This window comes from Lutra lutra, chromosome 1, assembly GCF_902655055.1.
Source record: "Lutra lutra chromosome 1, mLutLut1.2, whole genome shotgun sequence".
Taxonomy (NCBI): Eukaryota; Metazoa; Chordata; class Mammalia; order Carnivora; family Mustelidae; genus Lutra; species Lutra lutra.
The window spans coordinates 141,391,338-141,535,516 of NC_062278.1; the positions used below are offsets into that span (position 1 = coordinate 141,391,338).

At 37.2% G+C, this 144,179-nt stretch overlaps 2 long non-coding RNA genes across 2 annotated transcripts; both read left to right on the forward strand.

The window, feature by feature from the left end:
* Positions 1-9,764: 9,764 nt before the first annotated feature.
* Positions 9,765-34,482, forward strand: LOC125104972 (uncharacterized). Its single transcript, XR_007128774.1, has 3 exons — positions 9,765-9,775; positions 15,617-15,619; positions 34,347-34,482. It is a non-coding gene; the product is annotated as an uncharacterized LOC125104972 (long non-coding RNA).
* Positions 34,483-37,490: 3,008 nt separating this feature from the next.
* On the forward strand, positions 37,491-66,966 carry LOC125104970 (uncharacterized). The gene is made up of 3 exons (XR_007128773.1): positions 37,491-37,741; positions 57,233-57,242; positions 66,941-66,966. It is a non-coding gene; the product is annotated as an uncharacterized LOC125104970 (long non-coding RNA).
* Positions 66,967-144,179: the final 77,213 nt, after the last annotated feature.

Here is a 144,179-nt window from a genome sequence, read left to right on the forward strand (position 1 = left end):
TTTGCAATAACACATCTTGGACACATACCCAACTAGTGCATGCTCTACACGCAAATACGAAGGAATACCCCTGAGGAACCACAGTGATTCAATGTGGTAGCTTGTTTCCAAAATAATCTCACAATGGATCATGCCTAATAGTGTTCATGTACTTAATTAGTCCCTTTCCACATTGAATATGAGCCAGTCCTGTGAAACTAAATGAATGTAGCACATGTGACACTGACTTCTCAAGCTGTGATTTAGAAGACTTGCCACTCTTATTACATAGCAGCTCAAGACTCTAAGAGTGTCCCAAATTAATGGAACACTCTTTCTTAGAGTCTTGAGCTGCTATGTAAGTAGTCTATTTTTCTGGAGAGACCATATGGAGAAGACCAAGAAATACAAAGGGAATGAGACCAAGTTGATACCAATATACCAGTCTTGCAGCTGTCCCTCTCAAGCCACCAGACAATCATGACCCCTAACAAATAAGGCTTTCTTGGACTATGCAAGACTGCTAGCTTCAGTTTTAAATGACTGGACATCAGTAGGTGATGCCATAACCAGCCAACCCCTTCCCAAAGTCTTGCACCAAATCATGAATATAAAATGATTTTAATTTTTTTTCAGTGTTCCAAAATTCATTGTTTATGTACCGCACCCAGTACTCCATGCAATACGTGCCCTCCATAATACCCACCACCAGGCTCTTTTTGTTTTAAACCTCTAGGTTTGGTATAGTTACACATTGATAAATAATCAGAACTTTCATTTACATAATTTACCAAAGTGACATAACTGGTTATAACAATAATATTTACTAAATGTTATTATATGGATGCTATGTCCCATGCATCATTATTTAATTTCTTCCACACATTAAGATGAGTACTATGAAAAATCAAACATTGTTATTGCTGTTTGGTAAGTGAGAAAGTTCAGATATGATGGTATTAATTAAATTGCCCAAAGTCACAGGGTATCTGGGTGGCTCAGTCAGTTAACCACTGGACTTTTGATTTAGATTCAGATCATGATCTCAGGGTTATGAGATCGAGCCCCACCTTGGGCTCCATGCTCAGTGTGGAGTCTGCATGGGATCTTTCCCTCTTCCTCTCCCTCTGCTCTTACCCACCTCATTCTCTTGTTCTTTTGTGCTCTCTCTCTCTCAAATAAATAAAATTTTTAACTGTTTTTAAATGACCAAAGTCTGATTTCAAATGGATGTTAAAGTAGTAGAACCAAGGTCTTACCTAGGAAATATCACAGGTCCTGATTTCTAATCACGCTAATTGAAAAGTTGGGTAAAAACCCAGGGCTCTGGTTTCCTGGAGCAGTGCTTATTTCACTTAGCCTGTCCACTGCAAGCAGGTAATCAGTTTATAAGCCTTTTGATACACTTTACAATGTTAGTACTTTGCAAAGAAAAAGGCAGGACATTAAATTACATGTATTAAAGAGGTTTGGATCAGCTGAAAATCTGGCTGGCAATCTTTGAGGTGTTGCAAGAGTAGCAGAAAGTCAAAAGAATTTACACAAAATAAAACACTGTTGCCAGCTGACCAAATAACAGTGTTTACTACAAAGACAACCACTACCTGCCAATTAAAAAAAAAATGGATTATTTGTTCCATTTCTTTGAAAAAAATGGATGGTACTTTGATAGGAATTGCATTAAATGTGTAGATTGCTTTAGGTAGCATAGACATTTTCACAATATTTATTCTTCCAATCCAGGAGCATGGAACATTTTTCCACATGCAGAAAAATGAAACTGGATCATTTCCTTACACCACACACGAAAATAGACTCAAAATGGATGAAGGACCTCAATGTGAGAAAGGAATCCATCAAAATCCTTGAGGAGAACACAGGCAGCAACCTCTTCGACCTCAGCCGCAGCAACATCTTCTTAGGAACATTGCCAAAGGCAAGAGAAGCAAGGGCAAAAATGAACTATTGGGATTTTATCAAGATCAAAAGCTTTTGCACAGCAAAGGAAACAGTGAACAAAACCAAAAGACAACTGACAGAATGGGAGAAGATATTTGCAAACGACATATCAGATAAAGGGCTAGTGTCCAAAATCTATAAAGAACTTAGCAAACTCAACACCCAAAGAACAAATAATCCAATCAAGAAATGGGCAGAAGACATGAACAGACATTTCTGCAAAGAAGACATCCAGATGGCCAACAGACACATGAAAAAGTGCTCCATACCACTCGGCATCGGGGAAATACAAATCAAAACCACAATGAGATATCACCTCACACCAGTCAGAATGGCTAAAATGAACAAGTCAGGAAATGACAGATGCTGGCGAGGATGCGGAGAAAGGGGAACCCTCCTACACTGTTGGTGGGAATGCAAGCTGGTGCAACCACTCTGGAAAACAGCATGGAGGTTCCTCAAAATGTGGAAAATAGAACTACCCTATGACCCTGCAATTGCACTGCTGGGTATTTACCCTAAAGATACAAAGGTAGTGATCCCAAGGGGCACATGCACCCGAATGTTTATAGCAGCAATGTCTACAATAGCCAAACTATGGAAAGAACCTAGATGTCCATCAACAGACGAATGGATAAAGAAGATGTGGTATATATACACAATGGAATACTATGCAGCCATCAAAAGAAATGAAATCCTGCCATTTGCGATGACGTGGATGGAACTAGAGGGTATCATGCTTAGCGAAATAAGTCAATCGGAGAAAGACAACTATCATATGATCTCCCTGATATGAGGGAGAGGAGATGCAACATGGGGGGTTAAGGGGGTAGGAGAAGAGTAAATGAAACAAGATGGGATTGGGAGGGAGACAAACCATAAGTGACTCTTAATCTCACAAAACAAACTGAGGGTTGATGGGGGGAGGGGGGTTGGGAGAAGGGGGGTGGGGTTATGGACATTGGGGAGGATATGTGCTATGGTGAGTGCTGTGAAGTGTGTAAACCTGGCGATTCACAGACCTGTACCCCTGGGGATAAAAATATATGTTTATAAAAAATAAAATTTAAAAAAAAATCCGAATTAAGTACAAAACCGACTACTTTTCCTTTCTAGTTGTCTACTTCTCAGATTTGTCATCAGGGCCTGATGAAGCTGGATATAAAATCTCATTACCAAGTTGACTAAGGTTTTCATAAAGGTATTCCCCATATAATCACATTTATGGCCCAAAAGTAGGCAAAAGTCATTCTAGTCATTTATAAACAATGTGAATCTAAGAAGAGTACAAGGAATCTAAAATTTCCAAGTAATATGGAAATGATAGGTTTTCTTCTATTGCCTGTGGCTGATATCAGGAGGTCATTAGCAAGTGGCTTTGAATGGTAAGCCCTTGAACCAGAGGTTGCTACAGAACAGCCTCAAACCAGTAGAATAGGCCACTGTTTGAAAGTCAGGATAGAATACATCAATCAAAAGTACAGTTAAGAATGTCTTTAGTTCTGTCAAATCAAACTGAGGGACACTCTACAAAATAAATTCTATACTCCTCAAAAAACATCAGGGTCATAAAAGCCGAAGACTTTTCAATCAGAAGTGCCCAAAAAGTTAAAGACTGAGGAATTCTCCCAGATTAAGCTAAAGAGACAGGACAACAGGATATCCTGAAATGGATCCTGGACAGAAAAAGCAAATTACTATTCCCTTTTCATTTAACGTTAGTGGGACAATTGGTAAAATTTGAATTTTCTGGTATTGTAGATGATATTGCATTAATTGTAATTTCCTGATTTTATGATTTTGATTGTACTGTGATTATTTCTAGGAGATACACACTGAAGTATTTAAGGGTAAGACGACATCTTGTCTGCTACTTTCTCTCAAATGGCTCAGGAAAAACAGACCTTTATTTAATCCATCTGGAACTTATTTTTGTATATAAGATTAGAATCTAGTATCATTTCTTACATATGCATAGGGCATAGAGTCAGCTCAGTTTAAGGATTTATCCTTTCCCACTAAATTACCTTTGTCATACATTATATTCTTCCATATAACTAAGATTTCTAGTCTCTTTTGTTCTATTCATTTACTTTCCATTCCTATGCCAATATCATAATGAAGAGACTTTATGATGTACTTTAAAATCTTAGAAGTCAAGGTTCATCTCACTTTTCTGTGTATCTTTTCACATATATAAAATATGTGTATAAAGGTGTATATATGTAAACATATGTATACCCATATAAATATATACACATATGTATATCCATATACATGAAGTATATGTGTATATACATATGTACATTTATGTATACATATTTGTTTATATACTTATGTATGTGCATTTGTGTGTTCATGTATGTGTGTGTATACTCTGCATAAATATGTGTATATATGTATTACATACAAACTAAATATATGTGTATGACTATACTTGGGCATTTCCACAAAATACCTTTGTCATAATTCTAATTGCAAATGCATTGACTTTATGAATTCATTTGAGTGAATTATAATTTATATTATTCTATTTTTATGATCCAAGAAAATATTTTGCTACTTAGCTCTTGACTTATATCTTCACATTAATTTTTATGATTTTCTTCATGGAAATCCTTCATATTTTCTCTTAAATTTGTTCCTAATATGGTAGGATTTGTCATCATAAAAAGAATATCCCAAGACCATTTCTAGATGCTAATTGCTAGGAAAAAAATGGACTTATTGCCACCTTACCAATTTCATTTATTTGTTTTAGTTATTTTATACTCTTTAGTTTTCTAAAAATGCAATAAAATCTTAGCAAAAGATATAGTGTTATATCAATCAAATCTTGGCATATCATCTTTTTCAGTGTTTTTTATCAAATAATTTCTAGTCTTGCTTCCTTTTCTTGAAACTCTAATATTGAGTTAAAAAAATAAGGCTCACTAAGCTTGACCTCAATTATTTTAATGTTCTGTTTAATTGTTCTAACATTTAGGGTAATATTTGCTATTGATTTTTGGTAAATAGAATTTCATTACATTTGGTTTCCTTCTAATACTCTTGCAATTAATTTCAATAGAATGGCTGCTGGATATCAAATATTTGTTTAGCAGTTTTTATATAATTACGTATTTAATGGGATTATGATGGCAACTTTCCTAAAATTGGAAACCACTATTTCCTATATTAACACTATTTAGCAATGATACTTGAAACTCATATCTATCATTAGATTCTAGGCACAGATATTTTATTCAGGAGATTTATCTTTATGTATGTGAGTATAAGTTTTCTTTAGACTAGTTTCCTTCTCAGGTTTCGCTACTAATTAAGATGCTATCTTCATAAATAAAATGGGATAATTTCTGTCATACTAGGGGATTAACTTAAAATTAAAACAAGATATTTTTAAAGATTAGATGCAACTTATCTTTGAAATCTATCAAGATCAGTGGGTTTTTTCAATGCTTCATCTCACATCTTCTCTCACCTTTCATTAACTATTTAGTTCCTTAATTTTTCTTGGGATCATTTGGTAACTTACAATTTTCTAGGAAGGGACATTATTGTCTACTTTATCAAAATTGCTCCTGAAAACTTTGTTGTCGGCTCTTAAGATTATTGCATTCTCTCATGCCTTGTTCTTGCTGTTTCATGTTTTTCTATTTTTGCTTTCTCAATTTTTCCTATAAACTTATGATTGGTTTAACTATTTTGTCACTTCAAAAATTAGCAATGCTAAATACGCTAAATACTTATTTTTCCCTGTATTGAGATTCCCCCCGGTAGTTTCATTTTTACCTTTATTACCTTTTCCTTCTGATTTTTCTTATCGTTTAAAATTTGTAGTAAGTTAACTTTTCTTTCTTTTCATTTTCTTCTTTAAAATAAAAGCATTCAAGGCCACACTCTTTTGCTCAGAATACAACTTTGGTTGTGTCATGTGTTTCCAATATCATTGCTTTCTATACACTATGCAGTTTTGATTACCAGTTTCATTCATTTATTGTGCAGAAAAGCATTTTTCGTTGCTACACATTTAATATTTAGGGATTACCTTCACATCATTTATTCCTAATTTTTAATAATTGTTTTGCTTTCTAATATTTGCTGTGTTATGATCAGAAAAGTTAGCCTATAAAATATATACTTCATAGAAAAATTTCTTTGGGCCAAGTACATGATCAATTTTCGCAAATATTTTATGACTATGTAAAACATAATACATTCTTTTGAAAAATACAATTAATAAAGGGAGATCTGTTATATTTTTCTATGTATTATCTTCTTTGTGTGTAAGATGGGCACAATTCAGAAAGAGATATGTTGAAGTAATCCACTATATTTATATTTTTATCAACTTTTTCTCATATCAAGTTTTGCTTTATCTGTATTAAAAGCTATTCATTTGTTCAAATGCCACTTCCTGGCTGGTATAACTCTTTTACAAGCTTTGACTTTAATTATTGCCCCTCATGATTTTTTAGTGCCTTTATTCTTAAGTTCTACTTTGCCTAATATACTTTTTGCCTTTTATGCTTTCCTTTTTTCCCCCCTATTTTCATCATATTGCCATTTTTAAGTCATTTGTGTTCTTCTTATAAATAGCAGTTAACTGTATTTTAAGTCAGTTTGACTTACCCAGACAATTCACCTTTCATATTTGGTGAAGTCACTGACAAAGTGAAAATAAAGAGGAATAAAATTCTGTTTATTAATTTTCTGTTGTTTTTGCTATTTGCTCTTTTCCTATGTTCCTTTGAAAATTTAATAGATTTCTCCAATTCCTTAATTACCTTATTTTTTATTACCAGAAACCCATTCTTTACATTTATTTTAAATAAAAATAATAACCATTTCCCCCTAATAACATGCTCTATCATTTTCTACTTTTCTGCAAAGCTATCCATTTAACATAGATGCATTTCTCTCCCTGACTACCCCCATCAAAATAAGGAAAACTCTGAATGATTTAGCTTTACTTATCTTTTCCTCCTACTTCAAATTCTAGTATTTACTCAGAATTAATAATAAGTTTCCATTCTAGCATGTCACCTTTATATAGTATCTTTATCATACAATGCTAAATACGCTAAATATCATGTATTATCATCTATCATCCAGTTAAATAAATGTACAAACAAGCACAATATTCTCAGATTCATTGTTCACAATTTTCACTTCATTTCCTATTTCCTTGGCTTATGTACTCATTTCTCCTTCACTTCTTCACTTAGAATCTCATTTAGATCATTTGGTTTTTCTAAGGGATATAGTCTTGAATTTTTTTCAAAATCTTAATTGAACTGTTGGCCTTCCAGGTGAATTATAATTTGAGGGGTAAGACATTCTCAGGTTGAAATTTTATACCTTCTGTACCTAGGACCATACCACTGTTTTCTAGATTTCAGTATTGTAGATTAGTAATAAGGAAAATAATTTAGAATGTTACCCCATGTGTAATTTGGTCTTTCCAATAGGAAATTCATCGGAATTCTTTATCCTTCAAGGTCAGGAATTTTCCAGGTTTATTGGTGTATGTTTTCCTCATTCCCTTGACCTCAATACACCCTTTCACTGAGTGAGTCAGGCCTTTCAGAGAAATCTTCATAAATTATATGTGCATTTAGAGGTCCAGGTTCTGTCATCCATGTCTCTGATCTTTTTCATCCAAATTTCTCTCTTTATATTTTTGTTCTGTGCTTTAGATATTTATCCCAATTGATACTTTAGATAAAAAATTCAGTCTCAACTCTGACCTTCCTCTCCTTCAATTAAACCAAGAACTTAGACACAAAGTGTTTTTAACTCCACAAATTTATACTGCCTTGAATGCTTAAGTTTTTCAGGTTGGCATTTGTCTCCAGTATCTTTATCATTGGATATGTATTTGTTTTTATCTGAATGACCTTCATCTTTCTAACTTCTGGGCATCTTTAATTTTATTTTTCCATGGAGTCTAAGCTTTGATTCATGGAGTTCTGTAAGTCCTGTAAACAATAGACAGCTAAGTGTTCTCAGAGACTCATGGAGTAGAAGGGCATCAAAAGGAACCCTTTCCCTGGTACCTGGCCTGCATTCATTCTCTTAGCTTCAGGGGCACAGAGGACTCCATCTACCCAGTCAGTTCTTTTCTGGCCTCCTGAGCACCAAAGACCAGCCACATGCACACTGCTAATGCTAAGCTCCTATCAGGGATGTACATGGGAGGTCCATGTTTCTCCCAAGACTTCACACATATGATCCTCACTACAGTTCCCTCTGATGCTGGTCTTTAGGATCTCATCCACTCATGAAGGCAAAGAAACTCCCTATTCCTCTGACCTACCACAATTCCCACAGGATTAAAGTGTCACTTGTAATTCCTGTGGTCACTGAGCTCACCTCAGAAAGACAGATTGGAAATAGGATTATAAAAAAAAAAGAACAGTCATCTTCCAAGAACACCCCCCCACACTATTTTCCCATTTTATCTTGTTTTATCCTTACAAAAACACTATAAGGTAGGTTTAAACCCAGAAATTACAGGCACAATGCTACTTCTCCTTAAAGAAAAGAAAAGAAAAATAGCCAAAAGATGAAAAGTTTGGCTCTTCTTAGGTGTGCATACTTACATTCCAACATAAATATACTCAAGTTCCAAGGTGTACAACCAGGCATTTTATCCTTGCATTTTTTGAGAACACAATCCCCAAAGGGAGAAAAAACTGAGGTATGGGTAAGTGATTAATAGAACAGCTCACAGAATTTGGGACTGTGGGTTCATTACCATCATGATATGCTCTCCTGGCAGGACTGCACTAGTTGGTCACAGGTAATTTTCCTTGGCACTGTGTACCCAGCAAAGCTGGCAGTACACATACAGACACATCGCCACTGTGGGTGGGGGAGAGTAAAGACAGGTACTGATAAAGATTCTTTCCTCTGGATGTTAAAGGAGGATGTAGATCCTTTCCCAAATTCCACACACCAACTAATGAACCTTCAATCAACACAATGTACATAAAAACATGTTTGGTTTTCTCTTCATTTATTTTTCAGTCAGGTTCTACATGTTAAAATCTGAACATAAAAGTAACTCAGGTATGCATTCTATAAAGTAATTAGCAGAAACTGCTTCCTCTACACAACAAAACCTCAGCCACTTTTGCTATGCTCTAATGTTTGAACAAATATGGGAACTATACTAGACATCCCTTTCTTTTTGAGATATACCCTTCACTGGTGACTTGAATGGTATAATAACTCATGGCGAACTTGCAAGTTTCTTTTACGGTCCTCTTTTCCTGAACTCCAGCTCAGAGTTATCACCCTGGAGAATTGACATTGCATGCCCAAGATTATAACTTGCATGCTGGCAACAGCTTAAAAGAGAATGCCTCTTAGCTATTTATATTCTAAAATGTCCTCCCCTTTCTTCTCATAGGAAACCTCCTTTACCACAGTCCTGCAGAAAACACAACATCTTTCAGGTTTATGAGCAGAATACTACAAGTTGCTGCCTTCACCAAATAGCCCTCTCTCACTTATATAACTTACTGTCTCATCGGAAAAGAAACCTGAAGATGAATTGCAACCTCAGACAGTCTTACAACAGACCCAGAGTGCATAAGCATTCACTCTTTTTTCAGGGAGTTCTCTAATGCAACCAATCATCCATCATCTTCTTGGACTTTTTTCCTCTTCTGTTCCTTTTTAAGTAATGGATACAGTCACAGACTTGGCTCAAGAGGATCCAAATTTTCCTGTTTCAATTTCAATTCCCTCAACTATAGTTTCTTACAATTGTTGTCTAGCTGCTGATTGATCAAGCATACGGAGAGCTCAATGCAGTGTCTGACATACAGTAGGTGTTCAATCAATGGTGAATTTATATAGTAGAAGGCTGTGATCCCAGTGTCTCCCTGGAATAAAACATGTATGTATAGATCTTTGAAGGGAGGGTGAATCTTAATGAAAATGAGGCTGGAGGGTTTATGAAAATTTGCAGTTCTATAGTGCTGTACATTTTCCCCAACATTCTTTGTAATACCACTCAGGATCACTTCAATAAAGAGAGTACATGCCTTTGGGATATATAAAAAATAACTTGTCTATTTTCTGTATAGACAATTTATTTCTGCCTAAATTAATTGGTATATAATTATATGACATCAAGAGTTATCAAGACACATCTTCCTTCTGAGCCAGTCATGACATGAAATATTCTCTCCTAAGCTAGGCCTGGTGTCACAACTCATCTCCTACAACTCAAACAGAAATCCTCTTATAGACATTCTTCCACAACCAACAAGAACTCTCTTCCCTCACCCCTGTTAAAGACCAAGAAGCAGTGGAAAATGCTGATGACAGTAAGAATATTCCTCTAGCCCTTTAGAGTTCTTTCTCTACCATGAATTTGAGGTCTGGCACATAGAACTCACAAGTAACAATTCAGTGGGTGAATGGATGGATAGATGGATGAATTGAGGGATAAATCGATGACCTAGAAGTGTTTAATATCATTTGAGATAGCAAAGGTATATTTCAGGATTGCCCTGTATTTTCACTGGGATCTTAAGGACCCACCCAAACTTTCTTTTTCAATTTTTTATTTAACTTCAATTTAGTTAACACACAGTGTATTATTAGTTTCGGGGGTAGAATTTAGTGATTCATCAGTTGCATACAACAGCCACTGCTCTTTCCATCAAGTACCCTCCTCAGTGTCCATCACCCAGTTACCCCATCCCCAATCCACCTTCCTTCCAGCAACCTTCAGTTTATTTCCTAGAGTTAAGAGTCTCTTGTTGGTTGTCTCCCTCTCTGTTTTCACCTTATTTTTCCTTCCCTTCTCCTATGTTTATCTGTTTTGTTTCTTAAATTCTACATATGAAGAACCCACCTAATCTTATCTTCAGTGAAAACAAACTCAATTATATAATATCATATACTCTGAACACTATAGCAACAAACAGTCCAGGGAAGAGAAGTATGATACTAATAAGGATATCACTACTACTACTACTACTACTACTACTACTACCACTACCACCACCACCACCACCACGACTACTACAATGTGCAACTAAAACTTACTGCAAACTTAATATGTAAGTCACTTTCTTAACTCCTTTACTTAGGAAAACACTTATTTAATGCTTTCTTATTCCCTTTTCTTATGGTTGGGGAAGTAGAAGTCCCAAAACATTAAAGAACTTGCCCAAGGTACCCAGCAAGAAAGTATGGAATTTCAACCTAAATGAGTCTGACAATGGAGCCCATGCTCATATTCACGTTCAGTCACTTAGTACTTGTCACAATTTATCAGTCCACAACTTCTTGATGCTCTGACACCCTTCACTAAATATAAGTACTAGGACTTGTGTTTGCCAGTAATAACCAACTTAAATTTTTCTTCTGTTTCTTCTGTAATTAGCTCTAGGCTGAAACCCAGCTTCTGGGCCTGGATATGGCCCTGTGTAAAATAGCAAAAATTGCTACATAATCTCCAAACTCCCTTCTGCCTGCCACACACTATGATTCCAGGTCATCAACGTGATAAGTCTACATTGATGAATCATGATGTTAAACACAATTTTGACCATTAACAAGGAAAAATAGGAAAAAGAAAAAGCTTTCTTTCTTAGGATACAGAACGTTATATATGATGTATTATACATATATTTCCTAGCTTTTAACTATCCTTGCCATGCTTTATTTATGAGCCAGAAAGCTATAATCTAAAAATGTAAGAATATAACAGTCATAGTGTATTCATCTATGGTATTCAAACTACTAAAACCAGATGCCATTTTGTTGTCCTACTGGGATACACTATGATCAAAGAGGGAAGACTTCCAGGCAGAATTACCGAAAGTCTCAGTGAGAGACTGAAAATCACAATCAGATCAAATTTAATAATAACTAAAAATCTTTAGAGACTATGCTTATTCATTGAAAGAAGCTCTATTATTTATTTTTCACGAAGAACTATTGACAAAATTTAAAGAAAAAGGATGAGAGAAGTGATAAACTGCAGGAGGAAGGAAGGGGAAAAGGAAAAAAGAAAGGGGGGATGAGGAGGATAAATCAAGTAGAAAGGGAAAAAGGTAGGGGGAAAAAGAGGAGAGGAAGGCAAGAAAAGAAGGGAGGGTATGGAGGGGAGAGGTGGAGGGAAGGGAGTGGAGAGAAGAGGAGGAGAAACTTTGGGTCGTGAATATAAAATTCCCATTTACAGCGTCCTCCAGCTTCAGGTGTTCTTGCAGGCAGATTAGTCCTAGATCTAAGATAAAACTGTCTGCTGCTGTCCCACACTTTTACACATGTCAACATACCAACTGAGAGAGCTATACTATTTTTTAAAGATGTATTATTTGAGAGAGAGAATGAGCATATGGTGGGGGAAGGGGTGAAGGGATAGACTCTTCAAACAGACCCCCTGCTGAGTGCAGAGCCCCACATGGGGCTTGATCCCACACCCTGTGAGATGGTGACTTGAGCCTAAACCAAGAGTCAGATGCTTGACTGACTGAGCCACCCAGGGCCCTGAGAAAACTATACTATTTAACTCTTGGAAAAAAGGGGAAAAAAATCTATACTAAAAATATACCTGCATAAAACATACATTTAATCTATATTTAACAAGAAAAGGACTTCTAGAACTGTATTTCAAGCTGTCCTCACTATGAAATTATCCATCATCTGTGGGGTAATGGAAAAAGGCAGAAATGTCAAAATTCCCCATTTCAGGTCTTTTCTTCAGATGTCAGCTTTGTAACCTAGGGCTTCCCCATGACTAAATTAAGACATGTGTCAGTAGCACCCAAAACAAATGTGAAATATCTGTTTTTGAGATGTCTCTTCCCATTTCAAAAAAACAACGTGAAAGTCCTTTCTCTTGTGTGTCTCACTGCTCCAATAAGACATGGGAAGAATCCCTTGTGGAAAAAAACAAACAAAACAAAACAGAAACAGTGTCATTATTTATTTAGGAATAAGCACATTCATTTTCTTTTATGGGACTGATGTCAGCAGGGTTTAGTTCAAAATGGGTAAGAAGTAAGTTCTGAGAGCAAGAGGCAGAAAGCACAGCAAGAGGTCAATTTGGGACCTTAAATATTTAAAGGTATATGGATTAAAAACACTACAAGGTGGGGTGCCTGGGTGGTTCAGTGGGTTAAGCCGCTGCCTTCAGCTCAGGTCATGATCTTAGGGTCCCGGGATCGAGTCCCACGTCGGGCTCTCTGCTCAGCGGGGAGCCTGTTTCCCTCTCTCTGCCTGCCTCTCTGCCTACTTGTGATCTCTCTCTCTGTCAAATAAATAAATAAAATCTTTAAAAAAAAAAAAAACACACTACAAGGTGTTTTCAACACTGAATACATGTCTCCAGAAAGCAAGTATATCCAAGCACACTCATCCTGTTTTTCTTTTCCAGATGAGCCATTTTTATCTGATCAGCTAAGTATGTTCATGTTCAGCAGCCATGATTTGGGAATTTGCAATACAGATCAAAGCCAGAGGCAGGATAAATCAAACCCAGATCTTCTCTTAGAGAATTCACATACAAAGAAAGGAGAACGCTTAGAAAACCACATACTTAGAATAGCAAGTATTTATGTCAGGCAAATAGGGTACTGTTATTCTCCCCATTGTAAAGATAAGAAAATGGATACTAAGTAATTGTTCTTGAATTTGTACATCTAGTAAAAGCCCAGCATATCAACTTTAACCTTTAACCCCATTTTAACTGCTCTGCTATAATGCATTAATATAAATTATTTACATGCTCAGAAAGCATTACATGAATTTAGATGTAAGAGAATTTTGGAGCTGGGAGGATCAGGAAAGATTCCATGGAGGAATAGCAGTTAGCCAGGTAAGGTTTGATTCTTTGATGAAAGGGATCTAGGAGATCATTCCAGGGAAAGTAATTCTACCTATCTATTTTATCTGCTGGTAAAGAATTTCCTATCATTTCCTCCCAAGAGATATATCAGAACCATCTATATATTTCATGTGCTCTTAGAAATTGGGGGTTCATGGCTTCCCATCTTCTATTCTCCCCTGCCAACATCCCTACACGGGAATTGCATCTCATTGTGAGTCACTGCTGTGGTAGCAATTTTCAGGTTCCAAGAAGAGGAACACCTTGCTGTCACAGTGATATGCACATTGGACCACAGCAAGGAGGTAAGTAAGGCTGAGGATGCCACAGTAGGGAGGCAGGCCAAAGACAGTGACAGGAGACCTCTCACGTACCAAGTGGCCAGTAGCAGTGCCAAACACATAGTAAGATCTTTAATCGTCCCATCATCCATCAGCAGGTGTTTTCCTCATGACAGCAGGGAAATGCAGATTCCTATACAGTAAGTAACCATGAGGCTCACACAGAGTGTGAAAGGATTTGAATCAAGATCAGTGTGACACCAACAACCAAGGCTAGTACTTCACCCACATCAGGCCTCCATCAGGTCTTAGAAGGGAAAAAGCAAATGCATGCTGGCTGTTGTCAAGAGTGTGTCCATCTTGCTAGAGGGTATCATGCTAAGCAAAATAAGTCAATCAGAGAAAGATAATTATCATATGATCTCTCTGATATGAGGAATTTGAGTGGTAGGGCAGAGGTCGTGGGAGGTAGGGAGGGAAAAAAACAAAACAAGATGAGACCAGAGAAGGAGATAAACCATAAGAGAATCTTAATCTCAGGAAACAAACTGAGGGTTGCTGGGGGGTGGAGGGGTAGGGATAGGGTGGTTGGGTGAGGGACACTGGGGAGGGCATGTGCTATGGTGAGTGCTGCGAAATATGTAAGTCTGATGATTCACAGACCTGTACCCTGAAGCAAATACTACATCCTATGGTTAAAAAAAAAAAAAAAAAAGTGTGTCCATCTTACTTGATGAATGACTTGGCATAACTCTTTTATCAAATTTCCTACCCATTCCATCTTTAGATAAGATATAGAATAATGAAAATTAAAATTAGGTTCAAAAAATAAAATAAACAATAATGACCTAGAGGAGATAAGAAGAAATGCAGATGTATTCAGTGTAAGAAATGTTCAGTAGAAAGGGCTGAGAGCTAACCTAAGAAAACCTTGTACCTTTCTGGACTTCATCCTTTAAGAACAGTCCAGTTGGAAAAGCACTGTGAGTGCAATGGAATAAGAAGTTGACTACAGGTTTTGGACCTTAGACAAGTACTGCAAGCTCTAGAGAAGGAAAATTCCAAAGAAGGTATAAAATCCCTCAGCAGCCCTTGTGCAGAACAAGTTTCTGTTTTCAAAGAAACCTGGAATCCTGGAATGAGTGAGGCTGCTTTTATTTAAAGTGTTAGTTTTAGTCAACAAAACAAAGAGGCAACCCACAGAATGGGAGAAGATATTCACAAATGACAGTACAGACAAAAGGTTGATATCCAGGATCTACAAAGAACTTAAGTTCAACACGCACAAAACAGATAATCACGTCAAAAAATGGGCAGAAGACATAACAGACACTTCTCCAATGAAGATATACAAATGGCTATCAGACACATGAAAAAATGTTCATCATCACTAGCCATCAGGGAAATTCAAATTAAAACCACATTGAGATACCACCTTACATCAGTTAGAATGGCCAAAATTAGCAAGACAGGAAACAATGTGTGTTGGAGAGGTTGTGGAGAAAGGGGAACTCCCTTACACTGTTGGTGGGAATGCAAGTTGGTGCAGCCACTTTGGAAAACAATGTGGAGATTCCTCAAGAAATTAAAAACAGAGCTTCCCTATGACCCTGCAATTGCACTACTGGGTATTTACCCCAAAGATACAGATGTAGTGAAAAGAAGGGCCATCTGTACCCCAATGTTCAAGCAGCAATGGCCACGGTCGCCAAACTGTGGAAAGAACCAAGATGCCCGGGGCACCTGGGTAGCTCAGTGGGTTAAAGCCTCTGCCTTCAGCTTGGGTCATGATCCCAGCGTCCTGGGATCGAGCCCCGCATGGGGCTTTCTGCTCGGCAGGGAGACTGCTTCCTCCTTTCTCTCTGTCTGCCGCTCTGCCTGCTTGTGATCTCTCTGTCAAATAAATAAATAAAATCTTTAAAAAAAACACAACAAAACAACAAAAAACAAAAACCAAGATGCCCTTCAACAGATGAATGGATAAGGAAGATGTGGTCCATATACACTATGGAGTATTATGCCTCCATCAGAAAGGATGAATACCCAACTTTTGTATCAACATGGACAGGACTGGAAGAGATTATGCTGAGTGAAGTAAGTCAAGCAGAGAGAGTCAATTATCATATGGTTTCACTTATTTGTGGAGCATAAGAAATAACATGGAGGACATAAGGAGATGGAGAGGAGAAGGGAGTTGAGGGAAATTGGAAGGGGAGATGAACTATGAGAGACTATGGACTCTGAAAAACAATCTGAGGGTTTTGAAGGGGCGGGGGTGGGAGGTCGGGGGAGCCAGGTGGTGGGTATTATAGAGGGCACGTATTGCATGGAGCACTGGGTGTGGTGCATAAACAATGAATTCTGTTACACTGAAAAGAAATTTAAAAAAAAAAGTCTATAAAAAAAAAAAGAAAAAAGAAAAAAAATCCGGAAAGAAAAAAATAAAATAAAGTGTTAGTTTTCTATGAGTTCACAGTCCAGTGACTCATAGTGGGTCAGGGAGTGACAAAGAGCTGGTTAAGAAGACCTGGACACTCAGCAGGATGAGTTGGAACCCACCTGCACCTCTCTCCATCTCCAACCCCCAAAGCCTTTCAGAAATGGATAGATGTGGCTTTATTTCTGCCTCCCAAAATCTCATGCCAACTCTAGCCTAACACCATCGCCAGGTTAGGTTTGTGAGAAAGCCAAACAGACAGCAGAAAAGAGGTCAGCAAAGTATGGTCTATCAGCTAAATCCAGCCCACCTCCTGTTTTGGTATGTAATGTTTACTGGACCACAGTCATGCTCCTTCATTTGCATGTCCTTGGGTTCTTGTGATCTATGGTGATAGAGCTGAATATCTGAAATGAAACCATAAGCCCAAAAAAGCCAAAAATATTTACTCTCTGGCCCATGAAAAATAACTCTGTTGACAAGCAAAAAACATCCCAGAAGAAGAACCCTCACGTCACTCAATCATTTATTCAGTGGAATACTTTCCTGCTAAATAATGAACTGAGAACTCCTCATGAGCTGGGATGGTGTGTCTTCTTCCCACTGAGAAACCAGTTCTAAGTCCAGAGCTTGCATCATGGGACACTCAAATAAGGGTTCCTTGGGAACAAGTCAGTTGAGCCTTCCATTTGCGACTTGGGGTCTTACCTAAGGCATTAGAAACCTGAATAGGATTCCCCTTGGGGTAGGAATGCTGTAAGTCAAGACAGGTAACAATATGGGGAGAGCTCTGCCCAGTAGGCAGGGCCCAGGAATGGGACTCTAACCCTTTACCGGGGGCAACAGGTGCTGGCCAAATAGAACTCCAATCATATAGCGATCCTGATGCAACAATTCCCAGGGCAGAAATCCCAGATGACAGGAGAAAGGCAGATATAACATGAGAACTGGGCCAGATCAGGGCCCAGTAGGCAGCAGTGGCACAGCCTTTACAATCACTTAGGGCAGAACCACAGCTTCATGGCTACAACTTGTGTGAACTTTGGTAATTGCTTCACCTCTCTAGGCCTATTTCCTCTCTAAAAAACTGAAATACTACTTCTCTTCTAGGGCTGTTTTGAAAATAACATGAGATAATGCTTCCTATGTAATCAAAATAGGTTAAAACATTAGGCTCTCAATAAATGGTCATTCACTAACTTGTCTATTTACTCAAAATAGTTCTTGAGCATGCACTTTGTACCCAGGCACGGGACTGAGTGCTGGGAATACAAATTATACTCAGCCCTTTTTCTCAAAGGTTTCTTTCTAATGAGAAGAAACCAAAAATAAATACAGAAACAAGTGAACATTTGGTATTTTGGAAAATTTTAAGTGCCCCAGAGGAAAAAGAAACCAGGTTATAGATCTAGGGAGTACATCTGTGCCAGTGTGACTATGAGCATGGAAGGGGTTGCTCTTTTATCTAAGGTAGGTGGAAAAGGTCTCACTGATAAGAGGTACTTGACCAGAGACCCCAAGTCAACATGCAAATACTTAGAGATGATGTGCTCTCAGCAGAGGGACCAGCACATGCAAATAACATGAGGTCAACTTGTTTGTTAAGTTCAAGAAACAGCTCTGTATTTTTAAATGTTGGTGGTAGACCTTAGCTTTGAGATCTTTCTCTACTTGACTAGTTAGAATTGTGCCTCAATTTGGGAGAGAGGATGAGGGGATATTGGTCAAATGATTATAAGCTTGGAAGATGGCAATACGCAATATATTGAAAACAATTTTTTTACCTGGAATTTCTAAAACGCAAATTGCTTATTGACCTGAAATATCAGCCCTAGCTATTTTATCACTCCTTTTTTTTTAAAGATAATTTATTGAGTGCATACAATATATCAAGAAATTTCCAGTGGGAAAGTCAGGAGAAGGTTGTTTTAAGCTCCTTGAAGGCAAGCCATAGACCCATGAATATCTCCAAGTGAGGAAATGAACATTTTCCATTAAAATAAAAATATCCCTTTTCATATCATCCCTAAAGACTGGGGCATATAAATTAGTTACAATTGTATTTATTCTGCAGTTATCTCCAGAACATTGCCACTCGACTATTATACTAATGTTTCCAGATTCTTCTGAGATACGCAAAATATACATCCTGCCAGTGAGATAGGCGTTTATGTCCTCCTTTATTTTAATGATCCATTAAATTATACCACTTCCAAGCAAAAGTACACTACAAAAAATATCTTGCAATGGTCTTTTTTTTTTTAAGATTTTATTTATTTATATGACGCACACAGAGTGAGAGCACAAGCAGGGGCAGCAGCAGGCAAAGAGAGAGGGAAAAGCAGGCTCCCTGCCAAGCAGGGAGCCCAATGCAGGACTCATCCAGGACCCTGGGATCATGACCTGAGCCACAGGCAGATACTCAACCGACTGAGTCACCCAGGTGCCCCTCTAGCAATGCTCTTAAGCCCTATCCCATCCTTGGGGAGCTCTAGAAGAAAAGATTCTAGAATCTTTTGATATACCAGCACCACACGGTCAAAGGTTTTCAGTAGTTCTGACCTGCCCTTGCAAAGCACAATGGAATACAAATGGTCTTTGGTCCCTTTGGAAACTCCAAAAGAAAGCAAGCAATACCTTCGAAACAGTACAACATAATTTTTAAATTATTTGTCATTGCCAACTCTAACTCTCTCGTGCTATATTTGATGTATTCCATGAACACAGAGCATTTAAAATAAACTTAAACTCGGCTCTGTTTTATGTGTTTTAAAATAATAACTTAATCCTTATAGCAACCTGTGGTATAAGAATTCTTATACATTCATTTCACAGATGAGGACATTGAAGCCAAGGAAGCTCAAGCTTATAGCTCAAGCTTATAGCAAGGAAGCATCTGAACAGGAACTTGAACTAGAGTAGCCTGGCTCTTGATTAAGATCCTCCTCTAATATCAATCACGTGGTTACTATTCTTTGTATTTATTATTCTGACTCCAGTTGTTAAAGTTTGAGAAGGTAGTATCCAGAGAGGAAAACTCCAAGGGGAAGAGGAGGATAGGATGTTAAATAAGCATTATATTTTTAGTTGTAAAAAATCATTTATTCATGGCTGGAATTTCCAATTATAGAAAAAAAAAACCCACAAGTCATTATTCTAAATAATTGCTATCAACATTTGGCTATGTAATCCTTCTTTTTCCTATGTACCTGTAAACAAATAGGAGTTTTAGAGAGGTGGGATCACACTATCTTTGACCATTTATAACGTATCTGGGACACTGACACCATCACTGAACATTCTTTTAAACATTTCCAGAGACTGAACAGCTTCAATTCGTAAGACTATACCATGGTTTATTGGACAGTTAAATATTTACATTGTATCTATCTTTTAGTTTTTGCAATTATCAATACCATCACAATAAATGGTTGATCCCATCTCTGCTTATTTCTTCAAAATATTTTTTCTAAGAATGAAATTCCTGGGTTAAAAAATATACACATTTTTGGGGCGCCTGGGTGGCTCAGTGGTTAAAGCCTCTGCCTTTGGCTCAGGTCGTGATCTCTGCTAGGCAGGGAGCCTGCCTCCTCCTCCTCTCTCTCTCTCTGCCTGCCTCTCTGCCTATTCATGATCTGTCTGTCAAATAAATTAAAAAAAAATACACATTTTTAAGGCCTCTTAATAAACCACCTTCCAGAAAGACTGTAACAATTTAGAGAAGATAATTATTTTCTCCTGCCACAAGCTTCTTTAGCTGGGGTCACAGCCAATCTAAGAAACATCCCAAGACAGATAGCTCTAGGAAGTATACCTCTACAGAAACCTCTTTTCAACATCCCCTCTCTGGAGTGAGTCAAACTATTGATCATTCTATGGTAGCAAACTGCAAAAACAAAACATAGCAGGAGGTAGAGCAGAAACACACGTAAGGCTCAGTTCTTCATATTTAGGACCTATGGTTCAGAAAAAGAATTGATTCTGATGAGTCATCTCCACTTTATGAAAATATTTGCATTCGTTAATTTAGGGTTCTCAACTAAAATTTTTACAGGATCCAAGCAAATAAAGCAGACCAGCAATGTTAGGGGCATGCTAGGGGTAAAGAAAAAAGAAGACAGAAAACACACCTTTAAGACTAACTTTTTGCCTTTGTCAAGACTTAACTCTTCTAGGGGCACCTGGGTGGCTCAGTGGGTTAAAGCCTCTGCCTTAGGCTCAGGTCATGATCCCAGGGTCCTGGGATTGAGCCCAGGAGCCTGCTTCCCTTCCTCTCTCTCTGCCTGCCTCTCTGCCTACTTGTGATCTCTGTCTAGCAAATAAATAAATAAAATCTTAAAAAAAAAAAAAGACTTAACCCTTCTAAAAGGGTAGAGCCTGTTAGTAACAGCTGGCTATTGTCATTTACACATCCGGCTCCAGAATGACACTTTTTTTTTTAGATTTTATTTATTTATTTGACAGAGAGAAATCACAAGTAGGCAGAGAGGCAGGCAGAGAGAGAGGAGGAAGCAGGCTCCCTGCTGAGCAGAAAGCCTGATGTGGGGCTCGAACCCAGGACCTGGGATCATGACCTGAGCCGAAGGCAGCGGCTTAACCCACTGAGCCACCCAGGCGCCCCCAGAATGACAAATTCTTAAAGGAAAGTTGAGAATCTGGGTTTTTTGTGTGCCATCTTCCAATTTAAAATATTTAAAATTGATTCCATTTTGAAAAATACTGCACTAGGTAGACAGCATATTGTTTCCAATTTAATTTTTTAGGGTTTATTCTATTTTGCCATACATCCTTAGTTTTATACCAGAATCTTCAACATGGTCAAGGAAATGCTATAGAGAAGCAGATTTGTAACCAGCACTCTGGCTAGAGAGCAACTGATACAGGTACTTAAGAGGCATGACCACCTGTTTTCCTCCCAGGTGTTGATTATTAAGATGAAATGGGCTATAAAGAGAGTGGCAAACTAGACTGAGTGGGAAGAGAAATTGACTTACAAGAAATCAGTCACCACCTACAGGTTTATGAATGACCGACACTTTGAACCTATCTAGTTAGAGCTGAAACTTCTTCTGAAGAAGACCCGTATTATCTATGACATGCTGCTGCTGGCTTATCCATGACAGTCATTGGAAACAGCCTCACCATGATCTATTTTAATAGGTCTCTTGACCTATTTTTATAATCCAGCACTGAAAAGTTAAACTGCTAACTTACAGAACCTGGGCATGTTATTTTCCAATAAAATACATTTAAGGATCTTTCCATCCTGGTTTCCTTTTTACAGTTTCCATTGTGCAGAGGTACCGATTGATCTGCAGCAACTTGAGAGAGAGAAAAAGTCTTTAATGCATTGTTGCCCAGAGGTGATCCTTAGCTTCTGTCAGAAGCTTGGAAATCACTTAGATTCACAGTGCATGCATATTCTCTGATCTTAGATTCTCCCCACTTTTGAGGGAATAGTATGATGTCGGTTATAAAAACAAAGAACACTCAACAGAGCTCCTAATATTAGTGCCCAGGAAAAAGTGAGCACAACCACGTCAATTGTTTGCCATAGGAACTTTTTCCTTAGAACCCTTCCATATAACCGTTCACTCCACTTGCACCTCCACTACAAGAATACCCTTCAGGGGTGCCCGGATCAGTGGGTTAAAGCCTCTGCCTTGGGTCATGGTCCTAGGGTCCTGGGATCGAGCCCCACAAAGGGCTCTCTGCTCAGTGGGGAGCCTGCTTCCTCCTCTCTCTCTCTCTCTCTGCCTGCCTCTCTGCCTACTTGTGATCTGTCTGTCAAATAAACAAATCAAAAAAAAAAAAAAAAAAAAAAGAATACCCTTCAGACACTGAACTTCCAAAAAATAAAGGGTACTAGGGTTTTAACTGTCCTAGTTACCATACCACCTCACTCATTTATCCAGCCTTGCCTAAAGGCTCACAATCTTGTTGAGGCAAGAGTAAATCTGACCTAATGTAACACAAAATTAGCTGATCAAAATGGAAAACTATTGAAATCAGATTTTCTGCTGTTAGTTCCTTTACACAAAATTATTTGACTTCTTGAAAAGGCTAGGGTTGAAACATCCAAGCTGTCCTTGAGGTTTAAACCATACTTTGCTTTTCAGAGGCTCAAATGGTTGATTACATGTCCCAGTTCAGTAGGAAAGGTCAGTAGGAAAATCATAAGAAATGGTAATAGATGAAGAGGATACCCTCGGCAAAACCATAGAACATCAAAATCATCTTGAAATTGTAAAACATCCACACAGCCCTCAAGTCAATTTCCAAACCAAAGGGTACATGTAAGGTTTGACCCATTGCAGGCAGCAATAAAACCTCTAATGATTAAGCCACCATCTCCTTGTATCCAAAAAGAGCAGGTGAAACAACACTACTAAGATACACCCTGTTCCCTCTTCCACTAACAGTAACACTGATGACAAACCACCACCAACAAAATAGGCAGCTGTCAGAGTAAAGAAGAAACCAAGGGCTGCTTTTAGGTCATTCAAGATTCTGACCAACCATGTGGCCATTATAGTCCCATGAGATACACCAGGGCCCACAGAAATGGAAGCTGCTGAGTGGATATGCAGACTCCCATTTTATAAATGATCCATTTCACTGGCTTCCATCTGGTTCTTCAAACCTCCCCTTTCACATTCATTTCCTCTCTAAGAAATGAGATTTCCCATATCTACCACCTTAGCTCAAGCAACCCTTACCCTCTTACTCAGACTAGTGCAATCAACTACCTGGGTTCCTTGCTTCAGTCTTCCCTCCACAGACAAGTCAGAAAACAGGCATTTCTTTTTTTTTTTTTTTTTTTTAATATTTATTTGACAGAGAGACACAGCGAGAGAGGGAACACAAGCAGGGGGAGTGAGAGAGGGAGAAGCAGGCTTCCCACCAAGCCGGGAGCCCGATGCAGGGCCTGATCCCAGAACCCTTAACGACTGAGCCACCCAGGTGCCCCCAGGCATTTCTTTTAATTGAGGTGAAATTCACCCAACCTAGTGTTAACCACTTTAAAGTATACTATTTAATGAGATCTAGTATATTCACATGTTGTACAACCATCAATTCCAACAAAACATTTTTCTTAACCCAAAAGAAGACTCTGCACTCACTGATGGTCATTCTGCATTCCCCCTCCCGCAAATACCAGACCACCACTAACCTTTCAGTCTCTACCCAATCTACTATCTTGTTTATTTCAAATTCATCATAAAATAGGTTACCTTCTTTTACCTGGTTTCTTTCACTTAGAAGCTTAAGGTTCATGCACCTCATTTGTAGTAGAGCTTCATATGGCTAAATAATATTCCATTATGTATAGATTCATTTTGTTTATCCATTCTTCAGTTGATGGACATTTGAGTTGTTTCTGCTGTTGTCAATTATGGATAATTCTGCTCCAAACATGTGTGCAAGAGTTTGATTTTGTGTTTTCAATTTTGGGTAAGGGTCAGGTTTACAAGTAGGAGTGGAATTGCTAGGTCTGAGGATTTAAACTTTGAGAAACTACCAAACTCTTCTCTGTGGCCGCTGCATCATTTTACCTTCCCACCAACAACCTACCAAGAAGTCTAAAACTCTTTCTATGATCTAAAAAGAAGTGTAAAATTTTACCATGTCCTTACCAATATGTTCTACTATTCATTTTGTTTTAATTTTAGTCAGAAAGATCTTTTTATAACTGTAGCTCAGGTGATAGAATCCCCTCCACAAACTCCCCATCATTTAGAGTAACATTTAGAATCTTTACCACGTATCTAAGGCCCCAACTGACTGGGGATAAGTTTCCCTCTCTCACCTAATCTCCCAGCACTTACATTATTTCATATGTCATGTCAGCTACATTATCTTTCTGACAATCCGTAAAAGTGCCAACCTTGCTCCCACCTTAACGTTTTGTACTTGGTGTTGATCTGGAATGCACCTCTCTAAAATCTTTCTATTCAATTTCCTTATCCAAGCTTCAGCTCACACAGGATCTCTCCTAAAATTTTGCTCTAAACAAATATCTACAGTAGTATAAACCCACATGCCTGAGCATGGGGTTCCCTAGGAAAAAATATTTAAGAGTCAAATACAAAACTTTGTCAAGCTGGGGGTGGGAAAGATTGAAATTCTAAAGAAGTAAGAGTATGAGCATAAAAGAAAAATGATATCATGAGCAAAAAATAGCCTATGTCAGGGAACTGTATTATTCCACCTGGTCACAGTTTCTCAAACAAAACAAAACCAAAAAATACAAAACAAAACAAAAACAGCCGGTTCCTTGTTCTCATATTCTCCAGAAGGGCTATGTGAAGTTACAGGGTCTCCAAACTGTCATTGGAAGGCACAAAAAGAGTGTGCAGTTTATCTTCTAGCTCCTTTCAATCTTCTGTCTGTGATTATTTGAAGTCTACCTCCTAAGGTTGTGGAGTTTTTTTTTTCTTTAATTGTGGTGGAATATACGTAAAATTTACTATCTTAGCCATTTTTAAATATATGGTTTCATATTAAGTACGTTCACATTACTGTGTAACCAATCTCCAGAACACTTACCTTCTTGCAAAACTGAAACTCTAAACCCTTATATAAGCAACAAATCCTCATTCCTCCCTCCCCCATCTCCTGGCGACCACCACGCTACTTTCTGTCTGTGAATTTGACAATAGCAGGTACCGCAGATAAATGTATATACAATACTTATCTTTTTGTGACTAGCTGATTTAACTTAGCATAATGTCCTCAAGGTTCAACCATGTTTTAGCATGTGATAGGCTTTCCTTTCTTGTTAAAGTGTAGTAATATTCCATTGTATGTATATAGCACATTTTGTTTATCCATTCATCTGTCAATGAACTTTTTTTGCATTGCTTCTGCCTTTTGGCTATTGTGAATAATGCTTCTATGCACATGGGTGTACAACTTCCTCTTCAAGACTCTCATTTCAGTTCTTCTGGATATGCACACAAAGTTGAACAGTTGACTCATAATTTTATTTTTATTTAACAAACTGTCAGCTTCTGTTCCACAATGACTATACCATTTCATATTCTCACCAATCATCCACAAGGTTACCAGTTTTCTCAACATCCTTGTCAACACTTATCTTCTGTTATTTTTTTCAAAATAACCATTCTAATGGTAAGGCTCTTCAACGTTTTAACTTATTTCCAGATTGTATAAAGTGGCTCTTCTAGGAAGCCACTGAGCAAGCCATAAACTTCCATTCCAACATCCATTCCAGGTAGGGAATGGATAGGGGCCTCTCCTTTCTGGTTGGCACCACGGATGGGTCCTCCTTACACTGTGGTGGCTGGGATAGCTTTATGACTGCAGAAATGATATAACAAATTGCTAGGGCCAATCCATCCAAAGCCAACACCCAGGGTGAATATATAGGTACAAAAGGCCAGATAAATCCAAGACAGTGAATAAATTGGGTTTAATATATCTGTCTAAACCTGATTTATTTCTTTCAACATATTTGCTATTATCTAAAACTACACATTTGAACATATTTCCTTTGGTTCACCTCCTCTAAAATATGGAGGTTTCATGGGGGCAGGGAATTTATCTTGTAAGTGTTGGGTCAGCGGCTCGGGGAATGCAGGAGGAACAATAGAAATGACCGTGGGGGCCGCCATCTTCCAGCCCCCTCCACCACCTTCCTCAACCCTTGACTCTCCCGCCAAAAGGATGTATGCCCAGGTCACATCTCCATAGGTAATCCAAAACCTATGCAGGAAACAGAAGTATCAGGACCCCCCACCCCAAACCCTCCAACCACCAAATAACCTACCATATATGGATGTGAGCCCATGCCCTGCCTTGGCCGGATAAAAGACCCCCACCGACTCCTGCCCAGCGCGACTTCCCCGACTCAGCTTTCCAGAGTCGCAGAACCTCACCGGAGGGTGCCCACCTCCGCCAGGCTCGACTTTCCTGGCTCCCCTTCTCCTGAGCCCTGAAACTTCACTGAAGAGTGCCTTTAATAAATCTTGCCTTGCGCGTACCTTGCATGGTGTTGTGTTTACCTCCCCTGCAAAACTTTACAGTAAAACTTCCAATTACCATATAAAGAACCATAAGAAACCATCCCTTACCTGACAATAAGAACAAATCTGAAAAGCCACAAAATCAGTTTTGAAGTACTGTGGATGCAAAGAATCAAAAAAGGAACTCAATTTAAGGAAATAAAGATCCCTTAGGAAAAGAGAAGACAGTCACATTTGCTTTTATCCCTGGAGGAGCAGTAGGAGAAGGACTTCACCATAGGACTAAGAAGAAACCAATGGGGCTTTTAGTGGCTATCCATGGACAAACATCACAGATGAGCATGCTCAAAGTCTTGCAACAGAGCAAATCTCTTCAGCTCCTTGCCTTGTCTCTTCCCCAAGTACACAGGTGTGGTATGCCAAAGTCTAGAGCAGAATTTCCAAGATCTTCCTGAGGTGTAGAACATTGCCTCCAAGTGCAAAGCAAAAGAAAGCCTACTGAAGGCTGAGCATGGTAGAAGAGCTAAAACAAATCTCTGAGCACAATAGGATTTTACACGAGTCAGGCAACAGGAGCAAAAGGCTGGGGCTGAGGCAGGAAAGCTAAGAGACATTTACCCAAAGCACTGTGCATCCCTCTGAAGGCATGGGGCAGAGCATCAGGGCAAAGGCAATATGGTCCAAGATACCAAAGTTGGAGGAAGGACTGAAGAGCAAAAGGATTGAACCACTTCCCAAGAAAACTACCAGTCTGGTTATAAAGCATAAGGGAATTTTTAGGTTTCCATAGGTGCTCAGATCCTACAACCTGTTGAAGAGATCATTCTGATTCTAGCCTCAGAACTGAGAGTAATGCTGAGTGAAATCAAACCAAAACTTCAAAGTTCAAACTCAAATCATCTATATATTAGATTAACTCAGCATGTCAGATACCTGACAAAGAAGAGGTATGCCCTTTCATGGTCGTAATATTTATTTTATTCTCCACTGTACTTTACACAAGACAGACAGAATACAAAAAAATTATGAGACAGGTAAAGAAGATGGTTTCCTGTCTTGGATGTGGACAACACTATCAATAAAAGTAGACCCAAAATTAGTCCAAGATAAGTTTGTTGAAGGATATAGTGGAAAAGATGATCAATGTGAATGAATACATGTAGAATTTCAACAGAATTATAAAAAGCAGGAAATGGAAATGGAAATGAGGAAATATGTCACCACAAATAATTCCATGGGCTTATTCACAGGCTAGACACAATAAAAACAGTAATCTGTGAACTTGGTACTTCTATATTTGCTCTTCCTTATGTCCAGAATATTCCTCTCCACTGTATCATCTGACTCATTGACTCTCTTCAGTTTGTCTCAAATGTCATTTCAACATTGAGGCATAGTCCCCAAACTCTTTATTTTTCTCTGTAACATTTGTTATCTGAGTTTATATATACAGATATGAAAACAAGCACATATGCGTGTACCTTCTGATACAGAATTACTTTAAATTTATTTGGTTCTCCCTGTCAGAACATAAGCTTTTGAGATGAGGGACTTTGTGTTGTGCCTTGCTTTGTCCTTAAAACCTAAATTCTCTATTGAGAGTATAGTGGCTGCCCAAAGGTTATACCTCAACAGCTTGCAGTGGTCAAACTTTGAAAATCATTAAGAACCATTTTACATAAAGACAGAATTGAGAAATTCTGTGTTACAAAAGGATAATTCTGACAGCAGAGTAAAAAGGAATGGGCAGGAATGAAACACAGGTGAAGAACCAATTAAGAGGTTAATATCTGCATAGCAAAGGAAACCACCGGCAAAATGAAATATGCAACTTATGGGAAACAGTATTTGTAAATCATATATCTGATAAGAGGTTAATATCTCAAATATATAAAGAACTCATACAACTCACAGCAAAAAAAAAAAAAAAAAAAAAAAAACGCAAACAATCTAATTTAAAAATTGGCAAAGGCCTTGAATGCACATTTTTCCTAAAATGATAGCATATGGTCAATAGGCACATGAAAATATATTCAACATGACTAATCAGGGAAATGCAAATCAAAACCACAAGGAGGTATCACTTCACTGTCAGAATGGCTATTTTCCAAAAGTCAAAAAATAAGTGTTGGTAAGGATGTTCAGATAAAGGAACCTGCATGCATTGTTGGTGGGAATGTAAACTGATGCAGTCACTACAGAAAACATTAGGAAGACACCTCAAAAAATTAAAAATAGAACAACCATCTGATCCAGCAATGCTACTTCTGAGCATTTATCTGAAGGGCCAAACAAACAAAAACAGTAATTCAAGAAGGTATCTGCACCCCCATGTTCACTGAAGCCTTATTTACAATTGTGAGGATATGTTAATAACCTAAATGTCCATCAGTGGATGAATGGATAAAGAAGATGTAGTATATACACACAATAGAGTATTATTCAGCCAGAAAAAACACTGCTTTTGGTCAACCTGATGGATCTTAAAGTCATTATACTAAGTAAAATAACTGAGACAGAGAAAGAGAATTATCATATGAACTGACTTATATGTGGAATTCAGGAACAAAACATAAAAAGACCAAATCCACAGATTCAGAGAACAGATTGGTGGTTGCCACCGATAAGGGGCTGAGGGATGGGCGAATGGGTAAAGATGGTCAAAGGATACAAACTTCCAGTTATAAAATATGATGTACAGCATGGTGACTACAGTTAATAAAACTGTCACATATTTGAAAGTGGTTAAAAGAGAAATCTTAAAAGTTCTCATAACAAATTGGTAACTATGTGTGGTGATGGATGTTACTTAGACTTACTATAGTAATGATTTCACAATGTATACAAATACCAAATCAGTATGTTGTATACCAATCTAATGTCACATGTTAATTAAAATATTTAAAAATGAACTTTGACCTTCCATCAGATATATGCAAGAGTTAACAAGAAATAGATTGCAAACCTAAGTGTATAAAGTAAAACTAAAACATCTGGAAAAAAGAAAACAGCAGCCAAACAGGAGAAAGTTTTCATGACATGAAGTAAAGCAAGTATTTCTTAGAACATGCAAAACAAGAAGCATAAAAGAAAGTGAAGCCTAATTTATCAATTTATCATTAAAACTTTGCTCTTCACAGATACTATAAGAGAACAGAAGATTAGTCATAGGGGCACCTGGGTGGCTCAGTGGGTTAAGCCTCTGCCTTTTGCTCAGGTCATGATCTCAGAGTCCTGGAATAGAGCCCTCAGGGAGCCTGCTTCCCCCTCTCTCTGCCTGCCTCTCTGCCTACTTCTGATCTCTCTCTCTCTCTCTCTGTGTGTCAAATAAATAAATAAAATCTTTTAAAAAGAAAAAGAAAGGCAAGTTATAGTAAGCATATAAATTTATAAAATAAAAAAAGAAAAGGTTATTTCTATAACCAAGACACAATTTGATGGGAGTCTAAACCTATACTGAAGCACAAAATAAAATAAAGTACAGGTTTGAAAGATATATTGGATCAAGAACCTTCAGGTCTTTGTGATAGACCTGGTGAGGTAATTGGGTAAAGTCAAACAAGCATTCTAAGACAACTTTGAGATTCATAGTTTTGGCACTAAGAGAATTACAATGACATCACAAAGATAAATGAAGTCAGATGAAAGGTCTAAAAGGTAGTTGAAAATATGCAAAACATGAAAATGAACTCAAGGCTAAAAACGTCAATTTAGGAATCCTCCCATTCTAGATAGTGTTTGAATCTGTGAGAAGGGGGTAGAATCCTCAGCATTTATCATCTGTGCCTCTCCTTGGGCTCTTAGCATGTCTCATGTGCATTAGTTTTCCACAAACAAGGCTCTTGAGATAAAACTTTCATTTCCTAAGAGTAGAAATTGGGTCTTAAGTTTGTGTATTCTTCCCTATCCAAAAGATTTCCTTGACAATAGCAGGATTCAACAAATGTGGTAATTCAGTTGTTGAGTTATTTAGATCTTACAGCCTAAAGTAATTCTATGCTCAAGATTCTGAATAATACTTTTACATAGCTAGAAATGAAATTTATCTTACAATTGATAAGGGCAGTCAGTGTGGATTTAAGGGTTTTTTTTCTAATAATAATTATGTTTTTCTAATGCATCTTGTTTATGCTCATTTCAAAGCGCACACACACACACACACACAGGACTGGAATTTGAGAGATTAGCATTTGAACTCAACACTCTCTCCTAAACTACTTATATGGTTTAAAACAAATAACCTAGATATCAATATATTTTTTCTCATGTAAAATAACCCAAAACATCCTTTATTTCCTATTTAAACAGAAAATAAAATGAGCCTTGAAATATTTAAAAGCTAAGTAATACTTCAAATTGTAATATTGCAATTCACACATAACTTACTGTCTTAAGTTATCTGCTCAGCCATTTTTCTTGAAATCAGATTCTTAATGATTTTGCCTTTCCAAAAAAATGCTATAGGAAATAGTATGTGGAAAATCCAAGATCAAAATCCTAGTTTTTTTAAAGAACAGTTTCCTTAGGTTGGAACTGCATGTGTTTGAATAACCATTTTAGCCCCCAGTGACTTGCTCCAATATTTAATATAAAATTATGTAAACTATGTGCAAAATTAGTCTTTCTTCAAATCATGGGTTTCCTAAGTGCTAGAACAGAAGCAACTGTAAGATGTATTACTAATATTAAGTAAACATTTTTTGAAAGAAAAAAAATTTTAAATGTACATATTAATTTTAAAAATGTAAGAAACTTAGAATCAAAGATATAATGAAAAGCCTTTATGAATATAACCAGTAGGTTGAACAAACATGTCCCATGGGTGTGAGCTCACAGGAGCTACTCTACCATCTCTTTAAAACTTCTGATGGTGGGCGCCTGGGTGGCTCAGTGGGTTAAGCCGCTGCCTTCGGCTCAGGTCATGATCTCAGAGTCCTGGGATCGTGTCCCGCATTGTGCTCTCTGCTCAGCAAGGAGCCTGCTTCCCTCTCTCTCTCTCTCTGCCTGCCTCTCCGTCTACTTGTGATCTCTCTCTGTCAAATAAATAAGTAAAATCTTTAAAAAAATAATAATAAAAAAAATAAAACTTCTGATGGTGTAATTCACCACTGCTTGCTCCTAGAGAAGGTATGAGCACAGGTCAATTTGAGTCCCAAGCATTATCATACTTCTGTAGCCAAAAACGTCCAACCACTTGTCTTTATCTACCTGCAGGATGTAATGTCTTCCTGAGCTAGCCCTTCTAGAGATGGATTTCCTGCAGAAAAATATCCCCGTCACTGTTACTGAAACCCTGAGGATACAAGCAGTAGAAAAGGAAAGAGAAATAGTATAGTTCTTACTCAATTGGCCACATTTTAAACTAGCTTCACATTCTGAGCCTGGCAGATGTTCAAAGTTAATTCCTTTGCTCTTAAATGATGTGCCTTCTTCAGAGATTTCCCAAATAAGAATATTTTGTTTTTCTTTCCCAAGATCCAAAAGATCAATTTTCCCCACTGTTCCCACTTAGCCCATTGATTTTCAGCCATGCACCACACACACTCTGTTTAGGGAGACCACAGAACTTCTAAGACACCTTTTCGGCTGGATTTCAAACCCCTCCAGGCTGATTCTCCCATGCGGCCATCCTCTGAACCACAGGTAAAATTCATTCACCCTTTGCCCAGAGAAACTCTAGAAGCACACATCAATCCAAACCCAGGTACAGCAACTCCACTGGCAAAGCAGCTAGTTATCATCCCTGGTTCTCTATGCCTGTACGTCAGGAATATCCTAATGATGAAGTTCTAGAACCTAGGTGAGGTTCGGTGGGCTGAGGTCCAGAGCTGATGACCAAGAAAAAATTCTTGAGACCTCTTTGGTGCAAAATGGTGGTTTATTAATGCACGGGGACAGGACCCGTGGGCAGGAAGAGCTGCTGCCCCAGGTTGTGAGGGATGACAGGTTATGTACCCTGCAGTTGGGGGAAGGTGAGGGGAAGGGAGGCTTCAGTGGGACATTCATATGCTAAAGAGGACCTACAAGGTGCCAGGAGTCCACTGTTGTCTTTTAGTAAGCCATTAACATCAAGATAGTTGGGAGATTCCTGTCTTGCAGGATTGTGATCTCTGCAAGTTAACTATTTGTTTCTTATGGCGGTCAGGGATGCCTGAGGAATGTCACACACATTACCGAGGGAACAGGTGGAGAGGGGGTGCGAGGAGCCAGCTTTTGCTTTGTCTTCAGCCAGCCTCCTACTCCCTCATCATTCCCCCCTGAACAATTTTGACCCTTAAATCTTTAAGGTAGTTGAAGGTGGAAGGTCTCATCTTCTGTAACTTCTTCCTGCTGAATAGGGGCGTAGAGCTGTCCCTACCTACTCGGGTCAACATTGATCAGTTGAGGAATGTACAGGGGAGTTATGAAAGGTGGAGGCAGCGGATTCCAGCGCTGACAGTGAAGAAGTCTTTGCGTATGGTAAGGATCATCTGTCGCTGTGAAGTCATTGCAGCAATGGAGTCTCGGCGCCAAGTAGAGAAACATTGAATGAAGCAACATACTAAGACTAATAAGGCTATAAGAATGAGAAGCCCAAGAAAGAGATTTTTAATTGTTGGCCATAGTCCTCCTCCAAACCAGGAAGCTAACCAATCACTGAGAGACAGAGAAGGACCTTGTAGAGCCTTAATCTGGGTATTCATATCTTTTATTCATCCTGTGACATTTTTGTGATAGACTGGGATGATGTACACACAAAATTCTGTTTTGATAATTGTGCATGTGCCACCCTGTGCTGTTGTCAGGACATCTAAGGTCATTCCATCTCGTAGGACTGCCTTGCGTATCTATGAGACTTTGGTATTAAGTAGGGAGAGGCTATTTGGTGAATCATTGAGTGCCTTTGTAGTATATTTATTAAGGGCTTCTACATGCCACATGACATCCTCTAGTCCCACAGATGAAACAAAAATGGATGCTAAGTGATCATACCATTTAAAAGCAGATTGTGTCCATCTTTGCTTTAAATTGGGGAGATTAGCTGGAGTGGTGATGGTTTTAGTAATGTGCCCATGAATCCAGGCAAATCCTAAAGTACAGTGACCTGTCCACCCTAGAGGAAGCCAGGGCCACAGGTTAGTTCCACATATCCAGTGGGTTCTGTTCGGAGCTGACCATCTAATGCCAGGTTGCCTTACCCAATCAGTAGCAAACCAGTCAGTAGCCTGGAGTACTATTATTTGGGAACACATTTCTAATGATAGCCATCCTAGATCTTGTGTGTTATTTGCCCAAGTATCATACGTTTGATTTCTTTGTTCATGGCATAAAACTGCCTTTTGACTGAGCCGTCCAATCGTGGGTATGAGCCACAAATATGTATCCCAGATTTGATATACACCATCCTTAGTATAGCGATAAGGAGGGTTTTGTAACTTAGGCCTATATTTGATTGGGGAGCTATGGCTTGACAGCAATCCCCTTTCCATCCAAATAGCTCCATGGGCATGTAAGTACCAGGAAAGCGTATTTGGAGTCAGTGTTAATGTTTATTTTTAGGCTTTGGCAATTGCAAAGTGCTAGTGAGCACTATGGCATACCTAGCTTTTCTTATTATTATTATTATTTTTTTTAATGAAAACTACTGCCATCAGTAAACCAACTGTCATTTGTATTGTTAACAGGGGCATCTTAAATCTGGCCAAATAGAGTAAGCAAGATCAATAACCTCTGAATAGTTTTTGCTCTATAGAGAAAGAAGCACAATGGCCAGGTTCAGGCATATGGGTAACTAGGTTTAAAGTTTGACAAGTTTTAAGTATTATTTCTAGCATACCTGTAAGTATAGCCCAGTATTTAATAAGTTGACCTCCGGCTTCCAAGACAAATCTGGACCTGATGTGAAGTCATTACAGTCAGGGACTGTCCCATAGTGAGCTTTAAGGCTCTTTTTATGAGGAGGGCTGTTCTATGCTTAGCTAAAGCATCTGTTTGCAATTGTACCTCACAGAGGTAACTTCTAGGATAAATATGACTAAGGGATGAAACCATTAAGTAGCCCTTTGAGTGGTCCAGCCTTAACAATATCCTGAATACAGAGGATCACTAGCAAGTGGGGGAAAACTTGTCAAGAGAGAAGGGGAGTCCCCCATGCATCATCAAATACAATCATAAAGAAAGTGGGGTCATCCATTATCTCCACAAGTCCATAGTTAATCCTATGGAGTGCAGTATACTGGCTTTTAGGCAATTTCATTATTCCAGCCACACACAAGGTGATAGTTAAGTTATACAATTGTAGGGGAATCAATCCCATTTTTCAGTTGTTTAATCATGTGCCATGGGATTCTGCTAATATCCCCACAAAATAAAAAAGCAAGAAGATCGTCTAAATGAGCTATTGTGTAACTTTTCTGAAGTTTACCTCAAATCGTTTAGCTTAGGTAAACAAACATTTAAAGACAATCAAATCTAGAATTTAACATCCATAAAGGTGTGTTATTAAAGCATAATTTTTCTCTCTAAAATAACCCTCATTTCCAGAGATAGTCAAATCAGGACTAATTCATTTGAAAAACAAGTCCAGTTTTAACAAACTTGGACTAATTATTTACATAAGCTCAGCAAGAACAGTGAGTGTGATCATATAGATCTTTTAGAATCTGCTTTGCTGGAACTTTTTATAAGGAATCTCTAGGTTGAACTTTTAGTAGCCACTCCGGGCCAGAAGCCAAGCCACATACTTGCCATCAGACATGCCTGCAATACCTGTCAATTTGGGCGAATTCTTCCTCCTGAGACTCTGCACCTACCAAGGAGTGACATTCTTTACTCACCTGGTGAGGCTGCCGGGAACTCTGTAAGCAAGGTCCCAACAACCTTACTGTAAGTAAGGCCAACAGTCCCAAGGGGTTTTATGGCTCCAGGTTTCATAAAGTCAACCTTAGTTCCTTTAAACTGTCTGGTCATATCTGAGTCTTTTCAAATAGGACATTCCAGTCAAAGCTTTGGTAAAATAACCAGTTTCCAATGCTGTCCTGTTACAAGGAGAACAGATTCTTACTGAACTTATGCAAATGACTGATTGCCATGGAAGAAAGAAGACTTACTGAGACCTTTTGGTTTCAGAGGGTTCAGATAGGGAGAAAAGTTGAATGCTCTGATTTGTTTACAAATCAATACTTTTACATCTCTGTAAGTTACAGATAACTTAAGAAAAAGTATCCCTAGTCTGGAAGAGCAAACTTTAGAGAACCAGCAATGTTTAAAATAAGACAAAACTATAGTGTTTTAGTTCATTTAGTCCCATGTTACTAAATCTGGTGAATGTACCTTTAGTTAGTTTTGGAAATTCTTACCCATTTCAGTTTTAGGATTTTCAAGTATATCAAATATCTGTATTTGTCCTGAAAGTCCTTTATATGAATCTCCTTGAAGATAAAACTTATTTTACAAGAGAATTAAAACCTTTATAAATATAAAAACTCAGAATAGATATAGTAAAGTGCTTGAGAGTTTACAGTTTCGCTGGCAAGGAAATCAGGTTATTCTGTGACACATAACATTTCCATAATTACAATATCAAGTGATGATCTCTCAAAACATTAAAACTTTAGGAAGTGCAAAGAATCTCCAGAATAGTTATAGTATTTTTCCAAATGTGACCCAAGGTTTATCATTGGTTCATCAGTACTTCATGAGTAACTTTGCTTACCAAGGAAAAGCCTGAGTTAAAGAGATTTACAACTTACATCTTGTCAACATTTGCTAAACCTTAGAAAGTTTTGAGGCACATGCCTAAATATAATTAGGGACGTTAAACACCTGATAAAACAAAACATAGAAACTGGGTTTTCTGGGCAGGCAAAGAGAAAACCATTTACATTTTTGTCACAGCAGATCAATTAATCTAAGAAAACTTTGTCCTTTTGAACAGAGAGAATTTCAGTCTTATACCAATGTACCTTTAAAACCCATTCTTTCAATCTTAGTCTGTCTTAACCATAGCTAAAATTCCTTAAGATTTCCTTCACAAACCTTCTACAACTTTCCTTTGCATTCAGGTTTTGTCCCAAGTCATTTCCTTCCAAACAACCATCTCATTTAGGACAAAATTACCTTCTCTTACTCTCAAGAAAATGTATTCCCATTCCTTAAATCTTTCTTACATATCATCTACTTTTCCACAGAGTTGTTTCCCTTATTTCCATCAGTCTTACAGTTAGCAGAATTTTGTATTTTTAGAAACACCTTAATCTCTAGTGAAGACTAAGTATTAACCAATTGTGAACTGTTATAACAGAATTCTTCAGATGGCAAATTTATTAATCAGTTAAGCGCAAAACATGTTTACCAACAGATTTAAATACTCTTAGTTTCTTTGCAGTAAGAAGTCAAAAGCACAAACCTATATCCAGTAATTAATGACTTAGCATTTTATCCTATCTGGAAAAAACCTAAAATTTAATTCCATTTGTTATCCAAGCAAAACTTTAAACTTTCAGGTTACCAAAGACTTTGAAAGCTACTTCAGCAATTACCCATTAAAACTTTGAGACAGACAATTAACCATCATTTTAGTCATCTCTTTGCTAACAAATTTTAACAAATAACACAAGCTTTTTTGACCTTCAATAAATTTCGAAGTTTCACATTTACTGCTGATAACTTAAAAGACACGTCTATCTTAATTAAACCAACAAACTTAACTTAGTTCCAATACTGATTTACGTTCCACCTGGGCCCACTCCACTTTGAATGTTTACCTGAGACATGCGTGGGAAGATCTGGAGTGGGGGGTGTTATGTCCAGGGGCTGCTCTTCTTGCTCCTTGACAGTGAAGAGAGAAGGAGGAGCTGTGGTGCAGGAAGCACCAAGGATGGTCTAGAGGCTAGTCATGCAGGCCGCATGCACTTTGGTGCAGAAACAGGAGAAGGGGAGACAGAGGAAACAACGTGCTGCCAGGAGGCAGAGGAAGGATTCCTGGTTCTAGAGCTCATCAGCCCCAACAGAGGAGCAGATGCCATGCTTTCCCACCGGCAAGGGGGGAGGGGTTGAGCAGTCCAAGTCGGGCCAGAGAAGACAGGGAAACTTCCCCGAAACAAAGAGAGTTTAGGCAACTGCTTGGGAATATTCCTTATGGTCTCTGTCTCGAGTCAGACTAACCCCAGTTGGCTCCAGTTATAGCCATTAACATGGGAAATGAGTGAGGGAGAAGCCCCCACATCTATTAGGAGAAACAGAGAGAAATAAAGTCAGAGTCCCCTTTGCTAGGGATGGCCCAGCAACCTGGCCTTATCTGAAGTCCTACAAATGTAATTATCATCCAGTATGTCAAAATTAAGTTTACTAGCTGACTCATTTCGGCAAACACATTCTGCAAGGCCCCTTAGTTTGGGGTCCTGGTGCAGAGCAATGAAGGCCTAGGTATGAGCAACGAAGGTATCCTAGGTCCATTTGCCCTGTTTCCTGCAGAGAAGATCTAACTGATAGATCCCACTGAGGCCATGCAGTGTTACAGGAACTCAGTCCTTTCCTAAGTTTTGCAATCCAAATTATTTCCAGTGGGTTAAAAGGCACCCCAAGGTAGAGTCCTTGGGAACTGAAGAAGCCTACTGAGACCGTGCTCCCAGAAACGTAAAGAAGGTCCATTACCAAACCCCCCCCCTGACTCCTGGGTGGCGTCCCACGCAGGATATGTCAGAGGTTCCCATGTGTCAAAAGCGACCAGAGGTGTCCCTTAAGATATCGCTATTGATCACCATCCTGCCTTCCCTGGGAAGGCATTCCTTCCATAAAAGGCCCTGGAGGGGTGCCGGCATCCCTCCACTTCCCCATCACATCCTAGGCTGCTGATGGGTGCCTGGTAAATGGACCAAAAGACTGTGCCATGCCATGCCATCGTATGTCCTGAAGACTGTATACTGTTTTGCCATTTTAACCCATGGAAATACTAGAAAAGTTTTTGCAGGGGGAAATTACCCAATTTCGTAGCTTTAAGTAGTCTGTAGAAGACGCTGATGAGAAACAGTAAAGACGGAAATCCATCATGGTCTATGCGACATTCCAACACATGAGGTCCTTACAGCCAACTTCCCTAAGAAACAGTCCCCGGTTAATTCAATCGGGTACTGGTTTCGGCCGGCTCCCAGTGGAGGTCCCGCAGCCAGAAGTGGCTAGACCAGGGATGTGGAGGGGATAACATTAGATCAATCAGGAGGAAACCTCACACGGGAGTCTTAAGATTGGCAGCCATCCTAGTGACTTAGGTGGCTGTCCCGTGCCCAAGAGAGACAACTTTTATAAGAACAGGAATAAAGAGAGGCCATCAAGTTTCTGGGTCTTATTGCCATTCCGGCCAGGGTACTAACTTACAGCCAAAAGGCAGACGCTCTCCTCCCCATAGAGCATTCACGGGCTAGAGGATTACAGCCTGAGCAACTGACATGCAAGTGTTCCAATAAGACCATACTCCTTGAAAAGCCCCTGAAATGAGTGTAAAGGAAAAGGAGAGAAAGTACTCACCAATTTTGCACCGAAGCTCAGAGTCCAAATGTGACTCACAGCCCCACGTTGGGCACCATATGATGAAGTTCTAGAACCTAGGTGAGGTTTGGTGGGCTGAGGTCCAGAGCGGATGACCAAGAAAAAATTCTTGAGACATCTTTGATGCAAAATGGTGGTTTATTAATGCACGGGGACAGGACCCGTGGGCAGGAAGAGCTGCTGCCCCAGGTTGTGAGGGATGGCAGGTTATGTACCCTGCGGTTGGGGGAAGGTGAGGGGAAGGGAGGCTTCAGTGGGACATTCATATGCTAAAGAGGGCCTACCAGGTGCCAGGAGACCTCTGTTGTCTTTTAGCAAGCCATTAACATCAAGATAGTTGGGAGATTCCTGTCTTGCAGGATTGTGATCTCTGCAAGTTAACTATTTGTTTCTTATGGCGGTCAGGGGTGCCTGAGGAATGTCATACACAATACCGAGGGGAGCAGGTGGAGAGGGGGTGCAAGGAGCCAGCTTTTGCTTTGTCTTCAGCCAGCCTCCTGCTCCCTCATCACTAACAGTCTCCATAGTCCTGATGAAGTATCTTCCACTACCATGCTCCCAACCCCATGCTAAGGTCAAGGCCAAGAATCACTGCACACCTTATACCTAAGAAATCCTTTTCACCAAATCCTAATAAGATCTCTAACAATCCAATTCTTCTATCACCCCTTTGGGTGAACTTACCTTACAGCTAGGAAACTACTTCATTTCTTTCCTTTGAAAATTTGCATCTTGATTTTCTAATTCATATTAGAAATTTTATCTGTTATACCTTCATTTCTTTGCTGAAACTTCCAGCTGCAGAAAACTGAATCTAAAGTTATATATTACCCTAGTATTGTTCTTAAATATTTCATTAAAGCAATTTGTTTTCTTATGTCTTTGGTTAATATGCAACAGAAAATGTTTCCTTGACATTCTGTTGCTGCAAGGGGGAAGAATTCCTGAAGAAAGGAGATATATACAACTTATAAATCAATATAACTTATAATTTCAACCTAAGAGAAGAGCTTGGAAGATTGTACATCTTGGTCTCTGAGGTATTGCTCATTTAGAATGTTAACACTAAAGCACATAACCTTTTCATTCAGACTTTAAGCCAAACACAAGTTTACTTCCTTCCAACGTTTAGATACTAAGGCTCTATGCAGTGGGTAAAAATTACCATCTTCCAATAAATTGTACTTAGTTTTTGTTTTGTATTTTTAAAGATTTTATTTGTTTATTTGACGGGCAGAGATCACAAGTAGGCAGAGAGGCAGGCAGAAAGCAGGGGAGGCAGGCTCCCCGCTGAGCAGAGAGCTCAATGGGGGGCTCAATCCCAGGACCCTGGGATCATGACCTGAGCTGAAGGCAGAGACTTTAACTGGGTGGCTCAGAGACTGAGCCACCCAGGGGCCCCTGTACTTAGTTTTATAAAAGGCTCAATGGAGTCACTGACAACTGTTTTAGGAATACATAGAACAGTTGATCACCAAACCTTCTATGTATACTTAATATAAAAATTAAAGAGCTGTAAGAATGAACAGAACCAACATTTGCCTCAGTACTTGACCCTACAAATGTGTAAGAATGAACAAATGTTTAGCTTATGTAGAATTTACACACTTTCAGGTTCATCAGATGGATTAGATGATGGTGCAGTGACAAATAATCCTAAAATCTGACTTATAACTCAAGATTATTTGCTTATTTGCTCATTGGGATCCAAGAGGGAGACCCTGATCACAGTAATAACTCAGGAATAATTCAGATTTATGGAAGCAAGCTCCACTTCAAATATCATCAAGTGCTGTGCTAAAGGGAAAGCACTCTGGAGGAATTCACATCAGTAACCATCCAGAAGTGATCCATCATTTCCTCTCATGATTTATTGTGCAGATAAAGTCACATGATGCCATCCATCACAAAGAAGCCTGGAAATACAAACCTACTGTGTGTTTAATAATATTCACTAAAGAGCATTAAAGATGACCATTGTTTTATAGATAGGCTGGATCTACATGCAATCAAGATGGCCCCTGGCTATCCATGCTTACACCCTACCAATTTAGCATATCAGAAAAAGATACTATTTCCTGGTGAGTCTGCCCCAAAACAGAGGCCTCATAAGATAACCCATGATTTGTCAAGTGTCTCACCAGATCTCAGTCAGGTGGCCATCCCCTCATATGATATTTTTAATCACATGCTCTATTTTCATCTTTCCATTACAAAGCACAGTAATTCAGTCTGAGATAATGACAGAAATCTAGCCAGAACAGTCAAAAAATATATGTAGGACTTTCCTGATGCTATCTAAGAAGGTTTGTTCTTTCTCTGTAATCACCAGCTATAAAGATAATACCAATCTTGAACTGATGGCACTTATTTTTGACTTATACTGAAAAATCCTGTATGAGATGAAGAGTTTACAAAATAAAAAAAACACAATCTTGATGACTATTAAGTCTTTACATCCAATTGCATCTAAAGTGAGTTCCACTTATGATTGTCTCATTTAAATGGCCCATTTACATTTCTCATGCTTTGCCTTAAACACAAAAACAGAAAGCTCCCTTTATGCTGTTCACTAAAATATTTCTTTGATCTACATAAATCCCAATCAAAATACACTCCTTGGAAACTACTTTGAGACTGATTGATCGTTCCTGTAGAGTTTACAGACTTTTAAGATAGTAAAATATTCCAAGTTATTAGGAATAGGTTTTTGTAGGTCACTTTTCCTCAATTATTCCTGGTAATAGGATCCTTTCTAATGGCAGCAATGACTTGACCTTGCTCAAAAATTCTAATTCTTGTGTAACCTAGGCTTATAAACTTGTGAAATATTTTCTTCTAGAAAAATCAACCCCAATAGAACTTAATGTATTCCCAAACACCAACATTTTCTTAGACTTCATGTCTTCAAATGAGCCTATGTTATACATAACATTCAAAACACTTCACATTTTACAAAGCATTTTACAATACTACGACCTAACTTTTTGAGGCCTAAGTCAATAAGGAAGTATTTTATTTTATCCCCAGTTTATGCTTGAGGACACCAGTGAGTTCTACTTTACCATACAACATACAACATAAAACTGAAACCAAATGGCCCCATGATGGGTACAGAGATTATTTACACAGAGAAACCAAGTGAAGGAGTCTTTAGTTACAATTTTTTTTTCTTTCACTCCCTTTCTTTTTAAATGACAGATTATTTTATCTTTAGCATATTAACATCAAAGATTATTTAATCATAAATATTGGATGGTTGTTGATTTTTTCCCCACTTATTTCCAAGTCTTTGTCTAAAATCTCAAATTTCTCCTTTATTATAGATAATTGAGGATTTTATTGTTAATCATATTTCTTTGCATAATGTTTAAGAATATACACTCTGAAGCAAGATAATCTGAGTTTAAATTCAGGATCCACCTCATGCAAATTACTATTTAACTTTTCTGTGCCTCTGCCTTCTCTTCTAGGAAATGGGCATAGCAGCTTACTCACAGATGTTTGGAAAATAATGGTTTTAAATGTATTAGTAGATTATTGGTTGGAAAATAATCTATTAAAATATTTAGTACCATATGTAACATATAGAAGATCAATTTAAGTATTACTTATTACAGTTCTCATTATTATACTTTCAGGAAGTTTTCATATTACCCATGCCTAATTTCCATATTACCCCCCAAAAAGACTTACACCACAGTCTTATATTTCCTTAGAACCCATGCCAGTAAAATCATGGGAGTCATGACTTAGACATTTTTAGAGATTTTTAAAGGTTTGTGGATTCTAAATAATATAATAAAAAATATCAGGAAATCAGATATGCAATTAGCCATAGGATATATTAGCTCTTTAATTTCCTCCATTCATTCCCTCTTCCCATTTATCCTCTCTATCTCCCTCTACAGAGCCAAAAGCTTTACTAATAATAATGCATCTTCATTAAATCAGGATACCTTTAAGAGACTATACCTATTACCTTATATAGCCAGTTAAAAAAGAAAACCAGTATGTGTGTACACACACACACACACTCTCTCTGTTGACTTTATTATGTTACTTGTATATACAGAAAAATATTAGTATAAAGGTAATCACAACTATTGCTCTTATTCAACAGTAAAACCTAGTTAAAACTCAAGAAGTTACTAAATGGATAAAAATAATTAACAACAGTAATTTAACATAACTGATGATTTTTTTGCTGAAACAAATCCAGGAGTCACAACCCAACTATGCTACCAATAGCTATGGCAAGTGCAAAATTTTGAGTTCTACATTCTTCACTACTTTGTGCTTTGCTGTAATTCAATTTTCACAACTCTCTTATCGAATGGAAGGACTGGAAAAGCCTTGTTGGAACAACCTGCACGAAACACATTTGGATTCTACTTGGTATTTACTGTTTAGACTGATTTTGCCTTTTACTTGTTAGAACCTGAAAACTGAAGCAGGGCTGCTTGTTGTTCAACAGCCAAAATTTCAAACATTGAAATTATTAGGAAATATCCTATTCTAAGGCAGACATTCTCAGATTCTTAAAGGAAAAAAAAATTCTTACATTTAACTTTATTGTATTTGAAATAAAAGTACTATCTCCACAGAGAATTGTGAAAACATGTTATGCTAACTTCCTGACCTCAATATGAGAAACCCTGGATTTCCATATTGATCATGCATTCCTTTCTGTAGGTCATTCCAGAACACTGCTTTTGTCTTCTCACCTAGCTAGGCAACTCAAGAGAAAATATTTTTACTGGGAAAAGTAGGTGGCTTTGAAGCAGGCTGACCAACTTGTCCCAGTTTGTCCAGGCCTCTCCCACCTTCTAACACCAAATGTCCCATGTCCTGGGAACGTCTTCAGTCCAGAGCAAATCAGGATAGTCAATCACTCTAATGCAGATCATGGAGCATTTGATGTGTTTAAGTAGGCCTGTGTCTGTTCCCACTGTGGGAGACAGATAGGGATTAAGTGGGCCTGAATATCTCTAACTATTTCGTCCTTTCTTAGGGATGTCTCCAGACTTCCTATCGCCTGGAACCAAGAAGAATTCAGCCCTCCCCTGGCAAGGCAGCAAAGTTTGGAAATAATCTTGGATTACTCCATATACTACCAATAGTTCTTCCAACCACTCTTTGAGGAGGTCTTCTGATCTACCTGCAACCCTTGGAACTCCAGGTTTTCTTAATTTAGGCTGAATCTCTAGCTTTCCTCCTTTCAGCCCAAGGGACAGAGATTATCTGTTACCTTATAGCTCAGTGGGGGTTGCTTTCAGGCTTCACACATTATAAAAAGAGAAACTACAAATCTTTTATGAATATAGATGCAAAAATCCTTAACAAAATATCATAAATCAAATCTAGCAACATGTCAAGATAATTATTATACATAATGACCACCCATAGGACTTATCCTAGGAATGCAAAATTGGTTCAACATCCAAAAGTCAACTCATGTAATACACCATGTTAATAGAAAATTCTAAGGAATCTGCTAAAACAAACAAACACGTTTAGAATAAGGGAGTTCAAGCAAGTTTTCAGGATGTAAGTTCAACATATTACAATCCACTGTTTTTCTATATAGGAACAATAAGCAAACAAAGCAATTTTTAAAAATTTCATTTAAATAGTCTCGATACAAAAGAATAAACAACAGAAACACAAAGTTCATCCTCTGAAAACTATAAAACTCTTTTGAAAGAAATTAGAAAAGACCTCAACAAAGGGGAAGACATCAGAAGACTTACTATTGTTGGTCGGTTGGTCTACAAATTCAACACAATCCTTATTGATATTCCAGCTGATTTGACTACATATATTGCTAAACTAATTCCAAAATTTATATAGAAGTGTGTGGGACACAGCACAGTGTAAACACCACACTTAGGGGGGAAAAAAGTTTTCAACCCATTTTACCCCCACTGCATTTTCCTGCTTAAAATACTTCAATTCAGAGCAACAAACATAATTTTATAGGTTTAACTCGTTCAGCAAAACAACAAAACCCTACCCAAACACCTCATAATAAAACTACTAAAAATAAAAACTACCAGAAAATGGAGAAAATAAGACATTACATAAAAAGGAACAATTCAGATAACTGAAGATTTCTCAACAAAACCCATAAACAGAAACCAGACAACAGTTGTGTTCCTTTGTGTTCCTTTTCTACTGCTGCTGTAACAAATTACCACAAATTCAGTAGATTTAAAGAACATAAATGTCTTACCTTTAGAGCTTTGTAATTAGAAGTCTAAAGTTGGTCTCACAAGACTAAAATCAAAGCAGCTGTAAAGCTGCTTTCCTTTCTGGAGGCTCAAGGACAGAACGTTTCCTTACCACTTCCAGCTTCTAGAGACTGCATATGTTCTTCATTTTCACGACACTTCCCCACCATTCTCAAACCCAGCAACACTGAAGGTCTCTGACAACAGCTGAACAGGTTCTCTGCTTTTAAAGGATTAAGTGGAGCTCCGCCCCCCCCTCACTAATCCCGGATTTTCTTAACCTTAACTTAATTACAACTATGTTGCCAAGTTCTAAGTAAGGTAAACTAGCCCCAGGTTCCAGGCATTAGAACATGAACATCCTTGCAGGTCTGTTTTTCTGTCTCCCACAAGTTGGAACACCAGTATATATATATATTTTAAGATTTTAATTATTTATTTTTAGAGAGAGAGAAAGGGGGGGAGGGGCTGACGGAGAGGGAGTGAGAGAATCTCAAAGCAGACCCTTCACTGAGAGAGGAGCCTGTCTCACAACCCTGAGATCATGACCCAAGCCAAAATAAAAAGCCTGATGCTTAACCTGACTGAGCCACCCAGGTGTAAATGTAACAACAGTTTTAAGGCTCTGGGAGGAAAGAACTATTAACCCAGAATTTATATCCACCAAAAAATAGCATTCAGAAATTTTTAAAAAAGAAATAAAAGCAATACAGACTGAAAAGAAACAAATAAAATTGGCTCTATTTACAGATGGCATGCTTGTGTTCACAGAAAAATCCCAAGAAAGCTGCAAAAAAAAGTTTATAACTGAATTTTCACAGTATAAAAAAATCAATTTACAAAAATCAGTCATGTGTCTATATGCTGTCAATGGGCAATTTGAAAAAGAAATATTTTAAAGAACAATTTACAACAGCTATGAAAAATAAGATACATAGTTGCAAGTTTAAACATGTGTGAGATCTATATGCTAAAAACTATAAAACACTGATAAAAAATCAAAAACCTACATTAAAGGAGAATGTTTGATATTCATATGTTGGAAGATTCAATATTGTTAAGATGCCAATTATCCCCAAATTCTTCTATAGACTTAATGATTTCTAGTCAAAACCTCAGCAGGACTTTTTGTAAGTACTGAAAAGCTGATTTTATAATTAACATATAAAAGCAAACAAGAGTTCAAAGCAAAAACAACTTCGAAAATGAAGAAAAAAAGGATTATACAACTTGATTCCATGGTTTACTATAAGGCTACAGACCTCAAAAACAGTACTGTATTGGTGAAAGGATAGATGCTCAGATAAATAAATGGGACTAACTAGAGAACCCAGAAATAAACCCACACCAATATAGTCAATTAATTATTCTCAACTGTGGAAAGTCAATTCAGCAAAGAAAGAATGATCTTTTCAACAAACAATTCTGGAATAATTGGACATCTACATGTCTTTATGAATCCTAATGAATCCTAAATCTAAATGCAAAACATAAAACTATAAAGCTTTAGGAAAGAAACAAAAACACAAAGAACAAAAAATTTCTTCAAGACATTGGGTTGGCAAAGTATTCTTAAATATAAACTAAAAGCATAATACATAAAGAGAAAATTTATAATTAAAATTCTTCAGAATTAAAAATTTTGATCTGTGACAAACACTGGTAAAAGAACGAAAAGGTAAGCTATGGTCTAGGAGAGACTAGCTGCAAACCTGAGCAAAGCCTCTTTTTTCATCTCTGCTGTATTCCCAGGAACTAGCACAGTATCTGGCTATAGTAGAAACTCAATTAAAAAAAATGTGTTAAATGAATGAATAAGTGAAATATTTAGCCAGTATTTATTATCTTATAGGCTCATAAGCCTATGTTCACACATGGTAGAGGGTTTCATACATGGGGTCAAAAACAAGTTAAAATGTTCTTTTCAAGTGAAATATAGATGTCTAATCTCAAAAACTGGCATGGTGTAACAACAGCCATTCTCCAACTTCTTGGTCTCAGAGTCTCCTTACACCCTTAAAAATTAAAGAACCAGATAGATGAATGGATAAAGATGTTGTATATTTATTCAATGGAATATTATTTAGCCATCAAAAAGACTGAAATCTTGCCATTTGCATTGACATAGTTGGAGCTAGAGGGTATAATGCTAAGCAAAATAAATCATTCAGAGAAAGACAAATACCATATGATTTCACTCACATGTGGAATTTAAGGAAAAAAAAAAAAGAGTAAAGGAGGGGAAAGGAGAGATGTAAAAAAAAGGAGAGAGGTTCTGTAGAGAACCCCTGATGGTTACCAGAGGGGAGTGGGGTGAAGGAATGATGGGTGACATAAGTGAAGGCATTAAGGAGTGCTCTTATCTTGGTGAAAAAAACAAAATTAAAAGAAAAGACAAAAGTAAACGGTTATGAAAAAAATTACTGAAGAACTCAGAGAACTTTTATGTAGGTTATACCTATAATTATTTAGTGTAATTAGAAATTATAGCTGATTTTATTAAATAGTTGTTTATTTTTTAATGGTAAAACCATGTGTTTACATAAATAACATTTTACTTAAAAATTTTACTTAAAATTATTTTTACTTAAAATTGTTTTACTTAAAAATACTTAAAATACTTAAAAAGAATTTTTAAAAAAAATTTTTAAATTTTAAGTATTTAAAAAAATACTTAAAAATAATTTTTTAAAAAAAATTTTAAAAAATTTTAAGTATTTTAAAAAATACTTAAAAATAATTTTTATTTAAAAATATATAGTCATTGTTTTAAATTTTTGCAAATCCCTTTAACGTCTGACTTAATAGAAAACAACTAGATTCTCTATCTGCTTCTGTACTCAACCTCTCGTATCAACTCTATTGCACATACATGAATGAATGAGAGTGGAAAAGACAACATGTTAGAAATCCTGTGAAAATAGTTTTAACTCACAGAACCCTTGAAAGAATCTCTGCAACACATTTTGAAAAATCACTGGGACAAACAAATCCCAAAGAAATGCTTTATCTAGGAAAAATATATATAAGCAAAATATCATTGTGTCTATTAATGGAGCACTTATTTATATCCCAATGGTAATTTGACATGAAAATACCACTTGAAGCTAAACTTAAAGAGAAGTCAAGACCAGGCTCAAATGGAGGCTACATCTTTCCAACTTAAATTCTATTTCCCTAATCCTCTGGAGAACTCCTTGCTTTATTAAAATCCTGCATTAACTTTGTTCCTTATCTTTTTCCTTGGAATGCAAAAGCGAGGTGTCAACTTCTCTTTAAAAGTGACTGAAACTCCAGCAATTTCCAACTGTGAAGGGAAAAAAAAAGTTATAGGAATAGTACACAGGCCAGTCTACAAGATTAGCATCACCTTGAAAGCTGTTAAAGCTACATTGGTCCCAGGACAGATCAATTAAGTCAAAAGGGGTGCTGTAACCTAAAGGCACCCCTTCTGATGTCATTGGGTTTTGTTTAAAGCTTCCCAGGACCTTCTAAGTAGCAGCCAGCACTGAGAATCACTGCCTTAGTGACTCAAAGGCCCCAACCTCTGAGTATATTTCATTCCTTCCTAATGACTTCTGATAAAGAGCCCCAGAAAGGATAAAAGTTTGAACAACAGCAGCTCTCTCTACATAATTCCTTCAGGAATTATGGCAAAATACGTTTGTAACTTAAGACTTTTCATCTTGATAACTTGGATTTGCTTATATTGTTTAAAATTGGTGGCCTCTCTTTCCTATATCCTGGGATTTCAGGCAGAGCCAATTCCACAGGCATGCAAACTGCAGGTGCACACCCCTCAGAGGGGCCCTGTATTTGGTTTCTGGCTCTGCTATTGCCCTCTTGCAAGGATTAAGAATTGTTAACAGGTATCTCTGCATTTTTTCATTGTTCACTGAACCCCATAAATCATGTAGCTGATCCTGATTTCAGGCTAAATCTGGAACTATAAAAATTTGAAGAATGAATTGACACTAATGTGACAAGAGAGCTATACAGCGGTCCTGCTACACAAGAAGAGACTCCAGCTGTCAAATAAATAAGTCCTGGAGGTGTAATGTGTCGCATGGTGACTATAGTTAACAGTACTTTTGGTGTATTTGGAAGTTGCTAAGAAAGTAGATCTTGCAAGTCCCATCACAAGAAATGAAAATTACAACTAAATGTGTCAATGGATGTTAACTAGACTTACTGGGGTGATTATTTCACAGCATATACAAAAACTGAATCATTATGAAGTATAACTGAAACTAATATCACATGTCAATTATATCTCAATTTTTTTTAAGTCTATAATAAAAAGGAAAGAAAAGGCAACCTACCAAATGGGAAAATATATTTGGAAGGAAAAAAAAGAGATTTACAATGATTCCCTATATTCTTAATCCCTAACTCTTCCTCTCCTTCTTCTAAAAGCCCCAAACCACAGTTCATAACCTCTTCTCCACCTCAAACTCTTATTCATGGCCTAGTTCTTTTTTTACTAATTGGGGTTACAAAGGGGATTATTTCAGCGCAGTTCCTAACTAAAAGCAGATGACCAGGCAAGTTAGGAAAATTTGAGAAGGGTTTGCAAACGTGTATATAGGCTCTACAAAAACCAGAAGGTGCTAAAGAACTAATCCAGAATAAAGGCAATGACCCACAGGCTTAGGAGGGATCACAGAAAGGAGGCTATTTTTTTTTTTTAATTTGACAGAGAGTTCACAAGTAGGTAGAGAGGCAGGCGGCGGGGCGGGGGGGAGCAGACTCCCCCCTCAGCAGAAAGCCTGATGCGGGGCTTGATCCCAGAACCCTGAGGTCATGACCTGAGCCAAAGGCAGAGGCTTAACCCACTGAGCCACCCAGGCGCCCCGAAGGAGGCTATTTTGAGTGAAATATTGAACTTTAGTCAAAGAAGCCAGTCACAGGCAACTTGAGCCAGAAAAGTAAATGCTTAGATCTCATTCTTCTCTCTCCTGTGGATCTACAGCCATGGCACCCTATGGGCCACACCCAACCACAAGGTGGAAGACAAAAAAGACCATGCACTTAAGCCGTATAACTTGGTTGCCTGGCTCAGAAAATGGTTACAAAGTGGGTCTTGAGATGTGAGTGAAATTACATATCAAAGTCAACTTCTTTTCCCTATTAGCATCCTTCTTTGCCCTTTGTCCAGGTGAAATGTGTCCCCAACACATAGAATATCTGAAGTCCTACCAGACTTCCTATAAAATAGGGTGATATCAACTCAAGTCACACTCCCATCCCAAACCTTACATACTAGCCAAAATGGGGTTCTTCATAGAAAGTAAAAGGAAAAAGTGAAAAAACAAACAACTAGATAATATCAATTACAGCTGTTTCCGTTGTTCTTCCTGTACCTGGTTCCTAAGACCTACGTTTGTAATTAGACTTCCTTCTACTCCACAAACTTCATTCCTATGGGAAGTGAGTCAGCAGTCTTGTCTTTATTAGGTTATCATATTTTTCTATTAGCCAGAACTACTGGGAAAGGAAGTATCAAAAGTTCCTCCAGCAAATTCCCTGGATCCCCGATACTGTCTTCTTTGCCTCCACCATGGGATGGAAGAACAATCCAATTTCTCGCTGATAATTGGGATCTATTTCCCCTGCCAAAACGATGACACTATTCTCTACCTATTGGTTCAGGGGCAAAAAAAAAGGGGGGGGGGCTCATATTACATACAAAGAGAGGAGCAGTTCTAGCTTCCAATTCATGGGAACTAAAGCTGTGTTACCTGGTGAGAGCATTCCTCGCTTAAACACTAGGTCCTCCAAACTCATTGCACCCAGGGGCCCAGCAAAGAGCAAATGAAAATGTATATAGTGGATGACTGGGTGTAATAGTAAAGGATGTTACTTCTACCACCACCCGTTGGTCTTGACCCATTCATTTTGAACATCAGGTAGAAATCATGACAAATATGCATGTGTGCATATATAATTGAGTATTTAAGCATGTGTCTGTATATGTGTATTTCAATTCTCTTTCTTCTTATCTATCTGAGTGAGGAATCTTAATAAAAGGATCTGGTAAGAACTTTGACAATTATTTTATTTTTTGATGTGTGTTTGTGTCTGTGTGTTTTAGAAAACTGAAGTACCCAAACTCATCAAACCTATTTAAGATTAATGAATTCACTTAAAGATGTTTAAGGTTGTAATCAGCTCACAAATTTTTAAGTCCAAAACACTGCACAACCAACAATGGGCTTTATAAAATCAATTTTATAAAGAAAGAAAAAATGAGTAAATTGAGCAAGGAAAATGAAAATACAACAGAGAATGCATGGACTCCGTTAAATGATTATAAGTTTATTGGAATTTTAAATAGAGGAACTTCATCAAGTCACTAACATAATAAAACTGCTAAAATACCAGCTCTTGACATGTGTGTCTAGTAGAAGCCCACAACTTCCCTAATACTCCTTTCTTTTGATGTTAAGTATTTGGTTATTTATAAGAGTTAACAATGATTAAAATAGACTTATGCCTCTTTCTCCACTTTCTTACTGAAGTTTGCTAAATTTGTTTTCCTATGGCCTTTAGCCTTACTTTGCATGTCAGCCTAGTTTCAGTATATTTTAATGAGAATATCCGATTTTTATTTTTTTTGTTTTTTTTTTAAAGATTTTATTTATTTATTTGACAGAGAGAGAGATCACAAGTAGACAGAGAGGCAGGCAGAGAGAGGGGAAGGGAAGCAGGCTCCCTGCTGAGCAGAGAGCCCGATGCGGGACTCGATCCCAGGACCCTGAGATCATGACCTGAGCCGAAGGCAGCGGCTTAACCCACTGAACCACCCAGGTGCCCGAATATCCGATTTTTAAAAAGAACATTAAGGACTCTGTTAAATGTTATGTTCCAAGAATAGTATCTTTTAAGGGAGACAAATGAACAGAAAGAAGTTTGGCTTTATATTGTAATTTTATTTCTATTTGCCCAATGAAATGTCAGAAATAGGGGTACAAGTATCCAAGGTGGTTCACTCACTCATATATTTATTTAACCAGTATTTTACAACTACTGTGCAATATTCACTGTGATAGACACTATTACTGCTCTGTAGGGAGCAATGAAGATGAGGGGGTTAATAAATAAAATACAGAAAACACTCTTAACCCTCAAGGGACATATGATCCAATATGAAGGATTCAATACATACATGATGAATGATTAATTAATTACAAGTATGGTATAGTACTAATTTCAGAGGAAGAGTGCACTATCAGAGTTCAAAGCAGGAGGAAGTTCACTCTGTGGGCTTAAGGAAGCCCACCCTTGGTGGGGAAGAGTTTCCCTCTAAGAAAAAATAGCCCCTGGCAGCTGAAAAATGGGCCATGAGCAAAGGGATTGATGAGGTAGAAATAGTGATTTAAAAGGTATTTGCTTTAAATGCTACTTAAAACTAGAAGTATATAAAGACATGCATGGAAAGAAAATAAAAATAAAAGAGGCTTATGCCTTAACTTGGGACATATGGGCATTTCCTGGTTGGGGGGCCAGGAGGGTCACTCAGGATCAAATGATTAAGTGAAGGGCAGTGAGAAAGAAAGGTTTAAAGATAATGAAGATAATATCTATTATGAAAGTAAAAGTTTCAGAGATAATTTCAACTGGTCAGCCCCAACTTAATGCCTTTAGCAGAAAGCAACACACCCAGTGTACAGTAGGGGCTAGCTAACCCTGAACACCCTGGTTACTCCTGGAAAACACCTTGGATTCTCTGAACTCCTTTTCACATTGCTGTTCCTCTCACACTCCTCTGCACTGATTATTTCCAGGTTTCTAGCTTCATCTCCCTTCTGGCCCTACATCCAGACCTTAAACCTGACTTGTTCTCTAGCTCAGTGTTTTTGAGCATTTCAGCATCTGCAGACCATTCATTCGACATTTGGTGCACACATAAACCACCAATTTTAGATTATTTTTAAATCCTTTCCAAAACAATACAGCAATATTGTAAACCAGTATACTACTACTAGTAGAAGTAGTTTAGTAGTGATGAGGAGTTAAGTTTTCTTTCAGCAAATTTTCCATAGCAATTATATGTGATGCAATGCTGAATAGCTTGGAGCATAGATCTGATTTTTTATTCAGACAGTTTCAACTTATTTTCTTTTTCTTTATTTCTGTTAAATATAAAACTTCAAATTTACATATGTCATCATCAGTGGAAGCAATGGCTCAAACAGGAGCCTAAAAATTATGAAGATATATCTTCTTGAGATACTACTTTAAGAGCACCATCAGATGCTAAAATAATAAGTATACTATAACCAAACAGGAAAAAAATGCCTATTTCTACTTGTGAAATAATGGAGACTTCTTTCCTAGTTCATGTTTTGATTGCATTCAGCTTTAAAAGGGTTTTTTTAGATTTATAATCTATAGCAAGCTTTAGATATGGCTTATAAAAATGTCCAATATGTCATTGTGTTGCTTCTCCAATAAAAAATAAAAATTAAAAAAAGTAAAAATCATGAAATATAAAAGAACATCAACTCTGAACAATCAAGCCATATTTGGTTGTGGAATCACAATAGGGTATTGATTTTAAATTCTGGCATTTTATCAGGTCTTCTATACAGTGACATTAAAGAATACTAACATGGTTTTACTGGCGTTACCATTATTATGAAATTTTTGGAAAATCATCCTTCATTGTAAAACCTCTTATGTGCTCCAAGCTGGAATAACTATATACTCACATTGGATGCAAAATGAACTTATTTAAAAATGTCTATTTCCTTCAAGGCTGACTCGAGATTAAAATAAGTATTTTCATTGCCAGCCATTCTCGGTAAGCAAACCTGGTCTGTGGATGGACATCATGATATCTGCCTTTATTTATGTAGTAATGCCCATCCTTCTCTGTACACAGCTAGCCCTCCTTATTTACTAAAACAAAACAAAGTCCTTATTTACAACATAACTTAAAAACAAAAATCACATTAACTTCTGGGAGCACAGGGTTTCCCTGAAAAATGGAACAAAAAGGCATCAGTGTGCTTTACATCCATACTATCCACAGCTGTGGCTTCAGCTCCCCATAAATGTCGATTAATGTATATACAAGAGTAACGGCCCCTTCATGCTGACAGCATCTTATACTACGTAACAGCTCACTGTGTCATTTGAAAAAGGAATTTTTACAATCCCTCTTCTACTTTTACTTCGAACATGATATTTAATCATTTACCTCCAGTCTGGTTTTATTATCATCTCCAAAATTGATGTACTTTCTACCTGATATTATGAGGAGGGCCACTTTGATTATGTCATTATAGTTTCACATATTATCCATAGCAAATGACTAAGTGCGTTAATTTTATACTAAAAAGAATCATTTTGGCCTAGTTGGGGGGAAAATATCAATTGTTTTCACAAAGACATTTAAAGACAAGGGCTTCATTTACAAGCCATGTTAAATATTCAAATACATGGCTTTGTGTCACTGTCTGACAAATGCTCATACAAAAAGAAAATTGTTACCAGCCCAATAAAATGTACTGTATACATGTTCATTGTCACTTTTCTATTCATAGCTCATATTTTGGGAAATAAATAAATTCATCCTCAGCAGTTCTTCTTTTTCCATCCGGTACTTGGCTAAATCCACTCTTTTCAACCTAGAATTTTTCTATATTTCCTTAATCCTTGTCTTTGGTTCCTAACCCTCTACTTGGGTCTTCCTAAACTAACCCCAAGTTCTCTGACTCTGAAGATCAGCACATTCTCTCTTAACACATTTTGAAATCAGTCCCTGTCCCCAGAGCTTCACAGGGAAGGCGAGAAATGTGCACCCCATAGGGTGAGGCATTACAACCAGGTCAGCCTGTGACCCTTCCTACAAAGGAAAGAAGATCAGGTAAATTCTTTTATTAGAGTTTTGGCTCATCTACATTCATAGCTTTGCTACACTATTTAAAGGGGTCCTTTTACATATTAAGTCTAAGCTGGATGTAATGGCAGCATTTCAGTTAGTAAGGTAACTACTACTTGCTACAGCTTTCAGACACCTTTCCTGTATATGTTAGTCCATTCGAATTATGTCAGTGCAAACCCCTTCCTCTATGCTGATAACCCATCTATGTCCAATTCCTTTTTCCCCCTTCACGGTTTGTAGGATTTTTAAAAATTTAAAAACTGATCATCATGAAAAAATGTACAGAATGCATAATGGTTTTAAAAATGCACTGAATTCCTATTCTTTAAAAAAGTTGAATTGTAAGTTAGTTTCTTATGTCATCCTTCATATTGATACATCTATGTAATGTCAGGAAAAATTTCACAAATATTACTATTCACTATATTTTCTTCTCTCTGAACATTCTCTTCTTTTATAGGAGGAAGTTGATACATTCCCTCTTAAAGCCAACATCTTTTCCCTAGAAGTTGGACTTAATTTATTTAAAGGCCCAAGGGCAGAATAATCAATAGAAGGTTCAATTGAAAAAGTTGTCAAGAACATGAGTCAGACAATATTTCTATATTGGTCTACTTAATCATCTGTTTTGATTGAGTAGACCAATTAGTTGGTTGAAGAATTAATCAATTCACGGAATTAAATTATTTTAGCACATGAATACACCAGGCAAGAAACTCAAATGAGTGAAGTGACTCACCCAAATGAATGAAGCAAGTGTACAGGAAGGAGAAACCAGCAAATTAAAGAAGGAAGGTTTCATACAAAGGAGACAGCCACCATTGTAGACCTTCTGTGAAATGGGAGACTAACTTTGCCATAAATTTAGATTTATCACAGGCTGGAAATCTGATTTTCAAGAAAAAAATCTCCAAACTTTCAAAAGTTGCCGATGCATTTACAATTTCTAAAACCATGACACTGTTCACTAAATAAATGACTTAAAGGTTAGCTATGCCTTTCAGACCACCTGTTTTTTACCTCCTTTTTAGAATCAGATGGATATAATAAAAGGAATAACTATAAGTGTCTTTGCCAATTAATAATGTGAAGACATACTTTGAATATCTACCTCCATAGACACACACAAAATAAGTCATCATAAATAATGTATTTCATATGAAGAATAATTATAGATACATACATGCTTCTATGTATGTACATGAATACAGGTACACAATCCTTTTCCTGGTCTTAGCCAGAATTGAGAATGTGCTCCCAATAAAACTAAATTTGGTTCTTACCACATCATCAATTAACCTCACAAAACCTCTTCATGTTTAAGAGAGTTCATAGGGTGTATCAATTTCCCAAAATTTCTGATCACAGTTTCTCCTTTTTTTTTTTTTTTTAAGTTTAAGAGGTAGAGTTTGGTGATTCATCAGTCGCATATAACACCCAGTGCTCATTACATCAAGTGCCCTCCTTAATGCCCATCACCCAATTATCCCTTCTCCCCACTTACTTCCCCTCCAGCAACCCTCAGTTTGTTTCCTAGAGTTCAGCATCTCTTATGGTTTGCTTTCTGATCAATTTTCATCTTACTTTATTTTTCCTTCCCTTCTACTACGTTCATCTGTTTTGTTTCTGAAGTTCCACATATGAGTGAAATCATATGGTATTTCTTTCTCTGATTGACTTATTTCGCTTAGCATAATACCCTCTAGTTCCATCCACATCATTGTAAATGGCAAGATTTCATTCTTTTTGATGGCTAATATTCCATTGTATAAATATACCACATCTTCTTTATCCATTCATCTATTGATGGATATCTGAACTCTTTCTATAGTTTGGCTATTGCGGACATTGCTGCTATAAACAGTTTATGTCCTTTGGATAAATATCTAGTAGTGTAATTGCTGGGTCATAAGGTAGCTCTATTTTTAACTTTATTTATTTGAGAGAGAAAGAGAGAGTATGCGAAGGGGGAGGGTCAGAGGGGGAACAGATTCCCTACTGAGCGGGAAGTCCAATGTGGGGCTTGATCCCTGGACTCCAGGATCATGAACTCAGTTGAAGGCAGATGCTTAATAGACAGAACTATCCAGGTGCTCCTATTTTTTTTTTTAAGATTTTATTTACTTACTTGTCAGAGAGAGAGAGAGAGAACAAGCAGGCAGAGGTAGATAGAGAAGCAGGCTCCCTGCTGAGCAAGGAGCCCGATATGGGACTTAATCCCAGGACCCTGGGATCATGACCTGAGCTAAAGGCAGCCACTTAACCAAATGAGCCACCCAGGTGTCCCCAGGTGCCCCTCTTTTTAACTTTTTGAGAAACCTCCATTCTGTTTTCCAGAGTGGATACACCAGTTTGCATTCCTACCAGCAGTATAAGGTTCCCCTTTCTCCATATCCTCACCAACATCTGTTGTTTCCTGAGTTGTTCATTTTAGCCATTCTGACTATGATTTGATACATATTTCCCTGACGCCAAGTGATGTCAAGCATTTTTCTTCTATTGACCATTTGTCTTCTCTGGAGAAATGTCTGTTCATGTCTGCCCATTCCTTAAGTGGATTTTTTGTTTTTTAGGTGTTGTGTTTCATTAGTTCTTTACAGATTTTGGATACTAACCTTTTATCTGATATGCCATTTGCAAATATCTTCTCCCATCTCATAGGTTGCCTTTTAGTATTATGGACTGTTTTCTTTGCTGCGCAAAAGCTTTTATCTTGATGAAGTGCCAGTGGTTCATTTTTGCTTTTGTTTCTTTTGCCTTTAGAGGTGTGTTTAGCAAGAAGTTACTGTGGCCAAGGACACAGAGGTTTCTGTCTCTATGCTCCTCTAGGAATATGATGGATTCCTGTTTCACATTTAGGTCTTTCATCCATTTTGAGTTTATTTTTGTGTATGGTATAAGAAAGTGGTCCAGCTTCATTCTTCTGCATGAGGCTGCCCAATTTTCCCAACATCATTTATTGAAGAGACTACCTTTTTTCCTTTGGATATTCTTTCCCGTTTTGTTGAAAATTAGTTGACCATAGAGTTGAAGGTGTGTTTCTGGGTTTTCTTTCTTTCTTTTTTTTTTTTTTAAAGATTTTATTTATTTACTCGACAGACAGAGACCACAAGTAGGCAGAGAGGCAGGCAGAGAGAGAGAGGAGGAAGCAGGCTCCCTGCGGAGCAGAGAGCCCGATGTGGGGCTCGATCCCAGGATCCTGAGATCATGACCTGAGCCGAAGGCAGAGAGACTTAACCCACTGAGCCACCCAGGTGCCCCTGTTTCTGGGTTTTCTATTCTGTTGCACTGATCTATGTGTCTTTTTTTTGTGCCAGTGCCATATTGTCTAGATGAGTGTAGCTTTGTAATACAGCTCGAAGTCTGGAATTGTGATGCCTCCAGCTTTGGTTATCTTTTTCAATGTTCCTTTGGCTATTCAGGGTCTTTTGAGGTTCCATACAAATTTTATGATTGTTTATTCCAGCTCTATGAAAAACACTGATGGTATTTTGACAGAGATTGCTTTAAACATGTAGATTGCATTGCATAGCATAGACATTTTAACAATATATGTTTGCCTAATCCACAAGAGCGAGGAGGAGGCGGCGGCGGTGGTGGCGGCGACGCCGCCGCTGCTTCCCCTGTTTGCCTAATCCATGATCATGGAATGTTTTTCCATTTCTTTGTGTTTTCTTCAATTTCTTTCGTAAGTGTTCTATCTTTTAACACCAGTTATGTCCATTGTGCTTTTCCCTTTTATCCTTCTCCTTATTAAATGACTATCAGGTGATCCATCATGGAGCAACCATAGCACCTCAGAGCTTCTCCGCATTCATTCTAATTTGATAAACTGTGGTGAGCATGGGATTCTACATTTTTAATAAACAGCTTGCACGATTCTGAAAACAAAAATAGGTCTTTGACAATTTGACAAACATAAATGTCCACTCCTTTAATTTCTAGTCCTTTGCCTTACTTATTTATGTCACTGAGAACTCTATATGCTCCTTCTATATGAGGACTGTTTTTTTCCTCAATTCAGAAAAACTCTCATCCATGAATCTATGTCTCTGTTACACATTTTTACTGCTGTGAAGTAGAGCCTTGCTTCTGACCCTCAGCAATACGGCTCAGGCCTCACCTGCATCAGGAACATTCTGACCCAAACTATCTGCCCATTTCCCGTGTTCATGCTGTGAGCTCCTTGTAATCAAAGACATTTCTGATTGCCTGTTTATAGATTTCTGAGATGAACTATCTTTGTGAGCTTCTTCCTACCAACTACTTCTAGGTCCTATCCCAACCCATGCTCTGTTCATTGGGTCCACCCAATCTCTGGGACCAATTATCCCTGGCATAACCCTTTAATGATGATAACAGTAAAAAAAAACAAAAACAAAAAACAAACAAACAAACAAAAAACTCCCATCCAACCCTTATAAGCTCTAGAACCCAGGAAAGCAGCCCATCCTAGGGACCAGGAGAATTAATAATCAGAGAAAGACTCTGGAAAATAAAAGTCATAAGGTTATGCTTAACCATTACACACATTAAAAAGTTCACTCTCACTCAATCTCATTCACTCTACAGATATGGATTTAATACTTTTTATAAATGAGATGCTACACTAGGCATAAGGATAGAGCAATGATCAAAAGAGACAAAGTTCCCTGTCCTCAATAAGTTTGTATTCTAATGAGTAAGCAGATAATAATTAAATGAGGGGTGCCTAGGTGGCTCAGTAGGTTAAGACTCTGACTTTTGGTTTCAGCTCAGATCATGATCTAAGGGTCATGACACTGAGTCCTGCATCAGGCTCCATGCTCAGCACAGAGTCTGCTTGAGATTCTTTACCTCTTCCTCGCTCTCTGTCCCTCCTCCCACTCATGTGTGGCTATATGTGGTTTCTCTCTCCCAAATAAATAAAGTATTTTTAAAAAATAAACAATTAAATGAGCAAACATTTAGTTTGATGGTGCTATGAAGAAAAGAGGGTATAAGGAATGGCAAGAGAAAGAGTGGGAACATGAGAAGAGTTGAATTTCACATAAGATATCAGAGAAGGCTCAGTGGTGAGAGGACATGTGCATAAGCCCTCGAGGGACATGAGGGAGCAAACCATGTAGACATTGTCAGAAAGTTTCCAGGCAGAGGAAAGAGCAAGTACAGAGGTCTTGAAGAAACCATGTATTTGGTGACTAAGGAACAACAAGGGAGACCAATGTGACCAAAGTGGAGTGAGCAAAAGAGAAACTAGATAGAGGTAGGGTCAGGGGGGCAGAAGAGGCCAGATCATACAGAATCCCATTAGCAACTGAAAGGATTTAGGATTTTATTCTGAGTGGGATAGGGAGTCATTAGAAGGTTTTTAGCAAGAGGGAGACATAATCTGACATATTTGAGCAGGACTACTCTGGCAGAAGTATTGGGTATAAGACTAAATGTGAGTGAAGACAGAAGTAGAGAGACTAATTAGAAGGATATGGCAAAAATCCAGTGGAGAGATGAAGGTGATTTGAGCCAGAGTGGCAGCAGTGGTGGTGGTGAAATTGGTAGAACTCTGAGTATATTTTCAAGGCAGGGTCAACTAGATTTGTCAATGGATTTAATGTAGGATATGAGAAGAAGAGAAAAGTCAAGATGACTCCAAATGTTGGCTTATGTAATTGGCAGTCTAAAGTTGCCATTTAAGTATTTGAGAAGTCTGGAGGAAAAGTGGATTTGAATGGAAGAAAAGCATTCAGTTTGAATATGTTAAATTTGAGTCTAACTATGAGACAGATGGAGATGTTCATGAGCAATTGGGTTTTGAATCTGCATATCAGAGAGATTCAGGCTGAATATATAAATTGGATGCTATCATCATATCAATCATATTAAAAACCAAAAGAATTAGATGAGATTACCTGATGCTTGAAAAGAAAAACAGTTCGAAGAATGAGCCCTTTGTTAACAGAACATTAAGAAGAGGAGAAAATGGAAGGGGGAATGAAGAGGAAGAGTAACAAAAGACCATGAGAATAAGCAAGCAGCAAGATAAAAGGAAAACTATGAGAGAACTAATCACCAGAACCAAATAGAGAACATGTTGCAAGGAAGTAATCAACTAGATCAAATGGTGTTGAGAAGTCAAATAAGATAAAGACCAGGAATGGGCCCTTGGATTTCTCAATATTGCAGTCATTAAAGATTTTGATAAGAGCTGTTTGGGAAAGGAGTTGGAGACTAAAACCTCATATTCAAGAGAATAGAAAATTTAGGCAGTACTTTAAGAACTGATTTCCACTTTTTCATAATTACAGTTTTGTTACCACACAACCACCTTGAAATTTTTCTGCGTTCACTAAGTGTTCTAAAGCACTGTCTGAGAAATAGTGTTTTTGGCATCATATTAACCATGGAGATTATAGACATACATACACACACACACACACACACACACACACATATCCCTCCCATCCTTGCTTTTATGGAATTTAACTTGGTGAAACACAGAGCTTCAGAATAACTATGGCCATTAATGCCATGAATACTGTGTATCTTTTAAGGACTTGAATTAAATTTAGTACCTCCTGTGAATGCATTAGCAGCAGGAGAGAGGGCAGTCCATAACTACCACTTACTTTAATGAAATTAACTATAACCTGATTTTTTGCTAAAAGTAACAGGAAATTGCTCTATAATCCAAATGTATCTTAGGTAACAGTAGGAGAAAATTACTACATGATGTTCGCCTCGGTAACTTGAAGCCAATGAAAGCTTATTATCCTCATAAAGTGTATAGACTTAGTATAGTGTGTGAAGCAATGATACACTGACATACAGCTCTTTTTCTCGTTAAGCCTCCAAATGTCAAAATTCACTTATCAACTCTTAAAGTGCCATAGAGAGTAAAATAGGGATACCTGCAGATATAAAATGTGTTCTTTCATTAAGAACACGGAAGAAGTCATTACTGCTTCCTATTAAATAACCATAGTCTTTGTGGCTAACAGAAAAGAACAGTGGGCTTCTTGTGTACTCCCTGAGAGTTTAAGTCCCTTCAAAGAGTCATTAGCTTAGTGGAGAAAGTCACGCATTAAACCCCTAAGAAGAGAGAGTATTATAAAAATTGATGATTTCTATCATGAGCACCTTTCTCTCTTTCTCCTGATCGCTCCATAAAACTGAACTTGAACATAAAGTCTTTGATCCTAGGGATATTTAAAACCCACCCCTCTATTGCCCTGCCCCAGAAAGACTTCTGGAAGGAAAGGAAAGACTTTCTGGCTTTGAGCGGACTTCAGATATATTTTCTAAATATCAAACCTTTCTAAAGGCAGGAAAGTGCTAATTGTACAACAGATGTAGCATTGGTTACTTTGTGTTTGTAATTTCTTTATACTCCTTCCCAAATTTTATCAGTTAAATGATAGACCCTATTCTAAAACCCTATTCTGAAAACAAGGAGGCTGAAAATCAGAAGAATTCAGTGATAACCCAGTAACATACAGCTACTAAGACAGAAGGGTGGGATTTTTAACATGTAAGTGAGGAAGCTTATGTGGCTACATCCATGGGTGTAGGAAAGGATTATTTTTAGTTGTTAATCGTAGCACTATGGAATTTTATATCATCAAGGACCAGAGAAGATGTATTTGCTCTAATTTGAGAGGCATAATTTGCCTTAAGCAAAAAAGAAAATCAAAAATACTAAATCATTCTATTCTGTTGAAGCATGACCATATTTTCTTTCTCTAATTTAGGTAAGTAAAGGTCTAGTATTAGGAAGGGAGAAAGAGATAACATAAACCTCCCTACAAAATGAAAATGAATTTATCCAGGCAGCATTCCTATTTTCATTAGTACACCTGAAGATGAAAGTCATGACTCTATCTTTCCCACAGAAAGTTGATTTTTGAGCCTTTCACCCACATGTGTGCTGCACATTCTTGCACCTGACTCAGTGTCCTGCTTCCTCCCACCTGCCAAACTCTCCACTCTGCCCCTTTCAACATCACCCATATGCTCAACCTCTTCTCTGATCCTCAACCGAAACTTGGCTCTCTCCTGACCATATGACTTCTTCCATAGCTCTCATGAACAGTGAATTTTCATTCTGTGTACTATATACACTTCAGTGTCCAGAAGGGGCATCAAAAGTGTCCAGAAGGGCATCCTCTTCCCTCCCAATTGCTGCTCCACACCATTACTCACACTCTTCTTGAAAATTCTGACCCTTTGAGACTCATTCATTCATTCACTCTTGCCTCAACTCAGTCAGTAAATACCTACAGAGCTCCTGTTTTATACCAAGATATGTTTAAGTTCTGAGGATATGAAGACCATCATGTGACTTGATCACCTACTTACCCTTCTAGCTGCAGTCATTACACACTTTTGGCTCATTGTGCCTCATTCAGAGAGGATTTTGACATCTGTTACAGTCCTACACTCCACCACATATATGTTTACAGGGCAACTGTTCTTGGTAAGTGAACTGGTAAAAGAAGGCAAGTGAGCTGGTCTGAATTGCTTTTAACTGGACTTCTGGGTAAATAGACTAATTGTATTTTGTTAGACTGAGTCCTTACAGATACAGTAGCCTCAGCAGGATTATTAAAGATTAACTACAATAAATAAATCTAAAATCAATGTACCTATGAAGTAAAACACACTTGTCTTGAAAATATCAAATAATTTGTATAAATATCAGCCTCATAAAATAATCAACATTATGCCATACTTGCTTCTCTGCTGTGTGATGTAATAACTCTCAAAAACTCACTTGGCGCCTTTATCCATTACTCTGAACCAGAGAACACATGGAAGAAAGTGCCAGTGTAACCATGGAGGATATCACAGACTGCTCTCTTATTTGTTTACCTCTTGGTTGCCTATATTCTTGAAAGATTTGAAAAGATGGATACTAGTATTATATCTGATATGTATGACTCTCATTTGATAATTGAATCCTGGTGTTAGCTAAGGGTTCCTCCCCCACAATTCCACAACAACAACAACAACAAAAGTCCTTCTTAAATTCATTAGTTACCACCTTGTTGCTAAATCCCACAGGCATCTGTAGTCCTCATATTGGCCTTCTTAGTTTTGCTCAACAATGATGACCACTCCCTTCTGTTCAAAACGTACTCTTCCCCTGACCTCTCTGCCACCAAATGTGAAAGGTTGAATTATTTCCTCCATTACATTACCCTAATGCACAGGACAATGTCCCATAACAAAGGCTTATCCAGGCCAAAATGTTGGTAGTTCAAAGATGGCATTACCCTGCTTTATGCAATCACCTCTGAATTCTAGGTTCCATGCCATAGACACCAGATTTGGATCTCTAGTCCTTATGTGAGTTTCTGACACATATGACACATATACTAAATTTGACTTTTCCTACTTGAGTACTTCAAACTCAGATTATCCTAATACAGACTTGTGATTTTTTCCTCCAGACTTGGTTCTCTCACTTGGTATTTTATCTTACCAAATGTTACTCATCCAGAAACTCAGGAACCATCCCTAACTCTCTCTTTCCTTCAACCTATGCAGTTTATAACCACAAGCTAATGATTTGAATTTGTGAATATACATTAAGTTCATTCAGGTCTTGTCGTCTCCACCAACAGTATCTTCTCTCTACCAAGATTTCCTCCATCTCTTCTTTGGAATGTATAATCCACTTTGCCAATTAACAGTCAACTGATTCCTCTTCAAATTATTGATCATTTCCTTTATAAAACACAAATATAAACATAACACCCCCTTGCTTCAAAACAAAGAGAGAAAACATTTAAAGACTAAAATCCTCAAGGTGAATTGTAAGTAAAATGTTCTTTACATATATGGCCAAAACCAGGATACTTTTAAGAGGAAAGTGTGCTCAAGCATGCACGTATCTGGAGGTGATCATGTGTGTGCGCACGCGCACATGCACGCACATGTTTGGGAAAGGAGGTATTAAAAATTATTCTACAGAAAATATAAACAGGATTGTCTCAGACCAACTGGATGCCTTGTCAGTAAGGCCTTCTGTGCTCTGACCCCCAACTGGCTCTCAAAGTTCATCTCATATTGTCTTCCCCTCTCTTTTATCTTACCAGACAAGTTGTATTTGTATCACACTGCCTTCTACCACAGTGTCTTTGCATGTTTTTCGCTCTGTATAGAAAGTCCCCACCCATACTCCTTCAAAACTAGTAAATCTCTCTCATTCTTCAGTTACTTCCTCAGAAACATTTGTTCTTGACTCTTCAAAAATAAATAAATAAATAAATAAGCCTTCCCTTTATATACTCTCACATTATCATGTATACTTCCTTCAAAGCACAAACAGAGCCCTAATTGTGGATTTTTTTTTGTCATTTGCATTTTTTTTGTTTGTTTGTATAGTTTGTTAGAAATACTTGGACTATTAGGTTCATGAAGTATATCTTCCTGTGTCTCACAGACACTTGATGATGAAGTAATTGAATTAATTTATCAATTAATTTGGACAAAGTCATATAATAAGTTAGAAGAAACCCATTACAATTTGGGAGATCTCTACTTAAATAGGACAATATGTTGCTCTTTCTTACATTTACCCAGATATAATAGACTCTTCAATAGAATATGTATTTTCCTTTGAGCACATATATCTGGAAGGTACTACTCCAATATGCCCCAACTTCTCTGTACACTTCTAGAATAACATAAAGTATGCTCCATTAATGGGATATAAGTGCCTGTTCTTTTTTTTTTTTTTTGACTTTTCATTTAAGCACCTGTTCTTAAGAAGAGACCTGAAGCCATTAGATAGGATAGATTATTTCCTAAGCTCTTAAAGATTTCTAACAATAATAAAGAGAAGAATCAACTCTTTACAAAACATTTTCTAAAGAAGATAAGATCATGATAAAATCCAATAGAATTTTTAATTATCATCAAAATATTGAAGAAACTTATATGTAACCTTCAAGCACATAAGCTTTCATCTTAATGAAATCATTTGCAATTTGTTTTTTAAAATTTCTGATATTTCTGTGGGTCACACACCAATTAATTAAACTAGGCCTTCTTCACTTAATATCCATTCAAATACCACACACACATATCTCTCTTCTGTAATACTGCAATTATTTGCATTCACCATGGCTCTAATGGAGAAAGAACTTCCACAGGGGAATTTCTCCTTTGTCTTTAATAATGAAAAACAGATTGTTGATCAAGTAGCATAATTAAAGCTTCCAATAGGGCAGCCCAATGCAGGTTTGTTTTTCTTCCAAGACCTAAGAACTAGATTCAACTAAAAAACATACCACTTTCAGGGGCGCCTGGGTGGCTCAGTGGGTTAAAGTCTCTGCCTTCAGCTCGGGTCATGATCCCAGGGTCCTGGGATCAAGCCCTGCATCAAGCCCCGCATCAAGCCCCACATCGGGCTCTCTGCTCAGCAGGGAGCCTGTTTCCTCCTCTCTCCTCTCTCTCTGCCTGCCTCTCTGCTTACTTGTGATCTCTGTCTGTCAAATAAATAAATAAAATCTTTAAAAAAAAATACCACTTTCACAGTTCTTCCCTCTAGCTTCTCATTCTTGTATTGCTGATGTTTGGAAGTATCAAATAGAGACATTTGCTATTTCTAAAAATGTGTGTAAATTTCTTGATTTTTTAATGCAGGAAATCTGTTCAATTTTATCTTCATGAAGTCCATTTCTAAGTAGACAAGTGTGCTAGTCTGCAGTTATGTCTAAATAATTGTGTTCCAGTCACTAAACACCAGTAGGTGGTCCATTTAGTACAGCCATGCATTGTACAGCTGTCCAAAACTTTGAGGTAGTGACTTAAAATGCACAGAAAATCACAGAGAAAGCAGACACTGACAGTGAGTACCAAGAGCCTTCTCATTCCATACTGTCCACGCAACTAGCATTTATTTCTTATAAGCATTTTTGTTCATCTTTCAAAATGCCAAAAGTGTGCCTTTTAATTTAGAGTAATTTAATTTAATTTCTAACATTTGAACACAAATGGCTTTAAAAATAAAAAGGAACAAAGTAATTACATTTAATTTCATGGTTTTAGATTTCTAAAAGCCATCATATTCTCTTGTGTAACTGAAAACTTCCATTAAGAAGGGAAGAAAAAAAATCTGTGAAAGTTTTAGAACAAAAACAAAAAGAATTTATGTTGCCATTTCATTGAATATTTACTAGGAAAGATGTTTGTGGTGATTTTATGCTGCCTAGAAATGTAGAAACCATACAAAATAGAAATGCATCTAATTCTACTGAAGGAAGGCCTCATACTTTCTTCCTTAGTAAAAGTTCAAGTTGAAAATTTTTCAGAAAAAGGAATAGTCTATTTTTGGATGACTCCTTACATCTTGTGGAATATAGTACTAGATTCTTAATTTAAAAGAATAAGCCTGGAAGTAGATTAATAGTTCATTGAATAGAAGCCTTAAAAGATTATCTAATAACCTTTGTTCTTTCTATTTCATTCCCATTGGAAAACCCAAGTACACTTTAAAAGTCAATAAAGCTTTCAAAAGAAACTCATTTATTAGTAGTAACCAAGCAAGGGCCCTCCTCAACCTGAAACACACATTCCTGTAAGGACTCTCTATTTTACCCTTAGAAATATTCCTGATCATTTTTCAAGGCTTAACTAAAATTCATAACCCCAGGAGACCTTTTCCCATTGTTCCAGTTGAAATTAATCAACACTTTCCAGGTTCCCATAGTAATTTCATACTTTACAAATATTTTCATAAAATTATAAATATATTATTTACATATACATATCTAAGTAAAGGTAAGTGTAAATTTTCTTTTGTTTTATGGATATAGTCGATCTTGAACTAACTTTCTACATGGGTTCCTTAGAAGCCTGATAAAGATAGAACATCAGATTTGTCACCAGTTAATATTTGTCACCAGTTAGTAGGTAGAAATGGCTTCCTATTGATATAATATTTAATTACTTATAAGATCTTTTAAAAACTGTCAATACTTAATGAGAAGCCATGGCTTTGGACATCCTTGAGTGAAGTAATTAGATAGACTGAATGTATCTTTTGCACTGTGGCATGTCTAGTATTTTTGACAACCACATTGTATTGATTTTCAAACATTTGCCTCTCCTAAATGACAGTTCTTTTTACTAGTAATCATGAAACAATAAGCAATAATACTTGTATTTACTCATCAGTTTGAAAAGAATAATTTAAATATACTAAATTTAAATTTAAATGTTACTGGTCAGGGCGCCTGGGTGGCTCAGTGGGTTAAGCCTCTGCCTTCGGCTCAGGTCGTGATCTCAGGGTCCTGGGATCTAGCCCCGCATCGGGCTCTCTGCTCAGTGGGGAGCCTGCTTCTCCCCCTCTCTCTCTGCCTGCCTCTCTGCCAGCCTCTCTGCCTACTTGTGATCTCTCTCTCTCGGTCAAATAAATAAATAAATAAATCTTTAAATGTTACTGGTCAAAGGAATAAAATATTTCATTTATGAACTAAAATTTGCACTTGCCAAGCACAAATATGATTCCTTACTGTTCCTACTCTGTTTGAATCTTCTAAAGTCTAAACACAGATAAAAATTCCCAGTTACCATGTAAAATGATATCATTGAAATAACTAACATTCTGCTTCTTCATCCTTAGGATCTCAGTGTTATCATTGTTTATTTTCAATCTGTTGTTTAAATATAGGAATATGTACTATCACAGAATTTGGAGTTTCAGCTGTATCTAAAGCAAGCTTGAATGGTTTCAAATCACTGTGACCTTACTCCTTAAATAAACACACAGTTGAGTCTGTGTCAGAAACTTATGTGTAACTAGAAGTCTCTAAAATTCATTTCCATATAGAAGATAAAACTTACTAAGTTGTAAGTAGTAAAAACGTGTTAATCTGAAGCTAATCTATATTCTTAACAAACTTCCACTTCTACCCAAGATGAAGTAATGGGTATTGGATTTACTTTCCTACTAAAATTCTTTCCTATTGAAATTCTTTTCTAAAAAAGAATTTTTAAAAATATACCAGAAAAAATAAATACACAACAGTTTCCAGACACTGGACATCAAGCAACAAAGGATACTGGTATCTAGAGATGAGAAGTTAAAAATATTTGGCCTAAAATGGCCCCAGTTTACCAGCTAGGGAGAAAGTTTTCACTCCGTAGTGTACATTGGAAAGCACAGAGCAAAAACTAAAACAATTTTTAAGGAAGTATAATTGATATGCTAAAAGAAAAGACAAAATGAAATCCCATAAAATGCTCAATTAAAACCTTAAGCAAAAGGTAAGAACTGAAACTAAGTGGGGGAAAAAAAAAAAATGAAGTCAAAAACAATAGAGAAAGTGGCTTCCAGGCAGCCTAACCAAGAAATAAAAAGTGAAGGCACCAAGAATAGAAATTTGCACATAAGAAATTAAAAAATGGTCATCACTGTTGATCCAATGAACATTAAATGATAATGAAGTAATACTATGAATAATTCTATGCCCACAAATTTGATAACTTAAATGAAAGATGCACACTACCAAAACACATGGGGAAATAATTTATCTGAATAGGGTGTATCAAAGAAACTAAATTAAAAAATCAATAACTTCCAGAAAAAGACAGAAAGCCACTTGTATTTTAAAAAGAAGTAAAAACTATTCTTATTCTCAGATAATATGATATTATACATAGAAATTCCTAAAGAACGCACTAAAAAACAAAGTTGCAGAACATAACATCAATAAACAAAAATTGATTGTTTCTATGCACCAGCCATGAACAATCCAAAAATGAAATTTTAAAAAGTGATTCTATTTATAATAACATCAAAATATAAAACATGTAGGAATAGATTTAATGTGAGATTTATGATTCATATACCAAAAATTATAAAATGTCTTTGAAAAAAAGCTAGTCTTTGGGAAGTGATTTTGTCATAAGGGTAGAGCCATGAAGAATGGAATTTGTACCTTACACAAAAGACCCCAGAAAACTCCCTTGTCCCTTTTGAAGAAGAAGAGGTGAGACTTAAATACTATCACAAGTCAAACAACAAACATCAAAAGATGTTTAAGCGGGCTCCATGCTCAGGGCAGACCCCTACATGGGGCTTGATCTCTTGATCACTTGACCCTGAGGCTCCTTGACCTGTGCCAAAATCAAGAGTCTGACACTTAACTGACTGAACCACTCAGGTTCCTCCATTATCACCTTCTATAAATATTGTACTGAAATTATCTCATGTAAAAGATTAAGAAAGATCAATAAAAAGAAGAATTGAAAAACTGGTGGTATTCACAGATAAGAGTATTGTGTATTAAAAAAAAAAAAGGGGGTGCCTGGATGGCTCAGTTGGAAGAGCATGTGACTCTTGATCTCAGGGTCATGAGTTCAAGCCCCACATTAGGTGTAGAGATTACTATAAAAAATAAACTTTAAAAAAAAAAGCCAGAAAGGAATACACAATAATAGTGTTAAAAAAAAAATTTAAAAAGACTACAGAAATACTTTGAAAATTAATAATGAGTTCAGTGAAGTAAATATAAAATCAATAGTAGACTTCATTAAAAAAATAAAGAATATGATAATAAACATAACCATTTATAGTAACTATAAGTAATGAAAGAACAAACCAAACAAATGTACAGGATTTTTAAGAAGAAAATTATAAAGCTGATTAAAAGACATTTATAGAAGACCTAAATAATTGAAGAGACATAAGACGTGAATTAACAGAAGACAACATTATAAAGTTGCTGATTCTCTCCAGGTGTATTTTGAGGTCTAAATTAATTCCTGTCAAATCCCAATGGAATTTTTAATGGCACTTGACAAGTTCATTTTAAATTTTATTTGTAAGTGCAAAGACTTACCATAGTCCAGAAACTACTGAAGAAGGAAAAACAGGGGCCAATTCATGTACTCCACATCAAGGCTAATTCAAAGCTATAATAGGTAAAACAGTGTGGTATTGGAATGGAGATAGACATAACAGGTCAATGAGAAAAACTCCCACAAAACCCAAAACAGACACATTTGTATGGATACTTGATTTACAATGGAGGCAGCCTTGCCTTTCAGTTAGGCAATGAATAAGACTGGAGTAACTCATTATCCCTATGGGGCATAAAAAGAAATTAATCCTCACCTTATACTATGCAAAATCAATTCCACATGGATTAAAAGTAAAAGCTTAAAGTTTTGTAACTAAGTATGAGAGTATCCTTATAATCTTGGAAAGTAGAGTGTTTATTAAGCAAAGACTAACCTTAAAAACATTTACACCCATACCTATCAGTCACTGGAACTAGACCACCCTAAAAATAGAGCACGTACTTGGATGAGGCAGCTGTCTACAAGTGGCTGGGTCCATCTCTCAAAGGCTGATTGCTGAGGGAGCCTTGTGGCAGCACTCCTAACAACTGGGAAACAAAGTCTATTCTCAGGGCAGGTGGGGGGGGGGTTCAAAGGGTATATCACTTAGGGTCCCCCACACAATAGTGAGCACAGCTGTTAGATGTAAGTAAATTCATTACCTATGTCCATTGTGGTCTTGAGATTGGAATTATTTTGATTTTAATACCCTCAGTATTTAACATTTCTGCAGCATAATCTGGGCCCAAACTTATGCCATTTATCAGTGGCTTATATCTGCTTCCTCCTCTCCTAGACCTACTCTAGAATTGTCACATTGCCATCTGCTCATCTTGGGACTTGGTGGCAGTCAAAATTTAGAACTCGACTTGTGGAAATTTTGAATTTGAATTTTGGCAGGCTTTAATAACAGTTTAAGTAACTGATGTTACTTTTGGTCACACCCAACAAACCTCCACTGCCACTCAACCAGCACCTGGAGGATTAACCCAGCTGCCCTCTGGAGTCACGGTTTATCCTGCCTCTTGCTTTCTTCTCTAACTCTCTGCAGGCTGGGAAATAAGATGAGACAATTTACTAGATGTAGTGGTAGTTAAACAAAGACTTATTTTTCCTGGGGTGAATTTAATTCTCTGGGAGGCTTTTAAAGTAAGATCTATTCTTATCTAGAGGTGGCATCCTAAACACATATTTATAAATGGCAGTCTAGTGCTAAGAAGTTATATTCTATTACACATGAGAAGTTTATGTCCTAGACAAATTTAGATTTTTAGTAATTTCAAACATATGAATTCAGTAACATACAAATTCAGGAATTAGGCATAGGAGCATGGAGAAGGATAAATGACTCAAGACTTTTGACAATAACCCTGTGACGATCCCAAAATAAAAGACTAGATTGTCTCACTTTCAAGCCACAGAGCCAAAATGTCAGTGCTAATTTCAAAGTCCCTAGGTCTCAATACTATAAGGTCTCAATTAATTTGTTGTTTGTATTTGCATAAGGGCCTCGTGCTTGGACCAATTCAGTGTTTTCTAGAAGAATGGCAAGGATTGAAAAACGAAAAGAAAAAAATGAAAGGTGCTATTCTACTTTAAGTGGGAACCATTTTTGTGATTAGAAAACAAATTAATAGTTTATCCTTCGGCCCAAAGCATCTAGAGAAGCAGGTAAGTTCTTCAATTAATAAAATCAATCAACAGGATGACTTTTGGTCACTGTTCAGCAGACTTGCTCTCAGCCACAGACACGGAGAGGAAATGCGCTGCATCCCATTAACAACTCAGGGAGCCATGTTATTCCTCACAAAGAGGATTAATTTAGTAAAACAAAGAAGTGGGAGATATTTGTTCTGCTTGCTCCACAATATGCCATCTCAATTGTTCTCCTCTAGAGAAAAAATGATGAATGCTTAGAGTTCTGAATCAACCGCCAAATAGAGCTCTGTTCTCTTACCCATTGTTAAACACATTAATCCCATTTGAATATACTGGCATTGTTTAATATGGTACAAAGAAATTAAACACTGCTGGTTTTCTTGCTGCCAGATTTTAAAGGTATAAACGACACTTGCTTTCTGATCTGGCTAAATGTAAAAACAACTTTTTAAAGAAAACTGTTTTTATATCAATTTTAGCCCCCCCTCCTTTTGTTTTTAAAGATTTACTTATTTATTTTAGAGAGAGAGAGGGCGCAAGGGGGAGGGGCAGAGAGGGAGATAGAGAATCTCCAGCAGATGCCCCACTGACTCTGGAGTCTGAACAGGCACAACCCCAGGACCTCAAGATCATGACCTGAGCTGAAATCACGAGTTGGAAGCTCAACCAAATGAGCCACCAAGGTGCCCCTCAATTTTAGTCCCTTAAACTGACATTTGTTTTTTGTAAGATTTTATTTATTTATTTATTTGACAGACAGAGATCACAAGTAGGCAGAGGCAGGCAGAGAGAGGGGGGAGGCAGGCTTCCCACTGAGCAGAGAGCCCGATGCGGGGCTCAATCCCAGGATCCTGGGATCATGACCTGAGCTGAAGGCAGAAGCTTTAACCCACTGAGTCACCCAGGCGCCCAAAACTGACATTTGTTAAGACAAAATTTGTTCATGATATTTACCTTTCTCCAACCTGACCATTTTTTCATCTCCTCTCCTAAACTACTGATCCATTATGAGACATTTCCATGACTAAAGCCAGACTTCAGAGATTATTACACTGTGCCTACACAGTAGTCCACAGTCCTGGGGATTTACGTGTACGTTGTCTGAAGCATCCATCCCTTTTCCGGATGGGTGATGTGGGCTTCTAACTCAGTTTCCATATCTTCCATGTTGCCTAAGGGAATTTTTTGTATTCAGTAGACACTCAATGTTTGCACTTAAAGGGATGAAATGTTTATTCTCCCTGTTTAGTTATGTTAGTAAATTTTAAAAAATAAAACTTAAGATCAAATTACTTAAAAATTATTCTACCTATATGACTTCATGTTTATGCATGTTATACATGCGACAAAAGTGACAAGGACTGAACCCTTTCTTCATTTTTGATATTTTGGACACAAGTCAAAGACCTTGATAGTTAAATAGCCTCAAATTTAGGGCACATAGTTTAATAGTTTAGGTGCTCCCAGGAAAAGAACCTAAGACAAGAATTTGAGTACAAAGAATTCATTTGGGAGGTGAGACCTTGTGAGACCACGAAATGCCAGTAGGGAAGTAGGAAAGGAGAGGAGCCAACAGAGTGCCCATTATTGAACAAGTTATCAGTGTGGTTAACTGGAACTTAACCCTACTGGGCAACTCTAAGAGCCAATGCGCAACATGTGCAGTAGTTACCCTACCTCCAGAGTGAGGGAGCTGGAGTGTTTACACACCATTCCCACTGGTCTTGAGTGAGAGCTGCAGGAAGAGGGGTTGATTTCACATACTTCCATCTTGCCTTAGGCATGGAGGAAGCAGGATCCCATGGCAGAGAAAGCTGTAGGCCCTAAAAAAAAATTATTTTTTTTTAAAAAAAGCAAGTGCTGGTCTTTGGAAATTTGGTCTAAATGTAGATAAGGGACATCAGTGAGGCTTCAAGAGTTCACTAAATATAGAAGGCCAATCAAAATAATTTGGACTCTAAAAATAGCCTGGCCATCTCCATCGCTTGGTTCCCTGTGTATATAGTGCTATACTACTGGGTAAAGAAAGACATGAACTTAATATTTCACCTAGGAAAACATCATGCAAACTTAAGGTGTAAAAGGATATAGTAGAAACCAGAAAACAGGATGAAAAGAGTTTGTAAAATAAAATAGAACCCTAAGCTAAAGAATGCCAGGAGTCAGAATAAAAGTAAATACTTTGAGCAAATTCATGAATTGCTCTAAAATAAAATACAAGAAATACTTTTTCCCCTCTAAATCAAATCAAAGCTAAGTTTGGGGCTCTACTCAAAAAGTCAGAATGAAGTTCAAATTTAGTGACTTTTCATGGCTTACTCTCTCATTGTTTTACCAAAACCTCAGGGTTCATACAATGCAACAAAAATGTGGGAGATACCTGATAATAATCTCATTTTATGTTATAGAAAACTGGCGTTTGGGGCGCCTGGGTGGCTCAGTGGGTTAAAGCCTCTGCCTTCGGCTCGGGTCATGGTCCCAGGGTCCTGGGATCGAGTCCCACGTCAGGCTCTCTGCTCAGCAGGGAGCCTGCTTCCTCCTCTCTCTGCCTGCCTCTCTGCCTACTTGTGATCTCTGTCTGTAAAATGAATAAATAAAATCTTTAAAAAAAAAAAAAAAGAAAAGAAAACTGGCATTTGTCCAAACAATGTTGGCCCATTTGAAGGTCCCTGCCTAGAATAATCTATTCTTTCTGTGCCAAGTTTTGCCACAGACACCTTTACTAAAAGTCCCAAATCCTAAGCAAAGTTGTTAGACCACATCCATTCATGAAATCACCCTTATTTAAAGATCAAGGGTTCTTTATACTAACAGGTCATAGCTCTCTACTACTCTTGGAACCCTACATCCTCTCAGTCTACTAGACTCTCTCTAGCTCTCCAGTCAGATCAGCCCCCATTTCCCTCAATCACCAACCCTACCTCCAAATTTCTCAAATGATGCAATCTCTGTTGATTGAGACCAAATGTTCTCAAACCTCAAGAGTTGTATTAACACACAGATTCTTCAAGTGTTTGAGAAGCAGAGGTTCCATAGAACATACTTTACAAGAAGTTTGTAAAAATGCTGTTTGGGTTGTCTCCAAAGTACGGCAACTTCTTTTTTCTCTGGACACACTAAAAACTGCTAACTACCCTTGTACCAAGTAAGTCCAGAAATCAAGAAGTCTACATCCTGGCTGACTTTTCTGTGAGGAAGAGAAAGTATATGTTCATTATAAGACAAGGTGCCAATTCATTTCTCGAGAGCTTACTCTGTTAAATAATCATTGTCATTTTACTAACTATAATTGGAGGGTGGGGAGGGAAAAGCTTACAAGAATAGTCAGTTTTGCTCAGTTCATTTTCTTTTCACAGATCATATCAACTTAACTTACATAACTTTTATAAGTTTGCAAAATTTATAGACATCTGCTTTCACAGAACTCGAAATCTAAACATTTGATTTTCAGGCAACGTTTAATTACTAATGCAAATGTAGAAGAACATCAGTAAAGATAATAAAAACAAATAGTGAGTAATGCAGAATTCATTGTATTTTATTTAGAATGCATTTCATGCACGCTCTGTAGCAGATTTATTTTCCTAAACCTGTTAAATTTCAGTAAGTATTAAACCTGATTTACATTCCACAAGCATGACTCCCTTGGATGATTATGGAAATTGTGCCTGGAGGGTACTGAGGAGTGGAGACTGTGAGCAAATAGTGACAATCCTGTCCATGAATAACCCAGCAGTGGCTGGTACACAGTTGGCACTCAGAATTGTGTTAAAAGGAATGAATGGACGCAAGAAATCACAAAGGAGTTCACAATAGCTTCCTCACAGATCATCTAGAACAGCATTTTTTAAACATTATCTTAGAACTAAGATTCCTCGGCCCCCTCTCCTGAGTCTGATTCAGCAGGTCTGGGTGGAACCCAAGAGACTGCATTTCTAACAAGGTCCCAGTAGCTGTTCTCACTGCTGTTCCAGCAACCACACAATGTGAACCACTACTCTAGAGCAGTTTAATATCACAAGTCTGATTCCCAAATGCCTAGATAGATAGATTAGATGATAAAGATATAGATATGGATATAGATATAGATATATTCCTCTTTTCTACAACTAAAGCATGAGAAAGCAGCTGAGAAATTACCCAGCTTGAAACATGGCTCATGGGAACATCCTCAGTTTTGGACTGGAGTAAGCTGGGAAGACTGGTGCCAAACCTGGGTTTCCTGTGATCTGAGCTGTAGTGGGAAATTCTACTAGCTGTCTCCTTGACAGTTCCACTTAGATGCCCATAGGTACCCATGTCAACAAATGACATTCACTGACACGCACAAGCCAATGATCTAACAGTTGTCCTTGACACATTCCTCTCTTATAAGTCACCCAACTTCATCTTGGCCCTTGAGGTCAAAGGAGCCTCAATGGTTGGATGGTAGAGTACACCATCAATCTAAGTGAACTATAATTTGAGTGAGAACAAAGATTTACTTTGTCAAGACCCTGACATGAGTTTGTTTGGTTTTATTGTTTGTTTGTTTGTTTTAACACAACTAGTGTGAATATTTCCATTTCAACAATCTATAACTTAGGGGAGGTTGCAACCTTTCTGCCCAACTCTATCATGGCTCACTCTGTAAATGAAAGTTTGGGGTATTTATGAATTATCTCAGATTCCATCCTCTCCCTCTAAGGTGTGTGTGTGTGTGTGTGTGTGTGTATTCTTCACATTTACCTAGTTATTTATACAAAAGTAATATGTGTTCACTGAAAAAAGAATTGAAAATACAGAAGGGTGAAAGTCAAGAGGAGGACTGGGAGAGAAAAGGTAGAATGGGAGCAGGAAAAGAGTGTCTGACAGGGGGAGACTCCTCAAGGCTCTTGGGAACTGAGTAGCAGAAATGTCATCATGTCTTCCTCCCTGACAGCACTCACTCACATATGAAGTCATATGTTAATTTATTAGCACATACTATGTGTCAGGTACTAGTCTAGGTGCTGGGGAGAAGTCAATTAAAAAAAAAAACAGATAATAATGTATATCCTTACAGAGCATACATTGAAGGTAGCTGGTAAGATCTTAGAAGCTACACAGAGTGCTTTTATGAGCTCACAGCCCCTACAAAGTTTCTCATCCCTGAGCTTAGCAGGAGTTCTTTTTTTTCTCTTCTTTTATTAACGTATAATGTATTATTAGCCCCAGGGGTGCAGGTCTGTGAATCACCAGGTTTACACACTTCACAGCACTCACCATAGCACATACCTTCCCCAATGTCCATAACCCCACCACCTTCTCCCTACCCCCACCCCGGCAACCCTCAGTTTGTTTTGTGAGATTAAGAGTCTCTTATGGTTTGTCTCCCTCCTGATCCCATCTTGTTTCATTTATTCCTTTCCTACCCCCCAAACCCCCTACGTTCCCTCTCAAATTCCTCATAACAGGGAGATCATATGACAATTGTCTTTCTCTGATTGACTTATTTTGTGAGCTTAGGAGTTCTGACTTCAGAAAAACTAGGTAGGTTTGGACAATAAGGGGATCAGGTAAGTTTAAACGAATGATTCTATAATCACTTCATAATCTTCCACTGTGCCTAGTAGACAAAATTAAAATAAAATTACTCTCACACTAAAACCTGCATACGGATGTTTACAGCCTCTTTATTCATAACTGCCCAAACTTGGAAGCAACTACAACATCCTTCGGTAGGTGAATGGATAAATGATCGTGTATCTAGACAATGAAATATTATTCAGCACGAAGAAGAAGGAGAAGGAGAAGAAGAAGAAGAAGAACAAGAAGAAGAAGAACAAGAACAAGAAGAACAAGAAGAAGAAGAAAGAGAAAGAGAAGGAGAAAGAAAAGGAGGAGAAGGAGAGGGAAAGGAGGAGGAGGAGGTGGAGGAGGAGGAAGAGGAAGAGGAGTTATCAATCCATGAAAAGACATGAAGGAAACTGCAGTGCACATTACTAAGTAAAAGAAGCCAATCTGAGAGAGCTATATATATGTGAGTCCAACTATATGACATTCTAGAAAAAGCAAAACTATGGAAACAGTAAAAGATCAGTGGTTGCCTGGAATGCAGAAAGGGGGTAGGCTGCAGGGCAAGATGAAGAGGTAGAGCACTGAGGATTTTTAGGAAAATAAAAATATTCTGTGTGATATAATATATAACGATGGATACACATCATTATATATATGTGTGTCCAAACCTATAGAATGTAGAACAGGAGTGAACCGTAATGTAAACGTTGAACTTTGAGTGATTATAATGTGTCTGTATAGGTTCCTCAGTTCCAAAAAATGTGCCACTCTGGTGGGGACTGTTGATAATGGTGGGGGCTGTTTGCATGTGTGGAGCAGGGAGTATATGAGAAATCTCTGTACCCTTCTCTTCATTTTGACATGAACCTGAAACAGTTCTAAGATATTCTTTTTTTTTTTTTAAAGATTTTATTTATTTATTTGACAGATAGAGATCACAAGTATGCAGAGAGGCAGGCAGAGAGAGAGAGGAGGAAGCAGGCTCCTGCTGAGCAGAGAGCCCGATGCGGGGCCCAATCCCAGGACTCTGAGATCATGACCTGAGCCGAAGGCAGAGAGACTTAACCCACTGAGCCACCCAGGCGCCCCAGTTCTAAGATATTCTTAATAAAAAAAAGAAGAAGAAAGGAAAGTGCATAACATATTGTACATAGCATACTCATATTACACAGTTAAGCAAAGCAACAAAAGTAAAATTTAAAAAATAGAATAAAATAAGACGCTGAATTTCCCACCATCCAGGTAACAAAGCTTCTTGCAGTCAGGTTTAATTACTTAGAAAAATTGAGAAATATTGTCACACAACTGAATTTGTGGAGTAAGATTCATGCTAAGTAAAAAAAGAAAGATGGAACAGAATTAGATCTCTTCTCTTCTTTTATGGATTCAGTCCTTACTAGAATTCTTATTACCAGAACATTTATTTAACCTTCCCCACTTATAACTGCTTTGGAGTTATTCTATTATTGTGGGTGTGTGTGCGCATGTGCACGCGTGTATTTTAAGAAGGGCTGACGGGGCGCCTGGGTGGCTCAGTGGGTTAAAGCCTCTGCCTTCGGGTCAGGTCATGATCCCAGGGTCCTGGGATCAAACCCTGCATCAGGCTCTCTGCTCAGCGGGGAGCCTGCTTCCTCCTCTCTCTCTGCCTGCCTCTCTGCCTCCTTGTGATTTCTGTCTGTCAAATAAATAAATAAATCTTTAAAAAAAAAAAAAAAGAAGGGCTGGTAGGAGCTATATTATCTGAATGCATTCATATTTGAAAATGTCTGCTTATTTCCCTATATAACCATATCAGCTTGGCTGAGTATGATATTCTTGGGTAAGTCTTTGCTTATCACTTTATAATCTGGCAGTCACATTGTGGACACCTCTCAAAAGCAATTTGCTGAAAACAGTACATGCCTTTGGGAGTAGCAAGGAAATGGGGAATCCACACAATCTTACTGTGTCTCATTCTAAATTCAAACTTTAGGGAAGCAAAATCCTTTTAAATGATAATTGAATGGAAGGACTAAGTACCTGATATCACTAAAAGAAGAAAACAAAAAGAAAAGGGAGTATCTGGAATTGACATAAGGAATACTCACTAGTGGGTTCCTCTATAGTCAGAAACATTTGTTTTCCATGACTGCATCCTAGAACGTGTCTTTGGACAACTACCAGAGAAAGACAAGATTTTAGTATTTATTTAAACACTTATGTAGCCTTGTTCAAGACTCATTTTTCTTGCAGAAACATGGATTACAGAGAACAGAGTATTCTGAGCATTACACATAGGAAAATTACAATAGATTCATAGTAGGGCATTAATGAATATCCGATGATTGAATGAGACTCAGACATGTACAGTATTCAAGGGTCATCCATTTTATTAACCATTCGTGGACTGAGAAACTCCAAATCTAGGTCTGGACACCCTAGTATTGTGTCTAAAGACCTAACTGACAACAAGCCTCCTAGAGTCAGAAACTCCCCTATATTTTGCAGTCACATTTATCAGGAGTTTTAAAGTCTATGCTCATTGGAAGATTACTAAGGTAAGTGACATCCTGGAGAACATACATTTTTTTAAAGGCTTTAAGAACCATAAAGATGATGTATGTGTTTTGTGGGATGAAATGTAAAAAAAATTTTGTCTTAATTGTTTAAAATTGCAGTTAACTTTTAAACTACCATCTTATAATATAGTAAGTCCGTACTGACTGCTCAAAGCCATATCCTGTTGATCTAAGTGATGGAGAAAGATTTGTAGACTGAAAGATCTGGATCTTTATGTCAGTCCTGAAAATAAATAACTTTTACTGTATTCATTTTAAAAGGCAGAAGAGGCCTACTACTTGCCTTTGTTATTTTTTTTTCTTAATGTCTACTGCCACTTTATGAAATGTTTGATGGATTGATACAGTGATTCATATCCAGCTTTGATTTTTTTCCACAAATTCCATTTAGGTTTGATCTGCCAGGCTTGGGAAAGTACTTTTTGAAAATCCATAAAGAACGTTCAACTTTTTCCCTGGCTAACAATTCCTTATGTTTATTAATCATTGTCTGAAAAAGAACACATATTGTTAGTAGTGAGTACTGCACAATGATCTCGAGACTTTGGCTTTTTAAATATGCTGGTGAAGTTCCCAGGGGACAAAAGAGACTATAATAAACAGGTAGCAGGCATTTTAGCAGTTATTGGTTTGAACTGCTTTTTTCAAAAGAGACCATTAAATTCATTGTCATTGCTTCAAGCATGGAAGCCTGCATAATCTGACGTCAATACCAGCTCTACTGTTACCCAGTGGATTCATCATATTCATTATGACCATATTTTATGTTGTGTCTAGGCAGGAAAAATGAAGAGCTGTTCTTGTGCTTCCTGGATGGAAACACCACTGAGTTTTTGGAGGGACATCTATAAATAGTTACTATTTTTCTATTGAATACATTAGTGATATTCAATAAATATACATTTACCATTTATGGGATGGCAAACATCTTAGCCTCCAGTAAGCATTGGTACTTAGGTACAGAGCTTGCATATGGTTTGAGTTTGAATGTCGGAAACTGATTCAAGGATGCCATGTGGGTTTTTTTTAAAAAGTGATAAATATTTCTTGCTAGCACATCATGACACTCTTCAGAAGCTGTGACCCACAGCACTCCAAAGTCCTGTACAAACATTTCTGGAAGTCGGAGAGAGAGCCTCAACATCCATGGTCTGCCCAAGGAACACTGATGCTGGAATCCCCAACTTCACTCTCCAAACACACAATGCTTCAGTCAGAGAAACAAAAAAATGACTCCAGTAGGAAAGAATTCAATAAGGATGCTTACAAAATTTTGGAAGGGCTAGAAGAGCAGAATATAGGAAGTCCTCCACACCACAGTATTTTAGGCAGAAAGCCTAGAAGGGCAGTAATAATGCTAATTTCCAGCAACAGAGATCCAGAACACTGTTTGCATCTACTCTATTTATTTGACCAAAGTTACTATTTAAAAGGTTTCTTCCACACAACCCATCACTCCTTTCTGATGAATTCTTCCTGATAATTCTCTGGAGGTAATCTCTTTCTTGCTATTAAATATCTATCACATGTAAGTGTCCTATTGTAATGCAGTCATTTGTGTTTATAGCACTTTTCCCCATTAATATTGTTGGGGACAGGATCTGTAGCCCCTAATACCTGTTGAAAAATACCATCAGTAATAAAAATAGCTACTACTTATTAAATCTCCACCAGTTATTAAGTATTTATTCAATCTCATTTAATATCCATAAAAACACTATGAAAAAAATTATTGCTATTTATAAGTAGGAAACATACCCTCATAGTCAGCACTTAGTAATGTAGTAGAGCTAAGATTTAACTTTGGTTTCTCAAGCCCCAAATCCATGACATTCCCATGTTACTTCACCATTGTAATGTCAGAGAATTATGGAGTTAAAATGTGACCTACGTGTTATCATGAACATCTCTGATAATGGGGGATCATCTGTCAAACAGTCCATATGATTATGGGAAACGTTATTTCTTAGAAAGTAGTTCCTTACAATGAACATTTAGAGCGTGACAGGCTCCACATGATGTGTGCTTTAATATGACCATAGTGTATTGAAACTCAGAAAGAGAAAAACTGTCTTTAGCTAAGGTTTTTGGAAAGCCCAGCCTGTCCACTGCCCAACTGCAGGGGGCATCACTCATGCCATATGAATAGTACACCAGGGAGTTGTACAATGTGATAACTCTGACTTATTCCAGAAATTAGAATTTGTTGGGTGCTTCACAAACATTGACTGCTGATGCTGATGTGGAAGAAGAAAAGAGAAACTTTTAAAAATGTCATTTAAGGGGCGCCTGGGTGGCTCAGTGGGTTAAAGCCTCTGCTTTCGGCTTGGGTCATGATCCCAGGGTTCGGGGATCGAGCCCTGCGTAGGGCTCTCTGCTCAGTGGGGAGTCTGCTTCCCTTCTTCTCTCTGTGCCTGCCTCTCTGCCTACTTGTGATCTCTGTCAAATAAATAATAAAGTCTTTTAAAAAGATTTTCATTTAATAGTCTGAATCGACTATGTAAAATAAAGACAGTAAGTGTAACTACTTTTAGAGTGGTTATGGAGATTAAATGAGTTCTTACATGTAAACACCTAGAAAAATGCTTGGCATATAATAAGCACCCTGTAAGTACTAGTTATTTCATTAGTAGTATTGATGTGATTATTTATAGGTGATACAATGGAAAATAAAACATTGCATCTAACTCTAAATAAGTTGCATTATCCCCCTGAACATTACTGCCTCTATAAAGAATGGAATCTCCCTCACTCATGCCTTCTGAAGTCCAGGGAAATTCTATGTTTGTCAAGAATTCTAGTTCTTTATCCAGAGACAAGCACAGGATGTCTTACTCTATTACACCATGTTTCAAGGAATAAGGAGAAAATATACATTTTTCTTACCAGACTACTATGATTATTAGGTATAAGGCCAGATTTGACACCTGTCTCGTGGTCATTTTTTCTAAAGGTACACCATCCTCTATGATAGTAGCCAGGCATATATGGCCATTTCAATGCAGATTTTCACCAATTAAATATAAAAATTAGCTCCTCAGTTGTACTAGTCACATTTCAAGTGCTGAAGAGCTACATGTAACAAAAGACTACCTAAGGAACAGTGTAGACAAAGTTTCTATTATAGAGAGTTCTGTTGCACAACACTTCCCTCAAGTGATAGCAGCTAGTCTACCAAAAGTTCAAAGTGCCTCTGAAATGCTTATGTAAAGCTATATCTCTAAGACATCGGCTCAGTACTGCAAGTGACTAAAAATAAGCAGTGAGCTCTCTAGGTTCCGGCAGCTTTGGTGATGATGTCGATAAAGATGAATGTCCATAAATATTCCTTAAGATCTAATGATTTTCACTGCCCTCCCAAAGAGAGAACTTCACCATGTTGTCCTTGCTGAGTCTACCACATCACTGAGAGCATATTCAGTGATAGGATGGCTAGAAAGCAAAACTGTATTAATTCACCAAGTGTATTAGCAATGGAATCTGGGGCAAGGAGGCATCAAAAAAGTACTGACAACAATTTGAACTTCGGGACCAAGGTCACCAACTCTGAGTTCCAAGACTTCTTGTGACAAAGACAAGTTATTTAGTCTCACACAGCTCTAGTTTTTGTGCTAATAAAAAGGGAGTGTAATCAGTTGTGGGAAGGATAGAAATAAGGCAGTGTGTGTAAAGGGCTCATCATAGCACCTGGCACATAGGGGGCTCTTCACAAATGTCTGCTAGCACTGCCTACATGTGGAAAGCCCGTGGAGGCAGAAATGGTCATCTGAAACTGTGAGAAAACCATTTCTTTAGCTTGTGCCTTGGTTTTTATCTTACATCCACTTCTCTCAGCTTTGTTGCAAGGATTACATAAGGTTGACATATGACAGAACTGTATAAATTTTTCAAATAACATAAAATATTTTTACTTGCTTTATCTCTATAATGAGGCGATTATGTTCACACCTATCTCACATGGACTATTGGTAAAAAGTAGATAGTACAGGTGAGAGATTTGTAGAAAAAATGAAAAACAATTATTCTAATGCATGGTTTTCCTATTTCTCGTGTTCTATTTCTCATGGGAAACCTTCAGGTTAATACAAGCACTTAACCTACTCCTCGACAGGAATGAGCATAAGTTGGATTAAGCCAGCATGTTTCTGGAACCAAGAATGTACAAAAACCCTCTCCCCTCTTCTCAAGAGTTCAGAAGATTTTCCAGAAACAAAGGAAGTTATGAATCGTTAGTCAGGAGTATTTTGCATTTGTTAAGATGGCAAATTCACTTTGACATTTTGTATTTATTTTTCTGGCAGATTTAGAGAGCCCATGAATGGTTTGGAAAACTGTTCCAAAGTGGCATCTGACCCATTTACTGCTGCAAATAGGGTTCTCAGGGAGACTAGAGAAATGCCACAAGTCAAGAAGATGTCTTCTTAAAATTTTGCTCTTTCTACTTTTGAGAAAATAGATTTTGAATAAATCCTGACTCTAGAATTAAAATGTCATACTGCGAGTCATACATCAATGCTAATTCTTTGGCTGACTTTACTCATACTCTTGTTCTTATCACAGAGGGAAGAGGGATAAATAAAAGATGAAAGCCTTTCAAATTGAAGAAGTGAAGAAAAGGCCAGAATCTAGGTCTTGGCCTTTATTAACAGCTCAGAAACTTCATTCCCATAGGGGGAAAAATTGCAAGGATTGAAAGTAGCACAGAAATGATCATCTGAATCAAAAAGGAGCACATTTATTGTCGCATTAAAAGATAGAGCATTTACTACAAACTGCATGGTCAGGTGTGGTTATTCACCTTGGTCAAGAGCAGATATCTAAATTATATCATCATTTGGAATAAGGATAGGCTGTCAAGAGTGCCAAAATCTTCTAGGTCCTTGTCTATGGAATTTTTATTACAATTACATTCCCTTGATTTCCTCTGAAATTGAGTATTCAATTAAGGAAGGTAGCCTTCATGACATTTTAATGTTCACAGTTTTCTTCCCTGACAACCTCTCAACACTCCCCATGGGTAATCTTGTCATCCTCAGGAATTCATCCTTCTACCTCTCCTACTTGATTGGTCTCATAGGTAAGTCTTGCCTGCAGTGAACTACAATTTGTTCATTCATTTACTCATCCATCCATCCATCCAGGCACCATTTAATCATCCAGTGACCCATACCTCCATTATTCATTTTCTTTTAACATGTATTTTAACATTCTTAGGTGCTAGGACTAAAACAAAATTACATGCTAATATAGAGTCCATACTTTCCCTGATCCCTGGGATTTATCAGACAATTTAAAAAGTTCATGTCCAGAGCTGACTTTTGGTTGAGAAACCTGAATTTCTTCATGACGCATTTTTTAAATCTCCTACTGATTTTCTAGCACATGCCGTAGAGTTCCTGCTCTAAATATGTTCTCTTCCAGTTTCCAATTTTATTCATGAAAGATTACTGTGCCCTCTATGTACAGAAAGAGATAGGATTTCCACATGGGTCTCCATGTGCCCTTTTCTTAAATCATGGACAGAAAGGTCATGAATTGTTCCTGATATTTTTTCTACAGCCATCTCTTGGATCCACAATAATACAAGAAATTCTTCTGAAAGCAGGACCATACACTAGTTTCTTTAAAAAGCCATAGTGCCAAACTCAGTGCTGTGGGCTAGAAACCCAATAGGCAAAACTTAGCTCAGCATCCAGCAAGTTCTCCCACAAAAGCAAACAGACATTTGCAGTGAGATGAGACACCAGGACTGAGATTCTGGAACAAACGAAATCTCATGGCAGTACTGGTCCTGACTCAGAGGGCAGAACTAGAATTAAAAACAGAAAAAAATATAAGAAATAAGATTCCCAGATAAGAAGAAGAAATTTTTAACACTTAAAATTTGCTGACAATAAGCCTGATTCTGTCAGGAATGCTTCTCTCATTGACATAAACCCAGAGCCAAAGCAATGTTTTCACTGTTGGTAATGGCATGATGTATTCAACTATAAAAGTCAGAATAACTGGGAGTTATTCTTAACATTTTTCTCTTCCTCCTCACCATCCCACCCACACATCCAATCCATCACAAAAACCAACTAATCCTACCCCTTGGATATCTCGCCAGTCCATTCTTAAGGCTCCATCCATGCTATCACTCCTCTACTTCAAACTATCATCATTCCTTGCCCAGACGGGGCACTCTATATTGTCTACTCCCATCCTCTCTTCCTCCCCTCCAATCTATATTCCACACAATACCCACAGTGTTTCTTTTTTTTTTTTTAATATGGCATTTCAAGAACTGCCACTTTTTTTTTTCCTAAAGATTTTATTTATTTGTCAGAGAGAGAGAGAGGGAACACAAGTCAGCAGAGTGACAGGCAGAGGCAAAGAGAGAAGCAGGTACCCCACTGAGCTAGGAGCTGGATGCGAGACTTGATTCCAGGTTCCTGGGATTATGACCTGAGCCAAAGGCAGCAGCCTAACGACTGAGCCTCCCAGGCATCCCACCCACAGTTCTTAAGTAAAGACCTAATCTTAGTACTACCCTGCTTACTACCTCTCTGTGCCTTCCTATTATTCTCTTTGGAAAATGTAATCCCTAATTTGTCTAAGAAGCTCATTAGGAACCCACCCCTCTTTCTCAGCTTTGTTACTAATGCAGTTCTGTCTTTCACTGCTTTCCAAACACACACTAGCCTTCCCTCAGTTCCCTAAACACGTCATGCTTCTTCTCAGGGGAGGAACTTCACACTGCTAGGTTGGAGATTAGACCAGTTAATTGCTTACCACTTACCCAGTGCTGTGTATATGAGTGGGTTAAAATGAGAAGCCAGAAATGTAAGGCTTTAGCTACCATCCAGTTCTAAAGATGAAAATAACACTACCGGGGTATCATGTTGGACGCAATGTTATCTATGTAGAACTTAAAAATATGAAATTTTTACTTTGGGTCTCCCTACCCACCTCCTCTTCTTGCCTTTGTTTTCATCCTACTGAAAACACTACCATCAAAGTCCAAAAGAAGCAAGATTTACCCCACCTACACCTGTCTTATCCAGGTATCTCTGAAATTGGTTCTATTCTTTCTTCATCAGTCTTCATCCCAAAGGTCCTTTTTGATCCTTCAGGTCCCTAATATCAATTTGTTCAAATAAGTTGGTGAGGTAAAAAGAATGTGGAGAATAGAAAAAGCGGGGTTACTGAATCTGGAATCCTGAGCTCAAGCTCCAAATCTGCTACCTAAAGCCCCTATGATACTATCTATATCACTTTTTCCTCATTCCCTATATTTTATTATAAAGAATCATTTTCAGTTGTCCTGCAGTGGCTCTCCATCTCCAGGGTTTTTCCCATGTTGTTCCATCTGCTAGGATCACTCTTCAAACAACCCCCTTTTCCTGCCTTACTCTTACTTTGATGATCCCTCTCCAAGGAGTACTTGCCTTAGTCCCTGAGTCTGCATTTGTTCCCCTTGTATGATCCCTTGACATTCTCTACTTCCCTCATAAGTGCACTTATCACACATGGTAATTATCTTCTTTAAAATTCACTTTCTCGGGGCGCCTGGGTGGCTCAGTGGGTTAAAGCCTCTGCCTTCAGCTCAGGTCATGATCCCAAGGTCCTGGGATCAGGCCCCGCATCGGGCTCCCAGCTCAGCAGGGACCCTGCTTCCTCCTCTCTCTCTCTTCCTGCCTCTGCGCCTACTTGTGATCTCTGTCCATCAAATAAATAAATAAAATCTTTAAAAAAAAAAATTCACTTTCTCTCACCAGCTCTCAACTCCAAGGAGGCAGAAGAGATGAATCTCTTTCTCACACTTATGTTCCTCAGGGCCTGGCACTATACCAGTATAAGCAGTCAATATATGTTGAGTGAATGAAATACCAAAGGGAGATTCTGTTCATTTACCTCTAAACTCTACAGAGTTGCTATGGGGCTTACTGTATATTTAAATAGGCCAAGTGTAGTGTCTGGTACAACACAGCTATTTAGTTTTGTCTAGCAAATAGTAGTGGTTCAATAAATATCATTAATTCATTCACCCCTCCACAATATGTAAACTTATTATGTATTACTCCCTCTATAATGATATATTTTGGTTAACATATCTCTTTTTGGAAATATGAGGTTTTTATTCACTGAACAAAATTGAGGCTTCCTTGCAGGGAACTGCTTTAATATCTAGTCAGGTAGACTTTTTCATCCTTGAATCACAGCACAATGGACATACCCCTCTTTCTGTCTATATGAAAATCAAACTTTGCCAGAAGTATCCTCTGAAGTTACTAAAGTCAGGGTAGATCTGCCTGATGGGACTAACAGTGTTCCTGGAAAGATTCCTGGTATACCTGCAGCACTCATTGACGTACTACCTGGGAAGATGGCAAGAGGAAGCAATGAAGAGTCAACGGCAGCCTACAGCTCAGTGAACAGTAAAATTCCATCAGGTGAGTGGACACTGGCTTCTACTATCACTGAGTCCCCTTGACCTATGTGGTCATTTGCTCCTTGCCTTTTGGTCCATTCTGGCACCATCAGTTTCCCTCCTCTGCCACATTAGTCTCGTCCTCTGTGCTCACGGAATTTGCCTGTAAACTGACTGTGATCTCAACCAGAAATGGTGGTGCTGAAAAAGAGAAGCACATTGACTCAGCAAGCTCTGGCTTTCATAAAGAAGCTTACTGCTTCCTTTTCGGTCCATTGCCTCTCGGCCTTCTCCTCTCCCTGTTTCTCCCACCAGCTGCTCTCTTTTCTACTTCCTTGCCCACAAGTTTCCCATTAGCTATCTTTCATCCTTCTTCCTCTGCTAATCCTCTATTTCCTCCTACTTCCACTACTGTCCTTTAGTCCCATTCACTCTGACACCCATTTCACTTCAAATGCTATGTGGTAAACACAGGAACAAAAAGGTAGAGGAAAAGATAAGTATAGCAACAGTGAATAGTATACAAATATAACTTTTTTTTTCTCTAAACATATCTTTCTTTCTAGGGGTCTGAAAATAGATCACTTGAGTACTTTTCACTTAAAATCAGCATAATAAAAACACCTTTGTAACCTAAATTTGAAGACTATCTTTCTAAGAATTATATCTAAATATTTCCAGAACTGGGATTGTATATTTCTGAGAGGGAAATTTCTTAAAGCAAGACTATGTTTCAAATACCATCTAGCCACAGTAATTCCTTACCCTTTTTTTTTTTTCAGGAATTAAAGTAAAGGTAGCCTTGATCTATCTCAATGGTTAAATCCTCTTGTAAGTGGCTCAGAAACCAGAGAATTATACCAGGACCTGCATAATGGTTCCATGTTGATTCCTGGTCCTCCATCCCACCTATATGAGTATCTCAAGGACCTGGTGGGCTACCAGCCAAAGCAGGGCTGATGTCAGCCAAAGCAGGGCTGATCTTTGGTCTCCAAAGACTGGAGACCAAGCCATGATAAAGAAATATTTATCTTAAATAGCAAAGAAGGAAGCAAACAGAAATAAAAACTGGTCCAGCTATTCTCAAAGTGTAGTCCTAGGACCAGGAGCCTCAGTATCCATTCATTGGAAGAATTTTAGAAATACAAATGCCTGGTTCACACTAAAGATCTCCTGAGTCAGAAACTAATTCCATAATCAATGGAGAACTCCTGGTCTGGAGGAATCAGGTAAGGTTTCAGGTGCAGATGTGATTTAAAATGAAGCTAAACAAATAATTATGACTTAGAAATGACAGGGAAAGGAGAGATCAAAGCAAGTGAAGGCCTTTTCTCCTATATTTGTGTCTGACCTCTTACACCATTTCACAAAGGCATTACTAGAATACTATTTCACACAGGCATTACTTCTTCCAACCATATCAATTTCCTTGGGAGTCCCTAAATTAGAATTCTTTCAGGGTTCAATGTCCTCACATGTGCTAGTACCTCTCCTTGGAATGTTCATCTGATTCTCGTTCACCTTTCAAAGCTCAGCCAAATTGTTACCTCTTGTTGTAAACTGATGATGTGGAAAGCTCTGATTCTTCACACTCTCCATCACGGACAGTGTGTTCAACTCGAGCTGAGTTTGATTCTGGGCTCATGCAGGGGGTTTTATTAGACCAGGGGAATGTTAATAAATACGATGCAAGCAAAGGCTTAAAAAGCACTTAACACTGAGACCTGTTCTCTCATTTTCTCTTGTACCTCTGCCTCCACTGTAAGATCATGTCCAGGCAGCCTGGTAAAGAGATGTGAAAAAAACAAGGCAAAGAGCCGAGATCATCCTAGGGTAGCTGACAGCCAACTGACCCCCAAATATGTGGTAACACTCAGTCAAAATCAGCTGAACTTCCTACCTGACCCTCACAGGTGGTAGACACATGAGCGAGTTGAGCCAATATCAGCAGAACATCCAGCCAACATTTATATTCATGAACAATGATAAATGGTGGCTGTGTAAGCCATTGAGTTTTAGAGTAATTTCTTATGGAGCACTGTGATGATAGTGAAGCAATACTCCTCCTCTAAAAATCTTTGGATCTACTCAAGCAGAATTAATTCTCCTAGTCTTCAGTGCCTTAGCACCTTGAGTTTCTCTGTCACTACACTTTTCTCAATGTGCCAAAACTGGTTAAATTCTTCAACTTCTCCATAAGATAGAATTGGTAACTAATTTGCCTTCATCTCACTGAGAATTTGCAATATTTGACATTCTGGTACTTAATAAGTACTTAGTGTTTTTAATTAAAGATGAATGAGCAAATTAGTAAGAGGAATAAGAATAAAAGTTAAAATGATCAGGGAAGTCTTCCTAGAAGTATCCAATAGAATGTAAGCTCCATGATAACACCAGCTTTTTATTTGATCTTGTCCACCACCATAAAATTAGCACCTAACACAAAGCCAGGCATATAGTAGGTTCTCAAATATTTGTTGAAGTGCATGAATAGGTAGACGAGAGGAGCAATCTGAAAGGTGAATCTTGAGATGAGCTCTCCCCCCTCCACTACCATTTATGCTCAAGAGTCCCATTCATTAAGCCGAATTGCTACAGGCATGTGCTCAGAAGCTCTATTTCTATTCCCCCGGAACAATCCTTTCCTTGGGAAGCCACACAGTCATCATCCTCAGACATGGCAGTAGGTATCACTTTCCCAGACCCTGATCAGACAACTTAGATTTTATTTTATCTTAAATTATCAGACAACTGAGGGGGGAGGAGTCAAGATGGCAGAGAAGTAGCAGGCTGACACTACTTCAGGTAGCGGGAGATCAGCTAGATAGCTTATCTAAAGATTGCAAACACCTACAAATCCAACGGGAGATCGAAGAGAAGAACAGCAATTCTAGAAACAGAAAATCAACCACTATCTGAAAGGTAGGACTGGCGGAGAAGTGAATCCAAAGCGACTGGAAGATAGACCACGGGGGGAGGGGCCGGCTCCGGGCAAGCGGCAGAGCAACAGAGCACAAAATCAGGACTTTTAAAAGTCTGTTCCGCTGAGGGACATCGCTTCAGAGGCTTAACCGGGGTGAAGCCCACACAGGGTGAGCGTGACCTCAGGTCCCGCAGGGTCCCAGAAGGATCGGGGGTATCTGAGTGTCACAGAGCTTACAGGTATTAGAACGGGGAAGCCGGCTACAGAGACAGAGCCGAGGAGTGACTCTCAGCTCGGGGTTACCTTGAACCGGTCGCAGGCTCGGTCAGCTCGGAGCTCGGCCAAGGGCAGGGTGACGGGAGTAATTGGACACTGTTGTCTGAGGGCGCACTGAGGAGTGGGGCCCCGGGCTCTCGGCTCCTCCGGGCCAGAGAACAGGAGGCCGCCATCTTCATTCCTGCCCTCCAGAACTCTACGGAAAGCGCTCAGGGAACAAAAGCTCCCGAAAGCAAACCCAAGGGGATTACTCAGACCGGCCTGGGGTAAGGGCAGTGAAACTCCGCCTGGGGCAAAGACACTTGAGAATCACTACAACAGGCCCCTCCCCCAGGAGATCAACAAGAAACCCAGCCAGGACCAAGTTCACCTACCAAGGAGTGCAGTTTCAATACCAAGGAGAGCATCGGAATTCCAGAGGAGGAGAAAGCAAAGCACGGAACTCATGGCTTTCTCCCTATGATTCTTTAGCCTTGCAGTTAATTTTTTTTCTTTTTCAATTTTTTTTCTTCTTCTGCTAAATTTTTTTAACTTTTACCCTTTTCTTTTTTAAAGTTTTTTAACTAGTTTATCTAATATATATATATTTCTTTTTATATTTTTTCTTTATTGGTTTTCTTTTTTTAATTCTTTCTTTTTTTTTTTCTTTCTGAACCTCTTTTTATCCCCTTTCTCTCCCCTCACAATTTGGGATCACTTCTGATTTGGCTAAAGCATATTTTCCTGGGGTTGTTGCCACCCTTTTAGTATTTTACTTGCTCCTACATATACTCTTATCTGGACAAAATGACAAGGCGGAAAATTTCAACACAAAAAAAAAAAACAAAAAAAAAAAACAAGAGGCAGTAGCAAAGGCTAGGGTCCTAATCAATACAGACATTGGTAATATGTCATATCTAGAGTTCAGAATGACGATTCTCAAGGTTCTACCCGGGCTCGAAAAAGGCATGGAAGATATTAGAGAAACCCTCTCGGGAGATATAAAAGCCCTTTCTGGAGAAATAAAAGAACTAAAATCTAACCAAGTTGAAATCAAAAAGAAATTAATGAGGTGCAATCAAAAATGGAGGCTCTCACTGCTAGGATAAGTGAGGCAGAAGAAAGAATTAGCGATATAGAAGAACAAATGACAGAGAATAAAGAAGCTGAGCAAAAGAGGGACAAACAGCTACTAGACCACGAGGGGAGAATTCGAGAGATAAGTGACACCATAAGACGAAACAACATTAGAATAATTGGGATTCCAGAAGAAGAGGAAACAGAGAGGGGAGCAGAAGGTATGTTGGAGAGAATTATTGGAGAGAATTTCCCCAATGTGGCAAAGGGAACAAGCATCAAAATCCAGGAGGTTCAGAGAACCCCCCTCAAAATCAATAAGAATAGGTCTACACCCCGTCACCTAAGAGTAAAATTTACAAGTCTTAGTGACAAAGAGAAGATCCTGAAAGCAGCCCGGGAAAAGAAGTCTGTAACGTACAATGGTAAAAATATTAGATTGGCAGCAGACTTATCCACAGAGACCTGGCAGGCCAGAAAGAGCTGGCATGATATATTCAGAGTACTAAATGAGAAAATCATGCAGCCAAGAATACTATATCCAGCTAGGCTATCATTGAAAAAAGAAGGAGAGATTAAAAGCTTCCAGGACAAACAAAAACTGAAAGAATTTGCAAATACCAAACCAGCTCTACAGGAAATATTGAAAGGGGTCCTCTAAGCAAAGAGAGACCCTAAAAGTAGTAGATCAGAAAGAAACAGAGACAATATACAATAACAGTCACCTTACAGGCAATACAATGGCACTAAATTCATATCTCTCAGTACTTACCCTGAATGTTAATGGGCTAAATGCCCCAATCAAAAGACACAGGGTATCAGAATGGATAAAAAAACAAAACCCATCTATATGTTGCCTACAAGAAACTCATCTTAAACCTGAAGACACCTCCAGATTTAAAGTGAGGGGGTGGAAAAGAATTTACCATGCTAATGGACATCAGAAGAAAGCAGGAGTGGCAATCCTTATAGCAGATCAATTAGATTTTAAGCCAAAGACTATAATAAGAGATGAGGAAGGACACTATATCATACTCAAAGGAACTGTCCAACAAGAAGATCTAACAATTTTAAATATCTATGCCTCTAACATGGGAGCAGCCAACTATATAAACCTATTAATAACAAAATCAAAGAAACACATCGACAATAATACAATAATAGTAGGGGACTTAAACACTCCCCTCACTGAAATGGACAGATCATCCAAGCAAAAGATCAACAAGGAAATCAAGGCCTTAAATGACACACTGGACCAGATGGACATCACAGGTATGTTCAGAACATTTCATCCCAAAGCAACAGAATACACATTCTTCTCTAGTGCACATGGAACATTCTCCAGAATAGATCACATACTCGGTCCTAAATCAGGTCTCAACCGGTATCAAAAGATTGGGATCATTCCCTGCATATTTTCAGGCCACAATGCTCTAAAGCTAGAACTCAATCACAAGAGGAAATTTGGAAAGAACGCAAATACATGGAGAGTAAACAGTATCCTTCTAAAGAATGAATGGGTCAACCAGGAAATTAAAGAAGAATTGAAAAAATTCATGGAAATAAATGATAATGAAAACACAACAGTTCAGAATTAGTGGGACACAACCAAGGCAGTCCTGAGAGGAAAATATATAGCAGTACAAGCCTTTCTCAAGAAACAAGAAAGGTCTCAGGTACACAACCTAACCCTACACCTAAAGGAGATGGAGAAAGAACAAGAAAGAAACCCTAAACCCAGCAGGAGAAGAGAAATCATAAAGATCAGAGCAGAAATCAATGAAATAGAAACCAAAAAAACAATAGAACAAATCAACAAAACTAGGAGCTGGTTCTTTGAAAGATTTAATAAGATTGATAAACCCCTGGCCAGACTTATCAAAAAGAAAAGAGAAAGGACCCAAATAAATAAAATCATGAATGAAAGAGGAGAGATCACAATGAACACCAAAGAAATACAGACAATTATAAGAACATACTATGAGCAACTCTACGCCAACAAATTTGACAATCTGGAAGAAATGGATGCATTCCTAGAGACATATAAACTACCACAACTGAACCAGGAAGAAATGAAAAGCCTGAACAGACCCATAACCAGTAAGGAGATTGAAACAGTCATCAAAAATCTCCAAACAAACAAAAGCCCAGGGCCAGACGGCTTCCCGTGGGAATTCTACCAAACATTTAAAGAAGAACTAATTCCTATTCTCCTGAAACTGTTCCAAAAAATAGAAATAGAAGGAAAACTTCCAAACTCATTTATGAGGCCAGCATCACCTTGATCCCAAAACCAGACAAAGATCCCATCAAAAAAGAGAACTACAGACCAATATCCTTGATGAACACAGATGCAAAGATTCTCACCAAAATACTACCCAATAGGATTCAACAGTACATTAAAAGGATTATTCACCACGACCAAGTGAGATTTATTCCAGGGCTGCAAGGTTGGTTCAACATCCGCAAATCAATCAATATGATGCAACACATTAATAAAAGAAAGAACAAGAATCATATGATACTCTCCATAGATGCTGAAAAAGCATTTGACAAAGTACAGCATCCCTTCCTGATCAAAACTCTTCAAAGTGTAGGGAAAGACGGCACATACCTCAATATTATCAAAGCCATCTATGAAAAACCCACTGCAAATATCATTCTCAATGGAGAAAAACTGAAAGCTTTTCCGCTAAGGTCAGGAACACGGCAGGGATGTCCGTTATCACCACTGCTATTCAACATAGTACTAGAAGTCCTAGCCTCAGCAATCAGACAACAAAAGGAAATTAAAGGCATCCAAATCGGCAAAGAAGAAGTCAAACTATCACTCTTCGCAGATGATATGATACTATATGTGGAAAACCCAAAAGACTCCACTCCAAAACTGCTAGAACTTGTCCAGGAATTCAGTAAAGTGTCAGGATATAAAATCAATGCACAGAAATCAGTTGCATTTCTCTACACCAACAACAAGACAGAAGAAAGAGAAATTAAGGAGTCCATCCCATTTACAATTGCACCCAAAACTATAAGATACCTAGGAATAAACCTAACCAAAGAGACTAAGAATCTATACTCAGAAAACTATAAAGTACTCATGAAAGAAACTGAGGAAGACACAAAGAAATGGAAAAATGTTCCATGCTCCTGGATTGGAAGAATAAATATTGTGAAAATGTCTATGCTACCTAAAGCAATCTACACATTTAATGCAATTCCTATCAAAGTACCATCCATTTTTTTCAAAGAAATGGAACAAATAATCCTAAAATGTATATGGAACCAAAAAAGACCTCGAATAGCCAAAGGAATATTGCAAAAGAAAGTCAAAGTTGGTGGCATCACAATTCCAGACTTCAAGCTCTATTACAAAGCTGTCATCATCAAGACAGCATGGTACTGGCACAAAAACAGACACATAGATCCATGGAACAGAATAGAGAGTCCAGAAATAGACCCTCAAATCTATGGTCAACTCATCTTCGACAAAGAGGGAACGAAATGTCCAATGGAAAAAAGACAGCCTCTTCAATAAATGGTGTTGGGAAAATTGGACAGCCACATGCAGAAAAATGAAATTGGATCATTTCCTTACACCACACAAAAAATAGACTCAAGATGGATGAAGGATCTCAATGTGAGAAAGGAATCCGTCAAAATCCTTGAGGAGAACACAGGCAGCAACCTCTTTGACGTCAGCCGCAGCAACATCTTCCTAGGAACATCGCCAAAGGCAAGGGAAGCAAGGGCAAAAAGGAACTATTGGGATTTTATCAAGATCAAAAGCTTTTGCACAGCAAATGAAACAGTGAACAAAACCAAAAGACAACTGACAGAATGGGAGAAGATATTTGCAAATGACATATCAGATAACGGGCTAGTGTCCAAAATCTATAAAGAACTTAGCAAACTCAACACCCAAAGAACAAATAATCCAATCAAGAAATGGGCAGAGGACATGAACAGACATTTCTGCAAAGAAGACATCCAGATGGCCAACAGACACATGAAAAAGTGCTCCATATCACTCGGCATCAGGGAAATACAAATCAAAACCACCATGAGATACCACCTCACACCAGTCAGAATGGCTAAAATTAATAAGTCAGGAAATGGCAGATGCTGGCGAGGATGCGGAGAAAGGGGAACCCTCCTACACTGTTGGTGGGAATGCAAGCTGGTGCAACCACTCTGGAAAACAGCATGGAGGTTCCTCAAAATGTTGAAAATAGAACTACCCTATGACCCAGCAATTGCACTGCTGGGTATTTACCCTAAAGATACAAACGTAGGGATCCAAAGGGGCACGTGCACACGAATGTTTATCGCAGCAATGTCTACAATAGCCAAACTATGGAAAGAACCTAGATGTCCATCAACAGACGAATGGATAAAGAAGATGTGGTATGTATACACAATGGAATACTATGCAGCCATCAAAAGAAATGAAATCTTGCCATTTGCGACGACGTGGATGGAACTAGAGGGTATCATGCTTAGCGAAATAAGTCAATCGGAGAAAGACAACTATCATATGATCTCCCTGATATGAGGGAGAGGAGATGCAACATGGGGGGTTAAGGGGGTAGGAGAAGAGTAAATGTAACAAGATGGGATTGGGAGGGAGACAAACCATGAGTGTCTCTTAATCTCACAAAACAAACTGAGGGTTGATGGGGGAGAGGGTTTGGGAGTGGGAGGGTGGGATTATGGACATTGGGGAGGGTATGTGCTATGGTGAGTGCTGTGAAGTGTGTAAACCTGGCGATTCACAGACCTGTACCCCTGGGGATAAAAATATATTATATGTTTATAAAAAATAAAATTAAAAAAAATTATCAGACAACTGATGATTTAAGATAACAAAGGTCATTTATAATGTACTAACCCAAGTACTTCTGTGATACCTTTAAGTAAAAGGGAGGATTGGAGAAGAAATAAATATGAAGGGATGAGTTAGGCTTATTGATTATTTTTTATGTTGTAAAGGTGGTTTTCAGGGAAGAAAAAAATCAAAACTAGCCTTTTAAAAATAATCTGATTCCTCTCAGCTTTGAACCTCTATCAATCCAGGCATATATGTATATGTTCATTTTTACTTATAAATGAATGAAAATAGCTACTTATGAATATACAAATCCCTCATTATCTCCACTTATGAGGAAAAGCTTGGGTAACTTCTAACTTCCTGAGTTCTAAGTTTATCAAAGTCTCTATCATTCTTAAATAAAGGAAAACGCTTACTCCACTAATTGCCATTTTTAAAGACTTTTTTTTACCTCATTAGTTCACATTCAGAAGCAAGTTTGCTAACTCCACTTATTGTTCCTAGAAGAAAGCCTCATGTGATCATTTAAAGGAGGGGACATTCTTTGATTGGAAACACACAATTAGTTTCTTTTACTCCCTTTACTTCCTTAGAAGACACCAAGATTAAACACTGTGAATAGCCAGAAAAGTAATGGTTCTGGCCATTTCCTCCTTCTCATTATAGCCACCATCATAAACAAAGAAGTTTCGTACAATAAAGTATTTAAACTTATTACCACAGTTAAAGAGCCCCAGCAACAAAAAGAATCTCTAGGGAAAGTCACAAAAAATAAGAAAATAAGGTATTTTTTATACTTCCTTTTTTTTTCTCCAATAAGCCAGTTCTGATTAGACAAATCTAATTTCATATACATTTAATTGGTATAGTTCTATCTTTATTTCCCAAAACTGCCTTTCTAGAAAAAAAAGGTCATATGCAATATTTGGTTCTGTTTATTAAGAAAAATTCACAATATTGCATTTTGAAGTTCTGGGGCTTTCAACTATATTTTTAAATTAGTCATACCTACAGAGATGTATTATTATAAGATATAATAATAAGCACAATGACAGTGACCACCACTATACTATATATTGAGTTCCTACTTAGTGCCAAGCAATTTAGATGCATGAGGTTCTTTAATCTTTATAACAATTCAATGAATTTAAGTATTATTGACCATAATTTATGCAGATAGCTTTGCTAGAACTCAATTTAAGACACATAACACAGTGTCCAAAATATAAGACCTCCATAAATGCTCACAATTATTATAATTGAAGGGTCCGTGGACAAAAGGACGAGACTGATACAAAGCGAAGGTCAAGCAAAGCTTTATTTTGCGCCAAGCATTGAGAATCAAACCAATCGGCCCAGGCCGCCTCTTACAGAGAAGGCAACCCCCTCCCTGCCTTACAGACTAACTTTTATAGAGCAAAGGCCGTGTGGTTGAGCCTGGCCACACACAGGTGGCCAATGAGATTGTAACACACAGAGAAATCTGCACAGTCATGCTAGGTCACACACGGGTGGCCAATTGAATTACAATTCACCCTATAGAAGCTATTTGAACTAGCCTATCACCTTGGTCAGAACTGGCGCCCAAAAGGTGCCCAAAAGGTGGGGCCCACATTCTTTGGTAGTCAGGGAGGTAGTATGTGTGCTTTACTGATTGGATGTCTCCACCTGGCCTGACTTGTCCTTGCATTCTGGGCTCTGTTATCTCTCCCTGACCTGACACATCCTGGTATATGGGCTCTTTTATCAGGGGCTGGTCAGCCATATTTTACCGGTTTCCCAGACCCGTTTCTAAGTGAGTTCCTCTGGGGGGCACAGTCAATCTAAGTTCACTGCATAAACAACAAAATGGATGTTCTACCAAGGTGGGGCTGCTGCAGCTAAATAGGCCCTTACAATAATTATATAGCTATTTTTTAAAAACCTTAAAGAATAATGACACACAGTTTAGTGAAGGTGGTCTAAAAAAATATTCCAAATAAAAATAAAATATAAAATATTTTATAAAAAATAAAAATATATTTGGATATATGGATAAAGTATTCCAAATAAAAAAGCTTCTGGTGGTCTTACTGGTTTAAGAATAGTTTAGAATATCTAGAATAGCTCCTTTCCAGCTATGTATTTCCTACTTAATCCTATATTCTCTAATCCTACTTAATCCTTAATTCCTATATTTCCTACTTAGTCCCTAATGATTATTGAAATACATTTCCACACTCACAAGGGAAAAGCCTTGAGAGTAAACAATAGGTCACTTATCTGATATCAGGCTATATGACCCAAGCCAAAAATAAGAGACCATATTAGGTGAGAATTACTGACTTAGTTGCAAATGCCAGCTACCAACTAGGATCACTCACTGGCTGTTGACAGTCTTGAGCCCACCAACCTAAGAGCTACCTATAATGTATATATAAGTATGCTTCAAGAGCTACCCATAATGTTAACTTGCTTAATTATACTTCGTTGGTTTCCTGTACTTCCCTCTCTCACTTTCCACCTGGGGTTTCCTGGAACCACCTCCCAAGTAAATGACTTGCACTAAAATTCTTGTCTGGTGATCTTCGTCTGACAGATGCAGGATAACTGTTACCATTAAACTGTAACAAGGTCAAAATTTCCCTCTCACTTAATGCAGATTGACCAAACAAAATGAAACCAAGCATAGCTGCTTTATTCTCTATAACCATTCTAATCTTCTCATAAACCTCTAATGCTAGACAATAGTGGAACAAGAATCTAGAAGCCTCAAAAAACAAACACACCCTTCATAATCAGTTTTTATTAGTCGATAAAAGAAAAAGACCTTCCAGATTCAAAATATAGTCCATTCTCCCTGTTTTTAATCCCCTTTCTATTTACCAAGATGGCATCAGTGTAGATTGGGTGGGATGTGCTAAGAATGTCCCTGAAGTAGATGTGTAAAAGGAAGACTCTAAAGCTTGAATGGTCCCTTTGGTAATAGGGCTGAATAGGTCTGCTCCCTAAATTAATGACAATGGGATTCAATGGCCCCATCTTAGTTTTTGTGATACCATGATGCTACCTTTGGCTGAAATGCTTGTCCCAGCCATCTTCTCCTGATCAGAGTTTCCTGCCCTTGGTAGCCTCTCCATACCTTGCCTCTTCCCCAAAACCATAAATCTCTGTACTACACAGACCATGAGAAGCCTGAGGGTTTCTTCTGTCTCATGTATGAAGACTTTTTTCTTTTCTCATTTGTTTATTTATTTAAGATTTAATTAATTTATTTGAGAGAGAGAGAGAGCACAAGCAGGTGGAGAGGCAGAGGGAGAGGGAAAAGCAGACTCCCTGCCAAGATGACAGCCTGATGCAGGGATCCTAGGACCTGCAGATCATGACCTCAGCCAACAGCAGATGCTTAACCATCTGAGCCACCCAGGCACCCCTGCCATTTAATCTTGACTGTGCCATGCCGAACATGCTAAGTATGGAGACTTTCCTAGAGACTTATTAAGGAAACAGACCACTAGACTCTTCTCCTAATGTTTTCATGCTCCTTCGTACTTATCTGATATATCTACCATCTGAAATGCCATCTGGGTTCTACCCTGAAAGGGAGAAAATACATAAATGCCGATTTCTTACTTCTGCTCTGTCTCTCCTTCCACCTTTTACCTTTATGCCCCCAGCCAAATGAGATGGGCTTTTCTCTCCTTCTATACCACATCAAGAGTTCCCTGAGACTCTAACATATAAAAATGCTCCATGAGGGACCCTGGGTGGATCAGTTCATTAAGCCTGACTGCCATCTGCCTTTGACTCAGGTTATGATCCCTGAGTCCTGGGATCAAGCCAAGTTGGGCAGAAGGGAGTCTGCTTCTCCCTTTCCTTCTGCCCTTCTCCTGGCTCCTGCTTGCTCTCTCACTCCCTCAAATAAATAAATATGCAAAATCTTTTTTTAAAAAAGTGTTCCATGATTTGGAGACCTAGACATGATTCCTGATTAGGTAAAAGAGGACATTTAAAATTGAGAAATTTCTACAAGGAATGGATTTAAAAATCATTGTCTTCATATAAGAAGTCAACTCTAAGACTTAAAGCACGCCAGTACTTCTGATCTTCACCCCTGGTACCATGGGTCTCATGGCTCAACCTTGAAAGAGAAGACTACAAACCAACATGACTGAAAAGGAAATGAAAATTTTCCAAGTCTAATGTGTTTAAAATATCTGTATCATGTACATAAAGTGCCTAAAATGGTACACAGCTCACAGCAAATGGACTCTTGGGTCCAGTGCTGAAATTGAAATATACCATGATGGAAGGTTTACATTTAAATGGAGCCCTAATGGGATAGATAAAATCTGAACACAGAGATAGGCAAAAGCATTCCAAGCAGAGAGAATAGTATGAGCAGAAAACAGGGCTAAACTAGGATCCAAAACATTAAAGGATCAGGGTAAGGGTTTGAACTTTATTCTACATGCAATGAGGGACATTGAAAGCAGGTCTTTGAGCAAGAAAAAGAAATGCTCATAGCTTTAAAGGAAAGACCAATGTGACAGCAATTCTGAAATGAAATTTGTACCATTATTATATTGTAAATAGAAATTGAAACATTCAGATTTCAACAGGCAAGATTCTAGAATACAATGATGGTTAAATAAGATATTCTTTCCCCTTCCTAATTATTTCTTGGTGCCAAAATAGGAACTGACCAAAATGCCAGATCCAACAGTGACAGTCATTATAAAAATAGTCACATACATAGATGACAGATAATTTATTGTAAAATAATATATTATTCTCCATCAATTAGTATACTTTTCAAGAGGAACTTTGCTTTTGCTATTTTATGATAATTTTTAAAAAATATTCTGCAATTATTTTCAATTCCAATACTTTCATTAAGAAAACATTTTATAAGTAACCTAACAACTCCCTGAGCAATTTAAAACATGTACTGTTTTACTTGTCTAAACCCCTTCTAGGGAGTTAATCTAAAGCCTACTAATTATAATTAAAAAAGACATTCTCATGCCAGTTGTCAGTAGACTTAAATATAACCAACTGAAGGGAAAGTTCACAGTCCTGAGATGTTCTAACAAAAGTACATGAGACACCTACTAGCGTAATATGAAGGATTATCATAAATACTTTACACTTATATGTCATTTGTTAAAAATAAAGTACATTGGTGTCCTAAATTGTCTGAGAGAGCTTTGCATAATTTCTAATTCACAACATTGATAATTGCCAGAGTAGTTCTAAGCCAATAATACAGAGTAGCCAAGAGCCCATAAAAGCATGTTCAAATGAGGCTTTCAAATGCAGCAATCATGTGGGCCAGCGTTCTTTTGTTTTAGTTCTCAGGCCAGCTCATTCTGAACATCAAGGAAAAGACTTTAATTGTTTTATTTTGGATCTACTAAAAGTGAAGTACTAATTTAAAAAATATCCTCTAGGGCACCAACCACCTACATCATCCACAGTAGAACTAAAATAATTTTTAATTACTAAAATGATCTTGAAATGGAGCAAACTAAGTACATTAGGAAAAACTAGTGATTTCAAAATGGAAGCAAAATAAAATTTTATTGATAATCTATATGCAGGTTTAAAAATACTGCACTGTAGCATGGAGTATTTGGTACTTGAGCTCATGTGATTTGGGATTTGGACTCATTGATTTAGTTCTTTCTATAGCCAAACTCTGAGCTATATTTAATCAACTACAGAAAAAAAAAAAGTCAATTTCAATTGGATAACAATAAAAGATTCATCCAAACTACATATAACCATTTTTAAAAAGTAACTGATTTGTACATTCTAAATTAAAGAATTAAGTATTTATATGAAATATTGTACATTAAAAACACATACACTGTAAGAACAGATATACTGTATTAAAATAAATTTTGTTAGTTTTGCCGCATCCCACTCCATTAGCATTAAAATGATGTGACAATATATGTCTTCTTTGCATTATATCAGAAGGACCCACAACATGTAATATTTAATATATCAATATTATTAGTTATTTTCCCTTTATAAATGATACCTCAAAATAAATGCAATATTTAAAAAATATTACTAAAATTGTACATGTAATGATGAGACATAGGGGGATTGTGGAAAATGATTAGAATTTCAGAGATATTGCCATTACTTTTCCTAGAAGATACTTTTGAGGGTGAAAAAACAAACAACAACAATATTCTTTAGTTCAAAGGAAACACCAGTCAGCCCAGAAATGGACCCTCAACTATATAGTCAACTAATCTTTAACAAAGCAGGATAGAATGTCCGACAGAAAAAAAGACAGTCTCTTCAACAAATGGTATTACACATGCAGAAGAATGAAACTTATACCACAAACAAAAATAGACTCAAAATGGATGAAAGACCTCAATGTGAGATAGAAATCCATCAAAATCCTTGAGGAGAACACAGACAGCAACCTCTTTGATCCCAGCCATGCAACTTCTTCCTAGAAACATTGCCAAAGGCAAAGGAAGCAAGGACAAAAATGAACTATTGGGACTTCATCAAGATCAAAATCTTTTGCACAGCAAAGGAAACAGTCAACAAAACCAAAAGACAACTGACAGAATGAGAGAAGATATTCTCAAATGACATATCAGATAAAGGGTTAGTATCCAAAATCTATAATGAACTTATCAAACTCAATACCCAACGAACAAATAATCCAATCAAGAAATGGGTAGAAGACAAGAACTTACATTTCTGCATAGAAGATTTCCAAATGGTCAACAGAAACATGAAAGAGTGCTCAACATTACTCTGCATCAGGGAAATACAAATCAAAACCACAGTGAGATACCACCTCACACCAGTCAGAATGGCTAAAATTAACAAGTCAGGAAATGATAGGTGTTGGCAAAGATGCAGAGAAAGGGGAACCCTCCTACACTGTTGGTGGGAATGCAAGCTGGTGCAGTCACTCTGGAAAACAGTATGGAGGTTCCTCAAAAGTTGGAAATAGAGCTATCCTATGACCTAGCAATTGCACTACTGGGTATTTACCCTATAGATACAAATGTAGTGATTCAAAGGGGCACCTGCACCGCAATGTTTATAGCAGCAATGTCCACTATAGCCAAACTATAGAAAGAGCCTAGATATCCATTAACAGATGAATGGATAAAGAAGATGCCATATATGTATGTATGTATATACATACATACATATGTATGTGTGTGTGTGTGTGTATACACACATATATATAATAGAATATTATGCAGCTATCAAAAAAAAACATGAAATCTAGCCATTTGCCACAACATGGATAGAACTAGAGGGTATTTTGCTAAGCAAAACAAGTTAATCAGAGAAAGACAAGTATCACATGATATCACTGATATGATGAATTTGAGAAACAAGACAGAGGATCATAGGGGAAGGGAGGGAAAAATGAAACAAGATGAAACGAGAGGGAGACAAACCATAAGAGACTCTTAATCTCAGGAAACAAACAGAGGGTTGTTGGAGGGGTGGGGGTGGGAGGAGTGGGGTGGCTGGGGGATGGACATTGGGGAGGGTATGTGCTATGGTGAGTGCTGTGAATTGTGTAAGACTGATGAATCACAGACCTGTACTCTTGAAACAAATAATATATTATATGTTAATTTTTAAAAATTTCTTTTAAAAAAGGAAAGAAAAGAAACACCAGTCAAAGAAATGTCTTTGGAGCCCCAGGTGGTATTTCTAAAGCGATATAAGTATGCTGGACTATTCCAGAAAGGCAATCAAGTGGAAAACTTGTAAGTGTTATTAATTCAGCACTACAGAGACGATCCTGAGAAAACAGAGTCATCATTTTCAAAGGAAATTGGCTTTTGTAACATAAGAAAGGTATTACTCAGGGGATGAAAAATGTCCCAATGATGTAGATCACACAATGGGAACAACAAACTAAGTTGTTGCCACTTGAAATCAAAGAATGGGGAAATGACTAGAAGCTACAGGTGAAATACCAGGGGCCACCATGGGACCCATCCTACTCTTCTTTTTTTTCAAACAGCCTACAAGTGTTGTATTAAGGAGGAAAACCATTCATTGATAGACATTTTGCTCAATTTCAGATAAGCTGACTAGAGAAGATGAAAGCATAATGGGAGGCAAACTTGGGTGAAAAAAATTTAGAAACAGAACAGGATCATAGGGGAAGAGAGGAAAAAATGAAACAAGACAAAATCAGATAAGGAGACAAACCATAAGAAACTCTTATTCGTAGGAAACAAACAGGGATTTTGGAGGGAAAAAGGAGTGGGAGATTGGCTAATGAGGTGATGGACATTAAGGAAGGCACATGATATAATGGTCACTGGGTATTATAGACAGCTGATGAATCACGAAACTCTACCTCTGAAACTAATTATTTGATTAATTAATTAATTGAATTTAAATTAAAAATTTATTCTAAAATAAATGTATTTGAGAAATAGCCAGTGCAAGGATGCTTAGACCTCCCTTTGTCACCCTGAAAGCCAAGGAGATAAATCTCTCATGTGAAAGTAACCTTCCTGTAGCAGCAAGGTAGAAGGCATCCTTATCTCTAAAGACAGGTAATTAAAGACAAAGAACACTTTATAAATATATTTTGCTACTTCTTCACCATCCTACCACCCCTAGTCCAAACCCCTATGTTGTCTTGTCAATTCCTCACAAATTTATTGTTTCTTTGCCTAAAAGGTATAAAAGTAATGTACTAATAGTGGTTTCCTAGTTGTGACAAAAGTTGTACTGTAATGTCAAGTGTCAACAAAAGGGAAAACTGGATGAGTATCTGGGAACCCCTTGTTTCACCTTTAAATCTTATCTATAAATCTAAAATTAAAGGTTTATTTAAATTTTACAAATAAGGCACTGGTCTTAGGATAGATACACTAAAGAAAAATCTTCTCTGACGTTGAAATATAATATATAATCAACTTCTTCTGTCTGAGTTCCAGTATTTTGTTTCCTCTTGTTTCATCTTGTCCTTGTCTAGGGCCATGATTTTCCCCTTAATCAGGTAGTCCCTCTGATCTGGTTTCTCTTTCCCTTCTCCTTTAATCTATCTTATAGCATTATAGGAGTTATTGTCCAAAGATCTTTATTTAAAGCTGCAGTGAATTGTCCCCAAATATTTCCCCTCGTTTTTCCTTATGTCAAAAATATCTACTCCCCTGGGGATCCTAATTCCCATTATCAATGAATTAGACAAGGACCTATATCCAGGGCACAGAGGCAGAGAAACCATTTATGCCTCAGGAACTCTTTAGTACAAAAGAACAAGAGACAGGCAGTGAAATCCATTAATAATCTAAAGCCCCACAGGACAAACACTCTAAGTATTGCTTACAAAACAATTTGTATAGAACAGCAAGGAGTCAATAATAACTTTCCAATGTGACTACACTTTCAAAAATGGGTCCTAAGAATTTAGTGCTACCTCTGCTTTCAATTTACATTCCTCCTGGTTTTCCCAACGTTCCTTTATTCTTATTCCATCCTTATGTACATAATCATAAACAGTAATAACATTTTACATATATCTGGTGATTACTATGTAATACTCTCTGGATTATTTCATTTAATCCTCATAATAAGGTGGTCACTATTATTAGCCACGAATTACAAGTAATAAAACCTAGTTCAAAGAGATTAAATAAGTCAGTCAAGGTCATGTTTATAAAAGGTTAAACCAAGAATTGAGTACATATGGCTCCAGATTCCAGGAAATTAATGTCTATACATCCTGCTTCATATTTTTATATCTTTTCTCCTTACAATTACCCTTTTGGAGCCTTTTAACATTTATCATTGGTTCTCTGTCCACATCAGTTATGGTGGCCAATTTTTGCGAATCATGTTTTCTCAGAATATCACTGAAGGCCCCAAGGATCTGATCTTAGAAAGAGAGAAAAGGAGACATAAAACTGAACAAAATTCTATAGTTGTGCTTTTTCCCTTCTGATCCCAATTCAATCCTTACCTCTCTGGTTAGATCACCCACTTATAATTCTCATTTATGTTATATTCAGATACCCCTTAAAACCTTAACCTTGAAAAATAATAAAATATCCTTAAAAGAATGAGGCAAAAATTACAGAATAGCAATGTTTTCACATGCCTTAGCAATTTCTATTGTTGTATGTCAAACCTACCTGATACTATATACAATTAATCAGTTTGTATTACCATTTTACAATGTATGATGGTTACTATCTGTAGTCACTACAAGACCTAAGATAAAAGCTCTAAATATTTTGGGGGCGTCTGGGTGGCTCAGTGGGTTAAAGCCTCTGTCTTCGGCTCAGGTCATGATCTCAGGGTCCTGGGATCGAGCCCCTCATCGGGCTCTCTGCTCTGCTCTGCTCAGCGGGGAGCCTGCTTCCTCCTCTCTCTCTGCCTGCCTCTCTGCCTACTTGTAATCTCTATCAAATAAATAAATTTAATCCTTAAAAAAAAAGCTCTAAACATTTTTAATCACACACTTAATAGTTTTCTTATTGTCTCCCATTCACATTAGAATCATCAACAAAACTAATATGTTCAATTAAGAAAAAATGAAAAAACTAGAATGGTATTAATAAAAAATTTGTTTCCAATTTCACTAATTAAATTCCTGCATTGTAAATTGATTATTTTAAGCACACCCAGTTAAAGACAAAACATAAAAGACACCCCAATTAATAATTTCCAAGAGACTATTAATATTGATACCACATCTCTTTATTTTGGATGCCCATAAAACACTAAGTACCTTGGTCATAGTAGAAACTCAAAGATTATTTTATTGATCAAGCAAAAAAATATTATTTTCAAATGTTTACAAATAGTTGTATCAAGAAAATTCCTGAGTTCAAATTCAAAATATTTGAGGCTCTCTCTAGTCATTAAGCACTTTTAGGAGAGGAAAATAAATAAGCATTAATTGCTTTCTCGCACATTTTTATAAACTGCTTTGTAAGAATTTTGAACAAACATGAAATGACTTTTTCTAAGACACATATAACTTTATTAGGAATACCAAAAAATCTTATACTGTTCAAACAGTACAATTAGAAAAACATTTATTAATGTTTTATTAATAGAAGGAAGAAAGTGAATCTCTAATACTACTCATCCAGACAAATCAATACCCAATAAGTAGAAGGTGATCTCCAGTTGATTATGCCAACTATAAAGCCTTGGAAATCTCCCATGATTATATATTTTCAAAAAAAATGAACACCTAGTACAGAATCTGTGTTACACCATTTCCTCATCACCAGGCACTTTTGCCTGAAATAGAATTAGAATATCTATTAATGTGTTCAGCTAAATGAGCCATTTGAAGATGCTCTAATAATCAACCATTATACAGCCAAAAAGGTGGTCAAACTAATTAGATGGTGGAAATTACCAGCCTAGATCTTGGATGCATTTTATTTCAAATAAAATGTGGGAAGATATGTTATATGATATATTGAGCAATAATTTTTATTATCAAAATGTGATTCACTTATTTTATGTAGATTAGCATCATCCTTAATGGACTTAAAATAGAAATATTTTCCAAAATGTCATTTCATTGGTAGACTATGTACTAATATTCAGAGAAATTTTTTATCATATTTGATGTTACTGTTTGTGATTCAGAAACACAGCTCTTCTCTTTACCCCAAGCTAATAATCATGGCACTAAAACCCCCTGACAATTACCACATAAGATAAAACTGCTCACAAGAAAAACACACCACTGTGGAGGATGCCAAAATGCACAATTTGCAAATAACTTAACCACCCAAAATAAATACATCTTGAGCTACTATCTTACTTGTGAAATAGTTTTATGTATGTTTTTGCCTTTATTATATAGTTAGTACAAGAATTCATTGTTTTAAAAAAATCACAATTAATGTATATGTATGTGTAAAAACTTTTTTTGTCATCCTATCAACAGCAACATTGAATTCTAATTCCCTATATAAAGGAAATTTTTATAGGTTCAATGTGTATTGTTCTACAATATGTGTACAGCTCACATATACACACCTACTCACATTTTACTTTTTTAAACTTTAAATCTATATGTGATAATTAAAATTGCAAGATGTATATATAATTTTTCCCTAAATCTCCATATATTCTTCTCTTTATTATATAACTCAGAAGTGATACTGGTTATTGCTGCTACTGTTGTTGTTTTTAAATTAAGTATGAATAAAAGGCTAACTTGCTCCTTAGTAACCTACATCCCTGTAACCTTGGCCTTAGACTCCATGTAAGGGACTTTCATTATGCAAGTGAAAGGGATTTTTTTGTTGGCCCTGTGAACATTCTTCCCAGTGATTCTCAAAGATTGGTTTTTGTAGCTAAAGAGAACCAAATCCCATGTGTAACTTGTTCAGTGTCACTTGGTAGTCTTCTTTAAACAATTCTAGTGTTTACATTTTTACTTTGAAACTTCCAGCCATGCTCCCACCACGTATAACCCCTGTACTCACATCATCCCATCTTTCTGTCCTCTCTTTACAAACGGTATCTTGATGAGAAACCAGAAAAGACTTCCTAAAGAGCCTCATGGCTTGTAGTTTTGCACACCACTGAGGCAGAGTTAGACAAAACAAGAACTATTGCAGATACTCGGAACTCACCACATTTACCAAGATCCATTCAGAAGAAGGCAGAGCTTCATAAATCTCGATGAAGGAGCATTCATAGCTGAGGAATCTCTGACGATCTGGATAAACGGGTCTGGATATTGCGGGTTGGCCAAATCAAGGTGCCAAAGACACTTGAATTAGCTCTTCAAATAAACCTGAGTGAAAGTTTACGAAAGGCATGTTCTTTCTAACTCTTAACGAAGAATAGTAGTAATAGCCATGCTGTTCACTAAAAGCAAATGGAACTGAAAATGTCCTCCGATCTCTCTAAGCCCCAATCTCTACAACTAGTGAAATGAGATGAACTGTAATTCCTTACTGGATAAAGTTATTGTGAGATTAAATCAACTGCATAAAGTGGTTAGCATAGAGACTTCAAAATAGTTATAACTAGATTTAGTGCTGTCATTACCGTCTTGACTTTTCAGGAATTCCGTTCTTAAAGTGTACATTATGATGTAAAATATATATATGCCTAGATATAAAGAAAAAGTTTTTTTTTTTTTTTTCTCCTTGAAACCTTTATCTTTCTTTATGTTCTCTGGTATCTGTCCAGCACCTGGATTAGCAAATGCCAAATAAATGAATGAATGATCAAATGAATATGTTTTAGTATTACTGCATTTTACATTAGTTTCTTTCCCATTTACTTAATGAAATCTTGCATTCTTTATTGGGAAACAATGATTTGTTTCTTTTCTTCCCAGACTACCAGAACACTTGCCTTCACATACAGAGATAGCTCTTATATTTGAAATTTTAAGTAAGCCATTTTCCCCCTATTGCCAATCTGTTCCTACTAAATCCATTTATCATCTCTATCATAAGCACAAAGATAACTGGGAAGATAAATAATAATAGTAGGCAAACTGACTACCTCAAATTCCCTAAAATTACCAAATGCACTGTGCTTTCCTTCTGCATAAAAGGTTATAGGGTGACAGACCAGTATATTACATTGGAAATGCAGCTCAGTTACACAGGTCTAGCCGATTGATTCTAGAATACAACTTTCCCATAAGTCTACTCTATAATCAATTACATATTTATTTAAGATCCAAATCACTGCAGAGAGTTGTCTCTTAATCTGACTGGATTATAATCATTACCTCTAGCCATCCAACAGTTTAGGCAGAAAAAAAGAAAGACCCATTTTAAAATAGACATAACAAAACCTTTCCTATACTTCTTTTTCATTTTAAATTCTTTTGCTTGCATGAATTAAAATAAAATTAAGACTATAATTGAATGCCACAGCATTCTGAATTTTCCCTTCTCAATAAACTCTCTGTTCTAAAACAATTCAAAAGAAAACAGCATATTAGCTCAAATCACAGAGCATTTTCACATGTGCTGTTGGTAAAAAGTCATTGCTCAAATTTAGTTTAATCCTCCATGTCCTACTAATTATTTCTGATAAGAAACTAGCAATTATATTTGAGAATGTTTGCTACTGTGAACATCCTGTTGTGATGAAAAACAAAACAAAACAAAAATACAAAAAAGGGAAAAGGAGGTAAAGTTGAAGTTTAGTCTGAGAAATGATGCTTTTCATATCAAACAGGATACTGGTGTTGAAAGCAGTTAAGTGAAGAATGGAAAGGGACAGCTGACCCTTCCAAAGATGCAAATCTAGAGTGTGTTTTTTCTCTTACTACTTTTGAAGTGAGGCAAAACTTCAGACATATATGTCTCATATGGCACCAACAGCATAGAAACATGTTTGTAGGCTAAAAACAAAAATTAATTTGGGGCGCCTGGGTGGCTCAGTGGGTTAAGCCGCTGCCTTCAGCTCAGGTCATGATCTCGGAGTCCTGGAATCGAGCCCCGCATCGGGCTCTCTGCTCAGCAGGGAGCCTGCTTCCTCCTCTCTCTCTGCCTGCCTCTCTGCCTGCTTGTGATATCTCTGTCAAATAAATAAATAAAATCTTTAAAAAAAATTAATTTAATGACATCCAACTAGAATTTTTTCAAACCGCTGCTCTGGTCCAGTCAGGAAATGGATAAGAAGTAAGTGAACATAAGTGTCTTTTCTAATGACTGCTAAATTTCTCTTTTGATGCCACTCTTTAACATTCTATGGCAACCATGAGCATACACCTCTCAGATCTCCTGTTTAGAAGTGTAGTTAGCAACAGCCCAGGCTGCTGAATTCTGACATCCCTCCCTGAGTCTGTGATGTGGCCATACTTTAGCCAGTGACTGAACCCATTTGTGTAAGTTCATTGATGGGAGGACTTTGGCTGGAGGGCTCCCTGTCTGCCTTGCTGAAACTCTTAAAATTGCATCTTTAATAAATGGTGCTGGGAGAATTGGACAGCCACATGCAGAAGAGTGAAACTGGACCACTTTCTTACACCATACACAAAAATAAACTCAAGATGGATGAAAGACAAAGTGAGACAGGAATCCATCAAAATTCTAGAAGAGAACATAGGCAGTAACCTCTTCAACCTTGGCCGCAGCAACTTCCTATTAAGACACGTCTCCAAAGCTAAGGGAAACAAAAGGAAAAATGAACTATTGGGACTTCATGAAGATAAAAAGCATCTGCAGGGCAAAGGAAACAGTCAACAAAATTAAAAGGCAACCTACAGAATCGGAGAAGATATTTGCAAATGTCCTATCCGATAAAGGGTCGGGTGTCTGCTTTTCCTTCTCCCACTCTCCTTGCTTGTGTGTTCTCTATCTCTAACAAGTAAATAAACAAAATCTTCAAAATTTAAAAAAAAAAAAACTCAGTGGCCACACTATTATGAAGTGCAGGCTATCCTGCTGCAGAGTCCACTTGGAGATGCCCTGAAGGATGAAATAGCATGAGGACAAAGAGGACATTGGGAAAGACTCAAGGTACCAGTCTCCAGGCCTTGATGAGACAGTCACTTTCTCACAGTCCAGCCCAGGTGCAATCAAAATGCAGTCATTTGGCTGACCCACCGGATACCATGTGGAGCAAAAGAACTGTCCAACCAACTCACAGAAGCATGACAAATAATAACTTATCATTGTCATCCACAAGTATTTGAGATTGGGGAAATGGAAAGAGTTGTTCCTACACAAGAAAAATGATACATTGGACTTTTAAAGAAAGAAAGAGTTTAGAGTAGAAAATACCCTGAGAAGTGGTACTTTCACTATTGTGCTTTCAGTTTTGAAATTCCAAAATATAAATAATTATATCCTTTTACATTTTTAAAATAGTATTGTATTCTGTGAACTAAATGCCAAAAAGACAACTTTACCTAGTAACAAATATATCCTGATTTTGACACAAAAGTTGTAATACATACAATATTCTTATTATTTTAAAGATAAAAACATAAATAATGTATTTACACCACCCCAAAAGAGGTCAATTTATACAGAAGGAGAGTGAAAAGTGAAAACTTCCCTTTCATGCTTCTTTCATGACTAATTCCACTCCCTCTCCCACAGGCAACTACTGACAGCATTTCAGTTTAGTATGTTTTAGTCCTCCAGGTCTTTTCTATGCAATCTGTGTGTTTATGCATGTGTGACATCTTCTATATTTGGATATGAATGGAGTCAGACTGTATATGTTATTTTGTAATCCACAGAATTAATTTTTGAGGGAACAAATATGAGATAACTGACTATTGAGGGAGTTATTTTTTACATATGCATTTTCTTTTGTTAAGTTCACATTTAGAAGATTTCTTCTCTAGCAACAAGAATGTGTCACCAACAATTTCCCTCCTTTAAGCATAATTTTATATCAAGAGTTTCTAAAATTCAGACTGTCTTTCTCATAAAGCAGTTTCTCATCTCTTTGATTTTGAAACATTTTTATTACACGAATACGAATTTTTCATGTTTCTGTTTCAACAGCAGTTGATCCTTGAACAACATGGGGGTTGGGAGATGAACCCCCTGTGCAGTCAGAATTAAGCATATAACTTTTGACTCCCCCAAAACTTAAATACTAATAGCCTACTGTTGACTGGAAGCCTTAATGATACCATGAACAGTAGATTACCACATACTTTGTAGGTTATATATATCCTATATTGTATTCTTTTTTCTTAATTTTTAAATTTAAATTAAATTAATTAACATATAGTATATTATTAGTTTCATAGGTAGAGGTCAGTGATTCATCAGTCTTATATAATATCCAGTGCTTATTAAATTACCTGCCCTCCTTAATGTCCATCACCCAGTTACCACATCCCCTCCAGCAACCCTCATTTCCTATGATCAAGAGTCTCTCATGATTTCTCTCCCTCTCTGATTTTGTCTTGTTTTATTTTTCCCTCTCTTCCCCTATCATCTTCTGTTTTGTGAATCAAATTGCACATATGAGTGAGATAAATGATAATTACAAAGCTGAATCATTAATACAGTATGGTACTGGCACAAAAACAGACACATAGATCAATGGAACAGAATAAGGAACCCAGAAATGGACTCTGAACTCTATAGTCAGTTAATCTTCAACAAAGTAGGAAAAAATATCCAAAAGAAAAAAGACAGTCACTTCAACAGATGGTGTTGGGAAAGTTGAATAGCCACATGCAGAAGAATGAAACTGGACCACTTTCTTATACCATACACAAAAATAAACTCAAAATGGAGGAAAGTCCTACATGTGAGATAGGAATCCATCAAAATCTTAGAGGAGAACACAAGCAGCAATGTCTATGACCTTGGCCACAGAAATTTCTTGCCAGACATGTCTCCAAAGGCAAGGAAAACAAAAGGGAAAATGAACTATTGGTACTTCATCAAGATAAAAAGCTTTTGGCAAAGGAAACAGTCTACAAAACTTAAAGGCAACCTACAGAATGGCAGAAGATATTTGCAAATGTCCTATCAGATAAAGGGCTAGTATCGAAAATCTATAAAGAACTTATCAAATTCAACACCCAAAGCAAATAATACAATAAAGAAATGGGAAGAAGACATGAACCGGCAGTTCTCCAAAGAAGACATACAGATGGCCAACAGACTCATGAAAAAACCCTCAATAGCACTGGGCATCAGGGAAATAAAAATCAAAACCACAATGAGATACCACCTTATACCATCAGAATGACTAAAATTAACAAGTCAGAAATGACAGATGTTGGCAAGGTTAGGGAGAAAGGGGAATCCTCTAACACTATTGATGGGAATGCAAACTGGGGCAGCCACTCTGGAAAACAGTAGGAAGGTTCCTCAAAAAGTTGGAAAATACAGCTACCGTATGATCCAGCAATTGCTCTACTGAGTATTTACCCCAAAGATGCAGATATAATAAAAAGAAGGACCACATGCATTCCAATGTTCATAGCAGCAATGTTCACAATAGCCAAACTAGGAAAAAAGCCCAGATGTCCATAGACAAATGAATGGATAAAGATGTGGTATACACATACACACACACACACACACACAATGAAATACTACCTAGCCATTAAAAAGAATGAAATCTTGCCATTTGCAATGACATGGATGGTAGAGGGTATTACATTAAGTGTAATAAGCCAATAAGAGAAAGACAATTATCATATGCTCTCACATATACTGTATTCTTATAAGGTAAACTAGAGGAGAAAATGTTATTAAGAAAATCATAAGTAAGAGAAAATACATTTACAGTACTATATGTGTTTACAGAAAAACTCTGCATCTAATTGGGACCTGCATAGTTCAAACCTATGTTGTATCAAGTCAACAAGAGCCTTCAATTAAGAAGAAATAATGGTGGAAGGGTAAAGCTCTGATGTCCACTATCATCAACAGCTTATTGGTAACAAAAAAATGTGAGAGCACTAATATACCTTTACTGTCTCAAAATCGTATCACTTATCCCAAGCTTGGAAAAAAGAGAATTAGGTAGAAAGTCATGACAATGTATAGAATATCTTTTCCTTAGAAATTTCTTTGTGCTCAGTATTCTTGAATAATAAATATTCTAAGATTCTTTTTTTAAAGATTTTATTTATTTATTTGACAGACAGAGATCACAAGTAGGCAGAGAGGCAGGCAGAGAGAGAGAGGCAGAAGCAGGCTCCCCACTGAGCAGAGAGCCCGATGTGGGGCTCGATCCCAGGACCCTGGGATCATGACCTGAGCCGAAGGCAGAGGCTTTAACCCACTGAGCCACCCAGGCGCCCCTAAGATTCTTGAGTTGACTTTTGGAAAACTGATAATTCTATGGAGGGATTTCATGCGTTAAAATTGCCAGATTTCTTAAATGTCTGGCATCCATAGAAATTGATAGTTTTGGTTCTTTAATCTTAGAAGAAAACACATTTCTTTCTTTGTAGATGAATACAAAGCCTAAAGCCATTTTCAGAACACAGAATCTTAAGAAGGAAAAATGACTTTCTTTTTAAGCAATAATTCACAATAGACTCCATTACTAACAGAATATGAAGTAGGACACCTTTGCATCTGGTATCAAGAGACTATGTATCTTCTTTAAACCAACAACCTAGAATATCTCCAATTGTGAAAAAATTCTATTAAATAGAATACTCGTCAGCATCAGGCAATAGCTGATTGAGACAATTTTCATTTCAATTCAAGAGAGAAATATGCTTCTACTATGTTTCTTCACCTGTTGGTATATATCCTCTTGAGGTTTGTGACAGCGTCAAGAAAGCACTAGATAATAATAATAGCTATGGCAGATTGTGTCTTCTAAAGATGGCCTAGATAATATCTCCTAACCCACATATTCTTTTACAATGCAACTCTATCCATTGAAAGGTGAAATTTATAACCTTTTCCCTTGAAACCAGCTGGGTTTTTGTGAACAAGTTCAACAATAGAGTACAGTGGAAGTGAGGCTTCCTGACTTCTGAGACTAGATAATAAAGGACAATTTGGTTACCACCTTGCTACTGAATAATCACACTTGGAGCCCTGAGTCTCTATGCTTGTAAACTAAGTGTCCTGAAGCAGCCATGCTGTGAGGAAGCCCAAAATAGCCCACATGTGAGAACAAAAGGATGAACTCAGGACTTCGTGAAAAGAGAGGTCCAGTCAACTCCCAGCTTACTCCAGCCCCTCATTGTTTCAGCTTTAACCCTTCAAACCAGAAACAATCAACCGAACCCTTCCCAAATTCATGGTCCACAGAAACTATGAAAGAAAGGAAATTGCCGAGTTTTGTTCTAAGTCACTATGTTTTTCAGTGCCTTGTTACACAGCAATAGCTAAAAGCTAATATATATTTTTTTAAGATTTTATTTATTCTAGAGGAGTGCTGGAGAGGAGCAGAGGGAAAGAACAAACAGAATCTCTGCTGAGTGTGTAGCCTGATGTGGGGCTTGATCTCACAACCTTGAGATCATGATCTAAGCCCAAAACCAAGAGTCCAAAGTTTAATCAACTGAGCCACCCAGGTACCCCACTAAAAGCTAGTATTTATTGAGGTATAATAATATTGAGCACATGCTATTTTATTTAATTTATTGAGCATATAATATTTATATGCCAGGTAATATTAAAGAAAATTTCATGTATTAATTCATTTAATAGTTTCAAAACCCTGTGAGATAAGTATATTTATTCTATTTCAAGATAGAAAACTGGAGCAGAGTGATTTGTAACTTCCTCATCAGAGTAGTAGATGGCAAAATGGGATTTAACCCTGAGAGTCTAACTCCTGAGTTAATGCTTTTATTTTACTATTTTATTTATATATATATATATATATGTTATAATAAATGCATAATTATTATAATTATATATCACATATTCAATATTTATTTATAGATGTGTATTATATATAATTCATAATAAAATAGAAGCACATTTAAATACAAAATATATTTATATAAATTTAAATATATTTTAATATAAATATATGTAACTACATATGTACACATATATATCAGCATAATTACATATATCTATCAACCACAGTTATATTATTGAATAGATAAAAAATATTCAAAACTTTTAAAGATAATATACAAGACTTCAGAGAAATATCTGCTTGAAATTATTCATTCAGACTCTTTGGAAATCATGGCTCTTATCAAAGCATTTCCTGAAAACATGTTTTCATTTTGTTTTGTTTTGTTATCATGGAGTACGCTTTTCATTGAGGAACATTATAAGAAATTGTGATATGAAAATGTTTCTGCATAATCAGTAAAGTTCTGTATTGTAGACAGGTCTATCATTGCATGAGTAAACACCTGTTAGAAATTAATATAAGGCATAGGATATTCAGACATGGAAATATTATTGTGCCTTTTTGAGGCACTTTTTTTTTTTTGCAATGAATTTACTTGTCTGGTTTCTCCTACTTCAAGATTTAAGATATTAACTTTAATAGTCAGGTATGATCCTAAATATTAAAGCATAACAATACCTAGAGGGGTTATTTACCTTGGGAATTTACATTTAAAAAGCATGAATTGAGAATTATTAATTTCATATTGAGGACAACAGAGTTTAATGTACCAAGTATTTATAACAAATTCTAAAGAATACGCAGCAAGACTCAAGTCTTCAGTTTCTCATTAATACAGAGTTAGTGATCAACCTTAACTTCTATATCTAGAATAGTCCATCAGATTTCTCTTGGGTGAGGCATGGTTTTATAACAGGCTCAGAGTTAGCATTTGTGGAGTCCAAGGTAAGCATTCAAATGGAAGGCTGTGTACCATGTGCCTAAATATTTAAAAATTATAACTTATGCTACTCCTACAGACTGGCCTGCATTCCCACAGGGGCCCTATAGCTGTTTATGAGAAGTCTCCAGAGGGACCAGGAGCTAACAGAGTTGTATTAATCCCTTGGTTCAGCCCTACTATATGTGAATGTGAAAAGCAACACAGATCTACTGGTCAGGGCAAGGTAGATATTTGCCTACCACTTACATTCACTTACCAAATTTAAGGAAATCTCTGTTGTTAGGCAATATTTGGCGGGTTTACATATGTCAGCAAATTCTTTGATATTTCTCCTGTCTTAGTTTTTTTGGGGCTGCTCTAGGAGAATACTATTCACTGGGTGGCTTATAAACAATAGAAATTCATTTCTCACAGTTCTGAAGACTCGAAATTCCAAAATCAAGGTGCCAGCATTTTCGGAGTCTAGTGAGAGCCTGCTTCTTGGTTATTAGGCGGTATTTTTTCACTGTGTTCTCACATGGCAGAAGAGTGAGAGAACTCCCTGGTATCTCTTTGATGAGAGCACTAATCTGTTCATGAGTGCCCTACCCTTATGACTGGGTCACCTCCTGAAGGCCCCATCTCCAAAAACCATTGCATTGAGGGTTAGAATCTCAACATATGAATTTTGGGAGATCACAAACATTCAATCCATAGCACCTTCCATCAAAAGGTGATGTCTAATTCCTCTCCTCTTGAATATGGTCTAATCATAGTGACTCAGTTCTAATATAAAACAATGTCATACAAGTGACTCTGTGGACTTCCAGGGCTAGTTTAGAAGAAAAGTTGATATAACTCGCTTCCAGCTGGAGATTCTCTGCCCTCTGCTGTGTGTGTGTGTGTGTGTGTGTGTGTGTGTGTGTGTGCGTGACTACTGACCCTTGGGTCGTAGAGTCAGAGAGGCCATGTATAGGTGTTTCAGGTAAGTGTCCCAACTGAAGTGTCAGGCAGCAGCCAGCATCCACCACCTGACATGTAAGTGAATGAGTCCCCTAGAGGACTGCAGTCAAATTGATGCTGAATGAAGCAGAAACAGGCGGTTCCTACCAAGCTAACTAAGCCCAAATTATAGAACTGTGAACAAAGCTGTTTCTGTTGTTTTAAGCCACTTGAGTTTTAGAATGGTTATACAGCAATAAACAGCCAGAATACAGTATTAAAAGTGAGTTTTTCTAATGGTCATGTTAACATTGTTTAGTGTTCTAGATTTCTAAGTCAGAAGATCTGAGAATTTGAATTGAAGCTCCATCATTTATTACTATGTGGATGTAAGTCACTTACTATTAGTACTTCTGCCCCCATTTTATGCTTGGATAATAACACTGCCTCAGAGATATCCAGAGTTTCAAGAGAAGAATTCATATAGAAGCATATGACACAGGGCGTTTCACATTTCAAGAATGTTCCTGAATCCAGATCTGACAATTCCAGATATTTATTCGTTCTTGCTTCTCTATCCCTATTGCTTGCTTTTCCACAAGCAGAGAGAATTGTGAAAGGTATGTCTGTTACATCTGCATCTAAAAGTGTGAATACTCTATACTTTATTTTTAAACTAAGAAATTATTACTAGAACATGCTTCTTCAAAGACCATTACCCATGAAACCATTCTAACCATTTCTAAGAAGCAACTCAAGAAACTGGCAGACTTTCATTTTTGTAGTCATTAAAAACCCAAAAAAGGAAAACACTATGTTCCATTGGGAGCACCCAATCAGATTCAGCTTCTGGCAGACTTTCTCACTAAAATGTGTGCCCGAGCGGGAGAAACACTCCCCATGAATGCCCAGTACAGCTCCACTCTGTCATCTGCTCCTGCTACGTTAGAATGTTCTGCATCTTAACCAAGTACTCAAAAACAGAATGTGACTTAAAAGGTTGGCTTTTCTAGAAGCGAAATGTCACAGATACTAAGTCTTTTATTTTTTAATTTTCTCTTAATGTTCTCTAAATGGCATCGGAAGATGGATTTCAAAGAAGTATAATATATTTAAGATTTCACTTAGCAAACAAATGCAGTAAAAGGTGATATCAAACATCTGTGATTTTCAATCGCATACCTAGCAGAGAAGCACAAAACCATTTTAGTGAAGAGCATAATTTGACATCCTTGCCATCAAAGACAATTTTAAACACATAATTCAAAATGCCCATTGACAGCAGGCCTTTCTTGTTGGGTATTAATCTGCCAGGATGAATATGGAAACATCAATGTCTCTCAATTAGAATCATAAACCTTAAAAATGAGAAATAAAATCATGGTGGCATGAACAGGGCACAGGTGGGTAATTGACAAGCCTGCATAATGTGGAAAAACCACAGGTTAGAGGAAAAGTCATAACAATAATATAAAGCTTTGGGTTTGTACAGGCACTTCCCCCAAAGAATCAAAGCCCTCTACGTACATTATCCTATTAATCCCCCTGCTACCTGCTGCAGGAGCAGTGTTAGGGCAGACGCCTATCGGTGGTGATTCCGTGGCCATCGGTATCCTGCGTGGCAGCCTTTTGTGAACCCTATTACCTCCCTTCTCTTTTCAGTAATAAAGTGTGAGATTAGTGTTAGAGTCACAGCTGGAGATGTAACGCAGCATCAATTCTTACACCAATTTGTCCCTTTCCCCAACTTGTCACACTACACAGATAACTATCTACAATATTTTTATCCACAGGTACATTATTAATGGGCTGTAACTGTGTCTCTGAAAGAGAATTCAAAGACATCAAAAACATCTGTAACTATTAATTAGAGCCTTACTTAACTACACGAGATTATTTCAGAAAGCAGGTTAGCTGTGGGATTCACTTGTTGCTCAACACCCCAGACATTTCAGACATTTAATTTTTTAAATCATTCTCTTTCCATCTCCTGTTAGAAAGATTATATACAGTGCGTATATGCATAGATTCATGAAAAAGAATAAACAAAAACACTGTTTTGCTATCATGCATGTGAACCTCTCTGAAAATCAGATTACCAAAATCCTATTTCACATCCCTTTAATCACTGTATTTCGGAAAAAAAAAATAAGCTTCTAGGAAATATAACTATTTTTCAAATGCTACTCGTTCATATTCTATCAATCAAAGTTGTCAAACCATAGCTCATCTTCTTTCAGGAAGAAAAAATTATACTGTTTAAGAACTCTATTTCTATGATCTATAGACTTTTATGTACGCTAATAATTTTACTATATTGGAAGATTTTATTGGGTGAATTTTTCTTTGATAATCCATCCAAGGATTATATCTGCCACCTCAAATTATCTTTGAAAATAAAAATTTAGAACTATGTCTGTACTGAAATTTAAGACAATAACTTCACTTCCAAAATATAATTAGGAAGAAGTATAACTAAATTCTTTAATTTCCTGGGAAGAATATTCTTGATTCCCAGATATACAGTTAAAAGAGAAGAGTCACACAGATTTTCAGAGTGTGTCTGTGTGGAGTTATTGCCTTCAATTTTATATAAAATAAAATAATCAGTATCCACCTGATCTATAACAACACCTACATTTTCAAAAGAAATGTCATTTTCAGAAGTGGATTCTCTATAACCTCAGATCACAGGAAGTAATTTTAAATGGTGCTTTCTCATCAAAGGTCTTTTACAACCACACTCTATTTCCAAGGACTGTTTAGTATTAAGAATCAACATTTTGAAATATTTGGAGTATGTCTCTCAGGTCACATCAGTTATTATTAATTCACAAAAGACCATTTTGGCCCAGTATTTCTTATGGTTGCCAGATATCATAAGCTTTTTTTCAGAATGGCAATTTCCAGAATTCCATAGGTCCTTTACTTCAGCCTAAGTAACTCTAAAATTATCTTTGTAATTTTGTTCTGGTCATATATTCCTGCTCCAAACCCCAATGGATTTTTTTAAAGCACTCATTTTATTATTCTCACAAACTTGGTAAGTGTCAGAAATTCTTTTTTTTTTTTTAAAGATTTTTTTTTTTTTTTATTTGACAGATAGAGATCACAGGTAGGCAGCGAGGCAGGCAGAGAGAGAGAGGAGGAAGCGGGCTCCCTGCCGAGCAGAGAGCCTGATGCGGGGCTCGATCCCAGGACCCTGGAATCATGACCTGAGCTGAAGGCAGAGGCTTTAACCCACTGAGCCACCCAGGCGCCCCAGTGTCAGAAATTCTGATAAGGCATAGCAGGCATAGCTATGATGTTTGAAGCCTCTACTGAGAAGTTTCACACAGCTAGAGGCAACTCAAGTGGATGAGGGATGAGATCCCAGAGTTCAGACTGGAATGGCTGACTGAGACTGCTGACCAGAATCTCAATACATGGCCTCTCCTCGCGGTTTGGACTTTCACACAGTCTGGTGGCTTCAGGGCAGTCAGATTGCTTACCTTGGTAGGCTCACAACCTCCAGAGTAAGTGTTCCAGAAAGCAAGGCAGAAGCTGAATGGCCTTTTACAACTTAGCCTTAAAAGATAAACAGTGTCTTTTCCACCATACTCTATTGGTTGAAACAGTCACAAAACTACCCAGAGCCAAGGGGAAAGAACATAGACCCTAACCTCAATGAAAATATTGTCAGAGAATTTGAGGCAACATTTAAAAACTTCCACATACCCATCAAGTTCAAGGGGAATATATACATTAAAGAAATGGTTCCAATGTTTAAAAAAAAATTTTTTTTTTTTAAATCATTGATCAAATCCAGTCCGGTTATTTTGTAGAAGAAAGAGATCTTGAGGGAAGGAAAATCTTATGCCTTATATGTATTTTCTTTTTGCAATTTGAGCTAGATTGTATGCATTTCTCTCAAATTGAACCCCGGTTTTCTTACTTAGCATTCTCTAGAAGAGGCCTTTCCTTGTTAATGATAGGAATAACCTGTCTTTGTTCCACCTAGAAGCTCTACAGACATACAAAAACACATTGTCCTGAAGAAAATATCTACCAAGGGCGCCTGGGTGGCTCAGTGGGTTAAGCCGCTGCCTTTGGCTCAGGTCATGATCTCGGGGTCCTGGGATCGAGTCCCGCATCGGGCTCTCTGCTCAGCAGGGAGCCTGCTTCCCTCTCTCTCTCTCTCTCTCTGCCTGCCTCTCTGTCTACTTGTGATCTCTCTCTGTCAAATAAACAAATAAAATCTTAAAAAAAAAAAATCTACCAAAATCACTGTGAACACCCTGAAAGACAAATCTTCTAAATAAAATAATTTATTTATGTATATTTAAAAGATTCATTGTTCACAGCGAGATAGATAATTGAGAAAGATTCTCTCCATGCGTTCTGTTAGCGCCCCCACTAAATCACTCTTACAGAATAAAATAGAACTGAAAATGGATTGAATCAGGTAAAGAAAGTTTGAAAACTATGAGGCAACTCTCCTCAAGCATAGCAAATGTGTATAGGAAGTCAGTAACTTTTCTCATGGTCAAAATAAGGAATGGAGAAGTTGCTACTTCAAGGAGAGACAGGAATTTCACTGCTGGAAAGTACTGTAATGAAAATTACACGGGAAAGCAGTAAATCATTCTGAGGTTGATAGGATACAGTATAAAATAAGAGGTTTAAACATTAATTGAAAAGATCTAGCGAGAGCTGCGGGAAAAAGACTGCAAGCGCTAGATATTGACGTTGCCCTCCATAATCCTCAGGCTAGCAAGTGTAAGGCAGATTGGCAGGTCTATTACTAAAGGACTCCTGGGGTGGGGATCACCAAGGATGGTGCTGGGGCTGACTGGACCAAGCCAGGGAACTTATAAAATAGAAAATTATTGGGGCGCCTGGGTGGCTCAGCAGGTTAAGCCTCTGCCTTCGGCCAGGGTTATGATCTCAGGGTCCTGGGATCGAGCCCCACATCGGGCTCTCTGCTCAGCGAGAAGCCCGCTTCCCACTCTCTCTCTCTGCCTGCCTCTCTGCCTACTTGTGATCTCTGTCAAATAAATATTAAAAAAAAAAAAAGAAAATTATTTATTTATCACAAACATGGAAGTTTGAACTGCTAGTACATGTGTGTTTAAATTTCTAATACTAGGAAGAAACATTATCATTTAATTTAATAATTATTAAAGGTAATAATGGAGGTAAGAATATGGCATCAAAAAAAAAAAAAAAAAAGAATATGGCATCAAAATTCCATATGATTATGAACTAAAAAATATTTCTGAAATGAGGATGATTAAGAAATTTTCTACTTAAGGTGGGAGGATATGGTTCATATAATTCTAAGCATGTCAACTAAATGTACACATATACACACACATTTGAATCTCCATTTTCACTGTGGTGTTTGCAAGTACATGCTTCAAACTAACATGAAATGAAAATTTTAATTATTATCTTACAAAATGTCCATGCCTTTTATTTGGGGTGTGTGTGTGTGTGTGTGTGTGTGTGTGTAAGATAGGTAATAAGAGATTTATTTTGAAATGGATGTCTTAGAAAATGTACTTTTTAAATTAAACTATTTCACTAGTTGTTAAATAAATAAATAGATAAATAAATAAATAATTGACACTCCATAGTCAGCTTTTCTGGTTGGGCTTCAGCCCCACCACAGAGTGAGAATCTTTCAAGAGACATTTGTTCCATTAGAAAATTTCCCAATTAAAAAATAAACTTTGATGAAACTAGAATTGAAATGATGTAATTAGTGATTCATATGAAACTGGTTGTCATAGAAATAAATCATAAAACAGATTTTAAAAATTTTAATTTTCTTCTAAAAGCTCAAACCACATGGAATTAGAATCCATAAAGCCTGAATTCATTATGGAGCCATTGATCAAGTTCATGAATGACAAACCAAGTTTTTTTTCTAAGGAAAAAAACCACACATTAGTTCTACAACTTTGCTTCATATACTTTCTTACAGAGTCCCTTGACTAAAAAAAATCAACAACAAATATAGGAAATGAATTAAACACCAAGGATATAGTACAGGAGACCTATCTGGCCCCCAGCTATACCTGTTCATGCCATGACAGCTTGCTAATAAATAATAATAATAATAAACAAATAGAGTAGGGTAGATGTCTTGGTGATAAGTCAAATTTACTAAATCAAATTCTTATGTGGATGCTAATGATCCAGCCTTTAAAAAAAAAAAACAAAACACTTTGGAGGCACCTGGATGGTGCAGTCAGTTAAGCATCCAACTCTTGGTTTCAGCTCATGTCGTGATCTCAGGGTCATGAAATCAAGCCCCACCAGCACTCAACATGGAGTCTGTGTGAGACTCTCTCTCTCTCTCTCTCTCTCTCTCTCTCTCGCCTTCTGCCCCTCCCCCATGCACACACATGTGCTCACTCTTTCTCTAAATAAATAAATCTTTAAAAAAGTTGTAGAATACTAAAATAATCTCTTCAAGTTATGCTATTCTAAACCATTATATTTTTTAAATGACTATCTTGTCGATCATTTTTTCATGGTCCAAATCTTAGCTTCATAGTCTTTCATACCCAGGGTGCCCACCGCAGTAAGAGCCACCGGAGTCAAAGAAATAGATCTCAAGGGGTGAGACAGGCCACAGTATCATGCCTAACAGGTCAAAGAGGAAGACCAGACTGTTAAGTCTATGAGGCCTGAGAGTAAACTGTTGGCTATTTGTTTTTGTCATTTTTACCAATTTGCGGAAGGAAAACCTGAAGTAAAGACTAAGTAATCAAATTCTAGGACTTGATTCCACTCTCTTTTAGGACTCATTTTAATCAGATGGATATTTTAATTTCCCCTATAGTCCACAAAACTGAATGTTCTTCACTACCCTACATGCGAAGGTGCTAAGAAGGGGTGGTAGCAAATAACTGGCTCCTTTGAAATGTCTGGTCCACAACTACTCCATCTCAGCTTCCGACTTCAGATTCCTAATGACCTTCAACTCACTCATGACTTCAAGATAAATACCTTTTTTAGTTCAAACTGACAAAAGCTTCCAGTGTCATGACTCCATCAAGTTCTTCTAAGCCATCAGCACTATCATTTCTTCTCTCCCTTTCATTGTCTCTGTTGACCTCAAGATTAACTAAATGAACTAATCTCTCCCCAGCATTCTACATTCTCTTCTGCCCACTATCTTCTGAGAAACTGGCTAGGTGAAGTCCAACACCAACTGAATTCCTCCAACTCCAGTTTTGGTGATGGTATACTAGATGCAATAATATATCGAAATCCACCTTGTTAAATTCCCAATCTACAACTCCATCTGGGACGTAAGAACCATCAAACCAATTCCACTACCCATTCTTGGTGAATTTCCATTCTCAACCCTCCCAATTACCACTACACCCCTGCTCATTTTCTCAAATTGTTCCCTGCTCAGCCTCAGTAAACAATCTGCCTTAAGGAAACCAAAGCAATTATCTATGGTTGGGGAACATTTCTGGAATGGTGGAGTGAGGAGCTCAGCAATGATAAAATTGGATAAAATTGTCAAAAACAAAAATTTTAGGATTCCAGAAATAGAACAATTTAAGAAGTATCTACATAAGAGAAACTACTAAAGTAGTTCAGACAAATAATTGTCTATGGCATTTTAGCATGGGATTGCTACCATTCCTTCCCTGCCACCCACCTATGTACTAGATGTTCTCTGTGTGCTAGGATGATGCAAGCCATAAAAACCAGTAGCTTCTCAAGCAGGAGAGGTAAGGGCCAGTATTCACCAGAACAGAGAAAAATCTCCATATTCCTGGGCATTGAGAGACAGTAGCAATTCTAGTGACGAATAAGAAAGGCCAATTTTGGGGCACCTGGGGTGGCTCAGTGGGTTAAGCCTCTGCCTTCGGCTCAGGTCATGATCTCAGGATCCTGGGATTGAGCCCTGCATTGGGCTCTCTGCTAGGCAGGGAGCCTGCTTCCCCCTCTATCTCTGCCTTCCTCTCTACCTACTTATGATCTCTCTCTCTCTCAGTCAAATAAATAAAATCTTAGAAAAGAAAGAAAGGCCAATGTTAGTTAGCCTGTTGTGATCCTAGTTGAGTGGGGAAAAACAAAACAAAACACAAGCACCAGAATAGATATAAACTTAACAGGAATAGATAACAAGAGTAGACTTTGATGGGCTTCTACATATCTCTTGAGAGTTTGGAAGACAGTTTGCGTGTGCAAGGCTACACACATTCTCAGGAGAGACTGGAGAAGACAGATACCTACTTATCCCTGGATGAATGTGAGGGCTCTGCTAGCAGAAAGTGAAAACCAGGAACAACTAGGAAACTGTCAAATTCAGATATGTCCCCAACTCATGCACACATCCATAAACAGGGGCAAAAGTCTTAACAGCTTAAGGTAGATGAGCACAACTTGTAATTGTTAAGAGAACACTAAGCAATTCTGAAATAAGAGCAAACCCTATGAAGTCAGGCTTAAAATAAATGTAATAATGAAAAAGAAAAAAACTTTAGCATAGGCATCAGAGGTCACATACTCTGTGGGGAAGACAGACTCCACAGACTTTGTCCAAACAAATCATTAACCAATAAGCAAGCAAACAAAAACAACACCCAAAGAAGACTCAAATTCACATCTGCTGTGATATGTTATCTAAAAAGTCCAGTTTTCAGCAAAAACGTATAAAACATGCAAAGAAACAACAAAAATGTTGCCCATATACAAGCTAAAAAAAAGCAGTCAAGTGAAACTGTGTATGTACTAGGAGATCTAGATGTTGCACCTAACATACAAAGACCTCAAAGGATCTATTACAAGTAGGGTCAAGGAACAAAAGAAACTCATACTTATAAATAAAGGGAAATATGATAATAGCAATTCATCAAATAAAGAATATCAAGAAAGATAAAAATTGTAAAAAGGGAAAAAAAGGAAATTCTTGAACTGAAAATTATAATAATAATTAGCATTTCCATTTTCCACTCTAACACATAAAATATTTGTAAGTTATAACTCCCACCCTCATAACAAGAAGAATGCCAAAAAACAAAAACCCAACAACTCTTCTTAAATTTATCAGAGAATTGAGGTCACACACCAAATCACTGCCCTGAAACCTGGAGAGAAAGAGAATCATGGCTTACCAGGGACAGACACCACTGGAACCATAAACTGGTAGGAACACTAAGAACTATAACTGACAAAACCTGGAGATAAGTGTGGACTAGCTTTAGAGTTAATGCTCCTGACCAGTCTTAGGGAGGCCTCCTGTATATTCATAAATTTTACCTCTAAGTACCCCACCAGATTCCCACTTACAAAGACTGGAGAAAAATGTCCATGTACTTTGGAAAGGAGAAAAGGAAAAGTGAACATTCTGAAATAGACACAAAGCATTTTGTTCTCCAAAACAAAGTACTTCCCTCAAGGAAAACTACTTCGCTAGAACATTTCCTGACCTAGAGAAGAACAATGAACCAACTCCAGCCCCCTGTAGCCTTCCTGCCTCACATATGGGCAGTTTAAAAAAAGGGGGGGGGCAGGGGGAGGAAGAATCAGAAACTCTTCTGAAGGTCCCAGTCTAGAGACTCTAGCCCAATTTTTTAAATAAATGGGGTTTTATTCAGAAGAGTATAAAATTCTTCCCCTACCCAGTACAATACCAACAAGGCTCCAGTATAGTAACAGTGAAATACAATTAAAAGAGCTGTAAGACATGAACTCTATTTAAGAGGAAGTTTCTAGGGAAACTGAAAGGCAACAGGGAAGATAAAAATGAGGACACTAGTGTAAATTGAAGCATCTGACACCTATAGCTGTAGCAAACATTAAATTCAGCCTAACCCCTGCCAGATAAACATAAAACATCACACTAAAGACCACAGTTCCTGATACATCATGTCTGGATTTAAACAAAAAATTACGAGGCACTAAAAAGCCAGGGGAAAACAGTGTGAAGACACAAAGGAAATATCAGAAACTAACTCAGGTAAGTCAGATATTTTTAAGTTATCAGACCAAGAATTAAAAATAACTATGATTACTATGGTAAGAGCTCTAATGGGAAAAGTGGACAACATGCAAAAACAGATGTAAGCAGAGAGATGAAAACTCTAAGAAAGAATCCAAAAGAAATGCTAGAAATTTAAAACACAGAGGGATGAACAATATTTTTAATGGGTTCATCAAAGACTGAACATGCCTGAGGAAAAAAATCAGTGAATTTGAAAATAGGTCATTAGGAGTTACCCAAACTGAGATGCAAAATTAAAAAAAAAAAGGATGTTTTATATATATATATGTATGTATATATACATACATATATATATATATATGTAGAGAGAGAGAGAGAGATCTATATCTATATATCTATACTGATATATATCTATCCCTCTTGCGTACACACGCGTGCTCTCTGTCTCTGTCTCTCTCTCTCTCTATATATATATATATCCAAGAACTGTGTGACAATTAGGAAAAAATGTGTATTATATATGTAGTAAGAATGCCAGAAGTAAAAGAAATACAATAAAGATCAGAAAAAAAATTTGAATAATGGCAGAAAAATACCCCAAATTAGGGCAAACATAAAACCACAAATCCAGGAAACTCAAAGAACACCCAGCAAGATAAATATGGGGGACAGGGGGAGGGAGAAACAAAATTGCACCAAGATATATCATATTCAAAATGTAGAAAACAAAAGACAAAGAGAAAATCTTTCAAGAAGGCTGAGAGGGAAAAAGGCTTTTATCAAAAGCATTAAAAGGATAAGAATTAATTGGACATCTCTTCAGAAATCACGCTAGCAAAAAGAGGAAAATTAAATATATTGAAATGAAAAATTCAATATATTGAAAGAAAAAAAAATCAGTATTTTACAATTCTGTATCCAGCCAAATTACCTTTCAAATGTGAAGGAGAAATAAAGACTTTATGAAAACAAAAACTGGGGGAATTTGTCTTCAGTAGTTCTGTGTCACCAAAATCATTAAAAAATCATTTAAAAAATCATTAAAAAAAACTTTATCAAAGAAAAGGAAAATAACATAGATCAGAAACTCAGATTTACATAAAGAAAGGGGAGCATTAGAGAAATAATAAATGAATTACACATTTTACTTGCTCTTAATTGATCTAATAGTCAATGGTTCAAAATAATAGCTACAGTTAACTGGATGGTTAGAGCTTATGGATTAGTGAAATGAATGGCAGCAATGTTGTAATGAATGAGAAAGAGGAATTGGAATACACTGTTATAAGATACCTGCATTACTTATAGAATAGTATAAAGGCTTTTTGAAAGTGGACTTAGATTAGTTATAAATGTTATAACTTAGATAGTTATAAATGTATTGAACTACCAAAAAAGCCTTTTAAAGAAGCATAATTGGTATACTAAAAGAGGAGAGAAAATAGAATAATATAAAAACTGCTTGATTAAAACCAGAGAAGGCAGAAAAAGTAAGCAAGATAACAAAGAACAAATAGCATAAATGTAAAACAGTTACAAATAAATATACCAATTAAAAGTCAGAGTGGATTTCTTTAAAAAGACTCAACTATATGTTGTCTATAAGAAATGTACTTCAAAGATAAGATAGATTAAAAGTAAAGAGACAGAAAAAGATATACTATACTAACACTGATCAAAAGAATGCCAGAGTACTATACTGTTTCAGAAAAAGCAGACTTCAAAAAAGGAAAATTATGTATGTTAAAGAGGGTATTACGTAATGATAAAGAGGTCCATTCCATAACAATCATAAACGTGTATATGCTTAACAACAGAGCATCAAAATACGTGAAGTAAAATCAGAACTGCAAGGAGAAAGAGATTAAGTTCACAATTACTGATGAGACTTCAACATATCTCAATCAATAACAGATAGAACCAGCAGATAGAAAGTTAGTAAAAATACAGTTGAACTGAACAGCACCATCAATCAACATGATTTAACTGACATTTATAGACTACTTCATCCAACAATAGTAAAATACATATTCTTCTCAAGTTTACATGGAACATTCACCAAGACAGATCACATTCAGACCATAAAACACTTAATTTCTTTAATTGACTATATTCTTTATGCTATATTTTCCATTTCCATGGCTTATTTGTTTTATAATTGGAAGTTTGTACCTCTTAATCTCTTTCACCTATTTTGCCACCCCCCCCCATCTCCCTTCTGGCAACCATTAGTTTCTTCTCTTGATTTAAGAGTCTGGGGTTTTGTTTTATTTGTTTGTTCATTTTGCTTTTAGATCCCACATGTAAGAGAAATCATATGGTATTTGTTTTTCTTTGTTTAATTTATTTCATTTAGTATAATACCCTCTAGGTACATGTTATAAATAGTAAGATCTCATTCTTTTCATAGCTGGGTAATATTCCACTGTATATATAACCACATTTTCTCTACTCATTCGTCTATCAATGGACACTTAGGTTGCTTCCACATTTTGGCTACTATGAATAATGCTGCAATAAACATGAGGGTACATATATCTTTTCAAGTCAGTGTTTTTATTTTCTTCCACACACAGTAATGGAATTACTGATAATTCTATTTCTCATTTTTTGAGGAACTTCCATACTGTTTTCCACTATGGTTGCACCAATGCACACATGGTTTCTTTTTTCACCACATCCTTGCCAACACTTGTTATTTCTTATCTTTTTGATACTATCCATTCTGACAGATGTGAGGTTATACCTTGTGGTTCTGATTTGCATCATACCTTGATGATGAGTGAGTGACACTGAGCATCTTTTCATGTGTCTGTTAGCCATCTCCATGTGTTCTTTGGAAAAATGTGTATTCAGGTGTCTGTCTATTTTTTTTTAATTTTATTTATTTATTTGACAGACAGAGATCACAAGTAGGCAGAGAGGCAGGCAGAGAGAGAGGGGGAAGCAGGCTCCCTGCCGAGCAGAGAGCTAGATGTGGGGCTCGATCCCAAGACCCTGAGACCATGACCTGAGCCAAAGGCAGAGGCTTTAACCCACTGAGCCACCCAGGCGCCCCTGTCTGTCCATTTTTAATCAGATTATTTGGTTTTTGGTATCGAGTTGTATAAGTCTTTATACATTTTGGATATTAATCCCTTATTGGATATATTATTTACAAATATCTTCTCCCATTCCCACTAGGTTGTCTTTTTTTATTATTATTATTGATGGTTTGCTTCATTGGCAAAAGCTTTTTATTTTTATATAGTCCCAATAGTTTATTTTTGCTTTTGCTTCTCTTGCCAAGGAGACAGATGTATAAATAAGTTGCTAAGGCCGATGTCCAAGAGATAACTGTCTATGTTTTCTTTTAGGAGTTTCATGGTTTCAGGTCTCACATTTGGTCCATTAATCCATTTTGAGTTTATTCTTTTGAATGGTGTAAGAAAGTAGCCTGGTTTCATTCTTTTGCATATACCTGTCCAATTTTCCCAACACCATTTATGGAAAAGACTGTTTTTCCTCTGTGATATTTTCTTGCCTCTTTTGTTATAAAGTAATTGGCTATATAAGCATGGGCTTATTTCTGGGCTCTCTATCCTGTTTCATTGATCTACGTGTCTATTTTGTTCCAGTACCATATTGTTTTGATTACTATAGCTTTGTAGTGTATCTTACATCTGAATTGTGATACCTCCACCTCTCTTCTTCTTCCTTAAGATTGCTTTGGCTCTTTGAGTCTTTTGTGGTTTCATACAAATTTTAGGATTATTTGTTCCAATTCTGGGAGAAGTGTTATTGGTATTTTGATAGAGGTTGCATTGAATCTGTACATTGCTTTGGATATTATGAACATTTTAACAATATTAGTTCTTCCAATCTATAAGCACAGTATATCTTTCCATCTATTTATGTCACCTTCAATTTCTTTCATAAATACCTTACACTTTTCAGAATACAGGTCTTTTACTTCCTTGGTTAAACATTTACCTGAATAACACCATCAATCAACTTACTTAATTGACATTCATAGACTACTTCTCCCAAAAACAGCAGAATGCATATTCATCTGAAGTTCAAATGGCACATTCACCAAGATGGATGATATTTCACATCATAAAACACCCTTAAAACTTTTTTAAGAGAATCATAAAAATTATGCTCTCAACTATAATGGAATTGAACTAGAAATCAATAACAGAAAGATAACTGGAAAAATTACAAAATAGAGACTAAAAAACATACTTCTAACATATGGGTCAAAGAAGAAGTCTCAAAAAAAACTTTTTATAATAGTTTGAACTGAATGAAAATGAAAATACAACTTATCCAAATTTGTAAAATGCTATGAAACCAGTCTTAGAAGGAAATATGGCACTGAATGCATAGAGTGGAAAAGAAGAAATATATAAAATTAGTAATCTAAGCTTCCATCAGCTAGAGAAATAAAAGCAATATAAACTTAAAGCAAACAGTCAAGGTACATCTGGGTGGCTCAGTTAGGTAAGCCTCTGCCTTCAGCTCAGGTTGTGATCCTGGGGTCCTGGATTTGAGCCCCATGTGGAGCAGGAAGCCTGCTCTTCCCTCTCCCTTTGCCCCTCCCGCCCCTGCTCATGTTCTCTCTAACTATCTCTCTCAAACATATAAATAAGTTTTTAAAAAGGCAATTAAAATAATAAAAATGAGCACAGAAATCAATAAAATTTAAAATCAGAAAATAATAGAGACAGATGTAGTGAAAAGAAGGGCCATCTGTACCCCAATGTTCATAGCAGCAATGGCCACAGTCGCCAAACTGTGGAAAGAACCAAGATTACCTTCAACAGATAAATGGATAAAGAAGATATGGTCCATATATACAATGGAATATTGTGCCTCCATCAGAAAGGATGAAAACCCAACTTTTGTATCAACATGGACGGGACTGGAAGAGATTGTGCTGAGTGAAATAAGTCAAGCAGAGAGAGCCAATTATCATATGGTTTCACTTACTGGTAGAGCATAAGGAATAACATGGAAGACATTGGGAGATGGAGAGGAGGTGAGTTGGGGGAAATCGGAGGGGGAGACAAACCATGAGAGACTGTGGACTCTGAGAAACAAACTGAGGGTTTTAGAGGATGGGGATAGGAAGGTGAGCATGGAGCACTGGGTGTGGTGCATAAACAATGAATTTTGGAACACTGAAAAAAAAATAAAATTTTTAAAGAAAAGAAAATAATAGAGAAAACCAATAAAATAAAAAAACATACTATTTGAAAAGATGAAAAAAATTAATAATTTTAGGCAAACCAAGAAATAAAGACAAAAGACACAAGTTACTAATATCAGAAATGAAAGATAGACCATTATTTCTCACTCCATGGACATTAAAAGGGTAACAAAAGAATATATCTGAATAATCCTATGCTTGCAAATGCAGTAACAAAGATAAAGGGGACCAATTCTTTAAAAGATACAAGTTCACTGAAATGCACACAAATTGATATAGATAATCTGAAGAACCTATATTTACTAAATAAACTGAATCAACAAATAATAACTTTCTAAAAAAGAAAACACCAGGCCCACATGGTTTCATTGGCCAGTTGTATCAAACACATAAGAAATTATGCTAATTCTCTACAATATCTTCTAATCTCTTTATATTATAGCAAAATCAAATAAAGACATTACAAGAATGGAATACTACAGACCAATATTTCTCATAAATATAGATATAAAAACCTCAACAAAGTATTAGCAGATCAAATCCAACAATGTATAAAAGGAATTAATTTAATTCCTTTTCCTGATAAGACTGGCTCAACATCTGAAAATCAATTAGTGTATTTCATCATGCCAACAAGCCAAAGAAAAATTACATGATCATATCATTAAATACAGAAAAACATTTTATAAAATCTGACACCAATTCATATCAATTCTCAATAAACTGGGGCGCCTGGGTGGCTCAGTGGGTTAAAGCCTCTGCCTTCGGCTCAGGTCATGATCCCAGGGTCCTGGGATCGAGCCCCGCATCGGGATCTCTGCTCAGCGGGGAGCCTGCTTCCTCCTCTCTCTCTGCCTGCCTCTCTGCCTACCTGTGATCTCTGTCAAATAAATAAATAAATTCTTAAAAAAAAAAACAATTCTCAATAAACTAATAATAGGGAACTTCCTCAATTTGATAAAGAATATCTACAAAAAACTTATGCCCTAACATCATACATAATGGTAAGAAAATGCTTCCCTCCTAACATCAGGAATAAAGAAAAGATGTCCCCTTTCAACAACTACTTTTCAAAATCATACTGGATGTCCTAGCTAATAAAGTAAGGCAAAAGAAAATAGAAGGTTAAACATAAATTTAACATATGATCCAGCAATTCCACCCAGATATCTACCCAGGAGAAATAAATATATATCTACAAAAAGGACTGTATTTAATGTTGTAGTCATATTATTCAAAATAGTCTATAATTGGAAATGTTCTAAATATCCATGATCTAGAAAATACCTAAATACAAGGTGATACATTTGAGCAATGGAATACTATTCAGCAATAAAAATGTATTGATATATGCTACAACATGGGTAACTTTAAAAATATATATATTACCCTAAGTGAAAGAAATCAGATACAGAAGACTACTCATGTTACATTAGATAAAGGTAAACTCACTGGTTACTTGGAGTCAGGAGTATAATGGGAGTTGAAAGCAAATAGGCCATGACAGATATTTGGGGGGGTAATAGAAATATTCTAAAGCTGTATTCTCAGTAAAGCTGCACAACCTCATAAAGTAACTAAGAATTACTAAGTTGTACACTTAAAAGTGGATGAATTTTATGGTATATAAATTATATAAATTATAATATATAATTTATTATATAAATTATACTTCAATAAACTCTTAAAGAATAAGAATGCAAATAATGTATGACATGCCTGAGCACTGACTCATCATCCCACATACATAGAGAATATATTCATATTCATTCAGTTCTTGCTTTCTTTCCTCCAAACATAGATGGTGTGTTATATCTCTTGGTTTATGATAATATCCCACCATGACATATCTCCTCCCACTCTATTTGATATTCCCCACTACAGCTCTTTCTCTGATTCTCCTATATCTTCAACTTCTCTCTATTGATACCCTTTGCATTAACTTATATCAAGCTCATTACTCCAACAATTTAAGCAGGGTAAACAAAATTTATTTTTCTTGAATGTATCCTTAATTTCCTTCCTGTATTCTTCTTGCTGCCTATATTCTTCTATCTCCCATTCCTTTTTCAACTTACTGAAATCTGCTCTCTTTCCTCTAAATGCAAGTACTCAAGTAAACTTTCTCTCACAAAATTTGCTGATCATCTTGTACTTTCTAATGCAATGCATATTTGTTAATCCTAAACTTATTGGACTTCTCTCATGCACTTGATATTGTTTATCATTGCCTGATTGAATTTTTCTATCTCCTAGATTCTAGATATCTATTTTCGTCCCTTTTAACCCTATATGATCATTCACTTTTCTTTATGCTCTTCTGTACTTAAGTTTAATTGTTAGTTTCTGCTAAAGTCCTACCCTTGGTTAATTTCATGCTAATTATAAACGGTCTTCTCAAATAACTCCATGCATTCTTGTTTCCAACAACCATGTGGTACCATATACCAATGTACCATGTACCAATGTACCATGTGGTACATTGATTACATTAGTAATCCTGATTCACCACCCATCCCTACATTTATACCCTTTGTCACGTAACTTTATAATATCCTACGGCTCTGATGTTGGGCTTGGCTATACAACTTGCCAATGGAATGTTAGAAAACATGATGGGCACAGACACTAGAAAGCATCTGTATGAATGGGCTTGCCAGCTGTTGCTCTTATCCCATTGCCCTGAGAATAAGCACATGGTAGCTACTAGAGAAGGAGAGCACGTAGTACAGAGTTAAGATTCCCTAGTTGTCTCAGCCAAAAGCATTCTAAATCAGCTGTCTGACAGAAAAACACAAACAGAGAAGGAGGCTAGACCTGACAAATATCAAAGATGTCAATAAATAAACCCTCATAATTGCATGCTACTAAAGTTTCATTGTTGTTTGTTATATACCATTATAATGACAATGGATAACTGATATATCCCTCTATGGTGGAAACTAGCAAATCGGTGTTTGCCTTACAAACTCTGAGCTTCATACAAGTGAACAGCTCTAGCCAAATGTCCTATACACATCTCAAACCAACATAAATAAAAGTGAATTAATAATTTTCTCACTTAATAAGATTTCTGGGGCACCTGGGTGGCTCACTGGGTTAAAGCCTCTGTTCAGGTCATGATCCCAGAGTCCTGGGATCAAGCCCTGCATCGGGCTCTCTGCTCTGCGGAGAGTCTGCTTCCTCCTCTCTCTCTGCCTGCCTCTCTGCCTACTTGTGATCTCTGTCTGTCAAATAAATAAAGTCCTTAAAAAAAATAAGACATCTAATAAGACTAATTCTACCTCATATTTTGGCACCACTATTCCAGTCAACCAACCTAGAATCTAGGAGTTATTCATTCTTGTTCCCTCTCCCACATTCCTCATCTCTAATGGTACAACACATGATCCAACAGACAGTAGTTAGCAGTTGTGTGGAAAGGGGGTGTGTGTGTGTGTGTGTGTGTGTGTGTGTGTGTGTGTCTCTCCTGGCATTAACTAGAATTGCCTTTCCTAAAATGTCATCACTAAAAGCTCAAAAATATGCTATATGTTTCCTCTACTTGTTTGAGCAAGGGATAATTTGAAATTAAAAAATGCTACAAAGGGGGTGCCTGGGTGGCTCAGTGGGTTAGGCCGCTGCCTTCGGCTCAGGTCATGATCTCGGGGTCCTGGGATCGAGTCCCGCATTGGGCTCTCTGCTCAGCAGGGAGCCTGCTTCCCTTCCTCTCTCTCTCTGCCTGCCTCTCTGCCTACTTGTGATCTCTCTCTGTCAAATAAATAAATAAAATCTTTAAAAAAAAATGCTACAAAGGAATATAATTTTCGTGCAAATTCTTCCCACATATTAGATAAGGTGTTGAAAGAAATGATACATTTTATTAGCACTAATACTTGTTTTATAATTTAAAAATTTTTAAAAATATTGACAAGCTTCATAATGTTATGTTTCCAAAAACTAATATTTGGGAGGGAATTTTGATGGTTTTAAAAAATCTTTTTTACCCTTGGATACACTTGGAAAAATTAATTTTGAAAAAGATTAATGAAATGGCTGCCAAGGTTGCATACAGGCTGAAGGTGACAATGACAAAATAATGTGTTTTTCAAGCAACATAAAACATGTATAGGAGAGTAATAAGGCAGAGCAAAATGAATTAAAATGTGTTATACCCCTGTTCGAAAATGTTCGAAGAATGACAGCAGAAGAATTTTAACCATCTCCTGGAAACAAATAGAAAGTATCAACAGCCTAGAAGATGATAAAAGACAAGTCAGAAAAAAAGCTATTGGAAAGTGGTATCTGAAAAAGAAAACCTACCATATCCTTCTGAAAGAAAAAATGTTAAGTGTTGGTTTTTCCAAAACAGCAAATTCATCTTATTAAAAACTTTGAGATAAATATAGTGTAGACAGCATAAGGACTATTAGTTATGTCTTTCTGCATAGTCTTAATGAGCCAAACGATGTGGTCTAAATAAACCATATGTTTTACTGGAGTTCTTGTTGTTTTTTAAAGAAACTTCTAAACAATAGTTTTGTACATAGGAATGTTGCCTTGAAAGAAAGATATGAGTTAAGGAAGCAGCACAGCATAAAAGTTAGAATCTAAAAGATCTGGCTTTGAAGCCTGCTTCCACCAGTTCTTAATTGTTTGATCTTAATAAATTCCTTAACCTGGGCTTTGGTTCTCTACTCTTTAAAATGAATTTTAAAACATTCAGTGTTTTTATCAGTATAAAATCAGATAAAGTGTGTAAAGCATTTATCACAATGTTTAGCAATAACAACTACTTAATAAATGCTAACTGGTACTAGTAAGTCTTAATGTAGTAATACTATTACTACTCAACTCCCCAAAATAATATGATTGTTTGTGATCTGTGGTAAACATCTTTTATTTGTGGTCATCCAATATCATTTGAACTCCCTCTCCAAACTTTGATTGTACCCACATTGCAAATATTGCCTCCTTTACCTTGGTATCCGAAATATAATATTTCCCAAGACTTCTTGCAGTTACGGTGTAGACATGCAGCCTAACAATCAGATATACCTATGAGAGCCCAAGATTCAGAATTGAACTTGAAGTATAATAGGAAACAAGCTGAGTGCAAGGTGCACATTTTGATGATGCAGAACCTGATTTTGAAATCAGCAGAAAGAGACAAAGATTCTGGCGTTGATAACTGCAGAGATATAATTCCCAATTCCTGACAGACACAGTGCATCTCTAGGTAGGCCAGAGGTAGCAGCTCCCTTGTGGCAGTGGTGTTGTTCTGGAAGCTATTCCTGGAAGTTTTCCTCAAGGAGTATTAGAAAGCTGGAGATAGAGACTTCTAGCTACGTGATATCCCTTTAAAAATCTCTTTGAGGTGGAACTAGCTAGAGTAGATTCTGTTGTCTCTTAGAATCCTGACTCATTGTAGTCCCAACGTGGAACTAAGTTCACACAAAATTCTGTTTTGTTTGGTATCTATGGATGGCAGTAAGGAAAGCTCAATAGGTGACAATTTGCATAACTATCCTATTCTAGGAAAGATTAGAGCCCCAGGGAATAAAAGAGAATCCAGAGTAGCAAATAGTCACAAAAGAAACTCCTCAGTGTTCCTAGGGATGGAAATTTATGAACAAAGACAAAGTACAAAAGGCTAGTCACTCAGCAGATCCCCCAACCTAGCCTTTGCTTTCATGTATAAGTCCTAGAAGAGAAGCTTTCAGGAATAGTAAAAGTGTTTTTTCACAAATTCTATTTAAGATACTGAGGACAAAAAGTCACACAGCTTTGTGGTCTATATGACAGAGGTCAGCACTACTGGAAAATGAGACACTCTTTCTCACTTGGAGGTTTCTCTGGAGAATAAAACAATTAGAGCAGATTTAAAGGCAGGTCAGAACAGGTTCCTCATGGACCAGAAAAAGAAGAGAGGAGGATATTGTACTGATGATCGTTGAGAGCATCAACGGATTATGGTTTTGTACAGTGAGAACTGCCGCTTCACACAACTTCTGTGTGGCTTAAAGCCATCAGAGCATTTTCTAAAAAACATTTTTTCAGGGACCCAAGCAGGATTGAAAAACAGATGTGTTAATTATTATAGTCAAAAGAATTGGTCATAAGCACACATTGGGATACAATTCTGAGTACGGGACAGAGAAGCAATAGGTATAAACACTTGTATCTTGTTAGGGTGCCATCCTCCTCCATTCCCATGGCTCAATTTTGTTCTTTGGCTGGTGGGTCATCAAGAAACATAAGTTGTATTTGGGGAGGTTGTTTTAATCAAGATCTTTAAATTAAGCAGTGAAAAGAAAATCCTATGTCTCTCAGAAATGAAGTCTGTCATGGTTTCATAGAAGATACTCTCTCTTCATTCATACAGTCACTCTAGGTTCAAGGCAGGGAGGTACAGAGGTTTCATGGAGAACTGAAACAGTAGCTCAGACTAAGCTGGAATATAGACACCTAAAAACCTGCTTTCTTCCAACCTCTCACACATCCCAACTGAAGATGTGAAATGGGTCAGTTCACCTGTGTATGGCAATACAGAAGACATTACCAGACAGTTTGAATAGTCATCTCAGAAGAACTCATTCCAACCACATGATCCACCTTTGGTTTGGTGCCTAATCCCTTTTCTAATCAATACTGGCCAGGATAGCTGTATTGAATTTTCAACTCATGTGGTATGAGCAATAGCAACTTGAAAGGAAGAATAGGTAGATTAGGACCAGAAAGCAATAAGGGTATGGCAGCACATGGAACTGCACAGTCATCTTCAAGGTCTGCCAAGTGTAGCACTCATCCAGGAAAATTAAAAACTGGTGTAGCAGCTGTCTACTTTGTGGACTAAGTAGAACTTTTTGACATTTTGCCAATGACCCTAGGAAAAATCTTGTTCTTCCCACTCATTGGTATAAATAGTCGATCAGAGAACATTTCTTTTGAGAAACATACAAATGAACTGTAATATTTTAAAGCAAAACTTTCCAACCACTGCAGAATATTAATAATCCCATATATATTATTCTCAGAAAGTCTCCGTACTCAACTAACTTCCAACATGAGATGCTGAAGTGCAAAAAGACTGACCCACTGAAAGAAAAGAAGAGAACATAATATACTATGGCCTGATCACTAAAGTATGAGGTGAGTTCTGAAGACCAAGCCTGGGATTGTAATGTGGGAAGATAATCATTACACTGGAACAGAGGGCACAAAAAGAGCCATCAAGCTTCTTGTACAAGCATAAAATTCTAACTACTGCAGTACATTGTGCCAACTTCTGCAAAGAAACTTTTTAATTTTGGCTGAAATATACCATTGAGTTGTTGAATAAGTTTCTAGTAGCTACGAGAAAAAAAGAACAGGAAGCCAATCAAAATGTATTGCCTGTCATCTGTGTGTTCTGCATAAACAATGTCCCATAACTTGGATGGCATACTTAGGGATACTTAAGCAGATGGTGACATGAGTCAGTCTTCTTAAGACTCATAAAAAGGAAGAGAAGAAAGTCATTGCTTATTTATTAGGACAATGCTAGCTGTTATAACACAAAAAAATAAAGTGAGGCAAATACAACAGTTGTTAATTTCTTGCTTACAAGTCCAAAATAAAAGGGAATATGATAAAGAAAAGCTTCAGTTTTCTGAAATACATCATAAAACCCTGATAAGAATAGCCAATTCCCAGCCCCTTGGACTTGTTTCATTATGTTGACTTTTCCCTGCAAAGAAGTTGTATACTTAGCAAAGCCTTGCCAGGGTATGAAGTGGAAAGTCCCACCACTGTGTTATTTTATTTTAATTACGGCCACAATATTCTGACATAGTGCAATGATTTTTTTTTCTAATAATTCAAAAAAAGAACTCAATTTCAAAAACAGTCAAAAGTCTGGACCAGAGGAAATAATCAAAATATTTAACAATTGATTCAACATGGGCACAGAGCAACACAGAGATGCCTAATAATTACAAAGGAAGACAGTCACAATTCTGAACCAATTCACAGCAGCTGATATGAACCCTGCTCTCTGTTCATGTCAGGGAGACAATGCAGAAATTCCCTACACACCTGTGGGCTCAGGCTATAGGAATACATTTGGGATCTGAGGATGGGATTCTGATCTAAGGTAAAGAACAAATCATATCAGCCAGGTGCAACTGTAATCATTATGCAGATCTTCTAAGCCAAAAGGCTCTACAAGCCACCAGTTCCTGAAGTTTGAATGGAAATGTCATGGTATTTGTAGCTTCTTATTCAGAGATTATGTACCTAGTCATCAAGGACCTCTGTGGAGCTCAGCATCTTGATAGGGAAGAAAAGGAAACATATTCTATGTAGCAGATATTTATGATTGGGGTCAGAACTGACTTGCTTCATATCTGGAATAAAGAAAAGTGGACTCTCTCATAGGACCACTTTTTTTTTTTTTTAGCAGTTATGGATATCAAAAACCATAGGGAACAAGTCCAGGCAAATTATATGAACGTCCCAGTGAAATTTTTGTGCCTTTTTGTTCCCTCCATAAAGTGATTTCTCTGAAATAACAAAAATTGATGGAAGACTATGTCAGGGGTCACACTATCCTGGAATAACAGATTATCAGTGCTCTACTTAGAGGCCCTCTTATTTCTACTATGACATTTTCATGCACCCCCACCTTCA